Raw genomic sequence first — 140,044 nt, 5'->3', positions numbered from 1 at the left:
TTTTACTTCCAATTATGTGGTCAATTTTAGAATAAGTGTGATATGGTGCTGAAAAGAATGTATATTCTGTTGATTTGGGGTGGAGAGTTCTGTAGATGTCTATTAGGTTTGCTTGGTCCAGAGCTGAGTTCAAGTCCTGAATATTCTTGTTAATTTTCTGTCTCGTTGATCTAATATTGACAGTGGGGTGTTAAAGTCTCCCACTATTATTGTGTGGGAGTTTAAGTCTCTTTGTAGGTCTCTAAGAACTTGCTTTATAAATCTGGGTGCTCCTGTACTGGGTGCATATATATTTAGGATAGTTAGCTCTTCTTGTTGCATTGATCCCTTTACCATTATGTAGTGCCCTTCTTTGTCTTTTTTTAATCTTTGTTGGTTTAAAGTTTGTTTTATTAGAGACTAGGATTGCAACTCCTGCTTTTTTTTCCTTTCCATTTGCTTGGTAAATATTCCTCCATCCCTTTATTTTGAGCCTGTGTGTGTGTTTGCATGTGAGATGGGTCTCCTGAATACAGCACACTGATGAGTCTTGACTCTTCATGGGATTTGCCAGTCTATGTCTTTTAATTGGGGCATTTAGCCCATTTACATTTAAAGTTAATACTGTTATGTGTGAATTTGATCCTGACATTATGATGCTAGCTGGTTATTTTGCCCATTAGTTGATGCAATTTCTTCATAGTGCTGATGGTCTTTACAATTTGGTATGTTTTTGTAGTGGCTGGTACCAGTTTTTCCTTTCCATATTTAGTGCTTCCTTCAGGAGCTCTTGTAAGAAAGGCCTGGTGGTGACAAAATCTCTCAGCACTTGCTTGTCTGTAAAGGATTTTATTTCTCCTTTGTTTATTAGCTTAGTTTGGCTGGATATGAACTTCTGGGTTGAAAATTCTTTTCTTTAAGAATGTTGAAGATTTCCCCCACTCTCTTCTGGCTTGTAGGGTTTCGGCAGAGAGATCTGCTTTAGTCTGATGGGCCTCCCTTTGTGGGTAACCCGACCTTTCTCTCTGGCTGCCCTTAACATTTTTTTCTTCATTTCAACCTTGGTGAATCTGACAATTATGTGTCTTGGGGTTGCTCTTCTCGAGAAGTATCTTTGTGGTGATCTTTTTATTTCCTGAATTTCAATGTTGGCCTGAATTGCTAGGTTGGGGAAGTTCTCCTGGATAGTGTCCTGAAGAGTGTTTTCCATCTTGGTTCCATTCTCCCTGTCACTTCAGGTACACCAATCAAAATGTTGGTCTTTTCACATAGTCCTATATTTCTTAAAGGCTTTGTTCATTCCTTGTCATTCTTTTTTCTCTAATCTTGTCTTCACATTTTATTTCATTATGTTGATCTTCAATCTCTGATATCCTGCTTTCCACTTTATCGATTTGGCTATTGATACTTGTGTATGCTTCACGAAGTTCTTGTGCTATGTTTTTCAGCTCCATCAGGTCATTTATGTTCTTCTCTAAACTGGCTATTCTAGTTAGCAATTCCTCTAACCTTTTTTCAAAGTTCTTAGCTTCCTTGCATTGGGTTAGAACATGCTCCTTTAGCTCAGAGGAGTTTGTTATTACCAGCCTTCTGAAGCCTACGTCTGTCAATTCACCAAATTCATTCTCCATCCAGTTTTGTTCCCTTGCTGGTGAGGAGTCGCGATCCTTTGGAGAAGAGGTGTTCTGGTTTTTGGAATTTTCAGCTTTTTGGTGCTGGTTTTTCCTCATCTTCGTGGATTTATCTAACTTTGGTCTTTGATGTTGGTGACCTTCGGATGGGATTTTTGTGTGGATGTCCTTTTCACTGATGTTGATACTATTCCTTTCTGTTTGTTAGTTTTCCTTCTAATAGGCCCCTCTGCTGCAGGTCTGCTGGAGTTTGCTGGATGTCCACTCCAGACCCTGTTTGCCTGGATATCACTAGCGGAGGCTGCAGAACAGCAAAGACTGCTGCCTGCTCTTTCCTCTGGAAGCTTCATCCCAGAGGGGCACCCACCAGATACCAGCTGGAGATCTCCTGTATGAGATGTCTGTTGACCCCAGCTGGGAGATGTCTCCCAGTCAGAAGGCACGGGGGTTAGGGACCCACATGAGGAGGCAGTCTGTCCCTTAGCAGAGCTTGAGCGCTGTGCTGGGAGATCCACTGCTCTCTTCAGAGCTGGCAGGCAGGAATGTTTAAGCCTGCTGAAGCTGTGCCCACAGCTGCCCGTTCCCCCAGATGCTTTATCCCAGGGAGATGGGAGTTTTATCTATAGGTCCCTGACTGGGGCTGCTGCCTTTCTTTCACAGATGCCCTGCCCAGAGAGGAGGAATCTAGTGAGGCAGTCTGGCTGCAGCAGCTTTGCAGCACTGTGGTGGGCTCTGCCCAGTTTGAACTTCCCAGCAGTTCTGTATTCAAGCCTCAGTAGTGGTGGGCACCCTTCCCCCTTCCAAGCTTGAGTGTCCCAGGTCGACTTCAGACTGCTGTGCTGGCAGTGAGAATTTCAAGCCAGTGGATCTTAGCTTGCTGGGCTCCATGGGGGTGGAATCCACTGAACTAGACCATGTGGCTCTCCTGGCTTTAGCCCCATTTCCAGGGGAGTGAATGGCTCTATCTCACTGGCATTCCAGGTGCCACTGGGGTATGGAAAAAAAACAAAAAACAAAAAAAAAAAAAAAAAAAACTCCTGCAGCTAGCTCGGTGTCTGCCCAAACAGCCACCCAGTTTTGTGCTTGAAACTTGGGGCCCTGGTGGTATAGGCACCCAAGGGAATCTCCTGGTCTGCAGGTTGTGAAGACAGTGGGAAAAGCATAGTATCTGGGCTGGAACGCACCATTTCTCAAGGCACAGTCCCTCACGGCTTCCCTTGGCTAGGGAAGGGAGTTTCCTGACCGTGCACTTCCTGGGTGAGGCTTGCCTTCCATGGGCTGCTTTGGCTTGCCTTCCATGGGCTGCACCCACTGTCTAACCAGTCCCAATGAGATGAGCCGGGTACCTCAGTTGGAAATGCAGAAATCACCCACCTTCTGTGTTGATCTCACTGGGAGCTGCAGACCAGAGCTGTTCCTATTTGGTCATCTTGCCAGCCACCAAATCATCTGGCATATCTTCACTTGGAAGGTGGGATGCACACCAAGAGCCCATTTTGTTTCTAATTGAGCTTATTTGGATCTTCTATCTTTTCTTGGTTAATCTTGCTAATGATCTATCAATTGTATTGATCTTTTCAAACAACCAGCGTTTTGTTTCATTTATCTTTTGTATTTTTATTTTTTTCTCTTTTTGTGAATAAATGATTTTTTGTTTGACAAAATGCAGATTCCTGTCCCATACTAGATCTGCAAATCAGATTTTGCAGGATGGGTTCTAGGTATCTACATTCTTTTCTTTTTAAAAAAATTTTATATTTTTATTTTGCCTTAAGTTATTGGGGTACAGGTGGTATTTGTTTACATGAGTAAGTTCTTTAGTGGTGATTTGTGAGACATTGGTGCACCCATCACCTGAGCTGTATGCACTGCACCATATTTGTAGTCTTTTATCCCTTGTCCCCCTCCCACTCTTCCCAAGTCCCCAAAGTCAATTGTATCATTCTTATTCCTTTGTGTCCTCATAGCTTAACTCCCACATATCAGTGAGAACATACATTGTTTGATTTTCTATTCCTCAGTTATTTCACTTAGAATAATAGTCTCCAATCTCATCCAGGTCAACTGCAAATGCTGTTAATTCATTCCTTTTTATGGCTGAGTAGTATTCCATCATGTATATATATACCAAAATCTTTATCCACTCGTTGATGGATGGGCATTTGGGTTGGTTCCACGATTTTGCAGTTGTGAATTGTGCTGCTATAAACACGTGTGTGCAAGTATCTTTTTCGAATAATAACTTCTTTTCCTCTGGGTAGATACCCAGTAGTGCGATTGCTGGATCAAATGGTAGTTCTACTTTTAGTTCTCCAAGGAATCTCTACACTGTTTTTCATAGCAGTTGTACTAGTTTACATTCCCACCAGCAGTGTAGAAGTGTTCTCTATCACCACATCCATGCCAACATCTACTGTTTTTTGATAGCTTATGGCCATTCTTGCAGGAATAACTTGGTATCGCATTGTGGTTTTGATTTGCGTTTCCCTGATCATTAGTGATGTTGAGCATTTTTTCATGTTTGTCGGCCATTGTATATCTTCTTTTGAGAATTGTCTATTCATGTCCTTAGCCCACTTTTTTATGGGATTGGTTTTTTCTTGATGATTTGAGTTCGTTGTAGATTCTGGATATTAGTCCTTTGTCAGATGTATAGATTGTGAAGATTTGCTCCCATTCTGTGGGTTGTGTTTACTCTGCTGACTGTTCCTTTTGCTGTGCAAAAACTTGTTAGTTTAATTAGCTCCTATTTCTTTGTTTTTATTACATTTGCTTTTGGGTTCTTGGTCATGAAATCCTTGTTTAAGCCAATGTCTAGAAAGGTTTTTCCAATGTTATCGTCTAGAGTTTTTATAGTTTCAGGTCTTAGGTTTAAGTCCTTAATCTATCTTGAGTTGATTTTTGTATAAGGTGAGAGATGAGGATCCAGTTTCTTTCTTCTACATGTGGCCAGCCAATTATCCGAGCAACGTTTGTTGAAAAGGGTGTTCTTTCTCCACTTTATGTTTTTGTTTGCTTTGTGAAGATCAGTTTGCTGTAAGTATTTGGGTTTATTTCTGGGTTCTCTATTCTGTTCCATTGGTCTATGTGCCTATTTTTATACCAGTACCATGCTGTTTTGGTGACTATGGCCTTATAGTTTTAAATCAGATAGTATTATGTCTCCAGATTTGTTTGTTTTGCTTAGTCTTGCTTTGGCTATGTGGGCTCTTTTTTGGTTCCATATGAATTTTGAATTGCTTTTTCTAACTCTGTGACGAATGATGGTGGTATTTTGATGGGGATTGTGTTGAATTTATATATTGCTTTTGGCAATATGGTCATTTTCACAATATTGATTCCACCCATCCATGAGCATGGGACGTGTTTCCATTTGTTTGTGTCATCTATGATTTCTTTCAGTAGTGTTTTATAGTTTTCCTTGTAGGGTCTTTCAACTCCTTTGTTAGGTATATTCCTAAGTTTTTTTTTTTTTTTTTGGTTTTGGTGGGTTTGTTGTTGTTGTTGTTATTTTGCAGCTATTGTAAAAGGGGTTGAGTTCTTGATTTGATTCTCTGCGTGGTCGCTGTTGGTGTATAGAAGAGCTACTGATTTGTGTACATTAATCTTGTATCCAGAAACTTTGCTGAATTCTTTTATCAGTTCTAGGAGCTTTCTGGAGGAGTCCTTAGGGTTTTCAAGGTAAACAAGCATATTGTCAACAAACAGGAACAGTTTGACTTCCCCTTTACCAATGTGGATGCCCTTTCTTTCTCTTATCTGATTGCTGTGGCTAGGACTTCCAGCACTGTATTGAGGAGGAGTGGTGAGAGTGGGCATCCTTGTCTTGTTCCCGTTCTCAGAGGGAATTCTTTCAACTTTTCCCCATTCAGTATTATGTTGGTTGTGGGTTTGTCATAGATGGCTTTTATTACCTTAAGGTATGTCCCTTGTATGCCAATTTTGCTGAGGTTTTTAATCACAAAGAGATGCTGGATTTTGTCAAATGCTCTTTCTACATCTACAGAGATGATAATGTGATTTTTGTTTTTAATTCTGTTTATGTGGTACATCACATTTATTGACTTGCATATGTTAAACCATCCCTGCATTCCTGGTATGAAACCCACTTGATCATGGTGGATTATCTTTTTGATGCGTTGTTGGATTCGGTTAGCTAGTATTTTATTGTCATTCAGTTTGAAGAATTAATTTCCATCTTGATTTCATTTTTGACCCAGTGCTCATTCAGGAACACGTTATTTAATTTCCATATATTTGCATGGTTTTGAAGGTTCCTTTTGGAGTTGATTTCTGGTTTTATTCCACTGTGGTCTGAAAGAGTGCTTGATATAATTTCAATTTTCTCAAATTTATTAGAGCTCATTTTATGGCCTCTCATACGGTCTATCTTGGAGAAAGTTTCATGTGTTGTTGAATAGAATGTGCATTCTGCAGTTGTTGGGTGAAATGTTCTGGATATATCTGTTAAGTTCATTTGTTCCAAGGTATACTTTAAATCCATTTTTTCTCTATTGACTTTCTCTCTTGATGACCTGTCTAGTGCTGTCAGTGGAGTATTGAAATCCCTCACTACTATTGTGTTGCTGTCTATCTCATTTCTTAGGTCTATTAGTAATTGTTTTATAAATTTGGGAGCTCCAGTGTTAGGTGCATGTATGTTTAGGATTGTGAAATTTTTCTGTTGAACAAGGCCTTTTACCATTATGTAATGTCCCTCTTTGTCTCCTTTAACTGCTGTTGCTTTAAAGTTTGTTTTGTCTGATATAAGAATAGCTACCCCTGCTTGCTTTTGCTGTCTATTTGCATGAATTGCCTTTTTCCACCCCTTTACTTTAAGTTTATGTGAGTCCTTATGTGTTAGGTGAGTCTCCTGAAGGCAGCAGATAGTTTGTTGGTGAGTTCTTATCCATTCTGAGGTTCTGTATTTAGGCCATTTACATTTAATGTTCATATTGAAATGTGAGGTACTGTTGCATTCATCATGCTCTTTATTGCCTGTGTACTTTGGTTTTTTTTGTTTTTGCTTTTTAATTTGTATTTTTGTTTTATAGGTCCTGTGTGATTTATGCTTTAAAAAGGCTCTGTTTTGATGTGTTTCCAGGATTTGCTTCAAGATTTAGAGTTCCTTTTAGCAGTTCTTGTAGTGGTGGCTTGGTAATGGCAAATTCTCTCAGCATTTGTTTGTCTGAAAATGACTGTATATTTCCTTCATATATGATGTTTAGTTTCGCTGGATACAAAATTCTTGACTGATAATTGTTTTGTTTGAAGAGGCTAAAGATAGGGCCCCAATCCCTTCTAGCTTGTTGGGTTTCTGCTGAGAAATATGCTGTTAATCTGATAGATTTTCCTTTATAGGTTACCTGGTGCTTCTGTCTCACAGCTCTTAAGATTATTTCCTTTGCCTTAACTTTGTTTAACCTGATGACAATGTGCTTAGGCAAAGATCTTTTTGCAATGAATTTCCCAGGTGTTCTTTGTGCTTCTTGTATTGCACATCTAGGTCTCTAGCAAGGCCAGGGAAGTTTTCTTCGATTATTCTCCCAGATATGTTTTCCAGGTTTTTGGAATTGTCTTTTTCCTCAGGGATGTTGATTATTCTTACGTTTGGTTATTTAACATAATTTCAGACTTCTTGGAGGCTTTGTTCATATTTTCTTATTTTCTTTGTCTTGGATTGGGTTAATTTGAAGACCTTGTCTTCGAGCTCTGAATTTCTTTCTTCTACTTGTTCAATTCTATTGCTGAGACTTTCCAGAGCATTTTGCATTTCTAAAAATTGTGTCCAAAGTTTCCTTAATTTTTTGTTGTTTTTTCTTTAAGCTACCTATTTCCTAGAATATTTCTCCCTTCACTTCCTATACCATTTTTTGGATTTCCTTGCATTGGGCTTTGCCTTTCTCTGGTCCCTCCCTAATTAGCTCAATAACTAACCTCCAGAATTCTTTTTCAGGTAAATCAGGGATTTCTTCTTGGTTTGGATCCATCGCTGGTGAACTAATGTGATTTTTAGGGGGTATTGACGAGCCTCGTTTTGTCGAATTACCAGGGTTGGTTTTCTGGTTCCTTCTTATTTGGGTGGGCTCTGTCAGAGGGAAGGTCTAGGGCTGAAGGCTGCCAGAATTTTTTGTACCACGGAGTGTTCCTTTGCTGTAGACTCTCCCCCTTTTCCTGTGGATGTGGCTTCCTGTGAGCTGAACTGCAGTGATTGTTGTCTCTCTTCTGGGTCTAGCCACCCAGCGAGTCTACTGGGCTCTGGGCTTGTACTGGGGGTTGTCTGCAGAGTCCTGTGATGTGAACTGTCTATGGGTCTCTCAGCCACCAGTGCCTGTTCTGGTGGAGGTGGCACAGAGTGCAATGGACTCCATGAGGGTCCTTAGCCTTGGTGGTTTAATGCTCTATTTTTGGGCTGATTGGTCTCCTGCCAGGAGGTGAAGCTTTCCAGAAAGCATCAGCTGTAGTAGCGTGGAGAGGGACTGGCAGTGGGTGAGGCCTTAGAACTCCCAAGATTATATGCCGTTTGTCTTTCCCTAACAAGATGGATAGGGAAGGACCATCAGGTGGGGTGGGGATAGGCTTGTCTAAGTTCAGACTCTCCTTGGGCAGGTCTTGATGCAGCTGCTGTGGGAGATGGGAGTGAGATTCCCAGGTCACTGGAGTTGTGTACCTCAGGATTATGGCTGCCTCTGCTGAGTGATGCAGGTTGTCAGGGAAGTGGGGGAAAGTCAGTAGTCACAGGCCTTACCCAGCTCCCATGCAAACTGAAGGGCTGGTCATCTCACTCCCACCATGCCCCCCACCCCCACCCCCGACGCCGCCTGCAATAGCCCTGAGTCTGTTTCTAAGCAGAGGGCAAGACGGGCTTGAAAACTTGCCCATGGCTTTCTGCCTCCCAGCTGCGAAAGAAAAGGACTTTAGTTCTGCCCCTGCCTGTGAAGTCTGCAAGCAGGATTCACACCCTCCCCTGACTTCTGGCCAGGAGACTTCTTACCCTGTTGAAATGGTTACAAAGTTCAGCCAAAGAATTCCTTCTCCCTGTGGAGTTTTAACCCCTGCTCATCTGGCCACCCTCCTGATGGATCCGCCAGCAGGAATGAGCTGCTTGGGGACCCAGCAAGCTCCCAGGGCCCTTCTGTGGCTTCCTCTACCCCTGTATTTCACTTGGCTCAGTTCTCTAACTTGATTCAGCTCCAGGTAAAGTCGGAAACTTCTCCTGCCAACAGATCTTTGGCTTCTCCAGTGGAGGGGTTCTGTTTGGGAGAGGAGGGTCTCCCTTTCCCACTTACGCAGTTGGGGCACTCTCAGATTTGAGGTGCCTCCATGGGTCCTGCAGGAGCAGTCCGCTTCCTTCAGAGGGTCTGTGGGTCCTCTCAGGATTGCTGGCTTGTTCTTGCAGTCAATCTAGAGTGAAAATTCACAGTGCAAGCCTCTGCATGCTGCTCTGTCCAGAGATGCAATCTAGTCCTGCCTCCCATCCACCATGATCCCAAAATGTTTGTTTTAATTTCATTTAGTTCTGCTCTTAGTTATTTCTTTTCTTCTGCTGGGTTTGGGTTTGGTTTTTGTTTCTCTAGTTCCCTGAAGTGTGACCTTAGATTGTCTATTTGTGTTCTTTCAAACTTTTTGATGTGGGCATTTAATGCTATAAACTTTCCTTTTAGCACTGCTTTTGCTGTATCCCAGAGTTTTGATAGATTGTGTCACTATTACTGTTCAGTTCAAAGAATTTTTAAATTTCCATCTTCATTTCATTGTTGCTACAATGATCATTCAGGTGCAGGTTATTTAATTTCCATGTATTTGCATGGTTTTGAGGGTTCCTTTTGGAATTGATTCCCAATTCCACTGTGGTGTGAAAGAGTACTTGATATAATTTCAATTTTCTTAAACGTGTTGAGACTTGTTTTGTGGCCTATTATATGGTCTGTCTTGGAGAATGTTCCATGTGCTGCAGAAAAGAATGTATATACTGCAGTTGTTGGGTAGAATGTTCTGTAAGTATCTGTTAAGTCCATTTGTTCTAGGGTATGGTTTAAGTCCATTGTTTCTTCGTTGACTTTCTGTCTTCATGACCTGTCTGGTGCGGTCAGTGTGGTACTGAAGTTCTCCACTATTACTGTGTTGCTTTCTATCTCATTTCTTAGGTCTATTAGTAACTGTTTTAAAAATTTGGGAGCTCCAGGGTTAGGTGCATAAATACTTAGGACTATGATATTTTCCTGTTGGACTAGTCCTTTTATTATTATATAATGTTCTTTGTTTTTTTTAACTGCTGTTGCTTTAAAGTTTGTTTTGTCTGATACAAGAATAGCTATGCTCACTTTTGGTGTTCATTTGCACGGAGTATCTTTTTCCACCCCTTTATCTTAAGTTTACGTGAGTCCTTATGTGTCAGGCGAGTCTCTTGAAGACAGCAGATACTTGGTGAATTCTCATCCATTCAGCCATTCTGTAACTTTTAAGTGGAGCATTTACACCATTTACATTCAATGTTAGTATTGAGATGTGAGGTACTTTTCTATTCATCATGCTATTTGTTGCCTGAATACTTTGGATTTTTTTTTGTTGTTCTTGTTATGTTTTATAGGGCCTGTAAGATTTATGCTTTAAAGAGATTCTATTTTGGTGGATTTTGAGGATTTCTTTCAAGATTAGAGCTCCTTTTAACAGTTCTTGTAGTGCTGGGTTAGTAGTGGCAAATTCTGTCAGCACTTGTATCTTTCCTTCCTTTATGAAGCTTAGTTTCACTGGATACAAAATTATTGGCTGATAATTGTTTTGTTTCGGGAGGCTAAAGATAGGACCCCAATCCCTTCTAGCTTGTAGGGTTTTTGCTGTGAAGTCTGCCATAATCTGATAGGTTTTCCTTTATAAATTACCTGATGCTTTTGCCTCACAGCTCTTAAGATTCTTTCCGTCATCTCGACTTGATGACTATGTGCCTAGGTGATGATCTTTTTGCAATGAATTTCCCAGGTGTACTTTAAGCTTCCTGTATTTGGATGTCTAGATCTCTAACAAGGCCAGGGACGTTTTCCTCAATTATTCCCTCAAATATGATTTCCAAACTTTCAGATTTCTCTTCTTCCTCAGGAACACCACATATTCTTAGGTTTGACTGTTTAACATAATCCCAAATTTCTTGGAGGCCTTGTTCATTTTTTAAATTATTATTCTTTTTTCTTTTTGTCTGATTGGGTTAATTCGAAAGTCTTCTTTGAGCTCTGAAGTTCTTTCTTCTACTTGTTGGATTCTATTGCTGAGACTTTCCAGTGCATTTTACATTTCTTTAAGTGGTGTCCTTCATTTCCAGAAGTTGTGATTGTTTGTTTATGCTATTTATTTCACTGGAGATTTTTCCATTCATAGTCTATATAATTTTTTTTTTAATTTAAGTTGGACTTCACCCTTCTCTGGTGCCTCCTTGTTTAGCTTAATAATTGACCTTCTGAATTCTTTTTCTGGCAATTCAGAGATTTCTTGGTTTGGATCCATTGCTGGTGAGCTAGTGTGACCTTCTGGGGGTGTAAAAGAACACTGTTTTCTCATATTACTAGAATTGTTTTTCTGGTTCCTTCTCATTTGGGTAAGACTATGTCAGAGGGAAAATCTGGAACTCAAGGGCTGCTGTTCAGATTCTTTTGTCCCACAGGGTGCTCACTTGATGTGGTATTCTCCCCCTTCCCCTAGGGACGGGGCTCCCTGAGAGCCAAACTGCAGTGATTATTTCTCTTCTGGGTTGAGCCACCCAGCAGAGCTACTGGGTTCTAGGCCAGTACTGGGGAGTGTCTGCAAAGAGTCCTGTGATGTGATCCATCTTTAGGTCTCTCAGCCATGGATATACCAACATTTGCTCCAGTGGAGGTAGCCAGGTAGTGAAGCAGACTCTGTTTAGATCCTTGCCTTTCTTTTTGTTTAGTGTGCTGGTTTTATGTTGGTTGGCCTCCAGCCAGGAGGTGGTGCATTCAAGAGCTCATCAGCTGTGGTTTATGGGGAGGATACAAGCTTGCCCTTAGGGTTGCCTTTGGATAAGTATTCAGGTTTCTCAGGCAGTAGGCCATAGAGCTCCCAAGAGTTTATGTCCTTTATCTTTGGCTACCAGGGCAGGTAGAGAAAGACCATCGGGTTGGGGCAGGGTTAGGTGTATCTGAGCTCAGATCCTCCTTGGGGAGGGCTTGCTGTGGCTGCTGTGGCGGATGGAGTGTGGTTTCTAGGCCAATGGAATGATGTTCCCAAGGTGATTATGGCTGCCTCTGCTGCATCACACAGGTTGCCAGGGAAGCGGGGGAAAGCCAGCAGCCACATGCCTCATCCAGCTCCCACGCAGCCCGCAGCCTGAAAGGCTGGTCTCACTCCTACTCTGTTCCCCAACCAGCACTGTATTTCCAGGCAGCCAATGAGCAGGGCTGAGAACTTGCCCCAGGCCACAAACCTCTCAGCTGAGAAAGCAAGCAGACTGTGGATTCTCTCAGCCCTCCTGGTATGTTCCTGTGGTAGTTCTTGGAGCAAAGGTTCATGGTGTGAGTCTCCATACACTGCTCAGTCTGTCTGGGTGGGAGCTGCCCATTAATCCTGCCTCCTATCTGCCATTTCTCCCTCCCACTTTACTCCAACCTGAAAGTTTAATAACACACACTCTTGGTGGGGTTTTGGGCAGACTGTACATAGCAGTGGGAGTCTAAATTGACTGATATTGCTTCTAAGGAGGGCAATTTGGCAATCACAAGCCAAATCTTAAATCCATATGTTATTTTACTCTAAGATTCCACTTTTGGGAATTAATCCTAGAGATCAGCTGGCTCATGTTCCACATGGCATATACACAGAATTTTTATTACAGGATACCTAGACTGGCCAAAGATTAGAAACCACCTAAATGGTCATTAATGGGGCACTAGTTGAATACATCAGTGCAATGGACTACTATGCAACTGAGAAAAAGAATGACATGCTCTCTGCACTGCAGGGAAGAAATGTCCAAGCAAAGTGAAGGACAGTCCATAGAGGGGGATAAATTAGAATTTACATTTGTATTTGCACATTGTATTTACATAAGTATAATCTGGAAGGATACAAGAAACTTTAACGTGATTGGTTACCTGTGGGCAAAAGAAAGGTAAGATTCTGGGTGGATGAGAGACAGGTAGGATGAGAATTTTCCCTGTATACTTTTTTATACTTCTAAAATTTGAAACTATGTGAATAATTTCTGTACAAAAGATTAAATTAAAAAATAATGTAGCAAACCACACTGGAGATGTGGTGTTCACCTACCTACAGATTTGCAGGCAGGGGCCTCATCTTCTGACAGTTGATAAGATCTCTCTTATCCTTTGATTGCTGAGCAGTAGAAACTGATTGCTATTGATCAATTTCCTCCACTTTCTCCTGTGTCAAGGTTCTGCAGACTTCTCAGCAGACCTCTGATTCTCCCTGGTCCAGATAGTAACTCAAACCCCAGATCATCTCTACCTTGAGTTCCAGAGAATCATTCTAGACCAGGAATCAGGGAGCCTGATTCTCTTACTGGGCTGCTATGTAATCCTGGGCTAGTCACTTTTCTGCTCTGAGCTTCAGTTTCTCCATTAGTATGTGAAAAGACCTCACTTTGAGATCCTGTTCTCTGGATTACAGGTCTCCCGGAAAAGAGATGGGGAAATGGAAATGACCAGACACTGCCTGTGCTCACTTGTCCTGAGCGTGGGGTGGGGGTTGATGAAGTCAAACGTAATTTTAATTAAATATTTCCATGTGCCTGGTGGCTACGGACTTCATGATAAGTCTCTGTTCTGAATGGCAGCTAAGAATCCTTCAATGGAAAGGGAGGGACGGGAGGAGCCTGAGTTGGAAAAACCTGCTCTGGGGAACACCTGTCTCCCGGCACCCCAGCGAGGGTGTTCTGCATCTCTGTTTGAGTTGGGCAAGAGGGAGCAGATTCTGGGGTTCTGGGGGGAGGATGGAAGCGTCAGATTAGGCCCCTGTGAGTCCTAGGTAGCCCCACTAGCAAGAGCCTGAATCATGCCAGGGAGAACTAGAATCCTCACCAGGCATGACTGAGAAACCACGCCTTCTTTGCAGGAGCCAGACCACCGCCCTGCTTGCTGGTTTTCCTGACTCTGACAGCCTTTCTTGCAGGGCAACTGCAGGTGGTGACGAGCTCTTCCCTTGCAATTTCACATGCCTGGGCCTGACAGGAGGGTTTGGAAGATCGTTCATTCATCCCTCATGTTCCACAAGCTGAAGTTGAGGACATTTACCTCTCTGCCAACACTGTCAGCCTCCCAGGGGACTGGCACCAGAAGGGTGGGTACAACTGATGCTGGAGCCCTGGATCTCCATTTGGAAGCTTTAGAGACCCCCCCTGGTTGCAAGGATGGTACCTGGCACAAAATAGACACTGAAAAAATAATTGTTGCACGAACAACGAACTCAATGACTGTGAGTTCTAGAGTGGAAGCACATGGGTTGGCATCTAAACACATTGCTTGCTGGTTGTGTGACCTTGGACCAGGGCCTAACCTTGCTGAGCCTCACAGAGCCACTGGGAGGGTGAAATGAGATCATGCCTGCAAAAAGAGAGCTTCAGATCATGCTCAAGAGAGGGTGGCTGCTGTCATGAGGATGAGGAGGAGGATTCCACTTGACTCGGGAAGACTGGTTCCCACCCGACTGCTTTGGCATCGGTCTGCCCTCATTCTGTGTACTAGGTCAGTGGTGTGTCGCTGGAGAGACCTCAGAGCAGCTGGTGGTGTGGGCTACCCACAGCTCCTCCAACAGAGTGTGTATCAAACTTTGTTTTTTCCCAATCATATAGGTGAACTGTAGTATCTTGGGATGGTTAATTTGCATTTCTCTAATATTGATGGAGGCTGAGCACCCTTTGACCATTTTAGGAGATGGTCACTGCATTTGTCCTGCCTTCTGCCTGATAATGGATCAAAGCTCTTTTTCTTCTAATATGGAAAAACAATACAGAAAAGTAGAGAGACTCATTGGATCAAGGCTCTAGAGCTGTACTGTCTAATAGAAATTGATGTGGAAATGGGAATGTTCTAGAGCTGTACTGTCCAGTATGGTAGCCACTGACCACACACGGCTATTATCTTGAAACGCAGTTAATGCAACTGAGGAACTGAATTTTAAATTTTATTTAATTTTCTTGAATTTGTCAACAGCTACATGTGGCTACTGTATTTTGATAGCACAGCTCTAGAGGCAATAAAGCTGGCCAGGCGCGGTGGCTCATACCTGTAATCCCAGCACTTTGGGAGGCCAAGGTGGGTGGATCGCGAGGTCAGGAGTTCGAGACCAGCCTGGCCAACATAGCAAAACCTCATCTCTACTAAAAATAAAAAAAGTAGCCGGGCGTGGTGGCGGGCACCTGTAATCCTAGCTACTCGGGAGGCTGAGGCAGGAGAATTGCTTGAACCCGGGACATGAAGGTTGCAGTGAGCCAAGATCGTGCCATTGCACTCCAGCCTGGGCGACAAAAGCAAGACTCCATCTCAAAAAAATAAAAATAAGAAAATAGGCTGGGCGTGGTGGCTCATACCTGTAATCCCAGCATGTTGGGAGGCCGAGGCGGGCAGATCATGAGGTCAGGAGTTCGAGACCAGCCTGAACAACATGGTTGACACCCCATCTCTACTAAATATACAAAAATTCGCCAGGCGTGGTGGTGGGCGCCTGTAGTCCCAGCTACTCAGGAGGCTGAGGAAAGAGAATCACTTGAACCCCGGAGGCGGAGGTTGCAGTGAGCTGAGATTGCACCACTGCACTCCAGCCTGGGCAGCAGAGCGAGACTCCATCTCAAATAAGTAAAAATAAAAATAAAGCTGACATCTGGAGTGTCCTACACTCCAGGAGACTCTGAACCGTTTGTCAAAGGTAGATGACAATGAGAGACAGTCTGTCAAGCCCAACAGCATTCTTGCCCAGGAGTAGGCTGTGTAGAGGGTAGCACATGGGGTACTCACCCAGAAAGGTCCCGAGCCCCGCCCAAAGTCTCCTGACTTCCAGCCAGGGCCCTCGTCCACACCAGGCCCTCAAACCACCTGAGCAGGACACTTCTGGGCAGTGGTCTGTGGGCAATCCTCATATTGTCCTCACATGACTGAGAGTCACTGCTTCTGGCATTCAAGTCCCCTGGTGATGAGCCCTGCCCTCCTGTTCAGCCCACTGCCCTGGAACTTCGGGGCCTGCGTTGCCCACTTGTAGCCTAAGTATCTACCCCAGATCTACCTTACTTCTGCTTAGGGTCTAGCCTCTCATACAAGGGGCCAGTGGAGCCTGTAAATGACACCCCTCCTCATGCCACACCCTATTCTCACAGATTGTAAAATATCCGGGCAAGACCCTGATCCCACCAAGCTGAATCTTCCTCCCTTGACGATGAATGGGACCAGGCCTGTTTACCAGAGGAGCCATTCACAATCCACTTATTTGAGGAAATCAGTGATCTTGTTTATGTCCATTAATCTGAGACCTTGATTGCAGAGGGTTCTAGGGGCTCCATTCCAAAGCCCCCACCACATGGCCAGCTAGCTAGGTAATCTCTCCACCCTGACTGGGTCAGCAGACGGCAGGTTTCTCAGGACTAATCAGCCACTGGGATGTGACGTCCCTGTCTGAGCTGCGGCCAGAGAGGAGGGTGCCCTGGACAGGATCCATCCGGGAGGCTGAGAGCACTCATGGGGAAAGGCAGCGTGAATTCCAGAAAAGACCAGTGTCCCCGACCTCTGGACCTACATCGAGGGCTCCATTCCTCCAAGCTGCCACCAAGTACTCTATTACGTGAACCTCCAGGAGGACAAGGACCACTGACTGTGTGTCCCAGCAGCTCCCACTCCAGGTCCCGTGCCATCACAGGAGCTCAGAGAGTAGCAGCAGAATCAAATACAAGGCCCCACTAAATTGGAATTTTAATTTTAGCCCTAAGATGAGACAAGTTGAAAGGTGACTTTAGAATTATCCCCAATTAGACAACTGTCAACCTAAATAAAAAAGAGAGCCTCTCCAAAAGAAAATGGTTATTTGGACCGGGTGCGGTGGCTCACGCCTGTAATCCCAGCACTTTGGGAGGCTGAGGTGGGCAGATCACCTGAGGTCAGGAGTTCAAGACCAGCCTGACCAACATGGATAAACCCTGTCTCTACTAAAAATACAAAATTAGATGGCGTAATGGTGCATGCCTGTAATCCCAGCTACTAGGGAGGCTGAGGCGGAAGAATCGCTTGAACCCAGGAGGCGGAGGTTGTGGTGAGCCGAGATTGTGCCATTGTAGCTGGGACTACAGACATCCGCCACCACACCCGACTAATTTTTTGTATTTTTAGTAGAAACGGGATTTCACCGTGTTAGCCAGGATGGTCTCGATCTCCTGACCTCGTGATCCACCCACCTCAGCCTCCCAAAGTGCTAGGATTACAGGTGTGAGCCACCGCATCCGGCCGGAAGACAAAGGTTTTTAAAGGTAAAATGAGAAGGATTATATAATTGTTTTGAAATAATTATCCTTGGCTACTAAGATCAGTAACAGGGGTGACGCCAGTCCAAGGTTTCTGGGCAGAAGTATTTGTTGTGTAAGGTTGCAATGGCCTTTGTGCAAGGTTAAGGGTTTGCAGGCTTTTCTGATACTTTTTGTATCCAAGGTATCCAAGTGTGAGAACCCTTTCTTCATGAACTTCCCTGGCTCTCGTGTTTTTAACACAAGAGATTCCATTTTGATTGACAACTTTCATACAATATAGAAATTAGGACCTAAGACCTAATCTAGCCAACAGGTCCCCACGTTTGGTGGACCCACCATGCACAGCCAAGTTCCCTGGAGCATGAGGCTGAAATGCAGGTTTCTGGGCCCTGCTCCAGACCTGCAGACTCAGAATCTCAGGGAGGTAGGGAGGGATGGGGAGGGTAAAAGCTGCATTACTAACTAGCTCCCTTAGTGACAATTCAGCACGCTGATGTTCAGGGATGCCCTCTTCTTGCCAATGAGAAAACAGAAGGGCAATCTGTTGGCCAAGGGCCGCCAGCCAGGGAACATCAGGACCTGGGGCACAGCTCTAGGAAACGCTGCTGTTGCTGAGAGTTGCTGCTGTTGCAGGGTGAGGGGCACTGGCCAGACCTGGATTTGTGGGAGGCGGTTTACATGAGACTCTAGACTTCTGCAGCAAGATGGAGATCAGCTACCCATCAGGGAACCTGGACTTCCAGCAGGCAGCCCTTTTAGCCAGCACAGTAGAGGCACACCAGGTGGTGGGGTCTCAGTCCAGTGGGGTCTTCAGGAGGAAGCAAGGCTCCTGGGCTGGAGTCTAGTTTCAGGTGGGGCTGTGATTGGGGTCTGGCCATCTTGGTTCTGCCACCTACTGGCTGTGTAACCCTGGGTACCTCTCTGAGCCTCAACTCCTCGTCTGAAAACAGAATCATCAGGGTACCTACTTTTTGGGGTAGCTGTGGGGTGGGGCATGAGATGGCACAAGCTGTTCAGTGTTTGCCTCTCAGGTCCTTCTTGACTCCTTGGGGCTGAATTTATGTTCTTATTACTCCGTTTCTAAGCAGATGAGGAAGAGAAGGGTAGAACTCTAGCTCCAACTCTGCTCCCTGACCTAAACATCCCAACCCCTCCCAGGTTGGGGACAGAGCAGTTCACTCTGATTAGGAAGAGGCTGCCTGCCCCTATTGTGGTGAGGTGCTAACTCATTCTCTGCTTTATCTGTCACATCTTTAACTGCCCATCAGAGCCCATTAGACCAGAATGAGACTCCCAGGGTGGCCGCAGAGCAACAGCATTTCAGCTCATCAGAGGAAGCTGCCAAATGAGCCAGTCTGAGCAGCATTTTGGGGGTAAATATTCACTTCCCCTTAACGGGCTAAAATGCAGAAGTGGCTCAGAGTTTCATTCCCACTGTGCCACTCCCTGGGGGCTGCAGTGTGGCCCGGGAGAAAAAGGCACAGCCTCGGGGTCTGACCCGAGGTGGACCCAGTTCTGTCCCCTGGTACCTGAGGGACTCTGGATAAATTACTGGATTTCTCTGAACTCCACTTATCCCATTTGTAAAACAGGATTGCAAATGTTAGCAGCCCCGCCACGGGACTGTTTTGGTCATTAAATGCCAATTTGTATATAAAGCGCTTAGCGCAAGCCTGACAACAGCAACACTTGGTAATTGAAAGCTACTGTTTTTCCACAAGGACTTCCTTTCAGGGATCGCAGCCTTGGACGGAGGCCTGGGTACAGATTTAATCAGATGCAGGCGCTCCGTATTACCATGGAGATAGTCTAATCTAATACGTGGAGGCTGCTCAGTGACTGTTTATTGAGTTAAAAGAAAACACAAATCTAATTTTGGCCCAAAGAAGAGAAAGTTAAAAGGGAACTTGAACAGGCTTTGGCTAGACAGTATGATAATAATTACTGCCGTTTTTTTCAATACTTACTAAGTGGTAACTGTTTTCCTTTAAAGAGAAAAGTCATCTAAATAATCGTAGCTACTATCATTCTCTGTAATGTTAGTGCTAACCCATTTCTAGTAGAGGGCATCCCCAGCTTATGGGTGGGGGACGGAGACTTCTGTAGGCAGAGGCAGAGTTTTAGAGGCCTGTGCTCCTAACCAGCACCCACGCTAAACCCCGGGAAGATGACGTGACAACATTCAGCTCTCACCCATCTCACTCAGAGGAAGGGGACAGAGAGGCGGCAGCCCTCCAAGAAGGCAGATGCCATGGTGCTGCTCCAACAGCTGCTGGCTGGGCCCAGGCTGGCAGAGCAGCAATGTCAGAGGGGATGGTCCTGAGGACAATAGGGAGACTGGCCTAGCAGTGCCACCAGTGTACCCGATGTCCCCCTGGAGTCAGACAGCCCTGGTAGGACACAGCAACAAACCTGGCAGCAGCACTGCCCCCAGGGCCATGAGAAATAAGATGCCAGGCACAAAGCAAGGACCCGCTCAGTGGGGGCCTCATTTAGAGAACAAAAACTTAGGCCTGAGATTCGGTGTCCTGCTCAGGACCCAGTGAAGCAGGGTAGGAGTGGAGGGTTCCTTCCAGCAGATCCTGTGACCAGTGATCAGAGGACCACCCTCGCCCCTGCCCATTCCAGCCATTAGAACCTGTGGTGCGTGGGCAAGGGTCCCCGAACAGGGCCCGTCACCTGCCCACCCCCTCCTAGAATGACACCAGTCCTCTCTCACAGGCTGAGGCCAGGGCCAGAGCTGCCAGGCTGGCCCTGTGAGCTCCTGCTGCGGTGGTGGCAGAAATCCACCTGCTGCAGCCTGGATATGGGAAATGCATTTTTCACCCCATCAGGCATCAGGGCGAAAGCAATTTACAAATGGTCAGCTGGGGGAGAGACGCGGCCAGCAGTGTTTTGCAGTCCATTAAAAGGTTTGGACCAGGGCTTTGAGAGATGTGCCAGCACCCGTGCAGAGGCATTCATTCACCAGAGCCTGCTCATGCAGCTCACTTTGGAGCTGGGCAAGGACTCCCGGGAGTCCAGTCACTGTAAGAGGACACTTGGGTTTCTCTGCTGGTGGCTCATCAGGGATCAAGGACTCTGTATTAGTTAGGGTTCTCTAGAGACACAGGACTAAAAGGATAAATGTATATATGAAAGGGAGTTTATTAAGGAGTATCGACTCACACCATCACAAGGTGAAGTCCCACAATAGGCCGTCTGCAAGCTGAGGAGCAAGAAAGCCAGTCCGAGTCCCAAAACCTCACAAGTAGGGAAGCCGACAGTGCAGCCTTCAGTCAGTGGCTGAAAGGCCTGAGAGCCCCTGGCAAACCACTGGTGTAAGTTCAAGAGTCTAAAAACTGAAGTACTTGGAGTCTGATGTTCGAGGGAAGGCAGCATCCAGCATGGGAGAAAGATGAAGGCCAGAAGACGCTGCCAGTCTAGTCCTCCAACATTTTCTGCCTGCTTTATTCTAGCCACGCTGTCAGCTGATTAGGTGGTGCCCACCCAGACTGAGGGTGGGTCTGCCTCTGCCAGTCCACTGATTCAAATGTTAATCTCCTTTGGCAACTCCCCCACAGGCACCCCCAGGAACAATACTTTCAATCTTCACTCCAAGTTGACAATATTAACCATCACAGGCTCTTGGGGACTGTCCCTCGGCACTCCACCCCAGGAACTCTAGATTGGGGATCAGCCTAGATAGTCTCCCCCGTTTTTTCCAAAGAGAAAATGCGGAGGGAAGAAACCAGCAAGCCACCATCTCATAAATGTATTTGTTTACCACTTTGTTTTAGAAATGCTCAAAGCAGCTAACAAAGACTTCACTTATGAGGAAGCGACTACACTGAAAGCAAGAACACACACGGATCCTCTGGGGGCCTTAGGGCATGTGGGCTGCGAGCGGCAAACACTGACCCTCACCCCTTACAGTGAAAAGGAAAGGCCATTGAGGTGCTGCAGCCTTTGGGAGGGCAAGGATCAGAGAGCCCCAGCACCGGCTGCAGGTGTCTCTGCTCTTGGGAAGGGCCGGCTCCTGCCTTTTGCATTTCAAATTGCCCCATACATAATTCCAGCTCCAGGAGAGGGGCCCGATTGGCTCAGGTACATTCCCATCTGCTGGCTGAGGAAGGCAGGATGCCTTCACCGGATGTCCCCCCACCCACCCCCGCCCAGGACTATGTTGAACAGAGAGAAGCAGTTCACCCAAGAAAATTATATAAAGAAGTGCAAATGGCAGCTGAGCAGGCCGAAAAAAGAGTGTTCACTACCATGGGCCAGTTTGTTTTATAGATGAGACTGGAGGTCAGAGTGGCTCAGTGACTTAATAATGGTGGAGTCAAAATTCTGTCTGATCCAGATTCCAGGATGAGCTCTCCCTGCAATAGCATTCAGCCTCCTCTAGTATATTTGACCTTGGCCTGAGACTCCTTCTCTCTGAACAGCATATGCTGATTAGTCACTTGATATGGTCTGGCTGTGTCCCCACCCAAATCTAATCTTGAATTTCCCCATGTTGTGGGAGGGACCCAGTGGAAGGTGAATTAGGGAAACGGGTCTTTCCTGTGCTGTTCTTCTGATAGTGAATGCGTCTCCCGAGATCTGATGGTTTCAAAAATGGGAATTTCCCTGCACAAACTCTTTGCCTGCTGCTATCCGTGTAAGATGTTGATGCGCTCCTCCTTGCCTTTTACCATGATTGTGAGACTTCCCCATCCATGTGAACTTTAAGACCAATTAAGCTTCTTTTGTAAATTGCCCAGTCTTGGGCGGCAGTGAAAACAGACTCTAATACACCACTCAACTGTGTTTTCTGGAGTCAATGGTCCTGCTGAGAGATCATGCTCTTAACAGCCCTGTTGGGTCCCTCTACCCACAATGTGTCCCAAAAATCTGACCTTGCACTTTCCAAATGCTGGGGCACTAGACTGGGCTGTCCGCAGGCCCAGAGGCTACCCAGAGCGTAGGGAGCCCTGCCCAACAGAGAATGCTGCTAACAGCTCACAGACACCCTCACCAGAGATCCTCAGACAGTCCACAGGCTGTGCTGAGGATGACACTGTTTGGGCATAAGGAGGCCGAGTTATTACAGCCCTTGGACTCTTCTGCCATCCAGACAGCTGAGCCACATTGCAGCACACTGTGATCTGCCATAGGGAGGAATTGGGCACTCACTGGGCACATGCTCCGTGCCAGGCCGTGTGCTATGGTTACGTCCTGAAGCCTTTACATCGACCACTGACAGTGAGCAATTGTCCAGGACCAGCAATTGTTGATGTCTGTTGAGTTCCAGCTTTCTCAGTGGAAAATGAGGCTGTTGTGAGTTGAGACGACAGAGGCATCGAGTGCTCTGTACGGTGCCAGGCGCACAGTAAGCCCCTGGGAACTACTCAGTGGGAGTAGTTACCGTAGTGGTAGCTGCTGTTATTCTGAAATCTGAAGGCTGCAAAACATCTAGCTAGGGAAAAACTGAAAGCGCCAGTGGAAGTGTGAGTACTATGGTTTCACAGGAGAGTAAACTGAAGCTCAGAGAGCTGAGTGACCTGCCCAGGGAGACACAACTCACCAGGGCCTGGAACCAGCTGGCCCCAGAGGTATCAGGTCTGAAGCATCTGTTCTTTCAATTGCACTGTGCTGCCTCTCCGAAGTCCTGACCAATATCCCAGCTCTGCCATTTGCTTGTTCCCTTCACCTCTGAGTCTTCAGGTACCTTCATGTCTCCTACCCACGAGGGCTCTCCTGGGCCCTGGCCTGACGTGGCCTGCCTAGTTAAATAGCCCTGGTGCCCTAAGGCATCCATTATATGTAATTTCACTCCTGTGCATCTAGAAGCTGTTTACTATCCTTGGGAAAAGTGACAAAAATTATTCAAACACCCTTTTCTGCAAAGCTTTATTCATGGAGCCCTGGCTGAAAAGGCTCTCTCTGAGGTTATTATGATCATGGATGGCTTCACCACCATTGCCAGGGAAGGTATGATTAGTAGGGTCTTAAGAACAGCCCTGCTAGGTCTAACAGAGGCCCACAGCCCAGTGTTGACCTGTACTGGAGGATGCCAGGAGGGAGGACTGAGCAGTAAAACAAATCACCTTGTAGATGGGGGTTCAAATCTTCCATTGTGTGATTTGGGGCAGGTTAAATTTAAGTCTGACATCTGGGCTGTCTCACCTTGTAATAATTGTATTGCTGTGTTAACAAATTACCCCCAAAATTTAGTAGCTTAAAACACCACACAATTATTTCTGAGTTTCCCTGGGTCAGGAATCTGGGCACAGCTTAGCTAAATTCTGTTTCAGGGTTTGTTGCAAGGCTGTGATCAAGGTGTCAGCCAGGGTCACAATCATCTCAAGCTTCAACCAGACCAACATCTATTCCAAGTTCACTCAGGCTGTCAGCAGGATTTAGATCCTCTCAGGCTGTTAGACTGAAGGCCTCAGTTCCTTGGTAGCTGTTGGCTGGATGGCACCCTCAGTTCCTTGCCCAGTGGCCCTGTCAAGTGAAGGCTGAGGAGAGAACATCGGCAAAATGACGAGTCTTCTGTAACCTAATCACAGAAGTGACAGTCCATCACTTGGGCCACATTCTTTTCATTAGAAGCAAGTTGCTGGGTCCAGCCCACACTCAAGGTGAGGAGACTACATAAGGGTGTGAATGCGGGAGTGAGTCACTGGGGTCGTGTCAGAACTGCTAACCATACATCCGTAGAGTGGTACTGGTCACTGCCTCACTGGATTGTTCCTAAGATGTAAGTGAAGCACCTCCCATGCAGACAGGTATCCAGTGAAGAGCAGCTGTCACTGTGTCACATGTGCTCAGATGACATCTATTTCCTTTCCCCAGTGCTGTCTGAGCTGTCTTAGGGACAAGACTGTTCACCAAACACTATCTCAACAGGCAAGGCCCTATTTTTGGTTCCCAACACCTTGTTACAGACCACCATCCTACTTAGCTTTGTTACGGGTGAATCTGGACATACCCAAGAAAAAATTATCCTTTTCAGACAGGGAATTTTTCTTTCACCTATGCTAGTGTAAGCTCTTTGTCTTCTTTAATCATAGCTCCCTGGCTATTCTAGTCAGGAGGGTGATTGGATTCTGTGTTTATAGATTCTAGGAGAAATGACCTACCATGACTGTCAAACCAAAGCACACTGGTTCATCCTGAAGAGTAGAAAGACAGACTGGTGTGGTGTAAAAACAAAGTTGATGTGGAGTCAGAGTTTGGTTTTCCCATCTCCCAAAGGCTCCCAAAGGCAGCTGTCATAGACCCATGGAGTGGACTCATGCAACCAAAAGTCACTAGCAGCCATCCTTCCCCTTCACCGTCCTGAGACCCGGCTTTATCCAGACAGCCCCACCTCCTTAACCCAATGTGAGCTAGAGCCAGGTCCCAGCCCCAGCCCCAGGAGGGTAGATCTGTTTAGTCTAAATCTACCACGGTGGTCCCATTCTCCTCCTGAGTTATCCCAATTCCCCTCAATGAAAACTGAAGGGAACTGGGCTGCTGTGCTTCAGGGAAGTTTCACTGCTCTTAAAAGAGCCACGCTGGGGAACAGAGGCTCTCTGCTTCAACTGTTTGTTGTCATTCTGACAACTGCAGCAGTCAAGTAAAGATCTTGAAGGAAGCAACACTGAAGACAAAGTGAACATAATGAGGCTGGCAGAACAGAAAGTGGGAAGAAATCCAAGTCCTGGATATCAATTAATTGTATTTATCAGCCCTGGAACTGCCCAACCTTGGGACTTCTGTGAGGTGATGTAAGTCTCTCCCATTGTTTAAGTCCGTGATCTCCAAAGTGAACAAGGTGATCCACTGAGGTACAGGAAGAAAACGTAAGTTTTTAAGAGGAAAGAAGCCTTACCAATACGTAACAGACACACAGGCTGCATGGTAGTGGCCAGGCAGCACATGCCAGTCAGTGAGGAATCCTCAAAGAAGTGCTGAGAGCTCCTTATCGCAGAGGGAGCAACAGGGACACCACTCTCTTCCAGAATATTGTCTGTGTGCACCATCAGGCAACGGGACGTAGATTTTTATTATCTTACACGAGAGCATCTTGACAACAGTTTATAATGAGATGAGGAAATTAAACCCCTAAATTTGCTGGTTATCTCATAGCAAAATTCTTAAATATGGTATATATTTTTTAATTGATAAAAAGGCTTGAATGTGCCAATCTTTCCTGTGGTGACAAGTGTCTGTAAGCAATATGCAATCTAGAAGGTATTTTTTTAAATGGACAGATTTAACCTGACCCTTCTAGGTAAAGATAACGTAATACTAATGATGACCAAGCAAGAATTCATGAAAATGTGTTGCCAAAAATTGTCACCTATAAAAACTCTTCAAAGTGTACACTTAAACTTGGGAAATGAAATTCAAAAATAAGTTGCAGCAGGTTTTGAACCCATTTTTAGCAAAAATAAAAATGCAGTGCTCCTAATTATTCAGCATAAACAAGTTACTGACATTGGAAAACATGAAAATTTATTATAAAAATTTCAACAAACACTTTTGCAAAATTGGTGGATGGAACTCAAAAATATTTTCAGTAAGCACAGCCATATTTGGATCCACAGATCTAAATTAATGAAGTGACTTATTCAGCTACAATAGTCATTAAAACCAAGCATCAAAATAAACTTACCTTAAGAACATTAAGTCATTTTTATGAAGTGTTAAAACTAGGAGTTTCAAAAATGACAAGCATTTTTAATCATGACTCTCTCTAAAAGAAATTTTTTTTTTTTTAGAAAGAGTAAAGGTTTATTAACCACAAATACCACAAACAATATTTCAAAACATTTTTACCTCATCTTTTTGATTTTCTACTTTTGTTTTATATGTATTAGTAACGTTCAAATTTAAACATTTTAAAATATGTATGTCTATGTATACACATAAACACACACGCTGGGGTGTGCACACTATGGCATTAAAGGCAGGTGAGTGAGTTTACATAGGGTTTTCTGTTTCATTGCTTGTATCCTTAGAAAAAATTTCAAGATAGCCGGTGGACCATCCAGCATTTTTGATGAGCGGATCACGGAGCTGAGATCGGAGACTATCCTGAAAGTGAACACGGTGAAACCCCCGGGCTCTACTAAAAAATACTGAAATCTGACACGGCGGAGCGGCGATGCTTGTAGTCCTGCTGGAGGCCGAGGCAGGGATAATGAGCAGATCTGGAGGCGGAGCTGCAGTGAGCTGATTCGCCACTGCATCTCCAGGGCCTCGGTGAGTTGACTGCCTTCAAAAAAAAAAAAAAAAAAAAGAAAAACTTCTCCAATCCCAAGAAAAAAAAGTTTCTAGTTTTTACAATTTTTTTTTTTTTTTTTTTTTGAGACGGAGTCTCGCTCTGTCGCCCAGGCTGGAATGCAGTGGTGGGATCTCTACTCACTGCAAGCCCGCCACTTCTCCTCGGTTCACGCATGTCTCTGCCTCAGCCTCCTGGAGAGTAGCTGGGACTACAGGCTTCACCACCGCTACCGGGCTAATTTTGTATTTCAGTAGAGCCGGGTTTCCACCAGCAGCTGTGGTGGTCTCATCTCCTACCTCGTGATCCGCCGTCTCGGCCTCCCAAAGTGCTGGGATTACAGGCGTGAGCCACCGCGCCCGGCCTGCAACATTTTTTTTTAGTTCACAATCTGGAATTTCTCTTGGTGAATGGTATGACAGGAATCAGTTTAATGTTCTCTAATTATACCAGCACCTTTCATTAAATAATTGACCACAGCATGATTTCAAAAAGCCGCCTTTAGTGTACTCTAAATTCTAAATTTGAGTTATTTTCTGTTTTCTAAACTATTTCCATTGACTTGTTTGTTTACACTGGCATAACTGTTTTAACTTAATTGCACTTAGAACGGGATGTATTTTTTGGTACAGCAAGTTCCTTCCATTTTTTTCACATTCAGTGGGGATTTTCCTATTTTCATCTGTTTATACTTCCATGAGTTTTTTAGATTATATAAATAAATACCGTTGGTTATCTGAATTGGCTTTGCACTGAATATACATTAACTCAGAGAACTGGCATGTTTGGAATGGTCCAAACGTTCGTATTAAGCGCTTACAAGCCCCCGTTCTCCCCTCCGTTCTCATTCCCCTCCACCACCCTCCTGAGGAAACTGCGTTCCTGAATGTTCATAACTGTCTTTCCTTTATAGCTTTGCTACTTGTGTATGACTCCCTAAACAACACAGTTTTTCCTGATTCTGAAGGTACCCATGCTGGCTCTATTCTGACTTCACTCGGTATGATTTCTGAGATGCATCCATGTTGAAGCCCACAGTGGTATGATGCCTTGACTACTCTAGAGAATTCCACTATCTAGCATACACTTGTATCTAGCATACACTTCATTTATTCACTGTATGCTAGATGGGCATTTGGCTCCCTCCTTCATTCCCTGTAATTATTACACATAATGCTGCTTTAAACATTCCTGCATATGTTTCCTGGTACACATGCACATGAGTTTTTCTAAGTATAAATAGTGGGCTATAAGAGATGCCTATGTTCAATTTCATTAGACAATACTGTTCTCCAAAGTATAGATTTACACGCCAACAACAGATGGTTTGTTGTCATAATCTCTCAGACTGTTATTTTCAGACTTCTCATAATTTCTGCCAAGTTGTCAGCAAGGAAATGGTATCTGTGGTTTGAATGTGCATTTTCTGATGTCTAATGAGGCTGAACATCTTTTTACATTTATGGGCCATTTCTGTTTCTTCTGTGAAATGCCTGCTAGTGTTTGGGGTCTGTCTCTCCTCAGTTGTTTTCATTGCTGATTTGCATTCAGGTGCTCTTTAGCAGTTATGTATATATTATCAATGTTTGTATCTTATTCCAGATTTGGCTTCTCTTTTCACTCTACAGTATGTTTGGTATTAAGTACGTATGATCAATGTAGCCAAAGTACTTATCTTTTAATTGATAGTTTGCATTTTCTATCTTGATGAAATTCTCCCCTACTCCAAAGTCATTGTTTTAATCACCATCTTTGGCATAAGTGTTAGAATCTTGTAGTGCTCGTTCACCCCTCACAATCCATTCAGAAAGGTCTTGGATATCCTTGGCCCTTTGCCCTTCCATTTATATCGAAGAATCAACTTGTCAGGTTCCACAGTGAAAATCACTGGGAACTTTTTTGGAATTGCAATTTGGAGAAAAAGTTGAGATTTAGATAATATTGAGTGTTATCCCTTATATTCTCTACATTTATTTAGGTCCATTAAGTTTTTTTCATCATTTTCTCATTTTAAAATTTCTTAGGTACTTTTTATAAACAGCATTTCTTAATTACATTAAAAAACCAACCTTGTATTCCTGAGACCAATCCATTTCAGTCATCATTTGTTACATTTTGAATACACTGTTAGATTTGGTTTGCAAAAAATGTTTATTTTCCTACAGAAAGGTACAACATGTTTTACACGTGTGTGTATTTATCTGTCAGATCAAACTGATTAGCTGTACTATTTAAATCTCGTACGTCCTTAATAGTCTTCCTGATTTGGTCTTTGCAAGATCTATTAATTACTGAGAGGGGTCTGTTGAAAATGCCCCTTATGCTGGTAGATTGATCTATTTCTCCTTGTAGTTGTGTTCATTTTTCCTTTTTGTAGTCTTTTTTTCTTTTTAACTTTTTATATTTTTTTATAGACAGGGTCTCACTCTGTTATTCTAGCTGAAATGCAGTGGTATCATCATAGCTCAATGCAGCCTCAAACTCCTGGGTTCAAGCAATCCTCCTGCCTCACACCTTAGCCTTCCAAGTAGCTAGGACTAAAATCAGGTACCACCATGCCCAACTTTTTTTTTTTTTTTTTGACAGTCTCACTCTGTTGCCCAGGCTGGAGTCCAGTGGTGCAATCTTAGCCCACGGCAACCTTCACCTCCTGGGTTCAAGTGATTCTCGTGCCTCAGTCACCCGAGCAGCTGGGACTACCGGTGTGTGCTACCATGCCCAGCTAGTTTTTTTTTATTTTTTATTTTTAGTAGAGACAGAGTTTCTCCGTGTTAGCCAGGCTGGTCTTGAGCTCCTGGCCTCAAGTGATCCACCTGCCTCAGCCTCCCGAAGTACTGAGATTACGGGTGAGGGGCCACTGTGCCAGGCTCAACTTTTTTTTTTTTTTTTTTTGCACTTCAGATAATTTTACTCTTGTTGCTCAGGCTGGAGTGCAATGGTGCGATCTCGGCTCACTGAAACCTCTGCCTCCCGGGTTCGGGCGATTTTCCTGTCTCAGCCTCCCGAGTAGCTGCGATTACAGGCGTGCACCACCACGCCCCACTGATTTTTGTATTTTCAGTAGAGATGGAGTTTCACCATGTTGACCGGGCTGGTCCTGAACTCCTGACCTCAAATGATATGCCCACCTCAGCCTCCTAAAGTGCTGGAATTACGGGCATGAGCCACCATGTCTGGCCCTAATTTTAAAAATTCTTTTTTAGAGATGGGGTCTTTGTTGCCCAGGCTGGTCTCAAATCCTGGCTTCAAGCAATCTTCCCACCTCAGCCTCTCAAAGTGGTGGGATTACAGGTGTGAGCCACTTTTTCTTTATATATTTTGAGGTACACTATTAGACATGTAGGTACATTACTAGAAAGTTTTGAATTATTATGCTCTTCTGGCTTAACAATTTAGGGAGGGAGAAGGCTTAATAAAGGAAAACAGATTAAAAAAAAAAAACCTACTCAAGATTACAACCAGTTAAGCTAGTTGCTCTCAGGCTCTATTATGTGTGATATTCATTCTACTGTCATGCTTTTTGATATTCAAAGTATTTTAGAATTTTGGATTATTGAGAAACAGACCAAAAGAAGAAATAAAATTCTCACACACACACACACAGCTGGTTCTAGTAGAAAAGGTTTGTACTTAGTAAAAAACAAACCTGCTAAAGGGGAGGGAGGTTAAGTGGCACCCTACTTAACTGTGGGGCAGGGGAGTGAAAATGGAAATTGTCAGAGTCGCTGAATTCTGCCATATGTGATAACCAAATGGTAGATAAGGTTACAAATAACCTAGGGAATGACACTAATTTCACAGCAAGAAAACACAAAGGGTTTAAAAAACCATCGTACCAATAAATGCAAACAAAAAAACAACCTAAGTCCAAAAGTTGGTTAAAGGGCCACAGAAGAAACTAGGGTCTAAAACACAAAAATTATAAATATACTGATATCCGTATCCATACTATATATGAATATAGAATAGATACGATCATATGTATTTTGTTACACACTGTTTTTTAGCACTGGTTACAGAAGTCAAGATCAACACTCACCCTGCAGGCTAAGTAACTGGTAACAGACGTGTGCTCAGTGTGGCTGTCACTTAGGAGGCAATATTAATATGCTATAAGCAAGGTCAAATGTTCTATATTATAACAAAGTTCCAGTGAACCAGGTATTAAGGCCAAGGACATCTGTACAGGATTTATAACATAACATAACAAGGCCAAGGACATCTGTACAAGATTTATTTCATTCACCACAATGTTTAGAGTGATAGTATACGCCCTAATACAGGAGTGATTCAGAACCCACCAAAAGATCAAGAGCCAAAGTCAGTGGCTTTGTATCCCAGGTCAGTAGGAGTTTTCTCCGCCATTCTGTTTTTCTTGGATTAATGAGATGATGTACAGAACGCCCTGTGCTGAGCTCACTATGGCTTCTGACAAACAAGCACCACTAGGCACAAGACTTCATTGCTTTATCCTTGCTCTGGCTGTGCTAGTGAGTGGCAAAAGCCTCTTACCTGTGCTTGCCCTCCAAATTTTTCTTAAGCATTCCTGTTATTAGCCATAGCTTCCCATGACTTCCCATTTGAATAAGTTATCCTGAATTGCGTGGCTGTAATATTGACAAACAGGACTAATGAGAGTGATCTGCCATCTGTTTAACAAAACGCACTCTTCTAAGAGAACACCCACAGTCTTACTGCATTTAGTACATAGTCACAACATTGAAATGACATGTAAGAATCAATACAAAATATTTATTTTTTTTCAAACCACAGAATTCTTAACCCCAGAGCCACACTATAAAGTTCTCAGAATCGTAAGCCATTAACATTTTTCTAAATGCAGTCCAGAGATGAAGATAATTTCCAACCAGCAGGGATGCAATATATAGTAGGTTCCCCTAAGAATGAAGCTCGAATTAGCATTTCCTTTTAATACTCCCATAGCCACTCCGTCAACAGAAGCAGAAACAGTACATGTATTCATGCCACTCGGCTCTGAAAAGAGGTTCAAGGTGGGTCTTGGCCAGTGGAGGAAGGAAGGTGTCTGGGACTTCAGTTAATCAACAGTGGGGACAGAGAAGGATAATTTCCCTTGGAAAAGAACAGGGTTCCTTTCTCATATTCTTGTGGCCAGAAACTGGGGTGAATTTCAATGGGGGTAATGAAAGAAACAGGAGAGCTATTTCTCCATGAACTCCTATGACCTCCATTTTAACTTCTGACAAAAGTGAACTTCATTTACACAATTGTATTGAAAACAGTAATCACAACCAAAAAGGTCCTATAAACCTGTAATAGGTGTCAAAGGGATTGACATTCCGAACTTTATTTTTAAGGACCCTTTAAAAGGCCTAGACTTGAATTAAAGTAAACATAATATTCCAAGCTAAAAGAGGCACCATAAAAAAATCAACTCAAAACATCCAAACAATAGCTAGATGACTAATGTAGGTTGTTTTGCTTTTTAGTTGCAAAGCTTTTCAGTATCTCAGATTAGTGTATTTCATAAAACAATGCTCAGTTATTTTAATAGCTGCTTATGAAACAATAACATTTTAACTCAAGGGCAATCCTTCTTGCATAATAATCACAAAAATAATTAACTGCTATAAAACAGGGGGAAAAAGAAGAAAATAAAGCCAGCCTCAATAATAAAAAGACAAAATCTGGAAGGGTTACTCTGCTTAAAAAGAGATTAACCAGGATTATTTAAATACTATAATACAAGTGCTCCTGCTCACTTCCAACTGCAGAAACCAATTTTGTTTGCTAGATCACCATTACCTTTGCTAGTATGTGTACAGACCACCACTCGGAAGTCATCCTTTTGTGCTGAAAAACATTCAAATCCCTTGTTTGGTCAGTACAGAATATTGCGAGGTGATGCTCATGCAAACTCTTCCTGAGGAATTTATGTGTGCAAATCTGCAACCCGACAGCATGGCATGCAGCCAGGGAGTGGTAGCTGCACAGGTGTGAGCACTGGAGATGGATGTGCAGTGTTCACAGCCATGGACATCCATTCTTCTGCAAGCTCATCTACCCACAAATTAGCTTTCACTCTAGACCCCAAAGAAAGGGAGGGTAATTGCTACAAGTTTGTTAAAGGGACAGAAGGAAAGTAACTTGTCTACAAAATAATGCACAACGCATGCATCTGGGTTTGTGTTGCTTCTTACTAACCTTGCCTAAGAACTATTAGGATAATAGTCACAACACCAGGTTTTGCTTTCTGCCCCACAAAAAAAACACTAGTAATTCCTGTCAGGTTAGGGTACAGCTGTGACAACAAAAGGTCACAAAATGACAATGTTACTGAAGCTTAAGGCCAACCTTTAAAATATGTACCGTCTCTCAAAACAATTACCTATTTACTTTTACATGTCATTTTTTCAAGATGACTGACCTGGCTTTCCTTTTAAGGAGCTAGTTTCAGGCTGCACATACATACTAGACAGTTTAAGCAAATTGGCCATTGACTAACCAGACAATCAGCCTGCATGTACAGTTTTCTATCTTCAATGATCTGGGCCTTTAGTGATGTTGGTACAAAAGCCAGTATGTAATTGGGGTAGAAAAACCATATACTGTACTGGCAAGAATACAAAACAAAAGGCCAGGCACGGTGGCTCACACCTGTAACCCCAGCCTTTGGGAGGCCGAGGCGGGTGGATCACTTGAGGTCAGGAGTTTGAGACCAGCCTGACCAACATGGTGAAACCCCATCTCTACTGAAAACAAAATACAAAAAGTAGCCGGGCGTGGTGGCACATGCCTGTAATCCCAGCTACTCAGGAGGCCGAGGCAGGAGAATCACTTGAACCCAGGAGGCAGAGGTTGCAGTGAGCCAAGATCACACCACGGCACTCCAGCCTGGGTGACAGAGGGAGACTCCGCCTCAAAAGCAAAATACAAGAAAATAGAAGAAAATACTTTCTGGCAAATAGTCAATATAAAATGAGGGGAAGGGGGTAGGAAATCTTATTTCCTCTCATATTGCAAACTCAGAATTTTTAAGAATCCCAATAAATAACCAAGTCTATTTCAACTTAAACAGGTCCTTCATACTGCGATGTGCCTCAAGGGGCCAAGATGATTAACAGCCAGGACATGCAGACTGGGAGACTATGTACAACCTTTCTAGAGTGCCTTCCAGGCAAGGTTTTGTTGTACTAAGCCCTGACCCATAGCCAGCTGCAGACACTGAGCAAAAATTTAGAGAAGCTAAATTTTGCAGACTTGACTTTGCCCACTTTTTATTAATACATACATAGTAAAATATAGAATATTTCTCCATGAACTTAATAATGCAAAAGCATCCAAAGATTTTAATGCCAATTCACATTATACTGTGATGCTTTTATAAGGAAAGTTCTTTTGTAAAAGAATGCTCTCTCCCAGAAAAAGTATTTGGGTATATTATTAGGATACTGAAGAAACTGTCCACATTTAAAGAAACATTCCAATTTTATTCCTTTCAGAAAAATCATTAACACCACTCAGACTTCAGTTCTAGGTGTGATTTGTAAGCCTGCAGCAAGCATTCCATTGAGAAAAGTAAAATGTGAATGTTCCATGATGAATGGAATTCTCCTTGATACTAGAATGTTACCGGTGTAGTAAACTGTCCAGGTCATAGTGAGAGCCTGTCTACGTTCTTACAGTAATTCAGTGTTCATCAATGCAATCCAGGATGCTCACAGAGTGAACTGAGTCAAATTAAAGTCCACAAAATCCACCAACTCTGGTTAAGTACTTTAAAAAATAAATCTGACAACCTTTATCTTTACTTCATAACAGTTTTGCAAATCAAGGACTTCTATTATTGGGTGACTTACTTGCTCCCAATATCTCACTTCTAACTCTCCCATTCACACCACTCCCCCCCAAAAATAACAAACTGAATTGGCAGAGGCAGCTTTATGAAAAATCTGCAGAGCAGACATGCAACAGTATCCCTGGGATGTTTCTTTTCCCCTCAAGTTCTCTGAAGAGGTAAATACTATTAGTCTGATGTCGCCTAGTAGAGAAGCCTATGCTCAATTAAGATTCAAGCAAAATTGAGAAGAAAAGTATTTTTCTCTTGCTGCATCTATTTGCTTGGGCTTACAACAACAACCTTTTATGAAGGACTAAAAAGCACTGTGGATGTAGAGAAACAGAAATATAGCTTTGCCACAGCTAGAAGGGAGCCTTAAGACAGCAGTGCTACTTCTTCCCTATCACACTCAAATATAATGTTCAAATGACAGACTTTTTTTAAGTAATTATCTCACTCATTTAAAATGAAGTGATCAGGAACCCCACACCACTGGGTGTATTTGGACTTAATAACTATCTGCTTCCTAGAGCATTACAGGAAGTAGCTCTCAATAATACTAAGGGGAACTTCAGAGCTAAAGTACTGCCCATCCCTAAACTAGAGTACTGCCAATACTACAGCAGCTGGTGACATCGTGTTAAGTGGCACAGGGAATGGAAATGCTCTATAAGAGTTGGTCCCCAACATTAACATGAATATGCTCTGGTGAACCAGGGGAAAATCTGACCAATGTGCAACAGGTGTCTATTTTCCCACTTAATTAGCATCCTGCTACAAGGCCACACCTGCCATCTGGGTGGGTGAGTTTGGATACCATACACTTCTCCAGGAGGAGTTTGACAACATGGTCACACAGTTGCAAAGTGCACAAAGCTCAAGGCACAGAGTAGAAAGAAGTTGTGAACTGATGGGGGAAAGTTCTAGCAAAAGCAGAGTTAGCATTTTCCTTTATTAAAACTTTCTAATGCTAAACAAAGACCAACTCTTTTAAAAGGGGTTGTTTTGGTTATGGGTGAAAAATACTGTATTGTAATGATCTGCTTGGTTTTAAAGCAAAAGAGATCCTGACATGTGAAACCAATACACCAAAATGCCAAGTCCACAAATGAACAAAACAAGTGCTTAAAAAAAAAAATTCTTCTGCTCTTCTATTTTTGGAGGAAGCTGCTGATTTTGGCTGTCAGATTTCACTTAGAAATGGTCACTTTCTGAGATGCTTTTTCCTCACAGAATCTGTAGATAAACTCATTAGAAGATTGTCCCATTTCAAAATCACCCCCAAGTCTAGCAGCAACTTTTTTTGTTTTTTGTTTAGTTTTTGTTTTAAAATTACAAACCAAGTAAGAAGTCCAACATCCTCTTCCACGAACAGCTTTGTGACAGAGCTCCTGAGTGTCTGCAGCCCCCACTGTGCTCTGAATACAGTCTCTGCAGCTCCAGTGTGTCCTCTTTTCAGGAAGGAAAGCACATTCACTATCTGTACCCCCTGGAACTTGCACACGCTGACGAACTGTCTGAGAAAACATCAGAACAGGAAAAAGTATGAAGAGCAGACAGCATTTGATAGTGGCAGGAATCCGTTTATTCAACACATTTCTCACTCCTCTCCCAACTCCCCAAAAAAGGCTTTAAAATAAAAAAGCCTCAAAACCATGTGGTGTGGAGGGAAGTAAAAGGGGACTGAGATCCTAAGGCACTGAGACTGGGCTACAATGTCACCCCAAGAACTTGGTGGCCTCTTGCCAACTCCCTGAGAACCATCACTACTAGCTGGAGCTGCCACAGCATGCAAAGCACCCTGATTACAAGCAGTGCCTTATGAGAACAACATGGGTATCATCAAATTCAATGCACTGTTATCACAGTGCATTAATATGGCTGCTTTACATCACAAAACCATCAAGATGGGAAGGAGTATCATTACTTACTATAAGCCAACTCATCCCCAGCTCTCTTCCGGGACTGGTCACCTCTGGGGATAAGAAAAGAAGAGGCAGTCAACAAAACTGACTTCACATCAAAACAAGAGGAATGGATCAACATATTTGAAAATAAAAGTACAGCAGACATTTCAGTTCTAACCAAACAACCTATTTAAAAATACATATTAAACATCTTAGAATCCTGACGTACCTCACTATGCTTTCTGCAGATGGAAGAATATGAGCCTTTACCTGTATTAACCAGCTCATCCTCAAACACTTATGGAAGTTCTAGTTCCACTTTAGAGTTAAAATAGAGGTTCTGACTAGGCCCTAAGCTACCTACAAAACCTATTTTTTTGTCTCTCCAGCTTCTCAGACAGTAACAGAAATGACTCAGATGCTTAGGTAATGAGTAATAATCATCACTACTGGCCTTTCTTCCTCAGCATTTGTAAGTTGATTTCTTCCTGAAACACGAGGTTTTTCTTTTTAGGCTTCAGTAATGCCACAGCACATGTTCCTGACCTTATTTCACCCTGTCTGCCATCCTTTTCAGGTCTCCTTTGCTGGCTCTACCCAGCGCTCTGTCGCTGGTCATCTTTTCTTCTCCATGTGCATTCTTCTTAGTCTAGGATGGTGATCATACACTCTCTCCACAGGCCAGAGGCTCCCATATCTACAGCTCCAGCTCTGCCTTCCTCTCTACCCTTGAGATCTGCAGGTCCAACTGCCTCATCACCATGTCCATTTGGATGATTTACATACACTGGCAAGTTTACCATGACCAGAATACAATGCTCACTCCAATCCATCTCCATTCCTCCCTCAATCTGCCAGCTCAATCACTCAGCCCAAAATCCTTGGTCATCCTCTCTTTCCCTCACTCTGGGGCATTCTGTCCCAAAACCAATCATTCCTCATCAACTCCACTGCTACGATCCCAAGCCAAGCCACAGTCTTCTCTTCCCTACACAAGTACACGAGCCTTATTTATCAACCCAGACAAGAGCCAGTGATCTCATGTAGAAGACAGACTAGTTCACGCCTCTCATGAAAGCCCTTCAGTGGCTTCCCACTACAGTTAAAAATTAATTCCAACTCACTCTCCAGCTTACTCTCTCACCTCACTTTCCTCCACTCTCAGCCTCGGTTCACTACACATCAGCCATCCTGGCTCACTGGCTGTCCCTTGCACATCAGCACTTTACTACTTACTGTCAACTCATAGGACTTATTACTCAATATTATTTTTTTTACATGTTTGTTATTTGCCTCACAACATCAGAACATAAGTTCCATGAAAACAGGAACTTGGCCTGTCTTGTTCACTCCACTGTAACATGCTAACCAAGGTGATTTATTTCCTGCTTTTGAATAATCTTCAGATAAAGTTTCCCATTTACTTTCTCTGGTTATGTTTAGGACCAGGGCAGAAACCTCTTGCTAAGCTGGGTAAGAGCCTAAACTGACTGGCAGAGAGAGAACACACCATATGACCTCTGAAGGGTTTTTCTCTAGGCACCACATTCAGCACAAACTAGCTTCCACAGCCAAAGGAGCTCTAACAGGCCCGCCCTCAGGCCACTTTTTAAGCACCTGTTGTTAACACTACACCTAGCCAAAGCCAAGTGTCTTCCATTGTTATTTACATTAGTATCATCACCGCTGCATTCACCAAATATTCTGAAACAAGTTAATGATTAAAAAGGAAGACAGAATTTTATATCTGGAACCTTGACTTTCAGACACAACCTTCATTTGCATTCCTCAAAGGTTAAATAACTGAACATGTAAATATAACAGGAGAAAAATACAGACGTGAAAACAACTGGAGGCAGGAAAAGGAATATCAATGTGATTTATGCAAGAGGCTGCTGAAGAGATTAAGTCCAGAATGCTCTCTCATAAACCAGACCCTAACTACAAAACAAAAAAGCCCAAATTTTGGCATCAACTGCTCAGCTAAAAGACCTATGTTCTTACCTTGGTTACTTAGATCTAGTAGTTATCTTCTGTAGTGTTACCTTTGACAACAGATACCAAACTTCTACCCCTTGCCAATCAATTCAATTATGTAGGTAAGAGATAAAAAGCTGTTGCTTTTAGCTTATATGTTAATTCTAGCCTACCCTATATTTCCATGCACCTAACAATTACAATTCACAAAAATTCCAGCTCAAATGATAATCTGTTCACTAACTGCAAAAAAGAATGTATTTGACAACATTCACATTATTTTAAAACAATTCAAAGACTTACTCTGTGCTATCCACATTAAAGCTGTTTGTTACCTACTCAGCATCACTACATCACTTAAGTTCATCTTACATGAAAAAGTGCCCATAACACTGAACAGGAATCATGGTTGGTTAGGCATAAACCATAAAATGACTTCGCAGATAAGAAGAGGCAGAAACAGAATTCTTAAGACAGGCTGTACTATATTCTCCTTTTTGGGGGGCATCAGTGTACACCACTTCTTCCAAAATATTATTCCTAATCAAAGAAGGCATGAAGGTCCATGCACAAGAGCAGAGGCAGGCTCTCTATCAGAGCTGTCAAAGGTGGCATGTGCACATCCTTCCTGGTCAGCATGAGTAAGCTCGGAATTAGATACAAGAATGTCCACTTTGGCAGGCTTACTCTGTGCAAAACACCTGTCAGAATAATTTATGAAGCAGAGTTTAATCCTCATAGTACATGTATAATAAAGTGTTAATTATAAAAATAGTCCCATTAAGTTTGTAAAAACATTTTATCACCCCTTGGAATACCGCCTAATACTTAAATCCAGCCAGAAGTTTTATAAAATAATTCTGAGAAACAAAAATTCCTATTTATACCAAAAACCCAAGACATTTCCCTGAATATAACCAAACTGGCCATTGGCCGAATAGTGCCATGTTAGTCCTTCACGCGCAGAGGCAATGCAGCCTGAGGTTATTTACAGAGGCAGTTACTCATCTCATCCCAAGCAAATCTGACATAAGAGCTACCATAAACCAAGCAGTCCTGCACCCTGTTCTCTTATTCCAGTACCAAAATTAGGATTAGAAAAATGGGCATGTTTAAGCAATTCCACACATTGCTCTGGAAGGCAAACTCAATATGCTCAAAATTCACAAGAGTTATATTCCTGTACTGCTTCACAAAAAAGTTTTCAGAAGGCTGTCTTTTATTAAAAGGTATAAACTCATCCTAAATTAAGAGCAAATGTTTAAATAAAACATGAACGTATGAAAGTATAAAGACTTCAAAATTATGGTAAGCCTAGAAAAAACCCTAAACATCATACTCAGATTATTTTGCATTTATTTAAGAATGTTGGGCCAGGTGCAGTGGCTCACACCTGTAATCCCAGCACTTTGGGAGGCCAAGTGTATCACTTGAGGTCAGGAGTTTGAGACTAGCCTGGCCAATATGGTGAAACCCCATCTCTACTAAAAATACAAAAATTAGCTGGGCGTGGTGGCGCAAACCTGTAATCCCAGCTACTCAGGAGGCTGAGGCAGGAGAATCACTTGAACCCAGGAAGATGTTGCAGTGAGCCGAGATCACGCCACTGCACTCCAGCCTGGGCAACAGAGACTACACCTCAAAACAAACTAAAAAAAAAAAATTGGCCGGGCACGGTGGCTCACGCCTGTAATCTCAGTGCTTTCAGAAGCTGAGGCGAGAGGAACCCTTAAGCCCAGGAATTCAAGATCAGCCTGGGCAACATAGGAGGACCCTGTCTCTACAAAAAATTAAAAGTTAGCCAAGGGGGGTGGTGTGCCTGTAGGGCTAGCTACTCAAAATAATTTAAGGAAAAACTATTAACTATAATTCAAAATATAGATATGGCCAAAAAAACCTGAAAATCAGATACTTCTGCATAGCAAAACAAAACCACCATAAGCAAAAACAAATTGAGAAAAACATGTCATATCTTGGACAGAGAATCAATGTCTTCACTATAGAGATTTCCTAGAAATCAAGACTAAGAAAGAGAAAAACAAGCAAAGAACTTTAAACAGGTAGTTTGCAGAAAAACAAATGCAAACATATGAAAATATGCTCAACCTTACTCATATAAGAAATGCAAATTAAACCACTTCTGAGTAATTATTTTTCACCTACTAGGTTGGCAAAAATACAACCGTGTAACAACATACTGTACACACAAGGCCATAAAGAATAGGGACTTTCCACCTTTGCTGGTGGATATGCAAAATGGCATAAATCCCCTGTGGAGGGCAATCTGGCAATATTAATCAAAATTACAACTGCATTTATTGTTAACCCAGCCATCCCACTTCTGAGAATTCACCCTCCAGATATACCTGTAACAAGTACAAAATAATGCATACACAAGGTGATTCACTGCAGCACTGTCCATTATAACAAAAGACTAGAAATAACTCATGTGGCCATCTACTGGGGACTGGTTAGGTTTTAGTCTATACATATGATGGAATGTATAAGAAACAGAAATATGAGCATATATTGTGTTTGCTTGTATTTATATTTTTAAAAATGAAGGAATCACAAACATAAAAATGGTTACTTGATGGGGTGGAATGCGTAGGGAGACAGGTGGGAGGCAAAACTTCTCAATGCATACTTTTTATAAATGGCCTCATTCTGTGTATGAAAATAATACCACCCTCTTTCTGCTGGAACTTATTACAATTAATGTGAGGAAATACCTAATCCCTTGACACTAAAGAGAAAAACTACATTTCAGCATTTCCCACTGGCCCTTCCTTCCCCTGGCCACAGAAAGCCCCAGGTCTCCCAGGCCCATCTCCACAACTTCACTGATCCCTTCCAGTGTTAAGCTGTCAATGATGGGGTAAGTGATCAGTGGATTACTCACTGCCCCCACTACCACACCAGTACAGATGTTACCAGGACAGAAAACGGAAATACCAGTCCAGGGACCAACAAATTACCTGCTTTTGTCCCTAATCTGAGACTTCATAACAGTGACCCTAGTCAAGGCTTGTTTTTTTGAAATTCAGTTTGGCCTCAGACCCTTTGAAAAAATGCCCAGCCCCAGCTCTAGCCAGATAAGTGAGTCAACACTCAACCTACTTTTTGTAGACATGACTATGCCTAAGATACCTCAAGCGTGTTCCTTTCCACAACTTTCTTCCTATCAGGAAGCCAAATGAGAGAGGACACAGAGCAGTGCTAAGAGTAAGGATTATAAAAATGCATGATATGACTGTGCCCTTCAATGATTTGCTGATATAGGCTATTTTCTCATAGGGAATCACAAAAATTTTACAATAATGTATTTTAGTTGAAAAATGCACTCTGCAAGATTTTCTGGGATATGACCACGATAATGAAGTGCAAAAACTTTAGGAAAATTATCAAAACCAAGACAGGCAAATAAAGAGATGCCCTATTTTTTAAGAAGAAACCACTAGAATTTAGGGAAAGAGGGGAAGTGTGAAATACAGAATTTAAAGCTCTTTGCTAGGTTAGCCATAAAAGTACATTATAACAGATCATAGAAGTTCTATAATCTTTTTCCATATGCACAGGACTAATACAAGAAAATCAAAGTTAAAAGAGCTCTTGGGGCTTGCCCACCTAACTGCTCACCCAGTGAGAAATCCCTTCTTCAAAAGGTATAGGCTGGGCCTGGCAGCTCATGCCTATAATCCCAGCACTTTGAGAGGCCGAGGTGGGCAGATCACTTGAGGTCAGGAGTTCGAAACCAGCCTGGCCAACATGGTGAAACCTCATCTCTACTAAAAATACAAAACAATTAGCCAGGCGTGGTGGCGCACGTCTGTAATCCCAGCTACTTGGAAGGCTGAGGCAGGAGAACTGCTTGAACCCAGGAGTGGAGTTGCGGTAAGCTGAGATTGTGCCACTGCACTCCAGCCTGGACAACAGAGCAAGACTCCGTCTCAAAAACAAAACAAAAACAAAACAAAAAAAATGTATGTAATGAAGAGCAGCTTCCACAAAATCAAAACCCGGCTTCAACATTTCTACAGACAAGGAGCTAATTAATGCCTTCTTGCAACAGCAAGACTCTTGGCCAGTTACCTCCCATTCTCAGAACCTTACCATTTATCCCATGTCAAGCCAAACTGGCCTAGGGAAATGGACATATTTGACCACTAAAGAAAAAAAACAACTTGCCTTGTAAAACCATTCTGTATAAGTTCTCTTTGAAATTTCTGATCTTGAGCAGCATATTCAGAAAGTTCAGATTCCACCGCCGGAGGGAGAATGTTTGGAATAAATTTAGAAAATAGAGTTGGAGCCATCTGAACCCACTCTGTGAGGAAAGGAAACAATTCATTAAGGAAAGCATATAAACACATCAAATTAAATGGAAAAGGTAAAGTTTTCTTTTAAAATACATAATAAGCCAAATTTAAAGCAGGGGAAAAAAATTAGTGCAATCCCATTCTGGTAAAAAACATATAGCAGTAAAATTTCCCTTCTAAAAAGAATTTTACAGGCCAGGCGCGGTGGCTCAGGCCTGCAATCCCAGCACTTTGGGAGGCCAAGGCAAGCGGATCACGAGGTCAGGAGATTGAGACCATCCTGGCTAACACGGTGAAACCCCGTCTCTACTAAAAATACAAAAAATTAGCTGGGCGTGGTGGGCGGCACCTGTAATCCCAGCTACTCGGGAGGCTGAGGCAGGAGAATGGTGTGAACCGGGGAAGCGAAGCTTGCAGTGAGCGGAGATGGCACCACTGCACTCCAGCCTGGCCCACAGAACAAGACTCCATCTCAAAAAAAAAAAAAAAAATTTTACAGTATGAAGACAGCCATTTTTATATTTTACTGATTTAACAGAATTTAGTGAAAATCCCTAGGGAATTTTTGAACAAATCTGAAGTATGGAAGAAAACATGAATCTGATTACCACACAATTCTGAATGGGAGTGGGCTTGGTGGAAATATCAGCCTTATTAGCCATTAATTAAAACAATATATAATATATAGCCCAAGAATAGAACAGTACAAATAGTAAGTAGATATATTTAAAAAAAGAGGCAGCTCAAAAGGTAGGGGGGACTGAACGTTTAAAGTGGGCTGGAGGTAACTGGTTAGTACTCTGAAAATATTTTTTGACCCCTGTTAAATTACAGCAAATATATATAAACAACAGTAAAAAAAAAAGAATTAAGTGGTTATCAAATCATTTTTTAAAAGATCAGGAGACTATAGAAAAATAAGGCAAAGAAGTTACAGGAAAACACCTGTACCAGATATGACAAAGACAAATTACTATCTTTATTATGACGAATATGTACAAATCAGTAAGACCAAGTAAATGAGTGAAAGAACCTATAAGAGTAATATAAACAGAATAAATAGCCCTGTTAATATTCAAAAAAAAATTAAAGCTAAAATAAACATGCTCTCTCCCTTTTATTCAGTGAACATTAAAGAGAATTAACACCCACCTGTATCAAGGGCATGGGGAAACCATTATTTCCCTTCCTTGGTGGTGGTCCTCAATTAACACTATTATTCATTTTGAATTGTTTTAATCTAGCCTGTTCACATTTCTCCTCTTGGAAAACATTTTGGCTATACATCTCAGAAACTATAAAAATATCAATATCTTGAATCTAGTAAACCCATTTTAAAAACAACAATCTGAGTAAATGATTATAAATTAGAAAAAGCCACGTTTGATGCTGTGGAACATTTGGTCTGTGTTAAGTAAAAAAGTAGAAGTTAACAAAATGTCTAACAGCAGAATAGCTAATTAAAATTGGCAAATAAACACTGCAAATGATACAAGGACGAATTCATTCAGTCACCCCTTGGGAGAAACTCGTGGCAAAATGTTTCCCTCCTTCCAGTCCAGCTCAAATATGGCTTCACCAAGAGTCTCAATACAGTGCTACGGGGAATCACTAATCAGTCAGAGCTGGCAAAGTCAAACCCATCTGCTACAAAATAAAGATGAAGAAACAAAGTGTGTGTATTAACTGAAAAAGGGCAGAATAGGATTGTTGCAACTATTTCTAAAGACTGGATGCCAAAACGGTAAGTCATCAGAATCTCCAAGGATTACAGCCCAGGAATCTAGACTTTAAAAAGCCTTCATAAGTGACTCAGACGCAGTCATACAAAGACCAGCTCTTAAGAACTACTGCAGTGGAACAAACTTTTCCTTTCAAAATTCAACTTTTAAAATATTCTAATCTTAATCTGTCAGGTGAATAAAATGGCTTTAATAAAGCAGGAACATAATGGGTACTGGCAAAACATGTAAATGTCAAAATATGTTTTCAAGTATCTCAGAAAATGTGCAGGGCAGCAAAAGGTTAGCATGTGATAAAATTCACCTTTTCAAAAGGACAATTCTCAAATATAGAATTCTCCTTACAAGTAGTATAAACCCTATTACAAGAGTTTGAACCTGGATAAAATAGCATTTAGATAAACATGTACCCACAATACTTTTCTACCTTTAGTGATTAACTTTATTTTGCAATTTTGTTACTTATAAAAGCCAGAGCTTATAAAGCTGCCTACTTGGGAGGCAGAATTTATCATACTGCACTTAGATGCTTTCAAAAGAAAAAAAATCATTCATAACCTAGTACACGTACACACACACACACACACACTATTTCAGGAGCCATCTTCATCACACTGCTGTAAAATTCTGAGAAACTAGATACAGAAAAATATCAGTTTATTGGACACATGCAATAAAATATCTTTACTACTTTATACAAGTAATTTCTGTCAAAAATCAGAGAGTAGAGCTCAAAACCTAGATCCAAATTTAACAATAAATTTGAATACTCTAGAAGTCATTAATCATTTAAAGTAGCCTAAGAAGGTTTTTTTTTTTTTTTTTTTTTAAGACAGGGTCTCGCTCTATTGCCCAGGCTGGAAGCTTCACCTCCTGTGTTCACGCCATTTTCCTGCCTTCCGAGTAGCTGGGACTAAACGCGCCCACCACTATGCCAGGCTAATTTTTTTGTATTTTTAGTAGAGACAGGGTTTCACCATGTTAGCCAGGATGGTCTGGATCTCCTGACCTCATGATCTGCCCGCCTCAGTCTCCCAAAGTGCTGGGATTACACGCCACCGCACTCGGCCTAAGAAGGTATTTCTAAAATCAGTCTACCAGTACCCAGTTTTCAATTGGTTTCCATTTTAGCTTGCTAAATTCTGACAGGTCGTTTAAATTAATGAAGCAAACAAGCCATCAATTAACTAAAATAACCATTAAACTCAAATGGATAGTAATAACAGCAGTGAATGGTTGCATGCTTATTACAATATCAGGTACTGTGCGTTAAGGTCTTTATATCATGTTTTATTTCATTTAATCCTCAAAGAATTTCACAAAAAGGTAATTACTGTCTAAAAAGCATCCCTTGTGTTTATAGATTGTAGAACAATGTTCTATCTTGATAACTTCTGTAATCTCTCTCCCATGGACATTTATAAGTTGCCAGACAATTCCGACAAGTTTGAGGTTCTCGCTTATAGAAAGATACATACAAAAGCTCCTTGGGATTCCTTTAAATTTATAGTGTTTTATTCTAAGACAGACACATTAATTTTAAAACCATGCTTTTGACTATAGTTATCTTTGGTATTTCCTTTAGTTCTTGTGATTATTTCTATTTCTCTCCCCAGAACATCTTTACAAAATGACTGTAACTTTGCAAGTTACTTAACAGGCCTAAGAAGATGGACTTGTGAATGTGGATGTCTGTATGTGCAGCGTGAGGTAGGAAGTAAAGGAGAAATTAAGACCAAATATGAGGTTCAATTTTATCCATAAAATAAATTGTATTCTACAATTTATTTCTTGTATTTCCCTCACAGATTCTGCAAAAAAACAAACCAGTTGGTTTCCACTAGCAGAGAACATTCCAACTGAGCTCTGAGTTTACATTTTACAATGATGAATGTCTATTCAATTTTTTTGCTCCAGCAAATGCAAGTACCATTAGGCCTCACAAAACACATACAGAACCACTGCCCTCTTGGAAAAGGCTGTAACAAACAGTTCCAACTCCAACAGAAATGAGAAATGTTTACCTGGTCTGAGGGTATACAGGCCTTTCACAATATTTGCCATAGTTGAAGGTGTGACCTGAAATGGTGTCGATTGGGCTTCTAAAAGTAAAGCTGAAATAAGAGAAAACAGGTTAAAAAGAATGTAACACGTATTGATTGTCAAGATTTCTCTATTACTGTTTTCCCAAAAACTCCTGAAACATAAACAATTTTAAGAAAGGAACAGTCAAATAAACCAATCAAACGTTTATATACTAAGGATTTTATTTTTTCAATCCAGTGCAGTAGCTAAAATACGTGAAGGTCTGCTGACACACTAATGGAAATGAATCAATTCATGGAGGTTCTGAAAAGTAAATAAAGCTTTCTAAAAGCACTAGTATAACCTATCATGAATGATACATTATAACTGAGTTGAGTTGAAAATGCTTCCATTACATTTGGAGAATAAAGTATCATACAATAACCTCCCTCAATCATTTCTCCTTCCCCCAAATCACCATTAGTAATTATTTGGTAACTGTGATCAGAGACAGAAATTCATTTGCCCAAACGCTATAGCTACATCTACTATTTTCTTACAAGAGCTAAGGGCGAGGGATGATGATGGCTCATCTTTCTCATTTTTCATGTCTTTGGTGACCCTGACTCTGAACATGACAACAGAGACAGTTTTCTTTTAGGTTATCTACTGCCACACAAACATTTTTAAAAAGTTTTTAATCAGGAGGAATAATTCCTCTAGATTAGATCACTAACAAATACAACTAACAATTCCTCTAGATTAGATCACTAACAAATACAAATTCCATTGATTAGTGAACACAACAGATACTACTGACCTAAAATGATTCATTTTTAATTTATCTCAAAGACCTACATTTGCTAATAACAACAACAAACTTGGTATGATTTTACCCTAAGCCAGGCTTGTAACATCACATGTAAACTGATTTTGTTCTATTCATGCCTTTCTAAAAAGAGAAATGCCATCTTACTAGGCCAATGAGGATTTTATAGTCTCGAACATACAATTTGAGTTATGTCTGCATATATATGATGAAGGCCATCAGAGATGGACTGTTAAGTTTATCCTTCCGATTTTATCATCAGTAGACAGTTACAAGTTTGAACAGCATAGACCACCAGGGGTGTCCAATCTTTTGGCTCCCCTGGCCCACAATGGAAGAATTGTCTTGGGCCACACATAAAATACACTAACAACAGCTGATGGGCTTAAAAAAATTGCAAAAAAAACTCATTTTAAGAAAATTTATGGGCTGGGAGTGGTGGCTCACACCTGTAATCCCTTACACTTTGGGAGGCTGAGGAGGGTGGATCACGAGGTCAGGAGTTCAAGACCAGGCTGGCGAAACCCCATCTCTACCAAAAATACAAAAAAATTAGCCAGGCGTGGCAGTGGGCGCCTGTATCCCAGCTACTCAGGAGCCTGAGGCAGAGAACTGCTTGAACCCAGGAGGCGGGGGTTGCAGTGAGCCGAGATCACGCCACTGCACTCCGGCCTGGGTGATAGAGCAAGATGCCATCTCAAAAAAAAAAAAAAAAGTTTACAAATTTGTGTTGGGCAGCATTCAAAGCCTTACTGGGCCACGTGGGGCCCGCAGGCCATGGGCTGGACAAGTTTGGTGTAGGCAAATGCTAAGCATTTCAGAAAATCATGTTGCTTTAAAATGCAATGTTTAAAAATTTAAATTATAAGTGTTAGGTTTTCAGAGTTTTTTCTACTCATAAGATTCTAATTTCAACATGTATCCAAAATCCAAGCACTCTCTTTATTAATCCATCTTCCTAACCTTTTCACCATTTTGGCCTCCAATTAGGCATGATCCTACTAACTCTTCATATTGAACAACATATTGATTATGTGGTCAAGTATATACATTTGTAAACCATTCCTACCATTACTGTAATCACCTATGTCAAATTTGATAGCTATGAAGAAATGATAAATACAAAGATACACACATAAAATGTACATAAATATTTGAAATAAATTTTAAAATGATTACATTTAATAACAAAAGATTATTAGAGTTAAGGTGTCACTCTATAGGAAAAGTGTTTAAAAGATTTTCTAGTTAATCTCCCCTTTTAAGGAAAAAGAAATGGGAGTTTGGGGGTGGTAACTTGAGAGAGGAAAGAGTACTGAGCATTTAGCAAGTGCTAGGTACTTTACATATATTTAATTCTCACAAGTTCGATCATTTACCTTTTTATTTTTAACAGGTAAGGAAACTAAGGCCAAAACAAAAACCCCTCACTGAATAGTCCACCTGAAGTCACAGAGTTAGCTAGAGGCAAAAGAGGTTCAAGAACGTTTCACTCTAAATTCTGTACTCTACTTCACCATACCAACACCGAAATGCTTGCTTATATGCAACAATCATCACACAGATATCAATAAGCCATATAGTTTAAACACTAGAATAGATAAGTTCTAATCGTAAAGTCTAGACAGGTTAAGTGCCTTGCTGAGAAAGTCACACACCTTTTGATACCTGAATTGGGACCAGAACGAAGCTCCTCTGCTCTTTCAAGTATTCCTCAGTGCTACACACTTGCTTAGGAGATTCTCTCCTTTATTAATTTGAAAAGCAATTCTTAAAATCAAAACTGAAAATACTCTTGGCTTCAAAAAAATTTCAAACTACAATGGTTTGAACTAAAAGACAGAATTGCCTAAGAAAATTAACTAAAACGTAACTATTTAGTACACTATGCAAACTGAACTAGAAATCTGCTGCTGTAAAAGTCAACGTACTATATTTTCCCAGGAAATTTCTACCATTAACCCCATGCTACACATTTATTGTTACATTTGCTCAGAATCACTAACACACTATGTAAATAACCTTGATTAACAATAGATCCTAGTAGTTCTGCAGCTTTCAGAGTTTAATTCAAATAATTTCAAAGGAAAACAATTTTACTATCAGCCAAAAATAGAAGCCACTTTATTTTATAAGCAAATATGTAAAAAATGATTATACCATGGAGCCGACAGAAAACTAGTTTTATCCCCAGTAAGAAGTTACTGTTTTCATTCATGAAACATACCAATAATGAATGATATGGGCATTCAATAACTGATTCTTTATTAACAGAGACAGTATTCGTTTTACATTTTTGTATTGGTTTTAAGACATGGCTCCCAAATTCTTCTGACATGCCTTTTATCAAGAGGTAGGATATACTCCTCTCTCCTGGAATTTTGGCTCTGTGACCACTTGCCCAGCAGAATACAGCAAAAGTGGCACTGTGCCAGCTTCTGAGCCCAGGATCTAAGAAACCAGCAGTTTCCATTTCCTGTATCTTGAGATACTCACTCATGAAGGAAACACAGAGGAACCAAAAGCTAGCACCAACTTACCAGCCATGTGAATGAGTCACACTGAAAGCCCCAGCCCCCAGTTAAGCCACAACAGACAATGCTGAGCAGAGCAGACATAAGCTACCCCACCAAGCCCTCCCAAATTGCAGAGCAAAATAAAAGACTGTTGGTGTTTCAAGCCACTGTTTTTGGATGATTTGGTACACAACAATAATAAATGTGAACACTAGCTTTCCAGATCTATCTGAAGCCACGGGAAGGAATTTATTGATCAGATTGTAGAAAATTACAGAAATTGAATGTAGTTATTTGTTTGGCTGCAGTAAAGGGGTAATATAAAAATGTGTAAGTGGAAACGATATTAATAGCTGTGCTTTTCTGGTTGAAACTTTAACCTCTCTTTGTTTCCGTTTCTCCATTTCTAAAATGAGGGTAATGATTACACCTATCCTATAGGGTTAGGAGAATTAAATATTTTTAAAGTATAGGTCCTACCAAATATAAGCAGTGCCTGTGTGTTTAAAAACCTTCGATGATCATCCACATAATACAGTTAAACATTGTCCCTTGTTGTTCTGAAGCTCAAACCAATGAGGCCAGTCATTTCTCTAAGTACAATGCCTGATAATTGTGCAATAAATATCTGACAAACTCAGTTTTGTCCAATTTACAAAAGCTTAAGGACCTTTCTGTTTACTTGGAAATAAAAAGATATATCCACCTTTAAGTGTAATTTTTATTGAAAACCAGACAATATGATTATGTTTTCTCTCACCAGATCTGGACTACTATATTCTTTCTTGAATATTCTCTTTGCATACATCCAATAAAATTAGTTTCCAAATTACTGGCAAATAAAATAGACAGGCTTTTTCTACCAAATGGTAGCATTTCTCTACAGAATTTTAACAAGATTTCAAAATGCTCTATCTTGTCATGAAAGCAAAAAGACAATGTCAGTATCAGGAAATACTTAAGTGGTTATAATACCTGGAATACCTCATGAGACAATGTTTAAAGATGTTTATAAACATCTCCCAGCCTTACAAAAAAAAAAAAATGCAAGTCATATTCCCAAGACTCTAGGCCTCTTTTCTGATTCTGGAATCTCTTGGGAACATAATAATGAAATGTATATTATCTTCAACTACACTATTCTTTGAAAAAACCCTACCTTTCTAAACTAGCCCCACGCTCGATAATTCTTTCACTTAACATTAAAAACGGGGAAAAAAAAGTTTATGGTCAAGCTTGGAACAATTCTTTTGTAAATTCTAGTAAAAGTTCATTGTGGTAGACACTAATTATGGTTCACAGGAAAGCAAAAATACATCCTGCCAACCCAAATATGTGCCACATTCGAAAAAATGACTTGATGTGTCACACAAGATATGAGCTTTAAAAGGATGCCGAGACATTAGGTTACAGGGACTTCCTAACTCTACCTGGAGAAGTATATTCTTTCAGGAAAGGTAGGATGAGATGCTACCTACTGCGAGGGGAAGAGGACTCAAGAATGGGGAGAGGAGAAACTAACTGAGCTTAATATTCTTAATAATCTACACAGGCACATGAAATATTTTACAAATCCTAATTCACAGGAGAGAAAACTCAGGGCCACAAGAGGCAAAGAAGTTTGCCTAAAATAGAGAATAAATGACAGAACCAGACTAGAGAAGGGTTTCTGCACTAAAGAGTAAAAATCAGAGGATTCTGTACTACCATTTCAGAGAAACAACACTGTATTCCTTCTAGAGTTACTGGTAGTAAAATTAGAAGTGAACTTCCTAATAATACTTTCCCCACTGTCAGGGAGAAAAAGGGGCGGGCAACAAGTTATCAGGGCAGACACAAGGGCACTGTCCAATGACCTGGTAAAGGTGCTCACAGCTCACGGGGTGACCTTCAAGTCCCATTTTTAATTCCGCAGTGTCTCAGGTGGGCTTCAACACTTCCTATCTGGTTCAGAAGATGTTAATATTGGGATTTACATGACAGTGCTCTCAGACCAAAAAGAAAAAGGAAAGATCATTGCTAGTGTTATCTCACCCCTATAAGCTGAATTACTTACGCATTAGGCTGTAAATGTGCTTTTCTGCAACATGTTCCGTAAACAGCTTTATAAGGTCATCTTTTAAGTCTCTGTTAAGCTTGGTTTCGATGTAAAACTTATTCTGAAAAATAAAATGAAATCTTTTTTGTGTATTAATTAGGGAAATGGTTAGTCTAATGAACTGGAGCACTAAATATTTTAGAAAACAATGCATAAAGGCATCAATTAAAACAGAAAAACTCAACATCCAACAACAAAAGCCCTGCAGCTGTTAGTTACTTGTCTTTCTGGCACGGGTTGAAAACATGAAAAAAAGTTTTGAACCATACATCTCCGAAAGAACACTGGGAGATATCCAACATTAACTAGACAGGGATGCACAAACATTGCAGAACCACAGTGTGGAACACCCTTTAAAAATATATCATCAAAAGACAACATGGAAAAACACTAATGAAAATTACCCCATTTATCAATGATCTGGGTTGAAAGCAGGCTGTGGACATGCACTGGTTGACTCCCCAGCACACACTTAATTTCACTGATGAAAGTCATTCAGCTTCTGGCATTCCCTGGGGACCACCTTTGGTTCAGAGGTAGACACTCAAGGCAGCCCAAGCAGCCTTAGAGAAACCCTGGCATGAGGGAAAAATCTCTTGCAGTCATCTTATAACCATGAGGGGAATGTCAGGCCTCTGAGCCCAAGCCTGCACCTATACATCCAGATGGCCTGAAGCAACTGAAGAATCACAAAAGAAGTGAAAATGGCTGGTTCCTGCCTTAACTGAGGACATTATCTTGTGAAATTCCTTCTCCTGGACAATGAGTCTCAGAAGCTCCCTCTGAGCTCCCGGTCTGAGCACCTTGTGACCCCTGCCCACCAGACAACAACCTCTTTGACTGTAATTTTCCACTACCTACACAAATCCTATAAAACTGCCCCACCCCTATCTCCCTTTGCTGATTCAGCCCACCTGCACCCAGGTGATTAAAAAGCTTTATTGCTCACACAAAAGCCTTTTGGTGGTCTCTTCACACGGACACCCGTGACAGGGAAGAGGATAAAACAGATGTTATGGACAGCAGAGAGACCAAAAACCAAGTCCTTAGTAATACTGTTGAACCACAGATTCAACCAACCTTGGACACAGCCTCATTTCTGGAGTTTTATTACAAGAGATAATACTCTTCATTATTTAAATCACTTTGAATCATCTTTTCTGTTTCTTGCAGCTGAAATCTTGACTAGAATTACTGGCAAGTCCAAAAAAAAGTTGGTTGTTTTTGTTTGTTTTTTATTGAGACAGAGTTTTACTCTTGTTGCCCAAGCTGGAATGCAATCATATTGGTCAGGCTGGTCTCAAACTCCTGACCTCAGGTGATCCGCCCACCTCTGCCTCCCAAAGTGCTGGGATTCCAGGCGTGAGCTACCACGCCCAGCAAAAAAAGTTTTTCATATTTAAGTGTTAATGCAGAAGAGTAGAAAACACATAGAGGAATGTTAAGTCGCTCACTGATTCTCTCAATTTAATTTAAAAAGATTTCTTTTTGGAGATAGGGTTTCACTCTATTGCCCAGGCTGGTCTCAAATGCCTGGCCTCCCACTTCAGCCACCTGAGTAGCTGGGATCACAGATGTGAGCCACTACGTCTAGCCATTTAATTCTTACACAAGTTTTTTTCCGTCTTTTTAAAAAATATATAAAAATAAGATGCACATGGTTAAAAAATAGAACGCATGCAAAACAGTATGCAATAAAAAGTCTCTCAATGCAGACCTTCTGACCCAATCCCAAAAGGTCCCATTCATTCTACACTGGGAAAACTTCTGTATATTCTTTCTAGGATGTTCCTTGCATATATGTGGATATGCTTTTTTCCCCCTAAAAAAAAAAAATACTAGTGAGAAAATATTAAACACTGCATTGTATCTTGCTTTTTCATTTTTCATTTAATGTTGTATATTGGAAGATTTTTCTCTTAAAAAAACAGAGTTGTGTTACTTATAATTGCATATTTTTCTGTCTTCCATAAATTATTTAAATAATAGTCCCTACTGATGACAATAAACCTGCGTAATTCTTGTATGTGGAAGTCTTATAGGTGGACGGATGTTAGAGACCAGCCTGGATAACATACCAAGATCCCATCTCTACAGGGGAAAAAAAAAAAAATTCCTAACATTAGGTATGGAAAAATCTACTCCTTCCTTACTGATCTGAAATGTCACCTTTCTTATTAAACTTCTACATTTACTTCAGCTTATTTCTGGGCTCTGTTCCCTTGATCTATCTATCCCTGCCACCAATGACAATCTGTTGGGAGCAAGCCCCCCAGAATCTGGCCATAAACTGGCCCCCAAGACTGGCCATAAACAAAACCTCTGCAGCACTGTAACATGTTCATAATGCTTTTCTCTCCTGGTATATTGTCCTATTGACATTTAAGATCTGAATGCCCAGCATTTTAATGTACCCTTTCTACTCTTTGTAAGTAACTAGAAACCATTAAAAATAAATAGTATGAAAACTTCAGAATTACTTAGAAACTCCAATTAGTCCACCTCTTTTTAACTTTGTCTCAGGTACAATAATGTTAAATTCCAAAATTGTAAGCAAAAATAAACGTCTTTATTTGATCTCTGTGCCTTTCAACAAGACCTTAGTTACAATTAATCTTCTAGTTTAATGACAATTTCTTGATATTCATATAGACAGACTTCTAACAAAGACATTAATTTTGACAAATGTTTTAAAAAATTTCTGTGTCAGCAAATGAAACTTTGCTTATTATGGCACTAGTAGGTTAACATTTCAAACTATTTTCTTTAATATACTTTTCTAACAAAGCAGTACCAAAGTTCAAATAATTTCTATCTTCTGGACAATAAAAACAATTTAAATAACAAATTTTCAAAAGTAACTACAAAGCAAATTCAAGCTCTTAATCTATAAGAAAAGTTGTAGTTACGCTTTACAATCTAAGATCCCTTATTTGAATTCTGCTAGCTGAAACAGTAAGTTTGAAGTTCATTTACTCTAAATTGACACAAGACTTCTTAAACCCCAGGATCCCACCATAAAGTTTAAGAAAGCAACAATGGCAATACAGAAAAGCATAAATCACCTTTCTGTCTTAACCTATTCTTTTAATAAACCAGCTATTTACCTTTTGATTCAAAATTATAACAGACTTTTGTTTTTATTACTAATGCTACCTAGCCAACATGCTTACTGGTAAATGCCATTAAAATGGCAGACATGCAAGTCAAGAAATCTATTCACCCACCCTAAACTCCTTTATCCACAAATAGGCCCTGTCTTTCAGCTCCGCTTCCATACCTGGTCTCCACTGAAAACTTTAAAACAGCAACAATAAGGAGTCGGCTGGCACGGAAATAAAATGTTTGCTCTGTCAGTACAGGACATTTACCTAACACACACTCCTGATGAATAGCCCATGATAGGATTTCACCAAAATGATACAATGTAGCTACCTCCCAGGCTTACACTCTCCCCAGTAAGTTAATTCTGCTAACCTAGAGGCACTTATTCCTAGTGTTATCAATAATATTTTTCCTTAGTTTCATGATTCATAAAGGAGTTCTGGCACTTAAACCAAAAGAAAAGCCTTTTTATACATTCCTTTCTTGGTAAAAGGCAAAAACCAGTTTCTTTGGCATTATACTGACTAGAAAACTAGTACTATTAAAATTGTTGTCAGTAACCAAGAAGTAAGTGTAAATGAAAATCATGAAGTACTACATCGTCTTTTGGGAAGTGCCTTCTAAATTAGAGGTAGGTGTACTTTTGTTTTGTTTTTGTTAAGTGCATTTCATGGAGAGTAAGGTCATTTGTAAGACTGCCATCCACATACAGCAACCTACATGCTACAAAAAGTAGGATCAACCTGAACATCTCATTCCCTAGTCTAATAAAGAATGGGGATCATGGTTTCTAAGGGCTCCTCCATGCAACAGGAGCACTAACATTAAGACTCTATGACTCTGGATATTTAAAACAGGGAGGAAGCTGATCAACAAAGTCACAGTCTACAGCTTATACTCATAGCATAACTTTCCAAATAAACAGATCATCAGAATGGCAGCAATGTTTTACTGTTCTATTTTTTATGGAAGAACTTACTTGGCATTTTACTTTCTGAGGACAAGAAATCTTACATATCTTTATATTTGTAGAACCAAACACAGTGCCTTCCACATAGCAGAAATAAAATAAGTACTCATGTGGGTGACTGCTTATCTTAATGCCTACTTGTCTATTCAGCAATTGTTACTTAACGGAATTTCAAAGCAGAAAAAAAAGTTCTTCTATGTCAACAACTATCAAACATTACTGAAATAATTAAATTTCCATTTCTAACACAAATGTACTAAAAGAAAAACAGAACATGCTTAACTCTTTGCATCTATTTGTGCTCTGACCAATACACCTAGGTATTTGGGAAGGAGGAAGGAGCTCTCTAACTTACCATATATATGAAAAGAGGCACAATGCTCTGCAATGCTCCCATATATTGTCCAAGAGCTATATTAAATCTTTCAATATAGAGATCTGGAGGGCTGGCCTGTGAGAAAGAACAGAAGTGTGATCAATCTGGGAAACCTGGGAAAGACCTTCCACCACAATCTGAAATACAAATAGAAGGAATTCAGAATTCATAGAGATTCACCAAAAAAAAAAAAAAAAAAAAAGAGGAAGACACGTACACTCTGAAGGTAAGACTTCTACCTTTGTTCCAAAATCTATGTAAAACTGAGGTTTAGCCATCTTTAAAAGCTGTGTAACCTCAAATGTTAATTAAAAGGCTTCTTCTTTTACTGAATAAAAAGGTGCATTCAGGCCGGGGGTGGTGGCTCACACCTGTAATCCCAGCATTTTGTGAGGCCAAGGTGGGTGGATCACTTGAGGTCAGGAATTCAAGACCAGCCTGGCCAACACGGTGAAACCCCGTCTCTACTAAAACTACAAAAATTGGCCAGGTGGAGTGGCAGGTGCCTGTAATCCCAGCCACTTGGGAGCCTCAGGCAGGAGAATCACTTGAACCTGGAGGCGGAGGTTGCAGTGAGCCGAGATCACACCACTGCACTACAGCCTGGGCGATAGAGCAAAACTTTGTCTCAAAAAAAAAAAAAAGATGTACTCAAAGATAAATAACATGATTTTTTAAAACTATTACTGAATTACATGGATATTCTATATAGAAACCAAACTATATTTGAACCTGGAATAAGTTGGGAGGATATTCAACTAAGTGGTATAGGCTTCATGTACTACTAGAATGGCTAATGAAATTTACAATTACCTTAAGCACAGAAATATTCTGATTTCTATGCTAACTTGGTTGTAAACCACTTCTGTAGCTAATTATAAATATTAGTTAGAAAGCATGGACACAAATGACACATATACATCTTCAGCTCTGTAGAGTAGTAAAATACAATACATTCCTCTATTAACTCACTTTTACAAAATACCAAATCATAAAACCATCAAAAGAGAACACTTCCAACTTTTTCGTATGTTATAAACTGAGTAGAATATAGACGGTGTTCCTCTAAAATTCCTATGTTGAAGCCCTAAACCCCTCATACTGCCATACTAGGAATAAGGAAGTAATTAAGGCTACATGAAGTCACGAGGGTAGAGCCCTGATCCTATAGGATTAGTGTCCTTAGATGAAGAAACACCAGAACACTCAGGTTCTCACTCCTCCCACAGGGCTCAGAAAAAAAGGCTATGTGAGGACTGCAGTGAGAAGGCAGCCATTTACAAGCCAGGAAGAGGGCCCTCACCCGGAACCAAATAGGAAGCACCTTTGTCTTGGACTTCCTAGCCTCCAGAACCATGAGAAACAAATTTCTTGGTTTAAGCCACCAGTTCATAGTACAGCTGACCCTTGAAAAACCGGAGAGTTAGGGGAGCCAACACCCAAACACAGTCAAAAATCTGTGTATTACTTTTTCACATCCCCCCCAAATTTACCAGACTACTGTTGACCAGAAGTCTCACTGGTAACATACACCGTCAATTAACACATATTTTGTATATTATATGTATCATTTATACTGTAGTCGTACAATAAAGTAAGCTGGAGAAAAAATATTAACAAAATCATCAAGAAGAAAAAATGTATCTATTCATTAAGTGGAAGTATATCATCATAAAGATTTTCATCCTCATCTCCACAGTGGGAAAAGGGTTGGCCTTGCTGTGTCACAGGGGTGGGAGAAAATCCATGGATAAGTGGACCTACATGGGTCAAACCCGTGTTGTTCAAGGGTCAACTGTATTTTGTTGTGGCAGCCCAGTTGAAGACACTGTTTTACAAAAGTGCATCCATGCATGATTTCATTCTATTCTGTAAAGCTAAGTTAATTAGGTCCCATTTTAACACTAAAGAAACACCTAAATGGCCACTAATTTGTCTAAGATTAGACCATCAGCAAACGACAGATCCAGGTCTTCCAATTAAGAATTCATTTCTGGGTCAGAGTGTTGGGGGATGAGCATGGTACACAACAGAATGCAAGCAAAACTGATTCTACACAAGAACTAACTTGTGTTAGTCCCACAGCCTATCAATCACATCTTACACAAAAAGTCTTGCTTTCAAATAAGGATATTAAGAAATGCCATATGGAAGGATTCCTAAATATTAAATTTTAAAACATGAAATTATAAGACCACTTCAGCTAAGCTGTTTCAGAAATGTTCAAATATTTTTATACTATTTTCAAAGAAGATTCAACTCATATTTCAGTTCTACTTAGAAGCTTATATACATGTAAAGAATTGTCTTTACTTCTCCTAATTCATCTCCCATTACTGAGTACTTACAGGTTTGGTGCACGCTAGGTGTTTTTATTTACATTTCCTTTTTTATTTATTTATTTATTTTTGTACATTTTGAGACAGGTCTTGCTCTGTCTTCCAGGCTGGAGTGCAGCTCACTGCGGCCTCCACCTCCCAGGCTCAACTGATCGATCCTCCCACCTCGGCCACCTCCCAAGTAGCTGGGACTACAGGTATGCAGCACTAGGCCTGCCTAATTTGTTTGTCTGTCTGTCTGTCTGTTTGTTTTGGTAGAGATGGGGTCTTGCTATATCGCCCAGACTGGTCTTAAATTCCTGGGCTCAAGCCTCAGCCTCCCAAAGGGTTGGGATTACAGGTTTGAGCCATCACACTCAGCCCATTTCTTTTTCTTAGTCCTTCTAACTGCCTATAAATTGAATGTTATTTCCATTTTACAGATGAGGTGACTAGGGCTCGGAAATAGTCACCTGTCTATAATTCTACAGTGAATAAACCCAAGAACTACGAGTCAAACCATGATCACTTCTACATCTACTTAAATTCTCTTTTGGCACCCTGAAACCTTTTTACAAACTTCTCAATATAGGGCACAACTGTCTACCTCTGGTTGCACGGCAAAGAACAGGACTGACAATGGGAATACCAGCACTCCCCAAAAGACACAAGGCCTCCCTGACTGTTCTTTCTACCTGACCATCTCTATCCACACCCACTAAGCTGGCTAACTTCTAGTCATTCCTTCAAAAATATCTGACTACATGGCCCTTCCGTGGGGCACCACTACACTCACTTCCCTCACTGGGTAGTCTCTGTCACTACCTTCAAGCCCCTGGAGGGCAATATTTGTGTCTTATCTGTCTATCTCCAGTGCTGACCACAGTGCGTGGAACATAGTAGATACAGAATGCATTGTTTTGCAAGGAAAGAGTCTTGTTTAAATCTCAACTTTGACTCTCAATCTAATTTAGCATTATTTAAATCTAAATTCCTACTTAACAAGGCTGTATGACATTAAGAAATTCATTTTGCCCTCAATATCTATATCTATACATTCAAAATAGGAAAAATACTAGCTGTGGTACTTCCAAGATGTGATGAAAATCAAATAAAATAGTGGGTGTTTTGAAAATGTCAAGTATTACACATGTATATGCAACTAGGAAGTAAACTCCTTTCTGAATTAACTACCCATTTGTCTAATGCTTCAAAAAAAAAAATCCAACAACATTTTTGTTTTTGAGATGGAGTCTTGCTCTGTCACCCAGGCTGGAGTGCAATGGCATCATCTCGACTCACTGCAACCTCCATCTCCCGGGTTCAAGTGATTCCTCTGTCTCAGCCTCCTGAGTAGCTGGGATTACAGGTGTGGGCAACCACACCCAGCTAATTTTTGTATTTTTAGGAGAGATGGAGTTTCACCATGTTGGCCACGCTGGTGTTGAACTCCTGACCTCAAGTGATCCGCCCACTTCGACCTCCCGAAGTGCTGGGATTACAGCCATGAGCCACCGCACCTGGCGTAATAACATTTTTAAAAGCATTCTTTGTTAACTAAAGAACTTGGGGAAAATGGATCCATGTTATAGGCAAACTTTTACCTATAACTCATGAACAGAATCAAATGGAACATCTTCCTCTAAACTGCTTCGAAGAACTCTAAAAATGATTATTTTGGCAAAGAAATACATTTTAGAAGTATTACGTGAAAAAAAATCTTAAAAGCTGTTGCGCTAAAATAATGTTCTCTTTTTACAAAGATCACTTTATACTACACTCTAGGCCCCATTGGGGAAACTGTTACCTATTTGATTTACCTTATTTCAACATGACAGTATTTGGCTTGGACATTCAAGTTTTTACCCCTAAACAAGCAAGCTTTGCTTTTTCCCCAAAGAAAACAAGAAAAAACTGCCAGAAAAATAATAACCATTGGTACAGGATCTTTGGGGTGTCGTTTTTCTGGCCAGAAACCCCTGTCTTTACCTGAGTTTTGCTGAGACCCACTGGGCTCATTTTGCCCACTCGACCTGGCAGGCTGCGCTCGGCTCACACTACTGGCCTGGGTCCCATGCCTGCCAAAGGCAAGTCAGGTGTGGAATGGCAAGGGGTGTGTGAGTGAGCATGGGGTCCGGCCACTGCACACAGTCAGACATGCTGGCTGCTGCAGCAGGGCAAGCAGCTCCAGGTGCTGGCACAGGTGCCGGCTCTCTGAGAGGCTGTGGCCGGACCAGGCACACCACAAGCAGCTTCCACAGATGGCACTGGGAAATATGGTGGTGCCTGGAAGCTTGAAAACTCTAAGAACCAAAGGGCCCCAAAGAGGGAGTGACAGCCCTGGCTCAGGGAGCTCCCAGGTCTGGGCTTCCCGAAGGGTCACAAGTCTTCTTTCCTTCTCTTTGCCCACAATGTGGCGAGCAAGGGGCATGTCTCAGCCCTGTTTGTGTTACAGCTCTTTAGCTTCACCATTCAGCGGGCCCCGAGTTCCTGTCCTGTGACCAGAAGAAAAGATCTGCAGACAAGTGGAGGAGCAAGACAAAGAGGAGCTTCACTGAGCAACAGAACAGCTCAGAGGAAACCTGCACGGAGCAGCTCCTTTCCACAGCCTGGCTGTCTGGACAAGTGTTCAGCTCCTAGCAGAAAGGGTAGCTCCTCTCTGCAGCTGGTCGTCCCATTGTCTGCACAGCTCTCAGCAGAAAACAGGCCCTAAAGTGAGTGGCTCCTCTCTGCAGCTGGTCATCTCAACAACTGTTCAGCTCTGGGTAAGCCCAGGGCTTTTATGGGCCCAGAAGGGAGGAAGTACGTGCCCACTGGTCCATGGCCAGCCACAGGCAGGCCTGGAAAAGCCACCACAAGTTCCCACTCCAGTCTGTAAGACTGGCAGCCTGGCCCCAGCCTTCAGGCCCTCCTTGGCTTGAAGGTGGGGGCCTCACTGGGGACCTGCCCTCTTCTACCCAGGAACCTGTCTGCCTACTGCTGCCGTTCAAGGAGCCCACGCTGTAGGTGGTGCCAAGGGGCGCCTGCAGGCCAGCACCAAGCTGAGCTCGGCAACCCTCGGCTTCCTTTCTATACTTGTCGGTGCCCAAAGTCCAAAGGGGACTGAGGCAGCAGGGGGCTAGTGTGTTTGCACTGCCCTGAGCATGTGCACACCTGGCCAGGCTGTGACAGCACCTGGGCTCACCCCCAACTTTGCTCCAAGATCAGAGTGGGTGCCAATAGCAGGGAGAAGCCAGGCAGTGGGAGCAGACTCTTCTGAGCGTTCGAGGGCAGGGGGTCCTTCCTGGGCCCCCAAGAATGCAGGGATGTCTGAGTCCACGGCTGTGGACTGGGTGGCTGCAGCAGCACCCAGTGTGCTCCCACCCAACTCAGAAGAGGCAAAGCTCCTGCTTGTCCCTAGCTCCTGCCGGGTCCATGGAGCGTGCAGCCCCACCCGTGCCACCTCCCTACTACAGCGGCGTGATGGCAGTAGCCACTCCAGATGGACCGCCACCAACATCACTATTACTCCAAACTTGCTCCAATTTTTCGTAACAGATCTAGATTCCCTGAGTTTTGTAATATAGCTGTGTGAGAATATTTTTAAAACAATGAGTAATGCATTCATCTGGTTGAAAATTCAAATGAGTTCAAATGGGTTTAGAGTAAGTTTTCCTTTCATTCCTTCCTCCCTGAACCAACCAATACTTTTTATATCCTTCCAGAAGAATTTTATGCCTATACTAGAAAATAAATGTTCCATTTATAGCTCTTTAGACACAAATGCTAAGGTATAATCACACACATCTGCACTTTCCCTAACAATGGATCTTGTAGTCAGTTTTATTCCAGTGGTTCTTGCTAACATTTTGGTCTCTGGAAACCTTTACACTCCTAAAAACAACTCAAGATTCCAAAAAGCTTTTTGTTTATATGCAGGTTGTATCTATGAGTATTTACCATAATAAAAATTAAAACTAGGTTCTAAAAATACATATTAATTCATTCTAAAATGACAATAACAAACTCATCACCATCTTATTTTTATGAAAATAACTATTTACCAAAACAAAATTTAGTAAGAGGCGTGTCACTGTTTTTACATTTTTGCAAGTCTCTTTAGAGCCTAGCTTAATAGAAGACAGCTGGATTCTCATATCTGCTTCTGCAATGGAATCAGTTGTGATGTGTTATTTTCTGAAACAGTCAATGAATTTGTTTTAGTCTATTCCATTAAAAGCCACTGGTCCATCTTCTACTTTGAATGGATCTTTTCCATATATACTTTATAACATCACACATTGGTCATTTGGAAAATACTGATTCTCTGAGTTATGTAGATCTTCCCAATGTTGATTTCATTAGACAATATCAAAAAATACATCTCTGATGAGACAGTATCAACACTTATCTCATCAGAAGTCTTTTTAAGTATTGGGAAGCTATCAAGGTCACAGTGGTAGATACAAATTTTCCAAAATTTTAATTTTCACTTCAAAGCTCAAATTTCATTATTGGCAACAAATACTGTCAGTCATTTTCCTTGAAGTGACAATCTTAGTTCACTAATTTCTGAGAAAATGTCTGTCAAATGCCAAAGTCTAACCATAGTCTGTCAGCCATTTTTCAAGTGAAAATAGTGTTCTATGGGGAAAGGCAGGGTTAGTTCAAAATTCATACAATCACACAAGCACTTTTTCTCAAAACCGCCATTGTACTCTAGTATGCAGTGTCCCATTTCTTTACATAAAATATTTTTTAAAGTATAAAGTCAGAATTTAATAAAATTAATAATTTTCTCTGTTTCATCTGGGACATTCTTAATGAAAACGGCTTCCTCCCCCTCACAAGCATGTGGAAATGAAGATTCATGCTAAGGCACCAGCATCTATTTCCACGGTCCTCAAAACACACACACTAAGAAGAATATCTATTTCTGTAAGATGCTTGAATGTACTATTTATTTAATCAGATGTCATACTGATAGCTTGATGCTAATCCTTTGTTACCAGATTGTTGCACTGAGTAACTTCATATAGATGTTACAGACAATAATTTCAAAACAACTTTTAAATTAAAAAAGGTAGAACTAGATAATAGTCTTATGCATAATTATATAAAAAATAATTTCAGTGTCTAGTTTAAATAGTCAAACACCACTGCGAAATACCGCTAAAAATATATACATATACATACATGGTCCTAGTGTGAAAAATGCCTTACAGCAAGAAAGGAAAAGACAGATTTGATATACATACCACACCTTCACAGAAGGGAAGGGGAAAGAAAGCTTGTCATCTTTAATTTTCAAAGCTAAACAAGAAAGGTTGGTTGGTCAGTCACCCTAATCTGATGTATAGTAATAATTTTAGAAGAGGATGATTTGTTTAAACAAATTTACTAGTCAACAGACTTAAATATACTATCATGTGGGTCAGAACTGCCCAAAGGAACTTTCTTTGATGATGGGAATGTTCTGTATCTGCACTGTTCAATATGGTAACCACCGGCCACGTGTGGTTATTGAGCCTTGGAATGTGTTTAATTAAACTAAGGAACCAAATATTTACTTCATTTTAATTGTAATAGTCATACATGACTAACTGGACAATGCAGATGTAAAATACAAACGAGTTCTACAATTTCATATTTATATCCCTCCTCCTCTGCCTACCCCCATCCTCGTCCCCATCCAACCAAAATGAAACATGAAAAAAATTAAGAATATGTGCTTTTACCTTCACAAAAGCATTCTGGTTGTCTTCAAATAAATAAGTGACTTTTGCATGCTGGAATGAAGTAGACAGGAAGAAGGGGAGGAAGAGAAGGCCCTAATAAACATGACAAAACATGTATCTTTGTGGAAGTAATATATGTTCCTTGAAATTTTTAAAAATTTAAAATGCAACTATACAAAAATAACCACTACCAACATTGGTAGAAAATTATTACCATTTTGGTCCCTTTGTTCTTTTTTTTTCTTCCTGTGTGCATGTGTCTGTTTCTAAACAACTATGGCTTATTTTGTAACCTGATTTTATTTTTATTTTTTTTTAGAGATGGAGTTTCGCTCTGTCGCCCAGGCTAGAGTACAGTGGCACGATCTCGGCTCACTGCAAGCTTCACCTCTCAGGTTCACGCCCTTCTCCTGCCTCAGCCTCCCGAGTAGCTGGGACTACAGGCGCCTGCCACCATACCTGGCTAATTTTTTTGTATTTTTTTTTTTTAGTAGAGACGGGGTTTCACTGTTAGCCGGGATGGTGATCCGCCTGCCTCGGCCTCCCAAAGTGCTGGGATTACAGGCGTGACCCACCGTGCACAGCCTGTAACCTGATTTTATCCCCCAGCTATAGATCATCACCATCTCTCCCAGGTCAAATTTCTTTCTATAACCTAATTTTAACAACTGTTTGGACACATCATTGTCTATTTCATCAGTTCCTTGTCACTGGATATTTAGGCAATGCTTTGCTGTTTATGTTATCCAGGTCTGCATGGATACTTCTAATCCAGACCAGCACTCTAGCTGTGCAAATGTATGAGCAGCATCAGCAACAACATAATCTTACTCTTTTTTTTTTTTTTTTTGGGAGACAGAGTCTCACTCTGTGGCCCAGGCTGGAGTGCAGTGGGGTGATCTCGGCTCACCACAAGCTCCGCCTCCTGGGTTCTCGCCATTCTCCTGCCTCAGCCTCCTGGGTAGCTGGGACTACAGGTGCCCGCCATCACATCTGGCTAATTTTGTATTTTAGAGACGTAGCCATTCGATGGCTAGGATGGTCTCATCTCAGACTATGTGATCCGCCGCTTCGCTCAGGCCACCGCCTCGCCCAATCTTAAAACATAAGATACCTGTAGGCCGGGCGCAGTGGCCTTGCCTGTAATCCCAGCATCGGGGAGGCCAAGACGGGCGGATCAACAGGTCAGGAAGATCGGTGACCATCCTGGCTAACATGGTGAAACCCCGCCTCTACTAAGCAAAATACAAAACCTAGCCGGGCACGGCATGGCCTGTAGTCCCAGCTACTCGGGAGGCTGAGGCAGGAGAACATGTGAAGCCTGTGAGGCAGCGGAGCTGCAGGTGAGCTGAGATCCCGCCACTGCACTCCAGCCTGGGCGACAGAGCCGGTATCTCGCTTCAAAAAAAAAAAAAAAAAGATACACTGCACTCCCTGCTTAAGAGAGAGACTAGGTTCAGGAACAATGGTACATTTCCATAGGCCAATGGACCTCAAAGAATGCTTCTCTCCGAATCACTTGAAGGGACTGGTAATGATGCAGATTCCTTTGCCACACTCCAAAGTCTTGATGCAGAAACTTTCCGGAGGTGTGTATTTTTAGTGAGAACTTCAGGGAAGTCTACACAGCTGGCCCACCTGTTAAGCATTTAGGAACCTCTACATCTTAAGCCTCTTCCAAAAAATGAGAGGAGCTCTACAGGAAGGAAGTCTGCAGGATTCAAGAGAAAACTGAGCAGTAATCACCCATGTAACACAGGCATTTACTGCAGGACAATTTAGCTGCAAACTGCACTGAAATCAGTAAAAATAGGATACACTAACATTTTAACATTATTGTTAGACTATAGGTAAATTTTTCTCTTAAAAGTTAACGGCTTCTTGACCAGTATCAAATTCAGGAGTATAAACTTATTAAAATACAACTCAAGTTCCACCTCAGCTTAGAAAGCAGAAAGCTGTGAAAGAACATCACTCCCATTCTTATGATAAGAAAAAGCTGGTTAACCAAAATAATCATAATTTTTTGAGCTCATCAGACACCTAAGGTGTCTTTAACTTACACTTGCAATGTCCAACTAGGTGAGAAGAATTTCAGAGCGACAAGCTCCTCTAAAGAACATAAAGGACAGATGGACTATTTCTCTGTTGGTGACGGTAGTCATAAAAGCATGTAAGCAAACAACAGAAACTGTAATGAATCATTAAAGGCCAAGTGTGAACTAACAGTGCAGAATCCCTGGGAGCTTCAACACAAGGGCAGTCAGCGCCTCCTCTCCAACTCTTTTCCATGGGTTTCCACTGGGTCATCAAGAGAAGGACTGGGGGCAGGGAAAGAAATCAGAGAGGCCATCCTCCATGACAAGATGTGCCAGGCTTAGTAAGACTTGAGGATGAAGCAGGAATACCTAAAGAAGCCGATGAACACATCATGGGGTCCCCCCTGACAAAAAAGATGGTGATTAACTGCCAATGGAAGACATGAACAAAAACTGCCTGTGCCCTAGAACCTACCCAGATTCAAAGGAAAAGCCATTTGCTGAAGGGAAGGGGTAAGAAACCCTGCACCCTGCTGACCCTTCTTTGACCTTAGGCAAAAACTATCTACCACTGGAAGACAGGCAGGTGATCCTCCAGCCCTGCTGACAAAGGTCAGCAACCATTTTCAGGATGGTAGAAAATCCACTCATGCCCAGGTTTCCACACTATTATGAAGCAAAAATACACTGCTGCTGATGGAAGCGCAAGAAACTTGCTTACTCCCAAGGTTCCCCAAAGACACAAAGTAAAATGTGGTTGCCACAGGGTGTGTGCCAGGCAGGACAAGGGAGGGGAGAGTGGGGGAGGGAACTCACCTGCACACTAGACCAGAGATGAACAAACTAGAGCCTGTGGGCCAAATCTTGTCTACCCCCCGCTTTTATTAAGTACAGTTGTTTTGGAACACAGCAATGCCCCTTCATTATGTAACCTGTGTGGCTGCTTTCATTTGCACCAGCAGAGCTGAACGCAGGAGCTGGATAAAGACCACACGGCCCGTGAAGATATTTACTATCTGACCCTTAACTGAACAAGCTGACAACCCCTCACCTGCCAAGATGTAAGGGCTATCCGCAACTGGGGTGGGGAGAAGGTGTATGGGAACACTGAGAAAGCCCCACCTCCGAGGCTTAGGGGCACAGGGACTACCTATGACTGAGGCAAGAGCAAGAAAACAAAACAAAACAAATTCCCAAACAAAAACCCACACACGCAAACCTGCCCTGCACTCCCACCCCAAGCCGCGTACCAAGTAACAGCAGCTAGGGGAAGCTGGGAGAGGGACAATAGAGCAAAGACAGACATCCCCCTACCCCTCCCAGTGAGACAGGGCCTGGTAGGAGCTAAGGGCAGGAGCAAAGCACTGAAAACACTCCTGAATCACATAAAGAACAGGGTAGCCACAGTCCACCACTAGAGGAACATGAAGCCTAAAGCAACAAGAAAACTCAAACTATCAACTACTGACAAGATTAACTCAACTCCTCATACTGACAGAAGAGAGCCATGCCCATTTTGTTTTTTTTGTTTGTTTGTTTGTTTTGAGACGGAGTCTCGCTCTGTCACCCAGCCTAAAGTGCAGTGGTGCGATCTCTGCTCACTGCAAGCTCCGCCTCCCGGGTTCAAGCCATTCTCCTGCCTCAACCTCCTGAGTAGCTGGGACTAAGGTGCCTGCCACCACGCCCGGCTAAGTTTTTCTATTTTTTTTTTAGTAGAGATGGGGTTTCACTGTGTTAGCCAGGATGGTCTCAATCTCCTGACCTCATGATCTGCCCGCCTCGGCCTCCCAAAGTGCTGGGATTACAGGCGTGAGCCACCGCGCCCAGCCGAGGCATACCCATTTCCAAACAGAAACTGTTCTTTTTAAGCTAAACTGGTTCTTTTTATTTTAATAGTTCTAAGCTAAACTGTTCTTTTTATATACAATGTCCAACATTCAATAAAAAACTAAGACCAAAAGAGCAAAAACACAGCCCACTGTCAAGAATTAAACATTCAACACGCACAGACACAGAGAGGGCCCACATGAAGGAGCTATCATACAGACACTTTAAAATAACTATGATTAATATATGCAATGACCTAGTAGAAAAGGCAGATAACATGCACAAAAAGATGGGAGAATTTCAGCAGGGAAATGGAAACTATTTTTAAAAGAGTCAAATGGAAATGTTCAAAATTCTCAAATAGTTTATTCAAAGTCCTTTAACATTTATTCCTAAATAAGTACAATTTTGGCAGTTTTGTATCCCATACAAATGCACCTGGATGCCATCTCAAGGATCCTTAATACTATTTTCTCAATCAAATTGGGAATTTTTCTAAAAATCTGCCTTTAGATGACTATAGCAAAAACTACTAATGGGTAATATGCTTTTAGTCTAGCTTATTCCATGACTTTCCAGAGCAATACCATATACTACCACGGACAGCTGTGTCAAGGCTCTAGAAGCAACAGCTGTTACATACTGGAAGCTGACAAAGACGCTTCATAAAAACGTAATTTCTTGGCCGAGCACGGTGGCCACACCTGTAATCCCAGCACTTTGAGAAGCCAAGGCAGGCAGATCACCTGAGGTCAGGAGTTCAAGACCAGCCTGACCAACATGGAGAAACCCCGTCTCTACAAAAACTACAAAATTAGCCGGGAGTGGTGGCACATGCCTGTAATACCAGCTACTCGGGGGGCCGAGGCAGGAGAATCGCTTGAATCTGGGAGGCGGAGGTTGCGGTGAGCGGAGACGGCGCCATTGCACTCCAGCCTGGGCAACAAGAGCGAAACTCCGTCTCAAAAAAAAAAAAAAAAAAGGAATTTCTTTCCAAATATACAAATACATCTGACACTCCATTCTCATTCTTGCTGTGCAGATATTTCCATATTAGAATAATATCCAAAAAATAGTGATATAGAAGGTAATGATCTTCAGGAGCTATTTAAGAGCTATTACGTATCAGACACTTCTCATATAAACTATAAGCCTGGTTTTCAACTGAAAGCTACAATAAAGTCAACTGAATCTAAGAAGATATTTCTCTTTTCACTTAGATCTTTTTACTTCTCAACGTTAACTGCTACTATCATTATATGAAATTTTTTTCATGATTTATTTCTAAAATAACACTTCCTTCATTTTCCAAATACTATTTGGACTTAATAAACTGAATTAAATCCAGCTTCTGTGATCCTGGGTTCATTTAGCTTATCTACATGAAACAATCTGTATTCTAATCCTAGCTTTTAAAGTAACTAGCTAGGTGATACTGAGCAGCTATAAAAGGTTCAAGTATTACTAAATGGAGAAATATTCAAAGAAGCCAGATAAAGCTAGGCTGACTTCTCCCTTCCCCACAGACTTTATCTCTATGTAACACTTAGCAAATACTAACTTACTTACAGTACTTACACCTATTTGCTATTATTTTGGAAAGGAAACCTTTTTCCTTATCTTTTCTAACTTAAGTTACACAGTTCAGTCTCAAAGACAGTATATTTTAAAAAGAATACAATCCATAATTGTACTCTGTACACCATGATAATAAACAAATGCAAATAGCTATTATTTATGTGATTTTACTCTCCTGCTCATTTTCCAAGTTCCGGATGATGTTCCACCTGGAACAAATACATGCCTCTAGTAATGTCAGTGGTAAAGCCAGCATACGTTTTTGTAACCAACTTATACCAAGTACTTTTTACTGGATCTCTATTTTGGGCCTGGTATTATGTTAAGTCCTATGAAAGCACATGAAAATGCAAACAAAATCCTTGCTTTCAAAGGAAGACAGTAAACTTATTAGAATCACGGTCTGAATGAGAGTCTATCAAATGATCGAGGGTTAGGGCATCTCCCTGGCAAATTCTTGGGTTTGCCACAACAACTGCTTTAAGTTCTAGTAGAGATGAAAAAAACAGATTTCCACATAACTTAGAAACATTTTCAGTAGAACACACATGTAAAGGGCTATTTACCAGTTGCAATGATATTTATTTTATTTGAAACCTATGAAGATATCAATTTTCTTATTATCTAAAATCTTACTTTAGCAAGGAACAAATAGAGTATGTGGGGGAGGAAAGTTTTCTTAGAATACACTTTGTAGTACAAGAGATTTAGAAATTAAAACCTTTAAAACGCATAAAAAAATTTCAAAAGACCATACACAAGATAACTAGTTGAGTTATGCTGCCACCCACTGGACAAAAAATAAATAGCAAAGCAATCCTTGCTCTCATTTTAACCACCAAGGGATTTTAACCACTCAGTTTATTGGCAATCTGGCAGTAAAGATTTTATATGCAAATTGGAGTCTACAAATAGTGAATCAAAGTTAAGTACTGTTGGCTGATTACGGTTTAGTTTCTATGAATTTCCATTATTAATTTATTTGACAGTCAACTTATTTTGCTTAAAACCAACATATAGTTAGACATCAATATTACTCTAATTTTATTAAAATGGTTTAAATGTAATCAGTTAACTTACTTTTAATTAAAAGTTAAATATTTAAACTACTATAAATTCAACCTTATTTGAGATAAAAACTACATTTCCCAGCACCTTTGTCTCTGTGGTCTCTCCCCAACAGGACCCTGAATGTAGGTTAGTAGTATCTGCGCTAATCCTCCCATTTGAATGTTACCATCCTGGCCTAGGAACCAAATCTCTGTGTCAACACTGTTTACTGGGGCTAACGTACAGTGTGAGTTCCAAAGCACTGACAAAAGAACTGTTAATGGGTCACTGAGTACAAAACTACTACATCAAAATGTCAGAATATTTTTATTTGGTGAAAATATACTCTCTTTTACTCTTTTAGATAACACATTAGCATATACAACATATGTATCGACACTAATTGAGGAGAAAATGCCTCACAATTGTTTCAATGGATTCTGGATTCAGAAATATACATAGAAAAAATGAAATGAGGAAGTGTCATTTAAGACAGTTTTAAAAGATTATATATCCATCTATCCATTACCGTAGTCCCCCACCTTATCCAGTTTCCCTTTCTGAGATTTAAGTTACCCAGTCAACCACAGTCTGAAAATATTAAACAGAAAACTCCAGAAACAAAATTCTTTTTTTTTTTTCTTGAGACAGAGTTTCGCTCGTCACCCAGGCTAGAGTGCAATGGTGCGATCTCGGCTCACTGCAACCTCCGCCTCCCAGGTTCAAGCGATTCTCCTGTCTCAGCCTCCTAAGTAGCTGGGACTACAGGCGCCTGCCACCACACCCGGCTAATTTTGTATTTTTTTTTAGTAGAGATGGGGTTTCTCCACATTTCTCAGGCTGGTCTCGATCTCCCGACCTCAGGTAATCTGCCCGCCTTGGCCTCCCAAAGTGTTGGGATTACACGTGTGAGCCACTGCACCTAGCCACAATTCTTAAGTTTTAAACTGCATGGTCTTCTGAGTAACGTGATGAAACCTTACACCATCCAGCTCCATCCCACCTGAGATATCTATCAGCACTTTGTCCAGCATATCCACACTGTTGACACTATCCGTCAGTCCCTTAGCCATCTCAGTTACTAGTTCAACTGTCACGATTATCACAGCACATGCTCAAACAACCCTTACTTTACTTAATAATGACTCCAAAGAGCAAGAGAAATGATGCTGGCAATTCAGATATGCCAAAGAGAAGCCGTAAGTGCTTCCTTTAAATGAAAAGGTGAAAGTTCTCAACTTCATAATAGGAGGAAGAACTCTACTCCAGAGGTGGGGCTTGGGTATCAGGACCAAACGGAGGACAAGCTAAAAACAGGTCAGGGCAGAAGCACCTCCCCATAAGACATGCCCACCAGTGTGCCATGTCAGTTGACCACTGCCATGGCAACACCCAGAAGTTACCACCCCTTTCCATGGCAACAACCCAACCCAGAAGTTACCACCCTCCCCCTCGTTCTAGAAATCTCTGCATACTGCCCTTAATTTGCAATAGTTAAAAGTGGGTATGAGTGCAGAACTGTCTCTGAGCTGCTACTCTAGACACACTGTCCACGGGGTATCCCTGCTCCACAAGGAACAGTAGCAGTCTGAAATTGTCTTCTTTTTTTTAATGCAGCACTTAGTCTTTAACATTTCATATAATAATAGACATGTTGAAGTTTTATTATCCTACTCTTTTTCTATTTATCTCACCTGTTCTCTGTACTTTTTAAAAATCCTTTCTTATTTTAAAATTATTCCATTTTTTTCCCCTCTATGTCTTGTTAACTACGTTCTTTTACTACAGACTGCATCCTTGCCTTATCATAGTCTAAAAGAAAGTAGTGTTTTACCATTTCCCGGACAATGCAAGGGTTTCAGAACATTTTAAACCTTCACTCCCCACTTCAACCTTACACATTATTGTTGCGAGTTTTGATTTTATATATATATATTCTTATACCCTAGAAGATATTATCATTATTACTGATCTACATTTGCATATTTATGTTTTCCCTTCTTCATTCCTACGTGAATCTTCAAGTTTTCATCTGGAAACATTTTCTTTCTACCTGAAAAACACTTTTATTTCTTTAAGAAACTATTGGTGATGAATTCTCCCAATTCTTGCCTAAAAACGTACTTCAAAATTTCGCCTGGTTTGATGATCACCTCATCTCCTACTGTGACTAGTTATTTCGGATTTAGTGCCAGATTCTGCTTATGAAAAACTACAGAAACAATTTGATGCCTAGGATAATGGTATCTCTCCAGAATTTACTTTTGCTACTAGTAAGCTTAATCGAGGCTCTACCAAATCAAGACCATCTTTTTTTCTTTTTTTTTATTGGAGATGGAGTCTCGCTCTGTCGCCCAGGCTGGAGTGCAGTGGCGCGATCTCGGCTCACTGCAACCTCCGCCTCCGGGGTTCAAGTGATTCTCCTGCCTCAGCCTCCTGAGTAGCTGGGATTACAGGCGCCCACCACCACGACCAGCTAATTTTTTTGTATTTTTAGTAGAGACAGGGTTTCACCATCTTGGCCAGGTTGGTCTTGAATTCCTGATCTTGTGATCCGCTCTCCTTGGCCTCCCAAAGTGCTAGGATTACAGACATGAGCCACCATGCCTGGACAAATCAAGACCATCTTAATCCAATCAGGAATCAGGCTTTAGAGATTAAGAAAGCTAGTCTTTTTTTTTTTTTTTTATTCTTGCTACTCCTGGGATGTGGTACTTCAGGTTTAATGGGCCTTACATTCCAATTTATTACCCAACCCCCACAAGTGAGTCAAAGCTCTATTAAATTTCTCAGCTCATTAGCCTCCTTTTCCAGAATAAACAGGTGACCCCAGTAGATAAATGGCTCAAATGTTAGGTTCCTCTCTCTGAGTTTCCTTCTTCTCTTAGATCCTGGCGCTATAATTCATTTTTTTTATTAGTTCTGTGGTCTAATTTTTGTAATTGCGCTCAGCGGGGGGACGGTCCACACTATCTAGTCTTACCAATTTTATGTCCACTACTGGACCTAATAGAGTCATACTTAAATATGATACATTAGCGTTACCACTAGGAACCCCTGCAACCAATAAAACCACTCAGTTTTTTTACACTGACCAAAAAATCAGCTGTGTTTACTTAATTAAGGAAAGCAGTAAATAGTATTTTAGATTTTTGAACAAGAAAGTATATCCATCAAATTAGAGTTTTTAGATTGTTCAGCCAAAAGAAGAGACTGCAGGAAGATAACCAATTAAAAAAATACTCCACTAGTGCAGGCATGAGCCAATGATGACGTGGAAGAGTAAGACAACAATGGGAATGAAAGAGGACAGAGCAAGAGATATTATAGTATTCCATCCACTTTAAGCACCCAGAAATACGAGAGAAAAAGCTAAGAGGAATATGAAATATCAAGCCTCAGAAAGAAACTAATTTGAATGAAGAGGAATTTAGATTTGGATCTCAGTATGAGGTATCTGTAAGACGAAATTCAACTCCAACAGGCAAGTGTAGGTCCTAGTCTGAGGGTCCTGGTCCAGGTCTCTCACCAAAAATATGGTAATTTCTAAATGTTTCCATAGAATTTTCCAAAACTATTCAGAATATTATTTACTGAATTGGTAAACCAATTTACTCTCTATAGTCATCTATTTCCATTCATTGATATAGGAAAATACCAGAATTGGAAATTTACATTTTGACGTTCTAGAGATACAGAAAAATAAAAATAAAAATAAAATTTCATTATCACATTTAAAGAAAGAACAGCCGGGAGTGGTGGCCCATGCCTGTAATCATAGCACTTTGGGAGGCCAAGGCAGGATGATCATTTGAGTCCAGAAGTTGAACACCAGCCTAGGCAACATGGTAAAACCCCACCTCTACAAGAAACACAAAAATTAGCCAGGCATGGAGGTGCACGCCTGTAGTCCCAGCTACTTGGGAGTGCTGAGGCCAGAGGATCATTTGAGCCCAGGAGGTCAAGGCTGCAGTGAGTCAGGATTATACCACTGCACTCCAGTCTAGGTAAGAGACTGACACACTGTCTCATAAATAAATAAATAAGAAGAGGGGAGTTAGTCAGGACAAGAGAAAAGCATGGTTTAAAAACATTAAGGCAAAATATACTGTCACAATTTCAAATAATCCAGCAGTAAGTTAAAATGTATAGATATACACATAGTGAAATATAATAGTAAGGAGAATACTAAGGGGACTTAGCTATTTGTTTTATTAGTTTAACAGCAACAACAAAAAAAAACTTTTTACAGTGCCTGCAGTAGAAATGTCATTATTTCCAAAATGAAAGAAATGTGTTCAAAAAAAAAAAAAAAAAAGAGGCAGCAAGTTAGATTACGCTGTCACGTAAAAAAATTTACATTCAACAAATTATTCTAAAATCTCTAAAAACCATGTTCTCTAGTTTTGAAGTCATCACTAAAAATAACTGGAGAATATGGGAACATTATTTTATATACTCTTCAATCTCCCCAACAGGATATGCTTTGGGATAAAAATAAATAAATCCCTCTGACATATAAACTATACAAACCCACAGCTATTTTAAGATGCCCTTGACTGAGGCTGACACCCTCTAGGTCCAAATCATTGATTTATCAACTCCAGCACTAAATTTCTGATTATCTGTCAAATGCAACTCCTCCCACACACTTGTTTTGGCTCATAACAACAATATTTCATTATGAAAACCAGAGCTGCAAACAAAATGCTCCATCCAAATAAAATGTTTCTGGCTCATAAAGCCTGGCACAGTCTCTTGATCTGTCCCCCATGAAAACTGCCTTAAGGTCTCTATAAAATAAAGATTACATCAGGCCACACACATCACACTGAACAAATAAATAAAATGCCCACAAATCTAAAGAGCATAGGAGTAGCGGTCATCTGAAGCTAATTATGCTACTCTTTCCATTAGCACAGCTCATATTTAGTTACTCAGCATTCGGCCAAAACACATTTGCTGAGTTGTAATTGTGGTAGACACTAAGGATAAAAAGACAAACAAGACAGAGTCCATCCCCGTCAAGGGAGGGCCTGTGAAGTAGCCAGATAGGGAAGCAGAAACAATAACACAATCACTGCCCTAATAGAGTTCTTATTGCTGAGCTGCTATGGATCCACAGAAGAAATGCCAATAGTCTGTTCTGTTTAAAGAGGAGTGCAGGAGTTCCAGGAAGGCTTTACATAGATGGACACAAATGAGTTTAAGCCTGAGAAAAGAATGAAGAAGCATTTGCCAGGCAGGAAGCAGAAGAAAAAAATACCTTACACTTTAGTGTAAAGAACTAGATATTTTAGTAAATCTACTTCCTTTTAATGTCGAGAAAATACCTTACACCTTAGCGTGAAGGAACAAGATATTTTAGTAAATCTACTTCATTTCAGTGTCAAGAAAATGTATAAGATGATATATATTAGCATGTTTAATAAAGAGGCAAACACACAAATGCTGAGTGACAGAGCTGAAAACAGAGCCCCGGATCCCCATGTTTTAAACTACTCCACACTGCTATTTAATAATGGTTACAGACTTTATAATCTTATAAAAGGAATCACTTTGAAGCTAGACTTTTCATAAGAGCATATTGCTGAACTCAAAGTGGGACATGTATTGATTCTAAAAACAAACTAAGTATTACCCCTTTTAAAAACATTAACATCAGGCTGGGCACAGTGGTTCACACCTGTAATCCTAGCACTTTGGGAGGCTGAGGTTGGCAGATCGCTTGAGTCCAGGAGTTTGAGGCCAGCATGAGCAGCATGGCAAAACCCCATCTCTAAGGCAAGAAACACAAAGATTTTGCCAGGCATGGTGGCACATACCTGTAGTGTCAGCTACGGGGGAGGCTGATCACTTAAGCCCAGGGAGGTGAAAGCTGCAGTAAGCCATGACTGTGCCACTGCACTCCAGCCCGGGAGACAGAGTGAGACCCCATCTCAAAAAAACTAAAAAAAACACTAACATCAAAAGAAATATCACCCTGACTTACGTTTTAATCATTAATAAGAATCATTCCTATATTAATATAAGACTAAAAATTATTTAGTTTCATAATAGTCTGTATTAGTAGGGTGAGGGAAAATAGACACTGTGATACACACAGAACTGATGAGAATGCAACTTGATACAACTTCTGTGAACCACAATATGGACTTAGTAAACGACATTACTTACAAGACTGACTATTCACTTCAGCACTGTTAGTAATAGCCAAAGACTGGAAGTAACCTAAATATTCATCAAAAACTAGTTAAGGTATATCAATAAAGTATGGCAGGTGAGATAAGCATTTACTTCAGCAAAACACTTGAGAAATGATGATGAACCTGACTAGGGTACTGGCAAGTGAACAGAAGTGGACAGAGTCCACAGCGAGACCAGAAGTTCATAAATTGGATTCAGGTGGGAATTCAGGTAGATGGTGGAGTGAAGAATTAGAAAGCAAATCACTCAAAAGCTATAAAGCATAGACCTAGGGTTTCATCAACAATTTATACACAATGCCTAGGCACTAAATATATGTGTTAAATGAATAAAGATTTTATAGTTGGCGGCAAAAATATAAAGAAAGAAATTTATACTAACAACGAGAAAAGTATACATTTGACTATGACAAAACACAGCTCTATCATTTGAAAAAGAAAACAAAATGCTACTTAGTACAACAACTGTTTGGGGGAAAAAAGACAAAAAAGACTAAACTATCTCAGACCACAAGTTGTGAAGAACAACATCCAAAGCCCAAAGCCCAACCCAGCATATGCTATAAACTGTGGTTATTTCAAAACTGCTGGGGTGCTTCCTAATTGTGGTGTAGACCCTGGTAATCTATTGCTGAGTGACTTTTCTTTTTTTTTTTTTTTTTTGAGACGGAGTCTCACTCTGTCGCCAGGCTGGAGTGCAGTGACGCAATCTCGGCTAACTGCGACCTCTGCCTCCTGGTTTCAAGCGATTCCCCTGCCTCAGCCTCCTGAGTAGCTGGGACTACAGGAGTGTGCAACCACGCCCAGCTAATTTTTTTGTATTTTAGTAGAGACGGGGTTTCACCATGTTGGCCAGGATGGTCTCCATCTCCTGATTTTGTGATCCGCCCGTCTCGGCCTCCCAAAGTGCTGGGATTGCTGAGCGATTTTTCTAGACATTGTTCTACTTCCATACCAAAAGCAAAGTGGGATCAAGCCCTGGTATAAAGATTATTTGGTTGGTGCAAAAGTAACGGAGGTTTCTGTCATTATTTTCAATGGCAAAAACCACAATTACTTTTGCACCAACTTAATACTACCTGATCTTCAAGCACTGAAGGTTTACTGAAGTGGGGAGGGGGAGGATCAAGCTAAGTGCTCCCTTAAACAGAAGACTTTCTGCAACCTGCCCCAGACTTTAGAGCTGAGATGATGCCTATTTACAGGAGGTTTATCAATAAAGTGTTTACTTCAGTTGTTCATATTGAAAGGCATTATAAATTAGCAGGCAAACCACTCTTCGAAGATGATAATACGAGTTCCAAAAAAAGTTAAAACATACACATATTTTGTTTTGTATCATAAAAGTCACCAAATATTGACATTAACTGAAAACATAAGGTTTTAAATAAAAGAAATGTTGACATGGTAATCAATGGAATCAGTTAAGTTCTGAAATATATTTAATCCAAAAATTTCCACAATTTATACCAAATTTTCAAATAATCTATTCCAAAAATTACATGATTTGATCAACATTCATCTAGAAAACATTTATAAATTTATATCATAATCAAATTAACAAGCTTCCAAATGTGTATTAGACAAGCTAACTGCAACCAGTCAGGAAAACCCAAGGAAGCAAAAATCAATACAATCAGTTCTTTACCTGCAGCTCCTTCGAGACTCTCTCTAAGTGATTAGTTATCTTTTTAATCAGATCACTATACATCTGTTCCGAGTGCTGCTGGCATACACATTTATACACACAACTGTAAAACAAACAAAAACCCCCACAAACCAAGTTAATCATAAAGCACTTAACTCAGACCAAGTTTTTAAAGCACACTTTTGATATATAGCCACAGATCCAATAATTCATACCTTCAAAAAGTAACCAATCACAACTTTTAAATAAAAAATTCATCCTCCCCCATCAGTGTTCGGATGGAAAAGATAGTACCATCTGCTGTAAATAGGCTCTTCTAAATAGTGTATTACACATTTAATCAGTACTAGATAATCTAACATTAGGTGAGAATCTAAGGTCTGAATATCATAACTACTTATAAACCAGGTTCTCTCTCTCTTTAAATGAATGTCAAAATAAGGAAGAGAGAGTGATTGATAATCAGTAAAGAGAGGTTTCTAATTCACGGAAGTGTTTGCAATACAACGTCTTTGTACATCAGCTGTGTGGAACAACATACTTGCCACTTCCTCCTTTCACTGTGCTGATCTCATATCCCACCCCACTTCCTAATTTGCTGCTTCCATTTACCAAAAGCTGGGAAACAAAATAACCGAAGAGAGTTAGAACTGCATGTCAATAAACACCAACAGATTAAACTAAGGTCTCCCTCTGAGACTAAAAATACAATTTTTATGCCAGATACTTCAGTCATTCTTGCTTTTATTGCTGACTTCCACAGTATCTGCATTATGTATGGTGGAGGTGGCAGGCTTACTCTGTCATAATTTGAAAACCACTTTTCAATCAAAAAGTATAAACCAAACTCTCCAATCCGTAAGTGTGGAATATATAAAACACTCACAGAGCCTCATTCTTTCGTTTTCTACATTACATATTTGTGTGCAGAATAATTCAAGTGCCCTGAACCTCGGTACACCCTTTCAAACCCAAGCAAATTAAATCTTGACTTACCTGTATATCTGTTCATAGGATATGGGGATATAGTCACCAGGACTCTGAGTTAAAAGTTGATCTATGGCACCATCCAATTTTGGCCAGTATGTGCTCTTATAATCTTCAATAGTTATAACATTCATTACTAAAAGTAAAAAGTAAAGTAAATATTACTACATGCTATATGTGCAGCAAACACAAATCACAGCCATTTTGCACTCTCAAATTCCTCTCACTTACTGTTCTGATTTTACACTGACACTCTATCACCTGACTATCCTATTTCAATTAAAAACAAAAAAAGCAACCTGGTCAAGGATGTTAAGCAGCCATTAATCATGAGTTTAAGAGGAATTAGTATGAACCTGTCCATCTTTAAAAATAACAACCCAACAAGCAAGCATCACTGGTTTCCTTCTGGGTTTCCTATAAGCCTCTGTCATCAGCGGAGCAGTCTCAAACATGCTCTGACCCTCAGATACACAGTCAATTATGTGACAAAATGACCTATCAATGAACCACAGGAAAATTCAGAGAAACTGTGAACACCAACAATCAATCTTTGTAGACATCCTTGAGGAAATGTACCTAAGGACAGGACTATGAGGATTAAGGTCCAAATGCTGCAGTCACAAAGAGGTTGCTGGAAAACTTGCTGAGATTTACAATACCACCAGCACCTCTTCATCATTACTACAGCTCCAACTCAGGCTGCTACTATCTTAAACTGGATAAGCCCAACAGAAAAGAAGTCAGTGAACTGGCACCCTGTGCTGAGGCTTACTTCACTCCTACAGACAGGCTCTTACTCCCACACTACAGGTTTCACAAAGCATTTGTACAGCGGATCCTAACAGCTTTGAAATCCAGGTAACAGTTGCTTCACAGCACTGAAATGTTAATATTTTAAAAAGAGCTACCAGAAGAACCTACCTATATTCTGTGTCATGAACCACAGTTACCTCAGGAGTAACAACAACGAGACCAGGTATTTCATTATTTTACCAGACTAGGAAGCAGAGAGGTTAAGTGACTCAAGAACACAAGACTCATTACTGTCAGAGATACCAGGTAAAACAAAGCCTTCCCAGCGTCTTTTTATCACATTATCGATTTCCACACCTTCGTCATCCAGGTTCCAGATTTTTTTCTATGTACCATCTATATCACTTTTGTTCAATACTTTCTTTAAATCGATTCACTTCTGTTATTTAATTTTATTTCATAGGACATCTGAGGAATGAACTACTGAGGAATGTTCACAAAACAGCATGGCATAATCTTAAATGCATTTTGCTAAGTCAAAGAAGCCAGACCCAAAGGGCTACATAGTCTAAGAGTCCCATTTACATGCTACTACTAAAGGCAAAACCACAGGGAGGAAAACAGATCAGTGGTCGACAGGGGCTGGAAGGTGGGGAGAAGGATTATCTATAAAGCACTAGCATGAAGGAATTTTTATGGCAATTAACTGTTTTGCATGGAACTGTGGTGGGGGATACACCACTTCACGCATTTGTCAACACCAACAGAACTGTATATCAAATGACTATGCAAATTTTAAAAAAACCAACAAAGCTGTAGTGGTAAAGACAGAATGCAAAACACAACAAAACGAACCTAATTACAAATGAATCACATAACCCACACTGAAGGGAATGGTGAATAAAGGAGTGTTTTGACTAATGTAAAGCTAAAGACAAAAAGAATTGTACATGCATGTGCGCAAACATACAGTAGGAAGAGGCCAGACCATGTAGGTCCTTATGGGCCATTGTAAAGACTTTGACTTTTACTCTAAGATGGAGGCCTCTCTGGAGGGTTTTGAGCAGAGGAGTGACATGATCTGGGTTAGGTTTTATATGGATCATTCCAGCAGCTGTGCTGAGAGTAAACTCAGTTTGGAGGCTGTGAGCTGATATGGGATTGGGCCAGAGGGTGGCACCGAGGACAATAAGGAGAGGTCAGATTTTGAAGATATTTTAAAAATAGAGTCAACAAGATTCACTGATAGATTAGATGTGAGACGTGAAAGTAAGGTCAACAGTGGCTCCTCCAAAGCTTTTCGCTTGAGCACCGAAGGATGGGATTGTCGTTTACTAAAATGAGGAAGACTGCACAAAAAGCTTAGCTGTCCAGGGGGCATAGCAGATACTGTTGGTGCCCCACCCACCCATTTACCCCATCCATACCCTAAAGCTACTTCTCTCAGTGTTCTGTCCAGCTGCCAGAGCTTGCTCTGCTTGCAGAAGGAGCAGGTAAGAAATTGTGGGCGAATTAACAACCCCAGAGCAGACTTCAACCAATGACTACTGAAGATTCAGTGTCATTACCCCAGTAGCTCCCTCTCCTTTTGGGTGAGATGACTCTCAGGCCCCTGTGCTACACTGACTCCCAGAGCTCCTCACTGGTACTAAACTCCAGCTGCCTGCAGTGGTGACTTTACCTTACTGGCTTCCTTACCTTCCCTGTCTCACTTCCCCAATCCCCCTAGAGCTGCTTCCCAGGGTCACCCTCTTGCACTTGATACTGAAAAGTGTTACACACTAGCTCTAGAATATGACCTTTGTATTTCTGTAATCCTTAGGATTCAAAAAAAACTGAAAAAGAAATTACATTCTATGTGATTCTGAGTTAGAGAATCCCTTATCAGTGTACCACCTAAACCACATGAAATACCTCTCTACACCAAGAGTTGAGAGTTGAAGCTTAGATAACATGCTCAAAAAGAAAACTACGAGTAGTAATGCCAGTAATTAATATACCAATCTCCTGGGCTCCTAAAATGCTTAGTTCAATAAACCACATGCTATGGCTCCATCTGGAAGCACTCCTACTTCTCAAGCACAGGCTTCGCACTTTTGCAAATCACCAAGTCAAAGATATGAAGAAGCGGGGAAAAAGAAACCAAAATGTAAAGTCCTGTAGTTCTAAGTACAAAATGGGGACTCACTACAGAAACAGTGACTGCTGATGCTTTTACATATCTTTGAAAAGAGACTTTAAAACCAAATTGAAAAAGGCATGTGTCACAGTAGAGAATCTAAAACCCTATTTCCACACATTAAAAAAAAAAGCTGTTTCTATTTCCACACATATTATTATATACAATAAATATCTATGTTACCTGAATAACTAATAGAAAGCCAATTCAGTGACCTTACATGCTAGCTAACATTTCTTCCCAGGAAGGTTCTTCATAACAATCTGCAGTGAACACTTAAAATGACAATCCAGGAAACTTTAAGATACTTATTTACTTGCTTATCTCAACCCAATCCTTGGTTTAAAAAACAAAAACTCCTAGCTATTTGTTCAGTTTAACATCTGACACATACAGTCTCAGAGTGTGTGTGTAATCTTGAACTTAAAAACTAGATCCTTATATTAGAGATATGTAATCACTTTCAACTTTGCCCACAGAAAAGTTTACACTGACCAAAAGAAAGAGAAGGCCAGATGCGCTGGCTCATGCCTGTAATCCCAGCAGTTTGGGAGGCCGAGCCGAGAGCAATGACTGTGCCCAGAAGTTCAAGACTACACTGGGCAACATGGTGAGACCTCACCTCTACAAAAATTTAATTTAAAAAAAAATTAGCGGCCGGGCGCGGTGGCTCAAGCCTGTAATCCCAGCACTTTGGGAGGCCGAGACGGGCGGATCACGAGGTCAGGCGATCGAGACCATCCTGGCTAACACGATGAAACCCCGTCTCTACTAAAAGATACAAAAAACTAGCCGGGCGTGGTGGCGGGCGCCTGTAGTCCCAGCTACTCCGGAGGCTGAGGCAGGAGAATGGCGTGAACCCGGGAGGCGGAGCTTGCAGTGAGCCGAGATCGGGCCACTGCAATCCAGCCTGGGCGACAGAGCGAGACTCCGTCTCAAAAAAAAAAAAAAAAAAAATTAGCTGAGCGTGGTGACGCACGCCTGTGGTCTCAGCTACTTGGGAGGCTGAGGTGGGAGGATCTTTTAAGCCCAAAGACCAAGGTTGCAGCAAGCCATGTTCACTCACACCCCTGTACTCAGTCTGGGCAACAAAGCAAGACTGTCTCAAAAATGAAACAAAACACAAAAGAGTAGCCAAAATTCATGCTATGTGTAGAAGACAGCTGATTTACTACTTTAAAATGGGAATGCTAAGATCAGAGCAGCATGATGAGATCTTAGGAGATCTGCAGGGCTGCCTATTTAGACAATACTTTTCAACTTTTTATTTCTTGATTTCTATAGTTCAGTATTAAGCCTGTTATTAGAAAATACATAAGCAAAAGGAGGAAATAAAAAATCACTCATAATCTCACCACCAGTATATTGTGGCTGTGCCAGTGTATTGTGCCAGTCTTTTCAATGTATATTATACATGGCTAAAGAGTATATACAGACATCCAATGAGCTAAAGAATTCCTTGAATTTTACTTTTTAGATAATTAACTAAATTCCTTTTCTGTATGTAATGAGCATTATCAGCAAGTAAGAGCCAAAATGAAAGTATGAAATCTAAACAAAATTAAGTTACCACTAAATTACTAAATTTCACCTAGGTTAGATTTTCAGCTTGAAAATAATGAACTACTTTTTAAGCTATTTAAAGAAGGCACTACAGGCACAAACACCTACAAGAGCCATGCTAATAACATAAACAAGTAAAGCAGGCCTGGTGCAAGAATAACAAAAGTGGTGAGGGCTTTATTGAACAGCAGAATGTGTGTTGCCCTCTAGAGGCACTGAAGTTCAAGAAATTTTAAAACATTAAAAAAAATGTAAAAACATCATGCCACAAGGCTTAAACCTAGAAACACATATTTATAAAATAACAAGCTCACACAGTCTAAATTCCACTGAGAAAGTAGTTTAACTGACCTTTACTAAGATAAAATGAAACAAAGTCTAAAACATATGGAATAGCTGGAACCTTCATTCAGGAAATATTATCGGGTTGCTGATAAACAGGAAACCATTAGAGGTCTATAATTCATACCAGGCAGGAATAAATATGTTCAACTCTTACACTTTTTTAATCCAAATAAGTTGACATATTATTTATTGTCAATCTCCCTCAAACTAGACGTAAGCCCCATGGAGAAGGAATTCACTGCTAGAACCCCAACTCTAAACAGGATATGACACCTGGTAGGTACTCAATAACATCTGTAAAGCGAATTAACTTAGTGAGTCAAAATAAATGCTGAACAGAAAAACAGTACAAGATATACTGCTTATTAGCTGTTTTGGAATTAAAGCTTAAATCACATGTGATTTCACACAGGCTAAAGCAAACCAGGTTAGCCCTACTATATAATCCTTTTAAGGTTTGTTTGTTTGTTTTATAAGGGAAGAATAAATTCAGAAATTATAGTAAGCATTATGAATTCATACTTGGTCTACTGTAGAGACTGATCATTACTTTCTATCAGTGCTTCCAAAGTGTAGATCCAGAGCAGCAGCAGCAGCATCACCTGGAAACTTGCTGCAAATGGACGGTCGGGCCCCAACACAGATCTGCTGAATCAGAAATTCTAGGGGTGGGTGGAACCCAGGAAGCTGTTTAACAAGCCCTCCAGATAATTCTTAACGCCTGTTAAAGTCTGAAAAACATTCTAATGCTTCAGCAGCTCAGGACAGCCAGGGTTCACTTAGGTGTTCCTCTTTCCTCAATTGCTAATATATGGTTTGTCTGTTCTCAACAACTTGAATTGAAGAGTCAAATAAAGGTGTGAATATATCAAACAAAATGTTAAAAAGGTAGCTAGGAACTGTCTTCCTACCAAAGATTCACTAAACTCTTCTCTTCCATATCCTTTCTCCCCACCAAAAGTCACCTTCATTTAGAATAGAATCTTTAAGAATGTAGTAATTGCGCCGGGCGCGGTGGCTCACGCCTGTAATCCCAGCACTTTGGGAGGCCGAGGCGGGCAGATCACAAGGTCAGGAGATCGAGACCACGGTGAAACCCCGTCTCTACTAAAAATACAAAAAATTAGCCGGGCGCGGTGGCAGGCGCCTGTAGTCCCAGCTACTCAGGAGGCTGAGGCAGGAGAATGGCATGAACCCGGGAGGCAGAGCTTGCAGTGAGCCGAGATCGCGCCACTGCACTCCGACAGGGCGAGACTCTGTCTACAAAAAAAAAAAAAAAAAAGAATGTAGTAATTGCAATTATAAAATAAATAATTAAGCCAAATTTAAAAGGCTAAATTATAAATGACTTTTTAGATTAATTAACTGCAACTAGATAATCAGAACGGACAAGGAGAAACGAGCCCTTTGTTACCTATTTAACTCCAGCTAGTTAATGTATGCTATCTAAAAGAAAAATATGACTTTTTGTCACTAGATTATGCTTATCTGTCAGTAACAATCCAATAAATCTGGCTGAATGTTCCAGCAAAATGTTCTGCTCCCTCCAGCACAGGGGGACGACTGAACTCTTCCAAGTGTCGGACTCAGAGCAGTTGAAGGCCAAGAACATAACCTGAGGAATGGAAGGGAAGCTCTTGTAGATAAAGGAGAGGAATGGTCATAAAAAGTGTAAGAAGTAAAAATCATACAGAAATATTTTTAAACAGAAAAAACTTTATCAGGATAAGAAAATATTTTTGTATAGTTGTACTGTGTTTTTATTTTAAGCTAAGTGTTATTACAGAGGAGCCAAAAAGTTTAAAACTTAAAAGGTTTATAAAGTAAAAAAGTTACAGGAAGCTAAGGTTGATTTATTATTATCATTATTTATTTATTTTTTTTTTTTGAGACAGCGTCTCTCACTCTGTCGCCCAGGCTGGAGTACAGTGGCGCAATCTCAGCTCACTGCAACCTCTGCCTCTGGGGCTCAAGTGATCCTCCCATCTCAACCTCCAGAGTAGCTGGGACTACAGGCAAGTGTCACCACACCCAGCTAATTTCTGGTTTTTTTTTTTTTTTGGTAGAGATGAGGTTTTGCCATGTTCCCCAGGGTGGTCTCAAACTCCTGGGCTCAAGTGATCTGCCTGCCTCAGCCTCCCAAAGTGCTGGGATGACAGACGTGAGCCATAGCATCTGGCCAGAGCAATTTTTACATAAATTTAGTAAAACCTAAGTGTACAGTGTTTTTAAAAAGTCTAGAGCAATATACATAAAGGGCTTCACATTCACTCATCCCACTCACCCACACAACTTCCAGTCTTGCAAGCTCCAATCATGATAGGTGCCATATATAAGTGTACCATTTTTTTACCTTTTATACCATGCTTTTACTGTACCTTTTCTATGTTTAAATACACGAATACCATTATGTTACAGTTGCATACAGTATTCAGTACAGTAGCATGCTGTACATATCGTACAGGTTTGTAGCCTAAAAGCGATAGACTATATCCTATATAGCCCAAAGGTGTAGTGGGCTATACTACCTAGGTTTGTGTAAGTATACCCCATGATGTTCCCACAGTATGCAAAATCGCCTAACAAAACAATTCTCAGAATGTATCCCTGTTGTTAAGCAAAGCATAACTGTACTTTATCCTTTTCCTTATTAGGAGGGGAAAAAAACTTGTACCGTCTACTCAGGTATATTTTGATTTGCCAGTACAAGAGGGCAGCAATTGTCTCTAAAGTAAGTTAAAGCCTTTTGAAAGTTGTGTGCTTCAGGTATTTGTTTGGGAAGTTTCTAAGCTTTAGGGTTTATGGTTTATATAATTCAGTTTAAACACTATGGACAATTTAAAATGTCTACTGTGATCAAGAGTTAGTCATTCCTCATTGTATGGTTACATTCACGTAAACAACCAGATGACACTGATGTCTTATTTTCATTTCATCTAAGTTCCCATTAACATACTCTTTTAACGGTTCTGTGCCCCCCACCCCGTAACAAGACAACATTTTGGTCCAGATAAGCCTTGTAACATACAAGCTGTATAAAACCTCCTTTGCCTTGCTTCAAATGAAGTGCCTTGTCCCCCAAAACACTGTAAAACTTGTAAAGCAAACACACGGTTACCGTTTTACTGCTTAGAAATCTACACAATTTTCAATTAGAGGAAATGTAATAAAATACTAGAAACTTCCTTCATCACTATCTTTAAAAAAAAAAAAAAAAAAAGCCTAGCTGTTGTAGCCTACCAGCACATTGAGATCTATGTTCCTTTAGAATAGTTACTGTACAACACTGGTTCTACCATTACAACATCCATAGGAGCCTGTGACACAGTTCCTAAAATGGACATGTTACGACATACATACACATACAAAAAGTTCAAGAGCTATCAAGACATCCAATTTGGCTCCAACTCCACCTAATCCAAAATCTCATAAAATTCAAAGTACTCAAAATTCAAAACAGAAAAGTATTTGCCCAACTGAGATTACATAGGTGTAAACTATGCTAATTGCAGGTTTACCACAGTTTTAAAATTTAATGGTGTCTTCCAAGATTTAAGTAAGTCAATCTCTCTTTGGCATTAAAAGCCCAGTAGAGTCTGAACCTTGAAGCAGTAGCCTGAGGCAGGTGCTGAGGTGGACACCAATGGTGGATAAACAAACCTTGCCCTGTAGGCCCCTGAAAAGGTCAGGACTTGAGGACAGAATACTATGAAAAGGCATTTTTGGAAATGGGTGGGAGATGCAGTACAAAAGTTTGCAGACTAAACAGTAAAAAGAAAAGAGGAGGATTATTCTGTGGAGAAACTGAGACACAAAGGGTTAGGACTCTGAGACCTAGAAACATGCGGGTCAGGACTGTGAGGGAGTGAGAAGCACAGAGCTGGCAGATTAAGCAGAAGTCAGCATAAGAAATGCTCAAACATCTAGCCCCACTCCTTTCATTCCAGAATGCTATGCGCCAGGAAAAAGATGCTTTACTTCCCCCTCCACCTATCCACTCTGCCATTCTCTCAGAGTGGAAGATCCTTCTCTAGAGAAACTAAGTCCCAGAGAAAAGACATTCACATACTAATATTTGGCAGTTCCTCAACAAAATAGCAGCCCTGCATTCAATCAGCCTAACAAACATGAAGCCCAACACTTCAACCTGACAAGGCTCATTATAAACACAGAGCTAGCAATTATCTTTTTTCACTTTTAAATATAGATAGACAACTAAGAATCACGAAAGATTTGTAGAAAGTCTCCGACAAGAGATCAAAACAAAATTTGAAAAGCTAAAAACAAAGATAATCCAGAGAATAGAACTTGTTTAAAAACTATAATTACTACATTCAGAAAGGTAAGATAAAAATTAGAAACCGTGTCATAAAAAACAAGCAATCCAAGCGCTCTTTTTTTTTTTTTTTTTTTTGGAGACAGAGTCTCGCTCTGTCGCCCAGGCTGGAGAGCAGTGGCGCGATCTCCGCTCACTGCAAGCTCCGCCTCCCGGGTTCACGCCATTCTCCTGCCTCAGCCTCCAGAGTAGCTGGGAGTACAGCCACGTGCCACCACAACTGGATAATTTTTTGTATTTTAAGTAGAGACGGGGTTTCACCGTGTTAGCCAGGATGGTCTCCATCTCCTGACCTTGTGATCCACCCACCTCGGCCTCCCAAAGTGCCGGGATTAGCGGCGTGAGCCACCGCGCCCAGCCCCAAGTGCTCTTAAAAAAAAAAAAAAAGGCCGAGCGCGGTGGCTCACGCCTGTAATCCCAGCACTTTGGGAGGCCAAGGCGTGTGGATCACGAGGTCAGGAGATCGAGACCATCCTGGCTAACTCAGTGAAACCCCATCTCTACTAAAAATACAAAAAAAATTAGCCGGGTATGGTGGCGGGCGCCTGTAGTCCCAGCTCCTCGGGAGGCTGAGGCAGGAGAATGGCGTGAACTCGGAAGACGGAGCTTGCAGTGAGCCGAGATTGCTCCACTGCACTCCATCCAGGGCGACAGAGGGAGACTCCGTCTCAAAAAAAAAAAAAGTCAGTGTTAAAAATACAACATCAAGAAAATCTCCCACAGCTTTATGAGAAAGGGGATGTAGCAAAATATGGTTAACAGACTTAGAAGATCAAAACAGAAATTCAACATTTGACTACCAATAATTCCAGAGAAAACAGAATAAAGAAAACGTAAAGGGAGAGAAATATTAACACATTAATATTTTTTAAATCTCAGAAATTTTCTCAAGGGGAAAAAACGAATGGCACTTGACTTCTCCATTGTAATATGCGTGCTTAAAGTTAATGAAGCAATACTTTTAAGATGCCAAGGAAAAGTTATTTTCTGTTAAGAATTCTATACCCAAACTATCAATCAAGTGTGAAAACAGCATTTTTAGATATGCCAAGACCTGAAACTTTATCCACACACTCTCAGGAAATGACTAGAAGATATGCTCTATACACATACTTGGAAATTCATCAATAAAAATGAAGACGAAGAAGCAATCATTCCAAGTATCTGGGAAGTCCCTGAGTGGCAACTATGCACTGACCCTAAGCAATAAACAGAAACAAGAGGACTAAGCTTCACAGACAGACAAAAACAAAAGCTGATTTGTTCGAGCATTTCAAAAACACCAGTGCCAGGTACATGGTGAATCAAACGAAGCTGTTGAGAAGTTTTAAGAGTTAAGTTCGGTTGGGTGCGGTGGCTCATGCCTGTAATCCCAGCGCTTTGGGAAGCTGAGGCAGGTGGATCACCTGAGGTCAGGAGTTCGAGACCAGCCTGGCCAACATGGTGAAACCCCGTCTTTACTAAAAATACAAAAAAAATTAGCTGGGTGTGGTGGTATGCACCTGTAATCCCAGCTACTGAGGAGACTGAGGTGGGAGGATCGCTTGAACCTGGGAGGCGGAGGTTGCAGTGATCTGAGATCACACCACTGCACTCCAGCCTGGGTGACAGAGCAAGACTCCATCTTAAAAAAAAAAAAAAAAAAAGAGTAAGTTCAACAATAATTATGCCAATACAAATAAGGCAACTAACAACATTCTATGTAAAATAAAATGTAAACTGAGTACACTTTAGGCCCTTCAGTAAATATTTACATAGCTATAATGTAAATATGGCTTACTGATTAAACCACAAATTGTGGCCGGGTGCAATGGCTCACATCTGTAATTCCAGCACTTTGGGAAGCCAATGCAGGCAGATGGCTTGAGATTAGGAGTTCAAGACCAGCCTGGCTAACATGGCAAAACTCCATCTCTACTAAAAATGCAAAAACTAGCCGGGCATGGTGGCACATGACTGTAATCCCAGCTACTCAGGAAGCTGAGGCACCAGATTTTCTTGAACCCAGGTGGCAGAGGCTACAGTGAGCCGAGATCACACCACTGCACTCCATCTCTACCAAAAATACAAACAATTAGCTGGGTGTAGTGGCAGGCGCCTGTAGTCCCAGCTATTCAGGAGGCTGAGGCAGGAGAATGGGGTGAACCTGGGAGGCAGAGCTTGCAATAAGACAAGATCACGCCACTGCACTCCAGCCTGGGTGACAGTGCAAGACTCCATCTCAAAAAAAAAAAAAACAAAACAAAAAACAAAACAAAACAAAACAGAACTGTGATAGTAAAAGAACTAGAAAGGTAAGGTATGTTAGAGGTATAAAAGAATTAAATCCTGGAAGTCAATAGACAATATAAGAATGATAAATTAAGCAGTAATAATATCACCACATTGAAATGTGTGGCTAATACCAGAAGAAACAGCTAAATGAATCGTAATTAAATGACTGACTTTGAGTAACAGGTCTAGGAATGGGAAGGGGTAGGGAAAGGAACCACTGATTTTCATTATGTGTCTTTTTGCATAATTTGAGTTTTAAAATTATAAACCTGTATTATTTTAATAAGAGCAAAGTACTGTTTTTGTTTTTTAAGTACAAAGGGTCTGGTGAATCTCAAATCCTCAGAAATGGAAAAGCAAAATCTATTGAAATTAAATTTTTGTTTCAGGATAAATTTTGTTTCATAGTATCTCCAATATTCTAAGGCAAAGGAAATGAGAAAACTCAGAATTTACCAACTGCCTCTGGACCTCTCTACCTGACTGTTCCATAGACACCTTAAAAGAGACAGACAGATACACACACACACAAACCCTCACTTCACACCTTTACTCCTTCACATCTGGGTCAAAGGCACTGACAGCTACCCGTCATCCAAACCAGCAATCTTTAATCTTCATCTTCCTTCCCTCACCCCCCAAATTTTGTAGATTCTAGTCCCTAAATATCTCCAAATTGAAACCTAAACCTCCTGTCTTGTAAAATTTTATTCGTTCAAGTCTTCATCTTTGTCTAGACTACAGAAATTCTAACACCCCTAACTAGCCTCTAGGCCTTCATTCTCTCTCCGCTCTAAATTAAGACACTAAAGCAAATTTCTCCCTTGAAACCTCCCATTACTACAGAAGAAAATCCTTCCTCTAACACGGTCCTTCACTATCTAGCCTTTTCTATCTATCCATGTTTAATTTGTGCCACTCTCTCCTCATACTCTGTATTCCAAAAATAATTTCAATTCTGGGTCTTTGGCACCGGCTGCCCCTCTGCAAGGAAGTCTCTTCCAGTCCAGCTTCCCCATCCCCACCCCCATCCTCCTGGCCAACTTCTATTCATTTTTATAAAGACTCTCTTTCCTGAATGCTACCAAATACATAACTCTTTTATAGCATTTAATCATAATGTATCATAATTATCTTTCTGTCATCTCCCACATTAAACTGTGTCTCTTCATTACCAGAGGCTAAAATATTACTTTGGCATACAATAAATACTTAATAAAATGCCATTCAGATGATGAATCAGCATACCTGCAACTACATATTACAGATCTATTCAACTTTATCTATAGAGGTTAATAACCAAATGTCCACAGAAGCAGGAAGAAAAATGAAAAGCCAGTTTGCCCTGTCAAGACATACCATAAAAGGATATCAACAATCAACTTTTACATAGTGCTTAACAGTTTACAATGTGAATACATATGGTCTATGGTTTACAGAGTTTACAGTAAATAAACAGTATTCAATTTCTTTAGAGATTTGGGACTGGGCCTTAAGTAAACATTAAAATGGCTTTCTCTTACAGTTTCATCAATGTCATTTTATATGATGCAGGTCAAAAAATAGCAAGACAAGATCTCCAATAAGATCCTGAAGTTTGGCCGGGAACAGTGGTTCACTCCTGTAATCCCAGCACAAACGGGGCCAGTTTGGTGGAGCACGATCAATCTGAAAACCCTGACCTCATGAAACCCTGCTTACACACCCCTCCTTCCCAACATGAGACTAACTTTACTTGATTGAAGACCTTGCCATATTATTACCTGAAACCTCACAAAAAAGATTCTCTCTCTAAGCAGAACTCACTGTCTCTAGATCTCTAACTAGAATCAGATTTCCCAAGGGAATAAGTACCAACCCTCAATAAATAGGAGACAGCTTACATTCCAAAAGAACTATAAGACTTTAATACATTATACAGCAGAAATCTGGGAATACATGTGGGAATGGATTCGGAAGGTGCTAAATAATGAAGACAAAACTTTAGATGAGACAAGTCATTAAAAGGAATGCACTTACTAAAGATTCTTTTTTCACTATACTACTTCAAGAAGCTGGGTACAGTTCTAACAGTTTGCTTGGTTAACTGAAACCTGGACTGTCAGCCTGCATTAAAAACACTTGGAACTCTCACTGATTAAGAGCAGGATTAACAGCAGATTAGATACTGAAAAAGAAAACATCAGTTAGCGTGAAGACATAGCATTAAAATTTATCCAAACTAAAGCACAGAGAGTAAAAAAAATAAAAATAAAAATCTTTACGAAAATGAACAGAAAGAACCTCAGTGACACATGGTACAATAATAAGTGATATAACATATGTGTAACTAGTGGCAGGGGGGTTCTGACAAAAAATAATGAATAATTTTCCGAATTTGACAAATTCTAAAACCCCACAAATTCAAAAAATAAACATCAAAAAGAACATAAAAAATTGCTGAAAACTTAAGATTAAGTAAAAATTTTTAAAGGACCCAGAGAAAAAAGGGACATAAATAGAGAGAAACAAAGATAAGACTATAAAGACATTTATTAAAGAAACAATAAGGCCGGGTGCAGTGGCTCACCTGAGATCAGGAGTTTGAGACCAGCCTGGCCAACATGGTGAAACCCTGTCTCTACTAAAAATACAAACATTAGCCGGGCATGGTGGCATATGACTGTAATCCCAGCTATTCAGGAAGCTGAGGCACCAGATTTTCTTGAACCCAGGAGGCAGAGGCTACAGTGAGCCAAGATCACACCACTGCACTCCAGCCTGGGAGATAGAGTGAGTCTCTGTCTCAAAATTAAAAATTTTTTTTAAACTGTGATAGTGGCCAGGCACCGTGGCTCACGCCTATAATCCCAGCACTTTGGGAGGCTGAGGCGGGTGGATTACGAGGTCAGGAGATCGAACCATCCTGGCTAACACGGTGAAACCCCATTTCTACTAAACATACAAAAAATTAACTGGGCATGGTGGCGTGTGCCTGTAGTCCTAGCTACTCAGGAGGCTGAGGAAGGAGAATCGCTTCAGCCCGGGAGGTGGAGGTTGCAGTGAGCTGAGATCGCGCCACTGCACTCCAGCCTGGGCAACGAGAGCTACATTCCGTCTCAAAAAAAAAAAAAAAAAGAAAAGAAAAGAAAAAAGAAACAATGCAGGTCAGAAGACAATGGAAAGACATCTTGACATCTTTAAAGTGCTTATAGAAGAAAAAAAAAAGGCTGTATAGCTAGAATTCTACATCCAGCAAATATCCTTAGAAAATGAAGATAAAATAAAGATTTCTGCAAACAAAAGCTGAATAAATTGAAGGCCAACAGAACTACATTATAAGAAATATTAAAGAACTACATTATAAAAAATATTAAAAATATAAGAAAAAAATGTATAATATAACTACATTATAAAAATATTTTCTTCCCTAAAGAGGGAAGAAAAATAAGAGGTGGAAACTTCCATCTACACAAAGGAAAGAAGAGGGACAGATATGGCAACTATCTGGGTAAATACAAAAGATTTACACTCCAGTTTATTGTTATTTCAAAGAAATCTCAGTATGATTCCATTCATATGAAATATCTGGAGACTGGGCAAGGTGGCTCATGTCTATAATCCTAGCACTTCGGGAGGCTGAGGCGGGCGGATTACTTGAGGTCAGGAGTTCGAGACCAGCGTTGCCAACACGGCAGAAATCCCATCTCTACTAAAAATACAAAGTTAGCCGGGCATGGTGGTGCATGCCTGTAGTCCCAGCTACTCGGGAGGCTGGGGCAGGAGAATCACTTGAGCCCGGGAGGTGGAGGTTGCAGTGAGCTGAGATCACACCACTGCACTCCACCCTGGGCAACAAGAGCGAAATTCCGTCTCAAAACAAAAACAAAAACAAAACACACACACAATGATCTGGAACAGGTAAACCCATAGAGACAGAAAGCAAACTGGTGGATGCCAGGGGCAGGGAGAAGTGAGGAAATGGGACTAATTGCTTAACGGGCATGGAATGTTATTTTGGGTTGATGAAAATGTTTTGGAACTAGATAGACAGAGGTAGTTGCACAACACTGGGCATGTACTAAATACCACTGAATTACTCACTTTAAAATAATTAATTGTGTGTTACATAAATTTCATTCCAACTTTTTTTGGGGGGCCGGGATGGGAACAGATTCTCGTCATGCTGCCCAGGTTGGAATGCAATGGTGCGATCTCAGCTCACTGCAACCATCACCTCCTGTGTTCAAGCAATTCTCCTGCCTCAGCCTCCTGAGTAGCTGGGATTATAGGCGTGCACCACTATAACCAGCAAATTTTTGTATTTTTAGTACAGACGGGGTTTCACCACGTTGGCCAGGCTGGTCTTGAACTCCTGACCACGTGATTCACCCACCTCAGCCTCCCACAGTGCTGAGATTACAGGCATGAGCCACCATGCCTGGCTTATTCCAACTTTTAAAAAAAGATAAATGACTGTTTTGAGCAAAATTAATGACAGTGTATTTGGGGAATTATGACATATATTAAAGTAAAATGTACAACAATAGCATAAAGGACAAGAGTGGATAAATGGAAGTATACTGCTATTAGGTTTTTACATTATAAGTAGTCTAATACTGTTTAAAGGTAGACTGTTATAAGTAAAACTTTCATAATCATAAATCCTAGAGTAACCCCCAAAGAGCAAAACAACCATCCTAATAAGCCAAACTGGAGACAAAACTGAATCATAAAAATAACAAAAAAGAAGACAGGAAACGGGCTGGGCACAGTGGCTCACGCCTGTAATCCTAGCACTTTGGGAGGCCAAAGTGCGCGGATCACCTGAGGTCAGGAATTCAAGACCAGCCTGGCCAACATGGCAAAACCTCATCTCTACTAAAAATACAAAAATTAGCTGGGTGTGTTGGTGCAGGGCTGTAATCCCAGCTACTCGGGAGGCTGAGGCAGGAGAATCACTTGAACCAGGGAGGCAGAGGTTGCAGTGAACTGAGATCGTGCCACTGCACTCCAGCCTGGCCACAGAGCGAGACTCCATCTCCAAAAAAAAAAAAAAGACAGGAAAAGAGGAAGATTTTTAAAATAACAGATGGACAAAGAGTAAACAAAAGTGCAAGACAGTATGATTTAAACCCTACCATATTGGTAACTACATTAAACACAATGGTAGCAGAGGTTGTCAGACTGGATTTTAAAAAAGCAAGATCCAACCATATGCTGTGTACAAGAAATGTACTTTACACAAATAAAAGCAAAATGATGGTAAATACACTATGCAAACAACAATCCTTTAAAAAAACCCTAGAATGCCTACAAGTAAAAGTAGTCTTTAGGGTAAGGAATATTAACAAGGATAAAGACAGACATTCCATCATGATAAACAGTCAATTCATCAAGAAGATATTCAACAATCCTAAATATGATGGACTAAGTAAGATTAATGAAACAGAACTGACGCCCATACATACATGATCAGTTATTTCTGACAAAGTTGCCTCAGTAAGAAAAGGATAGTCTTTTCAACAAATAGTACCAACACAATTAGATATCCATATGTAAAAAAGGAGCCTCAATCCTTATCTCACACTATAAAGATATCAACTCGTAATTCAGATCACAGACCTAAACATAAAAGCTAAAACCATAAAACTGCTTGAAAAAATACAGAAAATATCTTGACTTTGGGGCAGACAAATATTTCTTAGGATACAAAAAGCAACAGCCAGAAAAGAAAAAATTGACAGTTTAGACATCATCAAAATTAAAAAACAGCTACTCTTCAGAGGACACCATTAAGGAAAAAAAAAGACAAGCCAGAGAGAGAAAACAGTAATAATACATGCCTGACAAAACTTGTATCCAAAACTTACAGTGAATTCTTTACATACATTAAGACAAACAACAAAAGATGTGAGCCGATGCTCACAAACAAAATTATAACGCAAGCAAATGATCACATGAAAAAGCCAACGGCACATGTAAAAGAGAAATGCAAAGTAAACACACAAAGAGATACTACACTTATCCTCTAGAACAGGGGTCCCCAACCCCAGGTCGTGGGAACCGGTCGGTGGCCTGAAAGGAACCAGGCCACACAGCAGGAGGTGAGCTGTGGGCCGGTGAGCATTACCACCTGGGCTCCGCCTCCTGTCAGATCAGTGCAGGAATTAAATTCTCAAAGGAGCGCCAACCCTATAACGCAAGGGATCTAGGTTGCACGCTCCTTATGAGACTCTAAGATATGATGATCTGAGGTGGAACAGTTTCATCCCCAAACCATCCCCCAGTCCACAGAAAAATCGTCTCTTCCACGAAACTGGTCCCTGGTGGGGACCAATGCTCTAGAAAGGCTAAACTTTAAAAGACTGACAATACCAAGAATGCAGAACCTAACCAGCACAAGTGCCAATTAAGTAAGTGGAGCAACTGGAGCTGTCATATACAGCTGATGGGAGTGTAAAATGGTGCTACCACCCTAAAGAATTGTTTGGCAGTTTCTCATAAAGTTTATGTTAATAACATATAAGCAAGGAATTCCACTTGTATGAAACCTTTACCCACATCAAACCTTGTACATGGTTGTTTACAGCAGCTGTGTTCATAACAGCCAAAACCAGAGACCACCTAAATGATCAAACTAATGACCAACAAATTAATGATCTTTTGGTAAATCAAAAAAAAATACAAAAAAAAAAACCTACTTTGGGATATCCAAAAAAAAAAAAATACTACTCCTCAGCCAGAAAAAAGAATAAGTTACTGACATATGTGAGAACATGGAAGAATCTCAAGAACAGAATAAGAAGGAACAAGTCAAGCACAAAACAATACACATTGTATGATTTCATTTATATGAAATCCTACAGTGACACAAAGCAGATCAGTAGGAATGCCTGGGCTGGGGGAAGCAGGCAGGGTTAACTGACTGCAAAGAGACATAGAGAAGGCGGAGCATGGTAGTTTACAACTGTAATCCCAGCACTCTGGGAGTCCGAGTCATGTGGATCACTTGAGGTCAGGAGTTCGAGACTAGCCTGGTCAACATGGTGAAACCCCATCCCTACTAAAAACACAAAAATTAGCTAGGCATGGTGCTGTGTGCCTGTAATCCCAGCTGCTCGGGAGGCTGAGGTGGGAGAATCACTTGAACCCGGGAGCCGGAGATTGCAGTGAGCCAAGATTGTGCCACAGCACTCCAGCCTGGGCGACAGAGTGATATGCTGTCTCAAAAGAAAAAAAAAAGAGAGAGAGAGAGACATAGGGAAGTATTTCAGGGTGACAGAACTGTTATCTTGGTTGTTGTGGTGGTTACCAATGGACAGTCCTCCATGGGCCACACGCACTCCCACATGTCTTACTGAGTATGCCAGGAATGCAAGGCCACGACCAATCACTCTTGAACCTGGGCCATTCTGTACCTGGTAACCTTGAAAGACGAGATAACATCTCCCCCTAGACAAAGAGCAGATTTGCTACTGCTTTCTATAAAAGTAGTGGATTCCCCAAGTTTGATGTTCTTCAGCTGCAACACAAAACCACTGAGAGAGCATCCATCTTGGCCATAGCATGTCACCTTCTTGGGACTTGGGGCAAGGGAGAACCTATGCAAATACAGCAATTATCATGCTGTGTGCTACGGTAAGAAAAATAAATTCCTTCATCTCTCACCCAGGAGTCCCCCAGCTTATGTCAGCAGCGCCCAGTAATACAAGTAGAGAATTCTAAATCCAAAAATCCAAAATCTGAAACTTTTTGAGCACCAATATGACGCTTAAAGGAAATGTCCATTGGAAAATTTTGGATTTTGAATTTGGGATGCTCAATCATTTAGTATAATGCAAATATTCCAAAATCCAAAAAAAATCTGAAATCCCAAACACTTGTGGTCCCAAGCATTTCGGATGAGGGATAGTCAACCTTTAATTGTAATAGGCTACCTTTTAGCTATTAGTAGGGTAAAATCAAACTCCACGCCAGACGGTAACATGGGTTAAAATGCATTAGACTGCACACCTAAAATGGGTACACTCTATTGAACAGAAGAGAAGGAGAAGAGGTGTGGAGGAAGAAAATGGACACAAAGGAAAAAGAGGAGAGGAAAAGGAAGAAGAGTCAGGAAGAGGTGGTCAGAATAGAAATGCCTTAGTAGGTGGAGAAATGAGTCCAGACATATGAAGAAAGGAATATGAATTTGTCATGTTCTAACCCACTCTTACTCCCTAAACTGTGCTCTGAGAAGGTCCTTCACCAACTGAGAAATATATAAATAATTAAATATAATTACTGAAAAAAATGCTGTGGTGGTTGTCCCTTGTAATTCTGGGTTAAAGATGGGCAATACTGCCATTAAAAGGGGTTCCCTGATTTCAGTGGAATAGTTGTACTTCCAGAGCGACAAAGTAGACGTTAAATCACGCTTACATCTCTAGGATTAACTCTATGGATCACGACTGTTAACACACTGTTGGATTTGATGAGCTAGTATTTTTTTGCAGTATTTTCATTTCTATCTAAGTAAAACAGACCTATAATTTTCTCTTCTTACACGTCCTTATCTGTTTTAGAATCAAGATTTCACAAGCCTCATAAAATGAACTTGGTGTTTTTTCTCACCATTTTCCAGGACAACTTGCAAAAAGAATTAAGTGTTAAAGTCTGATGGAACTCATCACAGTATCTGGATCCTGAGCTTCTAAAAAGGGAGATCTTTACCATTTCAGTTTATTAGTTCAAGATATTTCTTCTGATACCAATTTTCACATTTAATAGTTTTCTAAGAATTCTGTCATTTAGGCTTTCAAATTTACCAGCCTAAGTTCATAACGTTCTTTTTTTTATCTGATATTTGTAGTTATTTTCCATTTTTCATTTATTGGCATCTTTTTTTCTTGTCGATTTTATCAGAGGTCTGCCTAGCTTACTAAACTTTTCACAAAAATAATCTTTTGGTGTGACAAATCCTTTTGTTCTCAATTATACTGATTTCTGTTCCTAACTTTATGCTTTTTTTTTTTTTTTTTTTTTTGAACTCTTCAAATGAACTTTACTAAAGCAAGCTTCCTTCATGACTCAGGTGAAGTCATTCTGCCACTCTACAGAAGGTCTGGTTCCACAACACAGCCTTCAACACACAAACTATACAATACAAACATGATTATCATGAATAAGGAGACAAAGCGTATATAAATTTTACCAAACCTACATATCAATGTCTTTGACTAAGGCAGTATCTTGAGGCAAATAAAATTACACGCTGTTCCCACACACAGTGTGTAAGATTCCGACTATCTGCATCAAGGCAAATATTTTCTCTGCACAGCTAACTGGACAAGTACAGCTTGATAAAATTAGTGGCTAGAAATGAACTCTTCAGTTGCTTACCAGATGCCATTCAAAACTTGCAGTTAATAATAGGAGAGAAAAACCTGGCTGTGATGGTCACATCTCATTTTCAACATCCTATCACCACCACCACCACCACCACCACACACACACACACACACACACACCCCAAAGTAAAAGCACATTCTTTTCCTAGCTATGGAAGCATACATACATCCTGGTCAGAGGCAGTTTCGGATTACAAAACAGATTTTGGTCTTAAATCTTTCTGCTTGCAATTGAGCGTTAAGACAGATCACTAACATAAAGTTCAACATGCAACCTAATCTTGGGTTTGGACACAAGACATAACCCATCCTGAAAGGTTTATTCTTATGAGTGTAAGCTCTGAAGAGTGATTTTATGCATTATTAGCTTCAAAACAATGTCGGAGCTGCCACCGCGTAGGAAAGTAACTCACACATTACCCTAGCAGGATGCAAAGGTGTAACACAGAAGAGGAGGAACGAGGCGTAGATATAGGTCAACTTTCAAAGTCCTGACTTGTTTAACACGGCCTAGCCAAAAGCACAAGAACACAAGTTGCCAGGTTTCTTTTTTCTCTCTGGCTGCAAAAGACTGAAGGCCTTTCCCTAACGAGACTCAGGCAGCCTTATTTTCCCCTCACTTTGAGGGTGAAACTTCAAGAGAAGACGGGTGCGAAAAGCGGTTCCCAATGTTGAGAGACTGCCAGTTGTGATAGGGCTCGCGTTGGTAGAACTTGGGGCTCCGTGTGTACCAGGCTGCCTCTCTAGACCAGGTAATTCAAGAAGCCAGGGCCGCTCAGGCGCTGGCCGCAGACACCAAATGAGGGGGAGGGGACGGTGAGGGGGAGGGAGGCACGGAGGCGAAGGGGGACGGGAGAAGAGGAAAGACCGAGGCCTGAAACAAAGGAAGCGGGGCTTTCTCCAAGAGGGGGTGGATACGGCGTCCGAGTGAGGTGGAGAAAAGCCAAGGCTGCTGGGAAAGGCTGGACTCACAGAACTTGGAGGTGGAGGTGTTGATGTTGATGGTGGAGCTGGCGGTGGGGGCGGGGGCCGCCTTGGCCACGGCGGCGGCCGCGTCGCAGCTCTTCAACATCATGATCACCCCATTAGCCTCAGGCGGTGGCGGCGGTCCCATCGGGAGCCCCTCCTTGGGGCCTTTCCTGTCCACGGAGACCGCGGGCACCGCCAGCAGCTGCCCCCCTGGAGGCTCTCGGGCAGGGGCCGGGATCGAAGAGGGGGGCGGTGGGGGTGGCAGGGGCTGCCGGAAGCCGTCCACCGCAGCCTCCCAGTTGTTGTGGTTCTGGTCGTCCATCATCGCCTCGTAGCTGCCCCCCTCCTCCTCTTCCATGCTTTCCTCCATCCTGCTGGCCCCCGGCACCCGCCCGCCTCACAGGCACCTGTCGCCCGTCTCAACCCCGGGCCAGCGGGCACCGCTGCCTCCCCGAGCTCACATCGCCGGGGGCAGGAATGGGCGCAGCGGAGAGGGCTGCGGTGCGCAGGGTCTCTTGCTCTCCACGGGGCCGACTAGCTTGGAGACGCGGCTGACGGCGGTGGGCGCTCCGGGGCTCTAGGCTGGGAGAGGCAGCCGTAAAGCAGCGGCGCTCCTCACGACATTTTACAGCGGCTTCCAACAGGCAGTTGGAAAGGGCAGCTGGGGGCGCGGCCAGGAGGGCACGTGGTGCGAGGGACTGGCCGCAAGAAAGCAGAGCCAAAAGGGGCGGGAGCTGTGAGTCACTCCCACGCAACAGGGCAGAGGTTCGCCCCGCCTCGGCTGGCAGGGAACTGACAAGGGAGGCGCGACGGGTCCTGACGGGTGTTCGCCGGCCCCGCCCCCGGCCAGGCCTCACGTGACAAAGGTGTTTGTCTTGCGCACGCGCGGTCGCAATCTGGTTACCATGACTACGATGAGCCGGCCGGCTCCTGAGGACGCGCGGAGCGATCTTGGCAGTAGCTGTGGACTGGCCAGACTTACCGGAGGTGTTTTTCTCGCGTCCTCCAAATCTACCGGGCCTTCGCACCTCTGAGTGTCTGAGAGCCCCGGCTTTTGCTTGGGACGGAGATACGGGGCCACAAGAGACCCCGGGGTCGCAGGTTATAAGCGGATGAGACCGCCGTGGGCGGCCTGTGGTCCGACTGCTCCTTGGGTCGGTCCCCAGCTGTCGCGACACAAACACAAAACCCAGACTAAAAACCGAATCACACATAGCAGGATGGCGCAAAAAAGAAATGCGTTGGAGTTACTCATGCGTGTTTTTAAAATTCGTTTACGCTTGTATGCACTGAGACCAACAATCCAACTTTTAAAAATGCCGGCTCCCGCCGGGCGCGGTGGCTCACGCCTGTAATCCCAGTACTTTGGAATGCCGAGGTGGGTGGATCACGAGGTCAGGAGATCGAGACTATCCTGGCTAACACCGTGAAACCCCGTTTCTACTAAAAATACAAAAATTAGCCGGGCATGGTGGCATGTGCCTGTAGTCCCAGCTACTCGGGAGGCTAAGGCAGGAGAATTGCTGGAACTCAGGAGGTAGAGGTTGCAGTGAGCAGAGATCGTGCCACTGCACTCCAGCCTGGGCGACAGAGCGAGACTCCACTCAAAAAAAAAAAAAAAAAAATGGGCTGGGCGCAGTGGGTCAGGCCTGTGATTCTACCACTTTAGGAGACCGAGACGGGAGGCCCGCTTGGGCCCAGGAATTCGAGACCAGCCAGACCAACATAACAAGACCCAGTATCTAAAAAAAAATTAGCAGGGCATGGTGGCGTGTGCCTGTGGTCCCAGCTACTCCAGAGGCTGAGGTAGATCACTTGAGCCCTGGAGGTCGAGGCTGCAGTGAGCCGAGATCGCGCCACTGCACTCCAGCCTGGGTGACAGAGTGAGACTGTCTCCAAAAAAAAAAAAAGGGAAAAGAGAATTAAGTGGTATGCTGAAGGGGAAAACATAAAACCTTAGAATTACATGTGTGGCAAAAGAAAGGCAGAAGGAAGGCAAATTCTGTTTCAGACAACTGATGATTTATCATCAACAGACACTTTCTAGGTAGATGGGTGGGTGCGTGCGATGAGATAAAGGGTCTTTACATTAAAAAAAAAAAAAGTCCAATATACAGGGAAGATAGAGTCAAAAAAGTGTCTCTAACATACTGTGTCATAAAGCAAGTCTTTACATATCTAAGGATTTATATCATAGCCACCATATAGCCACAAAATATATTAAGCAAAAATGAACAGAAGTATAAGAAGACAGAGAAGTCTACCATCAGAGTAGGTGATTTTTCACTCCCTCTCTAACTGCAGTGAATTGAATATGGTCTCCCACAAGGTATGTCCATATCCTAATCCCTAGAACTTGTCAGTATGACCTTATTTGGAAAAACGGCATTTGCAGATGTAATCAAAGTTCTTGAGAAGATCATCCTGGATTATCCAAGTGGGCCATCAATCCAGTGACAGTGTCCTTATAAAAGAGAGGTAGAAGAGGAGAAGACGCAGAGAAGAGGAGGAGGTAATGTAACCACAGAAGCAGAGATTGGTGTGATGGCATTCACAAGTCAGGGAATGCTGGCAGCCACCCAAAGCTGGAAGAGACAAATTCTCCTCTTGAGCCTCTGGAGGGCGTGTCATCCTGCCAACACCTTGATTTCAGGCTTCTAGATTCCAGAACTGAGAATTGATGTCGGTTTTTTTAAGCTTGGTACTATCATAGCAATATAACTTACATCCTCTTGAGGGCCCTGCTCCAAGGGTTCTTACCCAGCACGCTGATGAATACTAAACCTTTTGTATGTGCTGTCAAAATGATCATTATAAGACACTCATTTTTGCTGTAATTAAACTACTGTGACAAGACCTAATGACAGTTAAGCGAAACCAGTCACTGACAGGGGACAATTTTCTATAAGAAATCCTACTGAAAGGAAACCAAATGAACATATTGGTAACTGGTTGATTTTGTGGCATTGTAAGACATTGTTATACTTAAGAGCATATTATACTTTAATAGTTATTAACATAAAATCTTTGATTTGTTCTGGGTTGTGGAGATGGGGTATAACGTTATTGGCAACATTGACCCAAAAACAGTGAACACAGGTTAATAGCCACTATGACCTTCCATAGTCACAGATATTCATCTATTAGTTTGATTTTTGTTTGTTTGTTTCTATTTCCCACTAGGCTGTGAATTTCATTAAAGCAGGATAAATATATGTGTAAAATTTCTGTGTCAGTTTGGATACATAAAGAGGAAACTAACTCAAAACTCAATAGCAGTTATCTAGGGATAATGAGATTTTGGATGGTCTTAATCTTCTTTGTATCTTTCAATGTTTTCTTGGTTCTCTACAATAAGTATGTATTATTTTTATAATCAGAAAATAATTCTGAAACTTAAAGATTAACAAATAAACAAAAATGTTAAGGAAGTATAAATTGGGATTCCATAGGTTAAAATGTTTGTTTTGGCTTCCAGAAGTGAAAACTCAAATAAAAATTGCTTTAAAATCAAGGTTGTTCATTGACTAAGAGACTGAGGAGGTCTAGGAATGGCAGAGGTGAGGCAGGGCTCAGCGATTACTGAGCTCTGCTTCTCTGTGGTGTTCTTTGTCCCCGTCTCTCTTGTGCAGGCTTCACCTTTAGGCTGCCTACAAAATGCCTGCCACAGCCCCTGGCCTCATGTCCATGTACAAGAAAGTCAAGATGAAAAGGGCCTGTAAATTCTGGTAGCTTTCTATTATGAGCAAATTCCCAGAAGCCCTCAGCAAACTTCCTCACAGTGTGTCATTGGTCCATTCCTAAACCAATCACATGGCACTTAGACCTGGATTCCAGAGCCCTTTACTGGAAAGCGTATGGATTCATTCCTGGAAAATAAGGCCCATTCCTGGAACTCAGCATGGGATCAGCTTCTCCCTAAGTACATTGGCTGAGAGGGGAAGGAGTGGATAGAAGAACAAATATTGGAGTCAATCTGGAAGGTTTAAATAAGTGCTGGGTAGGCTACAATGTCCATTATAGGCTGAAGTATGGAATCTCCTAGAACTCCTATTACCTAACCTTACCCCAGCCTCTCCACTACCTGCCCTTCATAAATGCCTCCCTAATCAATATATCTGTGCAAAATTATGTATGTACTGATTAGAATCAAGAAAGACATAGCCAGTCAGGCACAGTGGCTCATGTCTGTAATCCCAGCACTTTGGGAGGCCAAGGCGGGTGGATCACCTGAGATCAGGAGTTCAAGACCAGCCTGGCCAACATGGTGAAACCTTGTCTCTACTAAAAATACAAAAATTAGCTGGACGTGGTAGCACATGCCTGTAATCCCAGCTACTCAGGAGGCTGAGGCAGAAGAATCAGTTGAACTTGGGAGACAGGGGTTGCAGTGAGCTGAGATTGTGCCACTGCACTCCAGCCTGGGAGACTCCATCTTAAAAAAAATAAAAATTAAAATTAAAAATAAAGACATAATCCATGTTTCTTTAATTATGAAATGCGTATGTGGCCAATTGTCTCAAATAGTTAAAACATGGGGGTGGGGTGCTACAGAGACTTGATCACTCAGGATTAGTCTTTGTATGACTTTAAATACATTGTCACTTTCCCACACAATATTTATTTGTAATTGTTCCATACTTTTTAATGAATAAGTGTATGACTAGCTTAAATCTACTTGAAATCATATTTTATATCAAAAGACGTTTTTCTTTTTGAGATAAGATCTTGCTCTGGTGCCCAGGCTGGAGTGCAGTTGCATCATCATGGCTCACTGCAGTTTTGACCCCCCAGGCTCAAGCGGTCTTCCCACCTCAGCCTCTCAAGTAGCTGAGACTACAGGTGTGCACCACCAGGCCCAGTTAATTTTTGTAGAGATGAAGTTTCATCACGTTGCCCAGGCTGGTCTCAAACTCCTGGGCTCACCTTGTCCTCTGAAAGTGCTGGGATTATAGGTGTGGCCCGTGGTGACTGGCTGAAAAGACTTTTGTCCTTTAGTCAACTCTGACAGCACAGCATGTACTATGCGATACATTTGTCCCTAAGAGAAAGTATTATTGCAATTTTTATTTATTTTCATCTACCCTTCCAACCTGGCATTTGTGGCATTGTTAGTGAAGGATGAAATTGCTCCAAAGTGAATAAGAGGAAAGAAGAGGAGAAAAAATATATGCAAAAAATCCAAAAATTATACATGCCTCTTCTAAGCAGTCAAGAACTCATTGAATCAGAAAAGGCTGTAGTAGACAACATACAGACATATAGATGATTTCTCTTAATTGCTATTCATTTTAAATTGACTTTATTAATTACACAAAGGAATTAGCATGGAAAACTGAAAAACTCAACTTCGATGGAGATAAACTATATTAGGATAAAGAAGAATGAATACTTGTGTTTAATCCCTAGGAGATTAGAATTGTACCAATACAGCATTGACAAAGAAATAATTTGTGAATGCATAATGCAGTTGGAAGTCTAACTGCAGAGCTATTGGAATGATCTTGATTAGAAGGTAAGAGGATTAGAGCCGTGTAAATAACTCAAGCCTCAACAGTTGCACACTGAGATTAAGGATTACAGTGAGGATGTGTAGCCACTCGGGGGAGTATTCTGTATTCAGTATTTCTTTCCATGTTCAATTTTATTCCTTCCTTTTACGTCTTAACATCTGAATTCTGAATTCCATCCTAGCAGGGAAACAGAGAAAACGATGCAGATTCTCTCATAACCCTGATGAGTTTAGGAGCTGAAGGAAATTACTTGAGGCTGAAGGAGGTCGGGGGAAAACAAGCAGGCAGGGGATGGGGAGTTATGTCAACACCTCATTGCAGGCCTATACCTTTCACTCAGTCATTCACCAATATTTCTGTGTTCAGGTACTGTGCAGGGGCTATAAGAGTAAATGGATTGCTGGGTGCATGGTTTACGCCTGTAAACCCAACACTTTGAGAGCCTGAGGCAGGAAGATCACTTGAGCCCAGGAGTTCAAGACCAGCTTGGGCAACATGGTGAAACCCTGTCTCTATGAAAAAATACAAAAATTATCTGGGCATGGTGAAGTGCTCCTAGAGTCCCAGCTACTCAGGAGGCTGAGGTGGGAGGATCACTTGAGCTCAGAGGCAGAGGCTGCAGTGAGCCAAGATCACACCACTGCACTCCAGCCTGGGTGACAGAGTGAGACCTGTCTCAAAAAAAAAAAAAAAAAAAAAGTAAACAGACAAAAAGCACTTCTTCTCCTCATGGAGTTTCCATTCCATGGAGGTATCAAGCACTAAACAACCATATGAGCCAAGGCATGACAAGCGCTATGAAAGAATGCCATGACTGGGCATTACAGAGAGAATTCTTTTACTTTGGAGGATCAAGGAGAACCTCTCTGAAAAAGAATATTTCTGCTAAGATGAAAGGATGGGTAGAAGAGAGCCAGACAATGAGTTAGGAAGAGAACATTCCAGGCAGAAGGAGAACATAAGGAAAATGTTTGACATCATCTCTGAACTCAAAGAAAGGCAATGAGACTGCAGTAGCGTGAAGGGGAGTGGATAGGAATGGCATAGGCAGAAAGGACACGGCTGGGTCATGCAGGTCCTCGTAAGGCCTGCTGAGGATTTAGTGTTTCTGTTTGAATGGAAAAGAGGTAGAGAAGTAGCATAGGAAGTGACCTACATTTGATAAGGACCTCTAACTGCCTTGAGGGGAATGGCCTGTAGGAAAGGAAAGAGTGAAAACAGAGACTAACTGGGGAATTGTGGCAATGCTTCAGGCAAGAGATGATGGTGGCCTGGACTAGAAGGATGGCAGTGGATATAGAGAGAACTAGGAGGCTACAGATTTTGACATTAGAATGGACAGTTCTTGATGGTGGATTCAACATTCAGGGCCAGGGAAAGGTTTCAAGGATGGCTCATTCTGGTATACACCGGGATAGAGCATCACATTCTATTCAAAGCTAGGAATTTATCAGATGCATGCAAGGGACGGAAAGTTCAATGAGCAATGGAAATGATGAATCAGCCATGGACTCCAAGCTGAATAAGAAAGTGAAGATAGATGGAGCAGATGGGTAGAGAGAAGGTAGAGTTTTTCATGGATGAGAGGTGTCCGTGAGGTTGAAGAGCTATTGCAAGGGACATCTGTCCTTAAGCAAGAAACTAGCAGGTTGGGTCATAACCCAAAGTTAGGCTGAATTCATGATTTCAAAGGTATTGCAGTTGCTGCTGGTAACAAGACCTACTGTGGGAATAGCAGACATTGACCTTTGTTTTTGTCTGTCTGTCAAGTGTCTGATTTCCTTCCTATTTGTACACATTCACATTTGTTTGCTTAGGCAAGTCCCCACCTACTGTGGTCCAGGAAGCCAAAGGGTGCCAGACATTCCCTCTTCTCATACGCTACCATCAAGAGCAAGGGCACACATGCTGTACTCAGCCAACCAGATCCCTCTGCCAAGGTATCTGAGTCTGAAGAGAGTAATACAAAACCACGGGAATCACTGGAAATGATTCATGATATCTGCAGAGTTCAGGTTTCACAGTAAGGGTGGGACTAGAGGCAATGTGTTAACCAAGCTTCCCCTCTGGCATGACCTCAGCTGTATTCTCAACTGCCCAGCTTTCCTTGCTTTCTGTCTGTGTTCTAGGCCAGTTTCCTCAAACTCGATGTCCTTGCAATAAATTCCTCTTCTACTTTAGTTAACTGGCATTGGTTTCTGTTGTTTGCAACCAGAAACACAGACAGGTATAGTGGGACCATGGGAGTGGTCGGCCAAGATGGAGTGGAAGCAAAAGTCCCTGGGTGGGAGGAGACCTCACCTCAAAAGGGGCCGCTGCCATGGGCCCCACATTTTAAAGAGCTCTGTATGTGCCCTTTGTATGCTACACACAGTAAATTCACCAAGGGCATACAGGCATTGGTATTCAGTGCTCAGAGCTGGTGCAGCATAACCACACCCCACACATTCACTCTCATGCCTCACACCACGCAGCTCCCATTAAGTGCTTCTCTGCACTCTTGGTCCTCAAATCAGAAAGCAACCACATCTGGAGGCCATGAACGTTTCTGGATGGTGTCATATGAACGAAAGAAACTGCTTCAGAGTGCAGAGAGGATCTGAACAACAGAAGTACTTAACAGAGAGAGAAAACTAACTTTTCAAATCCTTTGGCATTGATGCAGTAGATTCTTGCAAAGCAAAATCTTATTTCTCAGTCGCACCAAGTGACCATTTTTGTGTTATCATGCAGGGTCCTGGAGCTACTCGCTGCATTAAAGCAGTTTAAGTTAGACAAGATAGATGAGACACACTGGAAGAGTTCAGTGAAACAATAAATGATGTTCAAGTATGAGTGAATTGTGGTCTTTAGTGGAAAATGAAATTACTTTTGTATTTGCACTATCCACAGTTGCACAACCACAGTTGGTGTGAACTGTCACTTACAAGAAAAAACTAGAGTTGTCTATTTTACTTCTTGAATTTACTTCTTGAATAATTTTTTTAATTTTTAAAGAAAATTTAAAAGGAAACAAACATGTTTGTATGACCATGAAGAAAATTAATGTATGATTTTCAAAAAATTTCCTTTAATTTCTTTGGAGAATATTTTTGGCCATTTTAGATCATGATACCATCTGGAAAAAGATTTTAATAAATTGAATAACATGCTGCTGTTGTCAATTTTCTTATTACATCCCAGCATTAAAGAATTTGAAAGGAAAATACTTAAAAGTACTGTATTGATCTTGATGTTGCTTGGAGACAGTGAAACTCACATTAGTGATAGAAATTTACATAATGAGGCCAGGCACAGTGGCTCACACCTGTAATCCCAATACTTTGGGAGGCCGAGGCAGGTGGATCACAAGGTCAGGAGATCGAGACCATCCTGGCTAATATGGTGAAACCCTGTCTTTACTAAAAATATAAAAAATTAGCCAGGTGTGGTGGCCAGCACCTGTAGTCCCAGCTACTCAGGAGGCTGAGGCAGGAGAATAGTGTGAACCCGGGAGGCGGAGCTTGCAGTGAGCCAAGATCATGCCAATGCACTCCAACCTGGGGGACAGAGTGAGACTCCATCTCAAAAAAAAAAAAAAAAAAAAAAAAAGAAAGAAATTTGCATAATGAAATTAAAATATTTTGTACTATTTTCTGTGACAGTAATTGATTATATACAGCCTAACCCCATTAAAATGTTTGAGCATGATATATTAAATTTATAGTTCATTTCCCATCTAAGTATGGCTTTAAGAACTTAATTGATAATTCCAGTTGCTCTGACCTCAGCAGAACATAGTTTCTGCATTTTCAAATTAATGAAAAACACCCTAAGAACCATAATATCCCCAGAAAGGTTGCCTAATTTGTCATTACTCTCAATAGAACACAAATTACATAAAAGTCTTGATTATAACAACATAATTGGTAATTTACTTAAAAGATGGCAAGAAAATTAACTTTCATAAAATACATATAATTTATGAATTATGTATTTTTTTATTACTCATCCACATGTTGCCAGTCCATCAAAAGAACACCCAGGGATACACAATAATAGTTCCATCCAGTCATCCTTGTTATTTTACCATAACTTTACATGTATTTTTTATTTTGTTATCATCTGAAGGTATGCTTGTCAAGGAAGGAAGATAGCAAGTGTGTTACTTAGCAGTTTGTTAGCTGTATGTATAACATTTAAATATTTAGACATACAAATGAGTCCATTTGCACTTGTGACGCAAAAGTTAGAATTAGGCCTGGTGAGGAGGCCAGGGAGATAAGAGGCCAGAGGACCGGAAGAGCCATCTGTGGGGATGTTGAGGTTTCCCTCAAGAGAATGAATGATGGCAGGAGTTGGCATGGAGATTAAGTCCACCCGGGAACAAAAGAGAGGAGGTTGGCTGGGCACGGTGGCTCATGCCCATAATCCCAGCACTTTGGGAGACCAAGGTGAGCAGATCATTTGAGGTCAGGAGTTCAAGACCAGCCTGGCCAACATGGCGAAACCCCGTGTCTACCAAAAAATACAAAACTAGCTGGGGGTGATGGCGCACGCCTGTCATCCCAGCTACTCATGAGGCTGAGGCAGGAGAATCGCTTGAATTCTGGAGGCAGAGGTTGCAGTGAGCTGAGATCGCACCACTGCACTCTAGCCCAGGAGACGAGTGAGACTCTATCTGGAAAGAAAAAAAAAAGGGGGGGGGTTGATAATGAGCAGGAAATCGTTTCTATGAGGAGGTGAGGTGGAAAACTTCAATGGTGAGAGCCTCAGCAGAGCTCACAAGAGGGAAGGGAAGGACTGAAATGGAAGCAGTGTGGGAACAAGGAAGACACCAACACCACCTCACTATCAGAGGAATATAGGACATGAGACAACAGTGTGCCCTTCAGAGGTCACAAGGGAGGCAGTGCTCAGAGAATAGCTCAGGTTAAGGCAAGAACCTGAAGGGAATATTTTAAGCAAAAAATACATCAAAGAATGTGCTGCCAGGCACAGTGGCTCATGCCTGTAATTCCAGCACTTTGAGAGGCCGAGGCAGGTGGATCACCTGAGGTCAGGAGTTCAAGACCAGCCTGACCAACATGGTGAACCCCTGTCTCTACCAAAAATACAAAAATTAGCTGGGTGTGGTGGCACATGCCTGTAATCCCAGCTACTTGGGAAGCTGAGGCAGGAGAATCGCTTGAACCCGGGAGGCAGAGATTGCAGTGAGCCGAGATCGCGCCATTGCACTCCAGCCTGGGTGACAAGAGGGAAAGTTCATCTCAGAAAAAAAAAAAAAAAAAGGAACTCAGAAGTTTATTAAAAGTCATTGCTTGTACTTTGGGTGATGAAACAACATTGAGTGGTCCAGGGTGTCCTATCCCAATGGAGTCTTAGAGGAAGAGGGTACCTGGGCCTAACACAGTTCAGCTGTGGTCTGCAAGGGAGGCCCTTCCTGGCACCGAAATGCAGGACTGGATCTCCACTGTCAGCCATCACTGCCAGGTGCCAGGGGCAGGTCTGAGGTTGGCAACTGTGAGCAACAAGACACCTGGTTCTTCGATCTTGGCACCAACACTCTCAACGGATTAACCCTGGGTAGAGGCCAGCGTGTCTTTTGAAGGCCACACTAATCATCCAGGAGGAGCTGGTATCTATCTTGTCATATTTAAGAGGCAGCAGATACAAACGAGTCTCCACTTCACTTGTTTCACACACAATCAGCTCTTTCATACACCATACCTCAAATCACCTTTCATATTCTAAACCCAAACATCAGCTTTGGCACGGAGGTGCCTCCTGCTAGCCTACAGGTCAGTTTTGGCAGCAACCCTCTATGTATCTGGTCAATATTATATGTTTATAAAAATTGCATGCTTTGCCTCATTACTTTATAAAAATGAGTAGAAAATGTAAAACTGGATGATCTGATACCAGTGATTAAGAAAAAAATCTATAAAGTTAATCCGATTTAGACACAGATAGAAACCATTAGGAGGAGGCAAGCAGGCATTCTAATCTCTATCCGTCCATTCACGGGACTTCAGCCAGTCATTCATGTGTTTCATTGCAAAGTAAAGAACAAAATTAAGTTCAAAAGGCAACAAAGTACTGTCAAGGACTATTGGAAAGGACAGTTGTCATTGAGGATTTTATAATATTTTTAGCTTTATGGGAACCATTCAGTTGTCCCAACATTTTGAGAGGCATGTTTTATAAGGAAACAGAGGCCTTCCTGTGCAGTCATCAGAGATTCAAAACGGAAAATTCTTTCCTGGGGCACAATATCTCCGAGGTGAGAGTTTAAGCATCATCCTTAAGGTTTGAAAATGGGAAGGTCATTGACATGGTTGTATAATTCTAAGTCAGGGAAGGCATCCGATAGCTGTTGCAAAGCTACTGGGTGCCTGGCCCATACCAGTGGCTTCTTCATCCAGCCTGGGCTGCCTTTCCTTTAGACAAGAACTCCCCTTAAAACCAACACTGAGGAGCCTGAGGGTGAGGATGGCCACAGCATTATACAGCTTTTCCATGTGGCCCAGAGCACCATGCCTAATAATATAGTCATGCGTTGCTTACTGATGATAATGCATTCTGAGAAAGGGGTTGTTAGGCAATTTTGTTGTTGTGGGAACATCATAGAGCATATTTATACAAACCTCAATGGCACAGCCTACTACACACCTAGGCTATGTGGCACAGCCTGTTGCTCCCAGGCTACAAACCTGTACAGCATGTGACTGTACTGAGTCCTGTAGGCAATTGGAACGTGTTGTGAATCTAAACATACCTAAACATTGAAAAGGTACAGCAAAAAAATATGGTATCAAAGATAAAAATGGTATACTTGCATAGGGCACTTACCGTGAATGGAGCTTACAAGACTGGAAGTTGCTCTGGGTGAATCGGTGAGTGCGTGGTGAGCGACTGTGAAGACCTAGGACATTGCTGTGCACTACTGTAGACTTTATACAGTACACTTACACTACACTAAATTTATTTTCAAACATTTCTTTCTTCAATAAGTTAACCTTAGCTTACTTTAACTTTTGTACTTTCTAAGCTTTTTAATTTTTTAACTTTTTGACTCTTTTGTAATAACACTTAGCTTAAAACACACGTTGTCCAGCTATACAAAAATATTTTCTTTCAGCTGGGCACAGTGGCTCACGCCTGTAATCCCAGCACTGTCAGAGGCCAAGGCGGGCGGATCATGAGGTCAGGAGATCGAGACCATCCTGGCTAAGAGACCAACATGGTGAAACACCGTGTGTACTAAAAAATACAAAAAACTAGCCGGGCGTGGTGGCAGGTGCCTGTAGTCCCAGCTACTTGGGAGGCTGAGGCAGGAGAATGGCGTGATCCCGGGAGGTGGAGCTTGCAGTGAGCTGAGATCGCGCCACTGCACTCCAGCCTGGGCGACAGAGCGCAACTCTGACTCAAAAAAAAAAAAAAAAAAATTTCTTTATATCCTACAAGAAAGCTTTTTTCTATTTTGAAAATTATTTTTTACTTTTTAAACTTTTTTGTTAAAAACTAAGAATTAACTGGGCCTACACAGGGTCAGAATCACTAAGACATCAGTAGGTGACAGGAATTTTTCAGCTCCATTATAATCTTTTGGGACTCCCGTTATGCATGTGGTCTGTTGTGGACCAAAACATCCTTTATGTGGTGCATGACTATATTAGTAATATTAAGGCTACTACTAACAATGATAATAACAATGGCAAACATTCACTGCATGTTAACTATGTAGGATATAGTAAATTCCTCTTCAAAGGTTTTAGCCTGTAGATTGTTAAGTACAATGAGTTCTGAGATCCTCTCTGAGGAACCAATGTATCAGTATGTTCAGCTCCCCTATTCTTTGTCCTTCATTTTAAAGTTTAACTTCCTCATAGTTTCAGTAAACAACCTTTTCCACCAGTTTTAATCAGTAGTTCACATCTGTTCCTCTGGTCACCTGCTCCGTCCTGACTCATACTGGTCACCTGGTTTTTTTTGTTTGTTTGTTTTTTGAGACGAGTCTCGCTCTGTCGCCCAGGCTGGAGCGCAGTGGTGCGATCTTGGCTCACTGCAAGCTCCGCCTCCCGGGTTCACGCCATTCTCCTGCCTCAGCCTCCCGAGTAGCTGGGACTACAGGGGCCTACCACTAGGCCCCGCTAATTTTTTGTATTTTTAGTAGAGACAGTGTTTCACCGTGTTAGCCAGGATGGTCTCGATCTCCTGACCTCGTGATCTGCCTGCCTCAGCCTCCCAAAAAGTGCTGGGATTACAGGCGTGAGCCACTGTGCCCGGCCTGGTACCTGCTCTGACCTAAGTCACCTTTAGTTACCTGTTCCGTAACCGTCTTTCCCATCGAAGCTACTCACCCCTCCACTCTGATTTGTACCCCCACTCTCTTTAAAATAGCCAATCAGAATTAGCTTAGACTCTGTGGTCCAACCCTAGCCAAGAGAGGAACGACACAGCAGGAGGGGCTACCTGCATCAGGAATAAGAACCCCTTCCCCTCCCTTGTTCAGGCATGCTCTCGCCATTGCTCCATCCACAAGTCGCACCCTTCTATAGAAGTAAAAATTGTCTTGCTAAGAAAATTAAATTTATGTTTGAGCGCTATTTCTTTGGTGGCACCGAAAATTTATTTCTAACAACTGCATGCCAGACACTGTGCTAAGCATTTTCTATGGATTATCTTATTTAATCCTCACTAAAACCCTATGAGGTAGAGTTTTTACAGCTGAGGAAGCCGAGGCTAAGAGAGCATAAGGAAAGTCCCATGGTCAGAGGTTAGGAGCTGGAATGTAAGTAGGTGTCCCCCACACCCCATTCTGGAGGTGTCCACAGATGGCCCAGAGGGACGAACATGCCCTGAAGAAACACAGGTGGCTGGCCAGCAGGAGGATGGTCAGTTCCGGAGGCAGCCTGGGGCAATAGGACAATAGCATTTAGGTCAGACAGATAATACTTACCTCTGAGAACTGCTGGGAGGGTTCCCTGAGGTGCTGAGGGCCTGTCTCCTTCTTCCTGATACCCTCTTTCCAAGAGGCACCTCTCTCAATATTCCCCAGAGACAATGGAGGTGTGGATGGGAGGGCTTGGCCACTTCCTAGCCATTTGTACTTCTCTTCTTCCCATCAGCTAACCTCCTTCTTCATCTTTAGAAGGTCCTCTCTTTCTCCTCTTTTTACCATTCTTTTTCCCCACCTATCTATGGCTTATGCTGCCAACACTACCTAAAAGCAATGCTAAAGCTTAGCCCTGTAAACCGAAAATAAAATTCTAAGCCCCGCAACCAAATTGAATGAACCCCTCCTCTCAGCCAAGGGGATTTCAAAGAAACCTGAAAAACTAGTTCAGGCTGTGATGGGAAGAGGGAGTTGAACATGCCTCATTATACTCTCCTCCCCTTGGCATATCAGGCACAACTGACCAGCGTTAACATTAAAAGGGTGATCTGAAGACAGTCAGAACAGACTATTGGTAGCAATAAGATACCAAATCCCAACCTGACTCTACTATAGCATCACATGACAGATAGCAGGCCCTGAAAAAATTCCAAGTATTTTACCCCAAAATATATTTATTTGACATAATCTGATACGGCCCTGCAAATATCTCTCCTGTGGGAAAAATTTACTTTCTATAGAGAATCCCCTTCCCTTTTCAGGTCTTCTTCTGATCCTGAAGAGATTGGCTGAGAGTCCAACACCTTTTAAGGGTCTGAATAGAAAACACTTGTCATTTATTCCCTCTAAGGGCTGCCACCTATGAGACTTCATCTACATAATAAGAACCTTGGTCTCACAACCCTTTATCTTAACCCAGACACTACTTTCTATTGATTCCAAGTATTTAGATAATAGCATAGCTCTCTCAAGCCAATCAGAAAATCTTTGAATCCACCTGTGACATGTAAACCCCCAACTTTGAGTTGTCCCACCTTTCCAGGCAGAACCAATGTATACCTTAGATATATTGATTGATGATGTCTTATGTCTCCCTAAAAGGCATAAAACCAAGCTATAACCCAACTACTTTGGACACATGTTCTCAGGACCTGTAAGACTGTGTTATGAGTCATGGTCCTTACACCTGGCTCAGAATGAATCTCTTCAAGTATTTTACAGAGTTTGACTTTTCTGCCAACAGCCCTACGAAACATAGAGATGGCAGATATTTGATGCAGAGTCAAGAAGCAATTATTTGCAGCTAGATTTCTCTGAGTGTATTGCAGACTTGGGCTGGGCTCACCCAGACCTGCTGAGGTTGTGGCCACAGTAGTTCCAGGTATGGACAGTTGGCAGCCTAGCAACAGCCACTCCCTGTCCCTATGGCCTCTACGGATGTGCTGGCAGGCATCAGGCAACCATGATCGCCAGGAAAGACTCTACAAGATGAATCTTGATTTGCTCAAGCCAATCATGGTGATTCCTTAGGCAGAGTGATTGACTTTAGAACAGGTCTGTGCTGTAATCATGGCCAAAGAGTCATGAGAAGTCTACCAGAAGCTGAAGGGGTACAAGAAGGAATATTCTCTTCTTGGGGGGATGGGAAAGTTTGGGGCTGCAAGAACCATCATACCACCAGTCAGGGACTAGCCTGAGGATAGAAGCCAACATGCCGAAGTTGGTAGAGCAGGAAGATGGAATGAGTCTAGGTCGTTAAGGACATTTTGAAAGCAGATTAACCAACCCTGGAACTCCCTTATCTCCATGCTTCTTACGTTAGATGTTAAGTCCTCTTGAGGACTGAGCCATTTTCAGTTGGATCCTCCATAACAGGCAGCTGAAAACACCTGACCAAACAGCCCAGCAGCATCTGGGGGCCCTTGCCACCAAGATATGTACCAGGTCTAAATCTGTACCAGACTAGGGATGCCCTGGGAACTTGAGTCCAGTTATTACCACCCCAGACCTGGGCAAAATCAAAGTAAGTGGGAAATTATGAACTTTCCTTGAGGCCGGGAGAAGTGTCAAAGCACTTTACAATCAAGCCTAATTGAAAACAACAGCTCTTTAATCTAAATTTACAACATAATCAGCCTTGTGGTTACCTAATTATAATTAAATTAGATTGGCAGTGTATTTCATATATGCTAATTAAAAGCACCAAAAGAAAAAGCTGTATTTGGTAACTGTTGTGTCTGTACACTCCCTGCTACAGCCAAGAGTGAAAGAACTCCCTGGGCTGTAAATATGGAGATGTGGGTTCCAGTTCTGCCTCTGCTCAAACTGGCTCTGTGACTTTAGGCAAGTCACTTAGTCCCTCTGAATCTCTCTCTTTTTTTTATTTTTTTTTTTGAGACAGAGTTTCACTCGTATTGCCCAGGCTGGAGTGGAATGGCGCAACCTCAGCTCACTGCAATGTCCACCTCCCGGGTTCAAGCGATTCTCCTGCCTCAGCCTTCTGAGTAGCTGGGGTTACAGGCACCCACCACCACGCCAGGCTAATTTTTTGTATTTTTAGCAGAGATGGGATTTCATCATTTTAGTGAGGCTGGTCTCCAACTCCTGACCTCACATGATCCACCTGCCTAAGCCTCCCAAAGTGCTGAGATTACAGGCATGAGCCACCGTGCCCGGCCTCTCTCTTCTATCTGTAAGATTCCAATCAAAGGGATTCTTTCTGGGAAAGTGCTTGGCATTGCACAAAATGTCACCATTGATTAATTTTGCTCATTCTTGAACATAACTAAAATAATACAGTATGTACGTTTTGTGTGTGGTAAGAAGCCCACTACATTTTTTAGGGCATTTCGTTGCCAAAGAAAAGACAAGCCGAAACTAGGAAAGGTTTTTGACTGTTCAAGCATTAAACAATCCTTGGGCCCCATGGATTGCACAGGCAGGAAGTTGGCTTACACACACTGTGTGCTCTCTAAGAGGGGCAAACTCCCCAGTACTAACTTTAGATGTGGCCCAAGAAATAATGATCAAGGAGGAATCTCCCAAAGGGTGGAGTCAGGGCCACGAAGAACAATGGATCAGGGTGCTTCTTCTAGGAATCAGAATGGGGTTTAATGGAGGGATTCTATCAGTGGTCTCACCTCCCCAGTGCCTGCCTTTGCAGGATCTCACAATTGCCATAGCCAGTAGCTGCTGTCTGCCATTCTTTCCTTTCTGAATTCAAGTGTGTAGTGTAGTTGCGCTGTTCCTTTTTTTTTTTTTTTTTTTTCCTGAGATGGAGTCTCACTCTGTCCCCCAGCCTGGAGTTGGAGTGCAGTGATGCGATCTTGGCTCACTGCAACCTCCGTCTCCCTTTCAAGCAATTCTCATGCCTCAGCCTCCCGAGTAGCTGGGACTACAGGTGTGCACCACCACACCCAGCTAATTTTTGTATTTTTAGTAGAGACAGGGTTTCTTCATGTTGGCCAGGCTGGTCTTGAACTCCTGACTTCAAGTGATCCGTCCGCCTCAGCTTCCCAAAGTGTTGGGATTACAGGCGTGAGCCGCTGCGCCCGGCCAGTAGTCATGCTGGCTGTTCCTTTCTTCCTTCTTTCCTCCCTTCCTTTCTTTCTTCTTTTTTTTTTTTTTTTTTTTTTTTTTTTTTTTTTTTTTGAGAGGGAGTTTTGCTCATGTTGCCTAGGCTGGAGCAGTGGCATGGTTTCGGCTCACTGCAACCTCTGACTCCCAGGTTCAAGCAATTCTTCTGCCTCAGCCTCCCGAGTAGCTGGGATTACAGGTGCCCACCACCACGCCCAGCTAATTTTTGGATTTTTTAATAGAGACAGGGTTTCATCATGTTGGCCAGGCTGGTCTCAAACTCTTGACCTCAGGTGATCCACCTGCCTCTGAGCTCCCAAAGCACAGGGATTACAGGCATGAGTCACTGCACTGGGCTATCATGCTGTTTCTACTCTGCCTCTGAATGCTGGGTGTGGAGGTGGGGGCGGTGGGGAGTCATTTGGATAACTTGTGCTTTTAGTTTATGTGTCACCAAAGCAAGAGAAGCTGCATCCAAACTCAACAGAGGACTGCACATCCTCAGCTTTGAGTTGGATATGACCTAAGAGGTCTTTGAGATATTTCCTTTGGGGAGAAGGTGTGTATTCTGGGGACAGTGTGAAGCAGATATGTGCACACAGATATTTAGCTGGTCACCAAAGATAAGTGACCCTCTTCTGGATTGTGGGGTCATCATTAGGAAGCAGCAGCTGTCCAGCCAGGGACAACATTTTCCAGCCCTCTTGCTACCTTTTTAGAAATTCAGATGGGCCGGGTGCAGTGGCTCACGCCTGTAATCCCAGCACTTTGGGATGCCAAGGCAGGTAGATCATCTGAGGTCAGGAATTCGAGACCAGCCTGGTCAACATGGCAAAACCCCGTCTCTACTAAAAATACAAAAAATTGCTGGGCATGGTGACTCACGCCTGTAATCCCAGCACTTTGGGAGGCCAAGGAGGGCAGATCACCTGAGGTCAGGAGTGCGAGACCAGCCTGACCAACATGGAGAAACCCTGTCTCTACTAAAAATGCAATAATTAGCCAAGCATGGTGGTGCATGCCTGTATTCCCAGCTATTCAGGAGGCTGAGGCAGGAGAATCGCCTGAACCTGGGAGGGGGAGGTTGTGGTGAGCTGAGATTGCGCCGTTGCACTCCAGCCTGGGCAACAAGATTGAAACTCTGTCTCAAAAGAAAAAAAAAATACAAAAAATTAGCCAAGCGTGGTGGCAGGTGCCTGTAATCCCGGCCAGTTGGGAGGCTGAGGCAGGAGAATCGCTTGAACCTGGGAGGCGGAGGTTGCAGTGAGCTGAGATTGTGCCACTGCCCGGCACAGAGTGAGACTCCGTCTCAAAAAATATAAAAATAAAAATAAAAATAAAAAATTCTGATGAAATTCACATAACATGAAATTAGCCATTTTAAAGTGGGCCATCCAGTGGCATTTAGTATATTCCGTGTTGTGCAGCCACTCCCTATATCAACTTCCAAAACACTTTCATCACTCCAAGATTTGAAAAGCCTGTACCTACTAAGTAATTACTCCCTAGTCCTCCTTCCCTGCAGCCCCTAACAACCACCAAACTGCTATCTGTATGGATTGACCTATTCTGGATATTTCTTATAAAAGGAATCATTCAATATGTGGTCTTTTGTGCCTGATTTCTTTCATTTAATATATTTCCCAGGTTTATCCACGTTGTAGCATATATCAGCACTTCATTCCTTTTTATGGCTAAGTAATATTCCATTGCATGGGTAGACCACAATTTGTCTATCCATTCATCACTGATGGACACTTGAGCTCTTTTCACCTATGAGCTGTTGTGAATAATGTTACACACACTTGTGTACAAGTACTTGTTTGAACACCTGTCTTCAATTCTTGGGGATGGAAACCTAGAAATAGAATTTTCCAGCAATAGAATTGCTGGGTCAAGATGGTAATTCTATTGAACTTTTTGAGGAATAGCCATATTATTTTCCATGGCATCAGCTCCCTTGGATTTTGGTGGGATCATGTGACTGAAAACCTGTTTTTGCCAATGGCAAGTGAGTGGAGGGGATCTTTGTCCCATTTGGGCAGGATGCTTCCTACGGGCCTGGCCTAGGCATAGTTGACCACAGAGGACTCCAAGGTTATATACAGGAGGGAGGAGCCACAAGAAGGAAGGATGTGCTTCCTGGGTGAAGGCTGCCTGAACACAAATAGCCACGTTTGTGGTACAAACAAGAAATCAACTTGTGTTAAGCCACTGAGGTTTTCAGGCTTTCTCTGCCATAGCACCTGGTGTTATCTTAACTAATGCATCACTCAAGAACCGTCGCTCAATCCCTAGCTTCCTGGTAGAGTTCCACATATATAGTCCATTCCCGCATCTCAACTTGCCTATATCAGAAACCATATTTGTCATTTCCAGTGTATTCTTTTTTTCCCCATTATTTCTATTCTAGACAGGGATATGTCGGTTGCAAGGATCAGAAACCATTTAAACTAACTGAAGCAGAAGGCAGGGCTTATTATAAGACTACCGAGATCTCATGAATGCTGGAGGTAGAAAAACAAAATACCTCCAAGCCTCCTGCAAATGATCAGAGGCATAGCAAAGGGAGGTGGGGGGCAGAGAAGATGCATGTCCCTGAGTGCCAGTCAATGGGGGTGCCACAAAGATAGAGGCAGAGAACTTTCACCATTTTGGTTTTTGCATTGAGTTCCTATCTTTAGCTCTGTTGAACATGAAACCTCTGGTTAGGTGTTTCCTATTAGTTTCCAGGAAAATTCTGGTCCCCAGCCTCCATTTATCTCTCCATCCTAGGACGGGGATCCTTATCTCTTACCATAGGGAGCCAAAGCAAGTACTACTGTTACAGAAACATCAGGGGCTCGGTCTAGGTCCTGCTGCTTGCCACACAGAAAGTCAATCATTCGGATGACAGAATAAGGCTTTAATCGGGTGCTGCAGCCAAGGAGATAGGAGCTCAGGCTCAAATCCATCTCCCTGACCAACCAAAACTAGGGGTTTATACAGTAAGGAATAAATGTAACAATGTGTAAGAAAACAGGAAGTAGGTGTGGAAGGAACCAATCATGATGAATAAAGGGCCTAGAGTCTTTTTGTCTGGATAGGGTGATCTGATGAGTTTCAGTTCTTGATTACTTTCTTTTTTTTTTTTTTTTTTTTTTTTTGAACTTTTTGCACAGGCTGGAGTGCAGTGGCACAATCTCAGCTCGCTGTAACCTCCGCCTCCTGGATTTAAGCAAGTCTCCTGCCTCAGCCTCCCAAGCAGCTTGGGTTACAGGCGCCTGCCACCAAGCCTGGCTAATTTTTTTGTGTTTTTTGTAGAGATGGGGTTTCACCATGTTGGCCAGGCTGGTCTTGAACTCCTGACCTCAAGTGATCCACCTACCTTGGCCTCCCAAAGTTCTGGGATTACAGGCATGAGCCACCACGCCTGGCCTGATACCTTTTTTGAGAGGCCTGAAGGTCATTTCCTCAGGAAGGAACTCAGATAAAACAAATGTAAGTTTCAACCTTTAAGACCAAAAGGGTCCATTTCTATGTATTAAAAAATAAAAATAAAAAATAAAATAAAAGATCATGGGACATTGGATCGGTTTCACTATCTCCACCTCCCCATCCAGGGCCCACGTGGTCTCTGGTCTCTGCTTCTCTCTTGCAACTGTTCCACACACTCTGGATCTAGACCATCATCTTCTGCCTGCTTCTCCTTTCCTGTACTCCACTCCCCACTGGAGATGGCCCAGCCCTCACATCTGAACATCCAGACCTCACCAGCTTCTTTCTGTTCTCTGGAATCTTAAGTTGTGCATGCTCCACTCCTATTTGTCACCTGAAATTTATTGCCTTGTGTGGCCGGTTCCTTCCTTAGTGCATCTCTGTCTCATCTCCAGGCCACAGTTTGATGCCCAGGTCAGAACCTGGCTCCACCATGTCACCTTGTGATCTCAAGCAAGTTATTTAATGTCTCTGAGCCTCAGTTTCCTCAGCTACAAAATGCATAGAATAATCAATGTACTAATTGTGTTTTTAAAAAATAAAAATAAAATGGGTAGAATAGTACTGTTCTCACAATGATTTTTTTTTTTTAAGATAATGCAGATAAAGTGCTTAATAGAGTACCTGATACACAGTAAGAGCTCCCAGTACCAATGGTTCCAACTCCCTCCTCGGTCTAGCAGGGGCTTAGTGAGTAGCAGATGTGATGATTGAGTCAATCAGTGGTTCTTGGACTTTCAGATGATCAGACTCAGATGAGCAGTTTGGGGAAAGGTTCCTGCCTCTTCTCCCTATGCAACTGGGTCAGAATCCCAGGGTTGGGTTTGGGAATCTGAGATCCTTATTACCAGCTGGTTTTGACACACTCAGGGAGACTCTACCAGGCTGGGTGGCCCACCTCCAGTGGGAAATAGGGAGAAAGTGCCCATGTCCACCTCAGTTGGGTCTTTCCGCAAGCAGTCACAGGAATTCCCCCCTTACTCAAGTCCTTGTTCAGCACCCCTTCCTGGGAAGGTGGCTGTCTCCCTCCATGCCCTTTCTAGTCCCTCATTGCACTTTTCACTCCCTGACCCTGGAGTGTGTGTTTATTTTTCATCATCTGTCTCTCCTGCTGTTCGATGAGGGCAGAGACCTGTGCCCTTGGCAGTGCCTAGCGCATAGTATGTGGCAAGTACATTTGGCAAATCAAAGAATGAACCAGTCTCTGTTAACCCTTCCTTTCCCATCACTTCACAAGATCTTGGGCAGATTTCAGAACTTTCGGATCCCTTTCCTTATTGAAGCTCAGCCCCGTCTGGTTTAGAACTCTAATATCTGACTCCAAGGTGACCCCCCTCCCCACCACAGATGGGCTCGCAGCTACAGGGTTTTGCACGAGGTCAAGCACTCTGCCTTCCCGTCTTCCTCCTCTATGACCTAGGGGTGGAGGGAAGCTTGGTCTGTCTCTGGGACAACCCTCCCCTTCTCTTCTCCAGCTTTTTAGGAGTAGGAGCTGGGAGCCAGAAATTCAGGATAAAGGACAGCAGTCTCCTAGTGTAGCTGTCACATTGCAGTCTTCTTGGGGTTGGTGGGTGCTGCTTACAGGGCTAACCCTTACTGGGGGCAGCTTCCAGAGGCTGGTGCCTTACGGGATGCAGACATGAGTTCACCTAGATCCAAGGGGGGCCTTCCATTGCCTAATTCCCTAACATGAGCAATCTAGCTCTACTCCACCACACACCTGAGCTATCTTCACTGGCAGTTACACCCATAGCCTCTTGCTGGTGGATGTAACCTTCCACTATGTAGCTTGGACGCCTGGGAAACTCACACATATGGGTGTTCAGGGCCACACATGGGTGGACAAGTGTCTGCCCCAGCCTTCTGTCTGCCCTCTTCTCCCCTGCTCAATGAGGCCCATCCAGAGATCAGCACATTCAGAGATCAGCAAGTCCAGGGCCTGGGCATTATCTGACCAGGATGGAGTACCAGGCTCTGCCCCCTGAGGGTACCCCTGAACTCTATAGGGATTCTTTGGCAATCTTCCCCCTTCACTGGGCTTAGAGGCATAATAAGGGGAACAGCCCCTCCTCCCACATATACATCCTGGGGAGAAAAGGAAATTGCCCCTCCCTCACAAGGCCCAGTACAGTGACTTCCTCTCCTCATCAGTCTTGGACCCAGAACCACAGGGCAAGTCCCAGCGTACAGACTGTCCAACAACCAAGCACTTCTTGATCTTCTGATCAAAGCTTCCAGCTTACAGACTCTGCCAAGTGCAACGAGCCCATGGGCTTTATAAAAGCCAGGCTCCTAATACAGCGATGGGAACATAATTATTGTTTCCTCCTCCCTCCATTCCTTCCTTTTTCAATTCTCCTAGTGGCTAAAGGACCATAGACTGAATTGTTGCATATGACTTCCAGGAAGTGGTCCTGAAAGAACAAGGCAGGAATTTCCGCTTCTTCCTGATGGCTAGAAGGTAGACATGATGGCAGGAGCTGCAGCAACCATCTCGGGCTATAGAGTAGATTCTAATGCGGATGCCAGAGCAATGAAGTACATTGCTGACAATCATAGAACTGCTTTTACAACCCTAGGCTGCCTGCCTCTGGTTCATTTACACGAGAAAGAAACATACTTTATCTTGTTATACCACTCTTTTCAAGCTTTCTGCCTCTCACAGCCAAACCTCATTCTTCTAGCCTGGCTCTGAGGTCGAGGCCTGCTCCTTTTTGGAAAAATTATTTTCTTGAAATAATCAGAACTGAAAGATAAATGGAAAGGAAATGACTTTTGCATTATAATTTAATATTTTTTTAAATGTGCTTGTGCAGGACTTAAATTCTCTCTCCTACCACAGGTGGTACCTACCTCATGCTTTAGAAAATCTCACAGGTTTCAAAGTCAGTTGGACCCAAGTTAGAATTTAGTTCCTAAGATTTACTAGCTGTGTAACCATGAGTAAGTTACCCAACATTGCTAAACTTCAGTTTTGCTTTATTAAATAAAAAATTAAAATGTCTTTCTTCAAGAATTTATCAAACAAGGCCAGGCGTGATAGCTCAAGGCTATAATCCCAGCACTTTGGGAGACCGAGGCAGGCAGATCACTTGAGGTCAGGCGTTCGAGTCCAGCCTGGCCAACATGGTGATATCCCGTCTATACTAAAAATACAAAAATTAGCTGAGCTTGGTGGCATGCGCCTGTAATTCCAGCTACTCTGGAAGCTGAGGCGGGAGAATAGCTTGAAACCGGGAGGTGGAGTTCGTAGTAAGCCGAGATTGTACCACTGCACCCCAGCCTGGGTGACAGAATGAGACTCCATCTCAAAAAAAAAACACAAATTTTTATTATACATCTGCTATTTGCATGATATTATGCTGAAGATATGGAGAAAAAGGTAAGACTTTGACCTTCATGGAACTTGAAGCCCAATGGGGAAGAGATGATAAGAAAGCAAATAAATACACAAAATCGTCACAGCAAATAGTATACTGTAATGGAGAATAACAGCATGGGAACACTTGGAACTGGGAGCTCGTTCCCGTCAAGGACTGAAAGAATAACCTCATGTAAAGCTCTGAACACACTAGCCAGTTACATGAGAGTCCTCTCCTAGAAGCTGCCAGACCTGCTCCCTTCAGACTGGAGCCTGCCGTAAACAAAGCCCAAGTGGCCCAGCATGCACCCTGCGTGTAGACCCTACCAGGCCAATCCAATCTGTGCTGCTTCTGTCTATCTGAAGATGAATGCAGGTCAGGACAGACAGACAGAAGGCCGCACACAGACTGCTACCAGGGAAAGCTATTGGCTGCAGAAGCCCTGCCTAGCGCAGACTCTCTACTGAGCTGGCTTTGTTCCTTTGCATAATGGGCACCACCTGGGTCCCAGGGACTGCAACTGGCATCAATTAGTTCTCATTGAGCCCAAGCTGGAGCACAGCCTGGCTCTCCTCCTAGGTACTAGCGCTGGAAGCAGCCAGTTCCTGGTCTGCGTCTTTTACTCCTAACGACCTCCATTGGTGACCTCTTCCCAATCAAGCAGGGCCTACCAGGCACACAGCTGCCACCATGATGAGAAACCTGGTTCTCAGAGCTAAGTGATCAGACCCCAACCACCACTGTATGCATGGAGGGGTCCAATGAACTAAGGACAACTTAAGCAACAGAGGGACTCTGAAAATTCTGGTACTGGCTTTTATTCTCAGAATTTCATTCCATATAGAGGGACAGGCAGTCTAGAATTGGTGGTATTGCACAGCACCTAAGCGGCTACTATGCAGGCAGACAGGCAGGATGGGAGAGACCCAGTCTCTACCCAGCTGTTTCCAGTGGTCTAATCTTGGGCAAGGGAATTAACTTCCCTAAGCTTTGGGTGCCCCATCTTAAAATGGGCATGAAAATCACAGTACCTACCTCATATTTTGGGCAAAGGATTAAGTGCAAAAATCCATGTAAACATATTTAGGAACTGTTCAGTGTGTATTTGCTATTATTTACCTTCTTCATTCACTCACTTGATAAATGTTTTTGAGCATCTAATATGTGCTAGGCCCTATTCTAGGCTCTGAAAATGTCACACATCTGATGAACATCCATTTTTGAGGCTACAAGGCATTTAAACCGGGCAAAAGAGCTTGTGATGTACCTGCCCCACTGTAGGACTTGGCTCTTTCTCCATAACCACCCAGAAACTTAGTGGCTTCAAGCAACAGACGTTTCTGCTTTCTCATGACTCTATGGGTGATCCGAGCAATGCTTGTGTTCTGGACCAGGTTAGCCAGAGGTGGGTGGTTCAGGATGGCCTGATACATGGGTCATCCAGGATGGCCTGATACATGAGTCCTGGGCCTCAGCTGGGATGTTTGCAGCCACCTTCCCCATGGTTTCTTAACCTACAGGAAGGGTACAATGGGCTTGTTCAATAGGTGCCAGAAAGTCCCACAGTAAGAAAGAAGGCAAACTCCAACTCACAAGCACTTTCCTCTAGCTATTTTTCCATTGTCCAAAGCAAGTCACAAGGTCAGAGTCCATGGGAGGGGACCACCCAAGGGCATGGAACCAGGGAACCAGGAACAAGTGGGAGCTGTTACTGCCACAACCAGCCACAATGACTCATTCCTCAGTGGTCTCCAAATGTTTTTGATCATATATCCCTGTGTTAGTCTGTTCAGGCTGCCGTCACACACAGACAGAATGGCTTAAACAACAGAAATTTATTTCTCATAGTTCTGGAAACCCAAGATCAGGGTGCTGGCATGGTTAGGTTGTGGTGAGGTCTCTCTTCCTGGCCTGCAGATGGCCACCTTCTTGCTATATTCTTACATGGCCTTTCCTGGGTGCATACACGTGGAGAGAGAGTACAATCTCTCTCTCACCCCTCTCTTACAAGGTCACCAATTCGATTGATTAGGACCCCACCCTTATGACCTCATTTAACCTGAATTCCCTCCTGAAAGCCCCATGTCCAAATACGGTCACACTGAGCTTCAACATATGTATTTGTTGGAACACAGTTCGGTCCATAGAAATCTCTATTTTTTAAAAAACTTGCAGCTCTAATACACACATATTTATGTATATATTACATATACATTTCATTAAATTTTTAAAAGATGAGTTAAAGATGTAATATTTTAGTTATGTATACATTACATATACATTTCATTAAATTTAACAATTTAAAAGATGAGTTAAAGATGTAATATTTTGGTGCTTTGATGGCATTTTACTATTAATAAATAATATTCCTAGGCACAATACACACTAAGGGTGAGCTCATTATGAATGACAGTGGCCATAAATCCATCTTTCAAGGGACCCTCTTGATCATTTTAGTTTGGGGGGCAAAGAAGCTGACTTCTTGGCAGATTTCATTTTACCTCATAATGTGCTGATACAGAGCTGATACTAGCCACATAAGCTCTGCCAATTTCTTATGGTTTTCTGGGACTTGTACTATTAGTATTATCTTTAATCTTCAATCTATAATAATCTATTAAAACCATATTTTCATTTTGTAAAGACCAATTTAGGTAAAACTAGATCATGGGTTGGGTGCAGTGCCTCACATCTGTAAATCCTAGCAATTGGGAGGCTGAAGCAGGAGGAGCTCTTGAGGCCAGGAGTTTGACACTAGCCTGGGCAACACAGAGAGACCTCATCTCTACAAAAAAAAAGAAAAGGCTGGGTGTGGTGGCATCCACCTGTAGTCTCAGCTACTCAGGAGGCTGAGACAGGAGGATTACTTGAGCCCAGGAGTTCGAGGCTGCAGTGAGCTAAGATCACACCACTGCACTCCAGTGTGGGGGACAGGGCTAGATCCTGTCTCTTTAAAAACAAAAACAAAAAAGGATCTAGGTTGTGTATTTTGTAAATCCATCTACCCACTTGCAAATAGACCAAACTATCTCAGATTCCCTTGAGTGTTGATGTGCAGGTGGTGAGGTTACCAGCACCGGCCCCGACATCATAGAGCCTTCAATGGTGCACCTGTGCCGTGGGTGACAAAGGAGCCTCTGAGGAAAGCTATGACTGTCAAGCTGAGTCCTTTTTATGCTTTGTGTTTTTTTTAATTTTTAATACTTTTTGGTGTTCTACACATTCAGAGAAACTTTTCTAGTAACAAATGATAGAAATGATCCTTGAAAGTATCATCTTCTGAATATTAAAAGATTAGGAAAATATAATTGCTTTCTTATTTTTTAGCCCCAAAGTTCCAATATTTTTCACACAACCCAGCAGATTGTACTGAGCACCCCACTTGGAAACCACTGATTTGCTTTATCAAAAAAAAGTGGTTTTGTACATGATATTAAAATGTAAAACAATGCCTTATGCCCAATGTTAGTAGCAACTGAATAGTTTACATAAAAGTATCTGGTAAGTAGGGCTTGGTCTTCTATAAAATTGGAAATCTGGCTGGGTGTGGTGACTCATGCCTGTAATCCCAGGCAGGTTGAGGCAGGTGGGTCACTTGTGGCCAGGAGTTCAAGACCAGCCTGGCCAACATGGTGAAACCCTGTCTCTACTAAAAATACAAAAATTAGCCAGGTGTGGTGGTGTATGCCTGTAGTCCCAGCTACTCAGGAGGCTGAGGCATGAGAATCACTTGAACCCAAATTGCTTGAACCCAGGGGGCAGAGGTTGCAGAGAGCTGAGATCAGGCCATTACACTCCAGCCTGCGACAGAGCAAGACTCTGTCCTAAAAAAAAAAAAAAAAAAAAAATCTATGGGATTGTGAGTGATTTACTCAAAAGAAAACCAGAAAAGGCTTTATATTCACATGAGCTTGTGGCCTTTGGGGAGGACATCCTCAGCTCCCTCTCCACCTCCCTGACCACAGACTGGGCTTTAGGACTCTACTCCTATGTCCCATTAGTTTTCTACAACTGTCATGACAAATTACTACAAATTCAGTGGCTTAAAACAATAGAAATTTGTTCTCTTAGAGTTCTGGAGGCTGGAAGTCGAAATCAAGGTGTCGGCAGGGCTACGCTCCCTCTGAAGGTTCTAGGAGAGGCTCCTTTCTTGCCTCTTCCAGCTTCTAGTGCCATCAGCATTCCTTGGCTTGGGTGGCTTTGCTCTGTCTTCACTTTACCTTTTCTTCCATGTGTCTGTCTTTTCCTCTGTGTGTCCTTTATCAGGACATGTGTCATTGGATTTCAGGCCCACTTGGATAATCAGGATGACCACTTCATCTCAAAATCTTGAATTACGTCTGCAAAGACCCCGTTTCCAAATAAGGTCACATTCGCAGGTTTTTAGGATCCTCATTCAACCCACTGCACACGTTCTCCCTGCAATGTCAATGGATGAATTGGGGTCCAGAATGAGAGGTGGGGCACCGTGTGGAGCAGCCTTTGTCTTTTCCTCCTTCCTGACTATGCAGGGCTCCACTGAACACCATGCTTTATCACAGAAGGCTTCCTCCTTGTACTGCACAGTTAACTTACATCTTCCATGAGAAGGAAATGCCTGAGACTTAGAAAAGGGGCCCTATGCTTCCTTCTCCTTGTCTTCCCACAACCATTCCATACATTTCCTCTCCTCTATGATGCTTCAAAGCACTCTCCAGGCAACCACCAGCCTAGTTTCTGATCTCCAAAAAAGGAGCCACCCTTTTGGTGAGTTATCATGTCAGCCCAACGGCAGTAAAGCCTGACCAGCCCCATGGCAGAGTTCTTGCAAATGGGGAAGGGAAAAGTGGACCAAAGAGACTTTCTCTGGGCCTTGGAGTCAGACTACTTTCAAATCTAATCAGGGGCCGGGTGTGGTGGCTCATGCCTGTAATCCAAGCACTTTGAGAGGCCAAGGCGGAAGGATTGCTTGAGTTCAAGAGTTCGAGACCAGCCTGGATGACATGGCAAAACTCCATGTCTACAAAAAATACAGAAATGAGCTAGGGATTGTGGTGTACACCCGTAGTCCCAACTACTTAGTAGGCTGAGGCAGGAGGATTGCTTGAGGAGGCAGAGATTGCAGTGAGCCAAGATCACACCACTGCACTCCAGTCTGGGCAACAGAGTGAGACCCAGTCTCAAAAAATAATAATAATTTAAAAAAATAATAGGCAGTGCTCCTGGAATCTGAGGATACTCTGGAAGTTGGCAGGGCAGTGGTGTTGGCTTGGGGTGAGAAAACATCAGACAAGGAGACAGAAAAATAGCTGGGTGTGGTGGCAGGGCTAACGTGCCCCAGCCTTGAGGTCACACTTCAAGGAACTAAAGAAACAAGAACAAACCAAACCCAAACCCAGCAGAAGAAAAGAAACAATCAAGACCAGAGCAGAACTAAATGAAATTGAAACAACCAAACTAACAAAACCTATGCAAAAGATAAATGAAACAAAAAGCTGGTTCTTTGAAAAGATAAACAAAATTGATAGATCATTAGCGAGATTAACCAAGAAAAGACGAGAGAAAATCCAAATAAGATCAATTAAAAATGAAATGGGAGATACTACAACCAATACCACTGAAATACAAAAGGCTACTGTGGACACCTTTATGCACACAAACTAGAAAATCTAGATATGGATAAAGTCCTGGAAATATACAACCCTCCCAGATTAAATCAGGAAGAAATAGAAACTCTAAATAGACCAGTAACAAGATTAAAACAGTTAAAAAAAAAATTGTGAACAAAATAAAGTCCAGGACCAGACGGATTCACAGGCATTCAAAGAAGAATTGGTACCAATTTTATTGAAACTCTTCCAAAAGATAAAGAGGGAATCCTGCCTAAATCATTCTATGGAGCCAGTATCATCCTGATTCTAAACCCGGGAAAAGACATAATAAAAAAAGAAAACTACAGACCAATATCCCTGATGAACATAGATGCAAAAATCTGCAACAAAATACTAGCTAACTGAATCCAACAGCATATCAAAAAGATAATACACCCATAATCAAGTGGGTTTCATAGCAGGGATGCAGGGATAGTTTATCATATGCAAGTCAACAAATGTGATACTTCACATAAACAATTAAAAACAAAAATTATATGATTATCTCAACAGATGCAGAAAAGGCATTTGGCAAAATCTAGCATCGCTTTATGATTAAAACCCTCAGCAAAACTGGCATAGAAGGGATATGCCTCAAGGTAATAAAAGCCATCTATGACAAACCCTCAGCCAACATCATACTGAATGGGGAAAAATTGAAAGCATTGCCCCTGAGAACTGGAACAAGACAAGAATGCCCACCTTCACCACTTTTATTCAACATAGACTGGAAGTCCCAGCCAGAACAATCAGACAAGAGAAAGAAATAAAGGGCATCCAAATCGGTAAAGAGGAAGTCAAACTGTCGCTGTTTGCCGAGGATGTGATCATATGCCTACAAAACCCTAAAGACTCATCCAAAAAGCTCCTAGATCTGATAAATGAATTCAGTCAAGTTTCAAGATCAATTCAGGAGGCAAAATCAATGTACACGAATCAGTAGCACTGCTATACACCAACAGCAACCAAGCCGAGAAATAAATCAAGAACTCAATCCATTTTACAACAGCTGCAAAAAAATAAAATAAAATAAAATAAAATACTTAGACATATACCAACCAAGGAGGTGAGACTTCTACAAGGAAAATTACAAAACACTGCTGAAAGAAATCATAGACAACACAGACAAATGGAAACACATCCCATGCTCATGGATGGATAGAATCAATATTGTGAAAATGACCATAGGGCCAAAAGCAATCTACAAATTCAATGCAATTCTCATCGAAATACCTCCATGATTCTTCAAAGAACTAGAAAAAACAATCCTAAAATTTATATGGTACCAAAAACGAGCCCACATAGCCAAAGCAAGACTCAGCAAGAAGAACAAATCTGGAGGCATCACATTACCTGACTTCAAGCTATACTATAAGGTCATAGTCACCAAAACAGCATGGTACTGGCATAAAAATAGGCAGGTAGACCAATGGAACAGAATAGAGAACCCAGAATAAAGCCAAACACTTACAGCCAACTGATCTTCGACCAAGTGAACAAAAACATAAAGTGGGGAAAGGACACCCTATTCAATAAATGGTGCTGGGACAATTGGCAAGCCACATGTAGAAGAATGAAACTGGATCCTCATCTCTCACCTTATACAAAAATCAACTCAAGGTGGATCAAAGACCTAAATCTAAGACATGAAATCATAAACATTCTAGAAGATAACTTTGATAAAACTCTTCTAGACGTTGGCTTAGGCAAAGAGTTCATGACCAATAACCCAAAAGCAAATGCAACAAAACAAAATTAAACAGATGGGGCCTAATTAAGCTAAAAAGCTTCTGCAGAGCAAAACAAATAACCAGCAGAGCAAACAGAAAACCCACAGAATGGCAGGAAATATCCACAAACTATGCAACTGACAAAGGACTAATATCCAGAGTCTACAAGGAACTGAAACAAATCAGCAAGAAAAAACAAATAACCTCATCAAAAAGTGGGTAAAGGACATGGATAGACAGTTCTTCAAAAGAAGATATACAAATGGCCAAGAAACATGAAAAAACGTTCAACGTCACTAATTACCAGGGAAATGCAAATTAAAACCACAATGAGATACCACCTTACTCTGTAAGAAACGTCATAATTCAAAAATTTAAAAATAATAGATGTTGGCATGGATTTGGTGACAAGAGAACACTTTTACACTGCTGGTGGGAATGTAAACTTGTACAACCACTATGGAAAACAGAATGGAGATTCCTTAAAGAACTGAAAGTAGATCTACCGTTTGATCTAGTAATCCCACTACTATGTATCTACCCAGAGGAAAATAAGTCATTGTGTGAAAAAGACATATGCACACACATGTTTATAGCAGCACAATTCACAATTGCAAAAATATGGAACCAGTCTAAATGCCCATTGACCAATGAGTGGATAAAGAAAATGTGTTATATGTACACCATGGAATATTACTCATGTGAATAGCATTCATAGCAACCTGGATGGAGTTGGAGACCATTATTCTAAGTGAACTAACTCAGGAATGGAAAACCAAATATCATATGTTCTCACTTACTAGTGGGAGCTAAGCTATGAGGACACAAAGGCATAAGAATGACATAATGCGGGGCCGGGCGCGGTGGCTTGCACCTGTAATCCTAGCACTTTGGGAGGCCAAGGCGGGCAGATCATGAGGTCAGGAGATCAAGAGCATCCTGGATAACACAGTGAAACCCCATCTCTACTAAAAGTACAAAAAATTAGCCAGGCATGGTGGCAGGCACGTGAACCCAGGAGGCGGAGCTTGCCATGAGTCGAGATTGTGCCACTGCACTCCAGCCTGGGCAGCAGAGCAAGACTACATCTCAAAAAAAAAAAAAAAAAATTACCTAATGGACTTTGGGGACTCAGGAAGAAGGGTGGTGGGGGGTGAGGGATAAAAGACTACACATTGGGTACAGTGTACATTGCTTATATGACAGAAATTACCACTAAATTATTTATCCATGTAACAGAAAACCACCTGTTTCCCAAAAATGACGGACATTTAAAAAAAGAAAACCCCCCAAATAATAATAATAATAATAACGTTTAATTAGGTGTTTGCCCTTTGACCAGAGTTGCTGTATTTAGCAAAGAAGAATACAGGAGGCCCAGATGAATTTGTTTTGTATAGGGGACAAGTGGTATTTTAGTATGAGTATGTCCCACGGAATATTTAAAAATTTACAAATGCAGCTGGGCGTGGTGGCTCACGCCTGTATTCCCAGCACTTTGGGAGGCCAGGGTGGGCAGATCACGAGGTCAGGAGATCAAGACCATCCTGGCTAACACGGTGAAACCCCGTCTCTACTGAAAATACAAAAAAAAAAAAATTAGCCAGACGTGGTGGCGGGCACCTGTAGTCCCAGCTACTCAGGAGGCTGAGGCAGGAGAATGGTGTGAATCCAGGAGGAGGAGCTGGCAGTGAGCTGAGATCGCACCACTGCACTCCAGCCTGGCAACAGAGTGAGACTCCGTCTCAAAAAAAAAAAAAAAAAAAATTTACAAATGCAATATTTGGAACATATTTATACTAAAAATTATTCATTATTCATCTGAAATTCAAATTTAACTGGGTATTCCATATTTTATCTATCAACCCTATGTATGACCTTCCTTTCCTTCCCTCTTCTTTGCTTCCTTCTTTTCCTCCTCTGTTCTTCCTTCAAAAAAGCTTTTGTTGTGAGACTACTATCTGCAGAGTCCTATACTAGAAACAAATAAAGCGTAATGTTCCTCTTCAGGGTATTCGCAGCATAGGGGAAGGGAAAAAGCAGTAGCAAATGCCTTTAGCACAATGCAGTTCCCCTACTCCAATAAATGTACATATAAATAGTTCAGGGACCACAGAGAAAGAAGCAATTAATTCTGTTTGGGGTAGAACCGGATAAGGTGGAGGAAAAGAGATTGAGAAAAGGTGCAGGGTGCAGGCTTTTGGCCCATTCTTGATGGACAGGTGTAAAGCAATGGAAAGGTATTCAGGCCAAAGGCAAGTTCAGGCGAAAGTATGGCATGAGAAAGACATGCTCTATACGGGGGACATGGCAGATCTGCCATGGCTGGTTTGGTGAGGTGGGATCTGGATGTGTCTGTGGATAGGGGTGGCTCTGATTTCAGGAGAGAGGATCAGAAACCCCACCTTGCTTGGATGCTCTATACAGGAGACATGGCAGATCTGCCATGGCTGGTTTGGTGAGGTGGGATCTGGATGTGTCTGTGGATGGGGTGGTTCTGATGTCAGGAGAGGGGATCAGAAACCCCACCTTGCTTGGAGTCAAGTGTGAAGGGCTCTTGATTCCATGCTGAGGAGTTGGAGCTTTCTCTGATGTGTCTTGAGAGACTGAATATACAAATGGACAGTGGCCAGACCTTAGATGACTGTGGACCTCTGATCCACAAACTTAGCAGTAACTTGACCAGAAGCCAAACCACAGCCTCTGCAGCAATCAGCCAGAAAAGTCAGGTCTTGGGCAACAACTGCCAGCTTCCCTATTTTTTGCCCCTGCTTCCAACCACCTCAGGACCAATCACATAAAATGCCCTGTTTCTAATTAGTCTGCCTCCAGCTTCCCTGTGCCAACAACCTCCAATCAAAGTACACACGAAATCTTCCTTTCTCTTCACCATAAAGCTTCCCCCATTCCCCTGCCTGCCTTTGAGTTTCTGTTCTAGATAAACACCTTGTATGTTCTCATTTCAGTGGTTTTCGTTTATTTCCTCAATATACACTGTACAGATTGCTTTTGAAGAGGGGGAGAGGGAGCAATGGGAGTAGTTAGCTCTGTGAAACTGATACCCTAATATATAGTGCTAATAGAACAATAGGTAGTGGTGGCATTCAGAGCTAGAAAAATCTGCTTTTGAGATCCTTTGCTATGTATGCACACATACCCACATACAACTTTTTAATGTTTATGTACCTGAATATCCTCTAATTCTTTTATACTCTAAAGAAAGATTTTAAATCTTTAAAGTGCATTTAAAAAAAAAAAAAAAAGGATTTTTAAAGTGACCCTTACTTTTATTTTATTTTTTATTTTTATTTTTATTTATTTATTTATTTTGAGATGGAGTTTCCCTCTTGTTGCCCAGGCTGGTGTGCAATGGCACGATCTCGGCTTACTGCAATCTCCGCCTCCTGGGTTCAAGTGATTCTCCTGCCTCAGCCTCCCAAGTAGCTGGGATTATAGGTGCCCACCACCCTGCCCAGCCAATTTTTTGTATTTTTAGGAGAGATAGGGTTTCACCATGTTGGCCAGGCTGGTCTTGAACTCCTGACCTCAGGTGATCCACCCGCCTCAGCCTCCCAAAGTTCTGGGATTACAGGCATGAGCCACCATACCTGGCCCAATTTTATTTTCAATGTAATATTTTCTTTCTTTCCTCTTGGGTGGTAGATTGCATCACTGACTCCAGTTTGTCACCCTTGCCTGTATTTACACCCTCGGTCATTTGCCTCTGGTACTTTCCATGAAGTGGGCATTGGCTTTCCACCCCACCAGTGCCATGGTTAGCCACGAGACCTGCTTTGCCCAATGGGATGTTGGCAGACATGATGCAAGAAGAGGCTTGGAACAGACCTACACTCTGGGCCTGGGCTCTGGTACCTCGACCGTCTTGGTGAGAAGAAAATGCCCAAGCCAGTCTGTGGTTGCAGGAGAAGGGTAAGAGTCAGGTGGAGCTGAGCCATGTCCAGCCAGGCCTAGTCTACTTTAGACTACCTCCAGCTGACCCACAGAGATATGAGCTCAATTGGCTATTATTGTTTTATGCCTCTGAAATTGTTGTGGCTGTTTGTTATGCAGCATTTCCATAAAATAGTTGAATATTACACCCCTTGATTTCAGAAGTTGAAGAAATGTTCTGTTATTTTTAACGTAATTGGTTTTTTGTTTGTTTTGTTTTTGAGACAGTCTCACTGTGTTGCCCAGGCTGGAGTGCAGTGGTGCAATCTTGGCTCACTGCAACCTCTGCTTCCCAGGTTCAAGAGATTCTCCTGCCTCAGCCTCCCAAGTAGCTGGGACTACAGGCATGCCACCAGGCCCAGCTAATTTTTTGTATTTTTAGTAGAGACAGGGTTTCACCATGTTGCCCAGGCTGGTCTTGAACTCTTGAGCTCAGGCAATCCACCCACCTCAGCCTCTCGAAGTGTTAGGATTACAGGCGTGAGCCACCACGCCAGTCCTTAATACGTGATTGTTAATAGCAGCTCTTATTGGTTACCTACCCAAATCCATTCTTTGCTGCTGGTAGAACCTTGATTTTCTTCAGGATTTCACCCTCTGCCTAGCCTGGACAAGCATTCAGGGAAGGTGCCCTCTTCAACTATAGGGGAAAAAATCTTCACTAATCCAAACCAATTGCAGTTTGCTGGCAATTGGTTGAAGAGAGAGCATATAACACAGTTACAGCCAATGAGATGTAAGGAGTCAGCTGAGGGGCTTTTGGGAAAGGCTTCCCTCCTCTTTGAAAGAGATCCATGAGATGATTCTTCCTTTCATCATGCCAGTAGACTTTTGGAACTGTTGCCGCCATCTTGGGGCCATGAGGGGGCCAGGAAGAGGACAAACCAACAGGCTGAAGAAGACAGATTGGGAAGAGCCCAAGTTCAAAATGTCATTGAAAATCCACCCAATTGGCAACCCTTGGAGCTGCCCTAACTCAGGGCTACTTGGTACCTGTCCTCATGGTTTAGGCCACCTTTCTTTGCAGGTTTTGTTCCTTATAGTTCAGTTCTTCCTAGATGATTCAGATACCTCCTCAGAAGAGGAAAATCCAAGTTACAGAGAATGATGTATTGGTTTTCTTTTTTTTTTTTTTTTTTTTTTTGAGGTAGTCTGTCTATGCGCCCAGGCTGGAGTGCAATGGCGGATCTCCAGCTCACTGCAAACTCCGCCTCCCGGGTTCGCCATTCTCCTGCCTCAGCCTCTAAGTAGCTGGGACTACAGAGCCGCACCCACGCCCGGCTAGTTTTTTTTGTATTTTTTTAGTAGAGGCGAGGTTTCTGCGTGTTAGCCAAGGATGGTCTCGATCTCTGACCTCATTGATCCACCACGTCTCGGCCTCCCAAGTGCTGGGATTACAGGCAGGTACAGCCGGCCTGGTTTCTTTTCTTTCTCACGTTTCTATCCAAGTGATTCATCCCTGAGTGAGGACCTCTGACAAACTCTTTAAAGATGGGCTTAAAGAATGTTCACTCCAGAACTCCCATTCACAACACTAAAAAGAGAATAAAATACACAGGAATACAACTTACAAGGGATATGAAGGACCTCTTCAGGGAAAACTACAAACCACTGCTCAAGGAAATAAGAGAGCACAAAAACAAATGGAAAAACATTCCATGCTCGTGGATAGGAATAATCAATATCGTGAAAATGGTCATACTGCCCAAAGTAATTTGTAGATTCAATGCTATCCCCATCAAGCTACCACTGACTTTCTTCACAGAATTAGAAAAAACTACTTTAAATTTCATATGGAACCAAAAAAGAGCCCATAAAGCCAAGACAATCCTAAGCAAAAAGAACAAAGGTGGAGGCATCATGCTACCTGACTTCAAACTATACTACAAGGCTACAGTAACTAAAACAGCATGGTACTAGTACCAAAACAGATATATAGACCAATGAAATAGAACACAGGCCTCAGAAATAACACCACACATCTAAAACCATCTGATCTTTGGCAAACTTGACAAAAACTAGCAATGGGGAAAGGATTCCCTATTTTTAATAAATAGTGTTGGGAGAACTGGCTAGCCATATGCAGAAAACTGAAACTGGACCCCTTCCTTACACCTTATACAAAAATTAACTCAAGATTGATTAAAGACTTAAATGTTAGACCTAAAACCATAAAAACCCTAGAAGAAAACCTAGGCAATACCATCAGGACATAGGCATTGACTAAGCCTTCATGACTAACACACCAAAAGCAATGGCAACAAAAGCCAAAATTGACAAATGGGATCTAATTAAACTAAAGAGCTTCTGCACAGCAAAATAAACTATCATCAGAGTGAACAGGCAACTTACAGAATGGGAGAAAATTTTTGCAATCTATCCATCTGACAAAGGGCTAATATCCAGAATCTACAAAGAACTTAAACAAATTTACAAGAAAAAAACAAACCCCATCAAAAAGTAGGCAAAGGTTATAACAGACACTTCTCAAAAGAAGACATTTATGCAGCCAACAAACATATGAAAAAAAAGCTCATCATCACTGGTCATTACAGAAATGCAAATCAAAACCACAGTGAGATACCATCTCATGCCCATTAGAATGTCAATCATTAAAAACTCAGGAAACATCAGATGCTGGAGAGGATGTGGAGAAATAGGAACGCTTTTACACTGTTGGTGGGAGTATAAATTAGTTCAACCATTGTGGAAGACAGTGTGGCGATTCCTCAAGAATCTAGAACCAGAAATGCCATTTGAC

At 41.8% G+C, this 140,044-nt stretch overlaps 1 protein-coding gene across 1 annotated transcript; it reads right to left on the bottom strand.

Moving 5' to 3' along the window:
• Positions 1 to 30,537: 30,537 nt before the first annotated feature.
• Positions 30,538 to 102,018, bottom strand: CACUL1 (CDK2 associated cullin domain 1). The gene is made up of 9 exons (XM_003904317.4): positions 101,170 to 102,018; positions 79,383 to 79,509; positions 78,387 to 78,489; positions 55,983 to 56,078; positions 51,511 to 51,613; positions 46,109 to 46,198; positions 42,212 to 42,350; positions 36,071 to 36,114; positions 30,538 to 35,656 (listed from the first exon to the last, which is right to left on the bottom strand). The coding sequence occupies exons 1-9, from the start codon at positions 101,534 to 101,536 to the stop codon at positions 35,616 to 35,618; spliced, it is 1,110 nt and encodes a 369-aa protein (XP_003904366.1). The 5' UTR covers positions 101,537 to 102,018; the 3' UTR covers positions 30,538 to 35,615.
• Positions 102,019 to 140,044: the final 38,026 nt, after the last annotated feature.

Source organism: Papio anubis, chromosome 11, assembly GCF_008728515.1.
Source record: "Papio anubis isolate 15944 chromosome 11, Panubis1.0, whole genome shotgun sequence".
NCBI lineage: Eukaryota > Metazoa > Chordata > Mammalia > Primates > Cercopithecidae > Papio > Papio anubis.
Note: the sequence above shows the minus strand (reverse complement) of the source record. Positions and strands in the feature narration are given on the sequence as shown.

Coding starts and splice junctions, on each gene's coding strand:
- CACUL1 (XM_003904317.4), bottom strand. CDS start 101,536: ATGGAGGAAAGCATGGAAGAGGAGGAGGGGGGCAGCTACGAGGCGATG. Junction 78,490..79,382: donor TCCTATGAACAGATATACAG/GTAAGTCAAGAT, acceptor TTTGTTTTACAG/TTGTGTGTATAAATGTGTAT. Junction 56,079..78,386: donor GAGTCTCGAAGGAGCTGCAG/GTAAAGAACTGA, acceptor TCTTTCTCACAG/GCCAGCCCTCCAGATCTCTA.